Here is a 143,837-nt window from a genome sequence, read left to right as displayed (position 1 = left end):
ATTTGAGTTGCCAGATTATGAAAAATGGCTTTGCCGATTTAGCTTCTTAATAAAGGGCAATGAGTTTTTTTTTACTTTCTAATAAATCATCAGGTGTGCAGGTGTAAAAGCTTAAGGCTCAGGTGCAGTTACATTATATACAGGCATAACTGAACCTTCACCCAGGGCGATTCTAGCTCTTTCAACACCTCAGACAATAAGAAGATTAGCCCCCCCCCTCTCACAACAGTGTCTGTAAATAAGCGCATTTACAGACACTCAAAACCTTTTAGGTAATTCTATGTATTTGGCTGTAGCCTCAAACAAAAAAGTTGAGAAGATGTTAAGTATATATTAATTTGAGCATTTAAGTATTTTGAGATAAAGTTGAATTTATTCAACAGATACACATTATTCCAGTAACAGATTAAACAATTTATATAAATGAGACAAACTCTAGCAGCTCTACATAGAATATCTCTACATTTTATTCTAAATAAAAGAGTACTAGAGTTCACTGACAAACACTCCATGTGTAAAAATATACCTCTTTCCAAAACACTGCACTACATTTCATGTATAAGCACAAGCCAATGTACTTCTAGCCCTAAGCCCAGATAAACAGGGAGGATTGCATCAGGAAGGGCATATTGCATAAAAATCAAAAATCATGCTTTGCAAAATCAGCATGCAGATTATCAACAGTGTTATTTCCATACTGAATCAATCAGGATCTGAGTTAACAACAGTTCTGTGCGGTGCTGTTGGCCAACAGTGCTGGTGAAAACTGTGCTTCTGTTGACCAAAGATAAAAAATGAGGAGAGGGGGAAGGTCTGTTTGGAGGCAATGAGAGGAAAGGTAAGGCAGAAGTGACAAGGTGAGATTAATGACTTTAAATGTAGGGACTATGATTAGTAAAAGGAGAAATCTGGCTGATATGATGGAAGGACGGAAGGTAGATATACTGTCTCTGCAGGAGACCAGATGGAAAGGAAATAAGACCAGGGCCGTGGAGGTGGCTTCAGTGGTTCTACATTGATGTAGACAAGAAGAGAAATGAATTAAGGGTGATCTTTAAGGAAACGTATGTGAAGAGTGTTGTGGACAGGAAGAGAGTGTCAGAAAGTTTGAAACTGGAAATCGAAGGGACACTCAGTGTTGTTGGTGCGTATGCCTCACAGGTTCGGTGACAGTTAGAAGAGAAATAGAATTTATGTCGAGGAGAGAGTGGTGATTGGAGTAGATGAAGGGAACAGAGGTGATGAGGAGATGATGATGATGATATTAAGGAGAGAAATGCAGAAGGATGACATGGCTGTCGAGGTATGTTTAGAAGAGAGAGCAGTGACCCTCTTAACCAGATTGTTTAACACAATCTTAGAGAGTAATAGGATTGCTGTGGAATAGATGGGAAGTGTGCTGATACAGATTTTCAAGATCAAAGGTGATGTGTAGAGCTGTAGTAACTACAGAGGGATACAACTGATGAGCCACACCATGAAAATATGGGAAATCAGCGCGCAGCAGTATGGTTTGATGCGGAGAAACAGCACTACAGTTGCGATGTTGAGAGTGTTGATGGGGTGTAGAAAAGGTCAGAAGGACTTTCACTGTGACTTTGTGGATCTAGAAAAAGCATATGATGAGAGGAACTGGGGTACTATATGAGGAAGTCAGGAATGGCAGTAAAATATGTGAGGGTGGTTCAGGACATAAATGAGGACAGTGAGACAGTGGTGAGGTGTGTGGTGCTGTACGAGTGACACATGAGTTTAAGATGTGAGCGGGATTACATCAAGAATCGGCTTTGAGCCCTTTCTTGTTTGCGATGGACAGGTTGACAGATGAGGTCAGGAGGGTGTCTCCACGGACTTTGATATTTGCAGATGACACTGTGATTTTTAATGAGAGTAAAGTGGAAGAGAAACTAGGTGTTGTTTTGAGAGAAGAGGAAAGGCTGCAGAAGCAAGATAGAATATATGAATGTGAATGAGAGGTGGGCAGATGGAACAGTGAAGATGCAAGAAGTAGAGATACTGAAGGTGGACAAGTTCAAATACCTATGAGCATCAGGGGTGATTTGTCACAGCAGCAATGGTGAGAAGGAAAGTTTACAAAAACTAGTTTTTGCATAGTTTGGAGACAGCGGAAGTAAGAAAAAGACAGGAGGCTGAGCTGGAGGTGGAAGAGATGAAGATGTTAAGATTTACATTGGGAGTGAGCACTACGGAAAAGACAGAAATGAGTACATCAGAGGGACAGGACAGTTCAGGTTGTGCGGTTTGGAGACAAAGTTAGAGTGGCAAGAATGAGATGGTGTGAGCATGTGCAGAGGAGGGACAGTGGACATATTAGACTAAGGATGTTGAATATTGAGCTGACTACTGAGGAGATTCATGGATGTAATGAAGAAGGACACAGAGTGTTGGTGGGACAAAAGAGGATGCTAGGGGCAAGGGGACAGACAGATGATCTGCTGTGGCAACCCAAAAAAGAGCAGCTGGAAGAAGAAGAAGATGATGATGAAGAAAGCACTGCGTTTAGCATTCATGTTTCAGAGCTACACAGTAGTCTAAGGAACAAAACATGTGATCAGATTAAAAAATTCATTACAAAAAATAAGTGTGCAGAAAAAATATAAAAGTGTTTAAAATGAATTTATCACACAGAAAAAATGTGTTTGTCATTGTTGTCTAGCTTTATTTAATATGCAGACTTTCTGTTCAGGTGGATCAGTGTCATGCTCCTGCTTTCTTTGTACTCACCTGTTTTCACACATGCACTGCAGCCCACAACAGGATCATTAAATGTGTTGAAACAAATATCCGACACATTGATCAACAGTCTATGCAAGATCCTGTTGCACAAATTTGCTCCACTGTGCACAGTGCAAGTGGCAGTATGATGAATTCCCCTTTTCTCTTTGGTTACCACAGAAGACACAGAGAATAGCTAAAATGGATGAATGCAGAACTATTGCTGTGTTAAAATAGAAAACACTTCATTAGAGGAGTAGAGAACAGTCTTAAGGACATTGCTCTACAATTTAGAAATGCCTTCATAAAAACAGTGTTTACAGCAAGGTGCAAAGTATTGGTTTCACTCAAGCACTCAAAGGCCAGATTAAACTTTGCTTGAAAACATCTAAAAGATTTTGAAGAAAAATAAATATTTGAAATGATGAACTGAAGTTGAACTTGCCAGAATGATAGGACAAGGAAAGCACGGTGAGCCGCTGGAGGTGGGAAGAAGTAGAAATCATTAGTTACTGCACTTAAGTTGCATTTTCAGGTATGTGTACTTTACTTGAGTACTTATTTTTTAAAGTGGGCTGAAAGGAGCGCAGATGTCCTTAACCCAGCTAGTGCTACAGAAGAGGAGGAAGCATGAGTGAAGTGACGTTTTTTTAATTGGCAGGCAATTTCAAATTCAACGTTTCTATCAGCTCGACAAACATCAGCAAACACACAAACTCTTTGTATGCAGTTTATCATATAGTGTATTGCTAGCTAAAGGTCCAGCTGCTGTATTTCACAGGGAGACAAAAGAAAGAGAGCTAACCTCACTCAGAGATGGAGAAAGATACAGACAGGAGAGGGAGAACAGAGTTTAGATTTAAAGGTAAGGACTGCTCAGTGGAGCTTGATAAATTGCAGATTTAAAGATTACATGCAATGTCATCATTTTAATCCCGCATTGGATTTGTATATGAAAATGTATTTTCATATTGTGTGTCATATTGAAATGTTTCATGAAAATACTGGTAGTTTTGTGCAGGATAAATAGATTAGGTTGCAGTACTGTGGTGAATTCACAGTAAAGCTTTGTGTGTGACTCTGTGGTGCACAGTGGCTGTGGTGCTCATGGTCAAAGTTCAAGCAAACCAGAGATTAATTTGCATTTAAGGTGATGATGCTTAGACTCATTCACTGAATACCATTTTATACCAACTGTGTATGGTCTAGACTTGTAGTCAAGGCCGCCTAATCTGAGACCAAGACAAGACCAAGACCAGAGGGTATCGAGACCAAGACAAGATCGAGACCAAGTCGAGACGAGACCAAGACCGAGACCAAGTTGAGGTGAGACCAAGACCGAGACCAAGTTGAGGTGAGACCAAGACCGAGACCAAGACCGGGACAAAAAAGACTAACTTTTGTGTGCTTTTGAGGGCTGACATGATGGTACTGACTGGCCCCAAAGTCATCTGACAAAACAGCGATCACCTCCAACAACTGTCTAAAGAATGGGAAATATGTAACTGGTTTCAGTTATACTTTATATATAGATAAAATTGTAACATCAAACTGAAGATTATAATCCACAATGTGGAGGGATTTGAGCATGGCTGAGCCACTGTGTGTCGCTGTGTGACAGCTGAGCAGCGAAAGGAAATTAATTGAGGAGCCAGCTCTCGCTCAATGGGAGTCGACTATTCTGATTCACTACAAAGCACTCTCTAAGCACGGCTCTTAGAGCTAAAGCTTTTGCGCATGATACATTATCGAGCGTTACGCTGTGTGTCATGGATACTGTTGACTCCAAATCTCCCGACCACTATGTTGATCTGAGACAGCAAGACCGAGACAGCGAGACCAAGACAAGACCGAGACCAAAGTACGTCGAGACCAAGACAAGACCAAGACAAAAGTCCGTCGAGACCAAGACGAGACCAAGACCACGTAAAAGTGGTCTCGAGACCGGTCTCGAGACCAAGACCGGTCTCAAGACATCCAACTCTAGTATGGTCTAGTATAATGACAGTACAAACAGCATAGTCTCAGTGTAGGGGATGGACATCAGCCGTGATAGCTTGTGAAACTTTATACATCATGTTAAATTCAGTTGTGTAAATCTACAGCAGGTCAGCTGATAACAGCCTGTACATCAAGAAAATCTACTGAAGCTTTGTTAGTAGAATTGTCCTTTGAAGAGCTTTTTACTTTCTTACTTTGAGTACATTTCACAGCCTGTACTTTTTCACTGTACTTGAGTAAAGAATTTTCTTCAGTACTTCAGCTTTTACTGGAGTACTTTTTAACACAGTTATCTGTATTTCTACTTAAGTACAGAACGTCTGTACTTTTGCAGCCTCTGGTGGCCGCCTAGTCTAAAATAAATAAGAGAAGAAGAAGGCTGTAGCATCTCCCTAAATGTTGGTGAGATGAACTAATGGAAACAAAATCAAAAACAGGACTGATGGAAACTCTCAACTCAACCCATAATTAATAAACAGAACTACAAAAGCAGCAGAAGGATAAAGCCGGTGCTGATGGAGCTAAGGGAGGAAAAGTGCAGGTCCAAGACTGACATGCACATGTGTTGAGCCTTCTGCAATCAGTCAGCTCTAAGAATAAATCAGAAAGGAGAGCACGTTTGTGAGAATGACAAGAAGACAATAACAGGCTCGTGTATGCTCCCACACACGCATGTAACACAACCCAAGAGTTTTTTAGGGCAGAGAAATGGGATGTTCTTCAGTGACCATTCAAGTCATGAGCAGCAACGGAAGGTAGCTTCAGTAGACCTATCAGGATGCAACGCTTGTTGATGTCCATGGATTCAGCATGTAAGTCACTGACTGTAAAGGCTTAACAATCGTTATATTAGAAGTGTGCCACAAGGCTATGTATAAAAATGGTTGTAATTCAGAAACAGTTAAAGCAATATTTTTCTAATACCCCTTAAATTAAAGCACTTGAATCACATATTGATTGTCTGATTTAAAGCCACTATGCTTGTATACAGAGGCAAAATTGTTAAATAAATGTTTCAATGTCTGAAAACAAAGGGACATATCTGTGAATATGAAGAAAACTGATGTTTTGATTTAAATTGTAGGACTTATGACTTACAATTTTTTTTTGCTGTTTTTTCAATTAAATTCACTTTAGTTCAATTCATTTTTCAAATTAGTTTTATTCACTTATACTGTATGTTGTGGTTCACCCAGACACAGCTATAACATTTGGACAAACACCCAGTTCTACAGATGCACATATACATAAAGCAAATGCATGCCAAACAGAATTAGACAGAGCCACTGATAATTAATATTGAAAAGCAAGCACTCAGATTGGTATAATCACCTTAAAACTACTCCCACCCCCCAGACACCCTCCATTAAAAGCCCTCCATAAAAGCCCATAAAAGAGACTCTTATATGAACAGGCCCTGTGCCTGATTTTCCATTCTGTAGTACACTGTGACCTGTAGCGCTGCTTTCCAAATCAATGTAAACTAAATTATAATGCCATGAAAAAAGCTAAGTGGCTGTCAGTCAGAGCTATGGGAGCAGAAACCACAAATTTGCAAAACTTAAATAAATGAAAAATTAATTTTTAAAAAAGAACAAAAATTAAGGTCACCCAAAAGAAAATATAACTGCACAAAGGGCAAGGCTGAGACAGCAATATAATGAAATAAATTGAACTAAGCAGTTCCTGCTGAGAGCTAAGAGACCTCTCGATATTAAAATAAAAGAGAGAGAGGGAGAAAAAGGAGATAGGGTATTGCTGTCGACCACGTGGAAACACTGGGAGATATGCAGGATTATGTACATATATAGTGAATACTGTATAAAATCCACATATATTCTTAACATAACTTATTTTGTAGTATATTAGTAATTACATTGTCATTATTGTACATTACTTACAGTATATATATGCTTTGGTATCATTGTTTATTTAAACTTTGAAACCAATTAAGTCTTTTTAGTTGAACAGGTATAAAATCAAACACATGAATTGATGATGATGATGTTGGACTCTTGTTTAGCAACACAGTCGTGTGTGAACAGGGAATATAGGAGGGGGCTAAGCACACAACCCTGTGGCGTACCTGTGTTTAGGATGAGTGATGAGGATGTGTGCTTACCAACTCTCACCACCTGGGGCCTGTTTGTGAGGAAGTTTAGAATCCATCTGATTTTTTGGGAATGGGAATGATGGTGGATGCTTTGAGGGATGTGGGGACCACTGACTGCCTCAGGGAGAGGTTGAAGATGTTGGTGAACACCTCTGCCAGCTCGTCTGCACACACTCTGAGTAGCCGGCCTGGGATGCCGTCTGGTCCTGGAGCTTTGTGAGGATTTACCCTTTTAAAGGTCCATCTCACAGCTTCTGTTTTCAGAGTTAGAGTTGCAGCCTCACTGTTCTCCTGAGGGTAGAGGATCTGCTCTCTGTTGCCTGCGTCAAAACGAGCATAGAAGTTGTTAAGCTCGTCTGCAAGAGATGCAGTGGGCTGAACACTGACTGTGTTGACTTTGACATTATGGGCTCTGCATGAGCAGAGATCTTTAATATCCATAAATTCCCAGCAGGTCCCTAGGATAATGTGATCAGGGCTTGCTGGTTGTCCATCATACGAGGCTGAAAACAAAAGGTGACAGAGCTTTTGAAACTGTGGCCCCCCGAGTCTGGAACTCTCTCCATTTGAGCTTGGGATCTAGGGACTCACTGATCTAGCTAAAAACTCATCTGTTAAAACTTGCTTGTGGTTATTTTTTTATGTTTTAGTTTCTCTCTGAAGTACTCTGTGATTTTTATCTTGAAAAGTGCTATACAAATAAAATTTTACTTACTTTGTACTTACTTATTTTGCTATGTATAACGTTAGTTTTTCTGAAAATTCTAAGAAATTTCTTTATTAACAAGGTAAACTAAAAATAGTCTTTATTCTATTTTATAGTTTTAAAATTGGATAACAACTGAGAACAAAGCTAGCCAAAAAGCAGTAAATATGTGAATATGTGAAATATAAGAATATAACACCAGCACTGCAAAATGTAACAAACATATGTTGACATCAAATGGTGTCTTATTTGAACTCTACATGAAACAATGACGCATCTTTTTCTTATAGATTTGTTATTTATTTTTCCCCCTAATTGTACAAATTAGTCTGTGTTTGGCCTTAGTGTCCCAGAAATCATATTTATACAAAACTAAATACAACTCGTGAATATGTTTTAAATGGATGTTTCCTCACTTGATGACGAATGATCCATTTACATATTTGCTGAGAACTAAATCTGATGGCACTGAACTTATCAGTGGTTGTTTTAACAAAGCCCCCAAATCCCCTATGAGCAAGCACTTGGCGACAGTGGGGAGGAAAAACTCCCTTTTAACAGGAAGAAACCTCCGACAGAACCAGGCTCAGAAAGGGGTGGCCATCTGTCGCGACAGAGTGGGGTTAAAATCTTCACTGAAATATCAGTTTTATATAAATATGATGCTGAGGCCAAAATACTAATAGGTTCATAGCTATGAAAAACTCATCTGCAAAGGATTTCCCTGAAAGAGAGAGAAAGAGTGGTTAACAAGAACTTGAGGACATTACCTGCATATAAAAATATAAATAATTATAAATTTGCGGTGTTCTTTTTAACAATGTCAGAAGGAGAGAGGCACTGAGGCACCGTCTTCCGCCCCCCGGCGCACCTGCTGTGCCTCTTCCTTCTGATAGGAACTTGCCTACACAGCAAGTATGAATGATGCCTGAGTGGACAAACACAACTCAAAGTTCCTGGCTCCTCTGCAGAGGGTTTCCCTAAGAAGGTGGACCTAGCAGGGTCACCGGGGGACGGGGAGCTGTGCCTCACGGCCCTCACTTCGTCGGAGAAACCCTCACGCAGATTTCAGAAACTTGTGTGTTGTCCTTGTGAGCCTCCACCATTTACTGATGGGTGCAGTCTGGACTGTCTAGAGACAGACCAGACCAGCTGCACAACACAGACATTTCAAACCGCACCTGAGGACAAAAACTACAAGAAGAAAAGAAAAAGAAAGAAAAAGTAGCTTAGAACGATGCAGCGTTACAGGAGACGGCAGCACTGCAGAGGTGAGGACCGCCGCCTGTTTGAAAGAGACAAGACACACAAACAGAGAGAGAGGAAAAAGTGGTTATTAAGAACTTGAGGACATTACCTGCATATAAAAATATAAATAATTATAAATTTGCTGTGTTCTTTTTAACAATGTCAGAAGGAGAGAGGCACTGAGGCACCGTCTTCCGCCCCCCGGCGCACCTGCTGTGCCTCTTCCTTCTGACAGGAACTTGCCTACACAGCAAGTATGAATGATGCCTGAGTGGACAAACACAACTCAAAGTTCCTGGCTCCTCTGCAGAGGGTTTCCCTAAGAAGGTGGACCTAGCAGGGTCACCGGGGGACGGGGAGCTGTGCCTCACGGCCCTCACTTCGTCGGAGAAACCCTCACGCAGATTTCAGAAACTTGTGTGTTGTCCTTGTGAGCCTCCACCATTTACTGATGGGTGCAGTCTGGACTGTCTAGAGACAGACCAGACCAGCTGCACAACACAGACACTTCAAACCGCACCTGAGGACAAAAACTACAAGAAGAAAAGAAAAAGAAAAAAAAGTAGCTTAGAACGATGCAGCGTTACAGGAGACGGCAGCACTGCAGAGGTGAGGACCGCCGCCTGTTTGAAAGAGACAAGACACACAAACAGAGAGAGAGGAAAAAGTGGTTATTAAGAACTTGAGGACATTACCTGCATATAAAAATATAAATAATTATAAATTTGCTGTGTTCTTTTTAACAATGTCAGAAGGAGAGAGGCACTGAGGCACCGTCTTCCGCCCCCCGGCGCACCTGCTGTGCCTCTTCCTTCTGACAGGAACTTGCCTACACAGCAAGTATGAATGATGCCTGAGTGGACAAACACAACTCAAAGTTCCTGGCTCCTCTGCAGAGGGTTTCCCTAAGAAGGTGGACCTAGCAGGGTCACCGGGGGACGGGGAGCTGTGCCTCACGGCCCTCACTTCGTCGGAGAAACCCTCACGCAGATTTCAGAAACTTGTGTGTTGTCCTTGTGAGCCTCCACCATTTACTGATGGGTGCAGTCTGGACTGTCTAGAGACAGACCAGACCAGCTGCACAACACAGACACTTCAAACCGCACCTGAGGACAAAAACTACAAGAAGAAAAGAAAAAGAAAGAAAAAGTAGCTTAGAACGATGCAGCGTTACAGGAGACGGCAGCACTGCAGAGGTGAGGACCGCCGCCTGTTTGAAAGAGACAAGACACACAAACAGAGAGAGAGGAAAAAGTGGTTATTAAGAACTTGAGGACATTACCTGCATATAAAAATATAAATAATTATAAATTTGCTGTGTTCTTTTTAACAATGTCAGAAGGAGAGAGGCACTGAGGCACCGTCTTCCGCCCCCCGGCGCACCTGCTGTGCCTCTTCCTTCTGACAGGAACTTGCCTACACAGCAAGTATGAATGATGCCTGAGTGGACAAACACAACTCAAAGTTCCTGGCTCCTCTGCAGAGGGTTTCCCTAAGAAGGTGGACCTAGCAGGGTCACCGGGGGACGGGGAGCTGTGCCTCACGGCCCTCACTTCGTCGGAGAAACCCTCACGCAGATTTCAGAAACTTGTGTGTTGTCCTTGTGAGCCTCCACCATTTACTGATGGGTGCAGTCTGGACTGTCTAGAGACAGACCAGACCAGCTGCACAACACAGACACTTCAAACCGCACCTGAGGACAAAAACTACAAGAAGAAAAGAAAAAGAAAAAAAAAGTAGCTTAGAACGATGCAGCGTTACAGGAGACGGCAGCACTGCAGAGGTGAGGACCGCCGCCTGTTTGAAAGAGACAAGACACACAAACAGAGAGAGAGGAAAAAGTGGTTATTAAGAACTTGAGGACATTACCTGCATATAAAAATATAAATAATTATAAATTTGCTGTGTTCTTTTTAACAATGTCAGAAGGAGAGAGGCACTGAGGCACCGTCTTCCGCCCCCCGGCGCACCTGCTGTGCCTCTTCCTTCTGACAGGAACTTGCCTACACAGCAAGTATGAATGATGCCTGAGTGGACAAACACAACTCAAAGTTCCTGGCTCCTCTGCAGAGGGTTTCCCTAAGAAGGTGGACCTAGCAGGGTCACCGGGGGACGGGGAGCTGTGCCTCACGGCCCTCACTTCGTCGGAGAAACCCTCACGCAGATTTCAGAAACTTGTGTGTTGTCCTTGTGAGCCTCCACCATTTACTGATGGGTGCAGTCTGGACTGTCTAGAGACAGACCAGACCAGCTGCACAACACAGACATTTCAAACCGCACCTGAGGACAAAAACTACAAGAAGAAAAGAAAAAGAAAGAAAAAGTATCTTAGAACGATGCAGCGTTACAGGAGACGGCAGCACTGCAGAGCTGAGGACCGGCGCCTGTTTGAAAGAGACAAGACACACAAACAGAGAGAGAGAGGAAAAAGTGGTTATTAAGAACTTGAGGACATTACCTGCATATAAAAATATAAATAATTATAAATTTGCGGTGTTCTTTTTAACAATGTCAGAAGGAGAGAGGCACTGAGGCACCGTCTTCCGCCCCCCGGCGCACCTGCTGTGCCTCTTCCTTCTGATAGGAACTTGCCTACACAGCAAGTATGAATGATGCCTGAGTGGACAAACACAACTCAAAGTTCCTGGCTCTCTTGGCTCCTCTGCAGAGGGTTTCCCTAAGAAGGTGGACCAAGCAGGGTCACCGGGGGACGGGGAGCTGTGCCTCACGGCCCTCACTTCGTCAGAGAAACCCTCACGCAGATTTCAGAAACTTGTGTGTTGTCCTTGTGAGCCTCCACCATTTACTGATGGGTGCAGTCTGGACTGTCTAGAGACAGACCAGACCAGCTGCACAACACAGACACTTCAAACCGCACCTGAGGACAAAAACTACAAGAAGAAAAGAAAAAGAAGCTTAGAACGATGCAGCGTTACAGGAGACGGCAGCACTGCAGAGGTGAGCCTGAGTGAGCAGTTTTTCCGTTAGTGAAAAAGAGAAAAAAAAAACCCAAGAAAACTTCCCTTAGAAATCTGTAGGGTCGTTTCCTTTGAGACATGTTGGAATCTGTAAACAGTTACTCCGAAAAGGTGTTTCAAAATACTTCTTTGGTGAACGTTTCAATTCTGCAAACATAAATGCTGCGATTAACTAAGTAAAAGTCATGGCTTTTCACCCCTATTTATGGATTTTTCGGATCAAAGCATCAAAGGACCAAATTTGTTGTAAGATTCTAAATATATGTGACATCAACATCCCGTAAGCCAATTAAGTTGTCACATGACATTTGTGGATCCTGGTATTTTTTAACTTGGAGAATTTATCAGTAAAGTTTCAATCTCTGTAACCCCCCCCCCACACACATACAAAAAAAAAAAAAAATACGTGTCATTGCAATAACCGATGTTTTCTACAGTCATTGGTGCTGACCAATGGCACTTAAACGATATTCGATTATCGTTTTCTTTTAAAGCATTGCGCTAGCCGTCAAGTTAATAGTTTAGCTTCATATAGCCAAATTTGTACAGTAAGGAAACATTAAAAAAAAAAAAACTGTCCCAATTTCAAACCTGACCTGAGGACAATAACTACAAGAACAACAGAAACAAGAAAGAAAACGTACCTTAGAACCATGCAGGGTTACAGGAGACAACAGCCGTGTAGAGGCGAGCCTGTGTGAGTCTTTTTTTCTGTTAGTGAACAACAGAAAAAAAAGAAAAAGAGAAACAAAAAAAACAAGAAAACTTACCTTAGAAATCTGTAGGGTCGTTTCCTCTGAGACATGTTGGAATCTGTAAACAGTTACTCCGAAAAGGATCCAGGTGTTTCAAAAATACTTCTTTGGTGAACGTTTCAATTCTGCGAACATAAATGCTGCGATTAACGAACTAAAAGTCGTTGCTTGTCACCCCTATTTATAGATTTTTACGTATCAAAGGATCCGATTTGTTGTAAGATTCCAAATATATGTGACGTCATCGTCCTGCGAGCGAATTAATATACGGTGGCCCTGAGAGGCCAAACGGACTGCAACTTCAGAAAACGCTTGCAAAAAGAAAAATGCTGCAAAAAGAAAAAATGCTGCAAAAGCACAACGGAAATAGGAAAAAAGACAACGGAAATGTTTCTGGGGAGACAATAACCGGACGGACCAGTTGCACGAACCAAAACACGTATGTATGGCTGTATCCCAATTCAGGGACTGTTTCCCAATTCAGGGTCTGCAGCCTTAAAGTACGCAGCCTTAACGGTCCTCAAGGGCCGCGTACTCAAAGACCGCTGAGGCTGGAAGTGCGAGGCTTGTAGGCTTGTGAAATGGGACGGTCTAGCCTCCGTCGCGCTGCCCAGGTTGCCTAGCAACCATGATACTAACAGCTGGAAACGTTTCATGCAGCTTTGTTTGACAGAAATGAAGGAGAACATATTTTGTACATTTGTTTCTACATGAGCTTTGTGTGATTTGATAAGTATCTGAGGCTGAGACCACAGGACTGTAAAACATGATTGTTGGGCTTCATTTCTGTACTGAACAGTCATTTAAGATTAGCTAGTAAATAACAATTAGCTAATGTTGTTCATGAGACTAAAGTCATCTCACTTTGGTAATGTAAATATAATATGGCCAATATTATATTAATCATTATTAGTTATTACAGCTGTGAACATGAACTCTGTGCCAAACACTGAGCTTCAGTAAAGATTCAAGTTGCATTTATTTATATTTCCTATCACCTTAAATCTTCACTTAAAGACAAGTATCTGTGACAGTGTACAGGGAGTGCAGAATTATTAGGCAAATGAGTATTTTGTCCACTTCATCCTCTCCATGCATGTTGTCTTACTCCAAGCTGTATAGGCTCGAAAGCCTACTACCAATTAAGCATATTAGGTGATGTGCATCTCTGTAATGAGAAGGAGTGTGGTCTAATGACATCAACACCCTATATCAGGTGTGCATAATTATTAGGCAACGTCCTTTCCTTTGGCAAAATGGGTCAAAAGAAGGACTTGACAGGCTCAGAAAAGTCAAAAATAGTGAGATATCTTGCAGAGGGATGCAGCAGTCTCAAAATTGCAAAGCTTCTGAAGCGTGATCATCGAACAATCAAGCGTTTCATTCAAAATAGTCAACAGGGTCGCAAGAAGCGTGTGGAAAAACCAAGGCGCAAAATAACTGCCCATGAACTGAGAAAAGTCAAGCGTGCAGCTGCCAAGATGCCACTTGCCACCAGTTTGGCCATATTTCAGAGCTGCAACATCACTGGAGTGCCCAAAAGCACAAGGTGTGCAATACTCAGAGACATGGCCAAGGTAAGAAAGGCTGAAAGACGACCACCACTGAACAAGACACACAAGCTGAAACGTCAAGACTGGGCCAAGAAATATCTCAAGACTGGTTTTTCTAAGGTTTTATGGACTGATGAAATGAGAGTGAGTCTTGATGGGCCAGATGGATGGGCCCGTGGCTGGATTGGTAAAGGGCAGAGAGCTCCAGTCCGACTCAGACGCCAGCAAGGTGGAGGTGGAGTACTGGTTTGGGCTGGTATCATCAAAGATGAGCTTGTGGGGCCTTTTCGGGTTGAGGATGGAGTCAAGCTCAACTCCCAGTCCTACTGCCAGTTTCTGGAAGACACCTTCTTCAAGCAGTGGTACAGGAAGAAGTCTGCATCCTTCAAGAAAAACATGATTTTCATGCAGGACAATGCTCCATCACACGCGTCCAAGTACTCCACAGCGTGGCTGGCAAGAAAGGGTATAAAAGAAGAAAAACCAATGACATGGCCACCTTGTTCACCTGATCTGAACCCCATTGAGAACCTGTGGTCCATCATCAAATGTGAGATTTACAAGGAGGGAAAACAGTACACCTCTCTGAACAGTGTCTGGGAGGCTGTGGTTGCTGCTGCACGCAATGTTGATGGTGAACAGATCAAAACACTGACAGAATCCATGGATGGCAGGCTTTTGAGTGTCCTTGCAAAGAAAGGTGGCTATATTGGTCGCTGATTTGTTTTTGTTTTGTTTTTGAATGTCAGAAATGTATATTTGTGAATGTGGAGATGTTATATTGGTGTCACTGGTAAAAATAAATAATTGAAATGGGTATATATTTGTTTTTTGTTAAGTTGCCTAATAATTATGCACAGTAATAGTCACCTGCACACACAGATATCCCCCTAAAATAGCTAAAACTAAAAACAAACTAAAAACTACTTCCAAAAACATTCAGCTTTGATATTAATGAGTTTTTTGGGTTCATTGAGAACATGGTTGTTGTTCAATAATAAAATTATTCCTCAAAAATACAACTTGCCTAATAATTCTGCACTCCCTGTATATATAGATGTATTATATATAAGAGACAAATATTGTTCTTTTAATATGTTGGCATTACTAAATTTGGCTCAATGCTTACATATATGTGTAAAAAGAAAATGTACGAGCCGTGAAAACTGTTTCTGATAAAATGAAGGGTAGACTGATATATGAAATATTCCTTTATTGGGTGAGAAAATCAGACCATGTCATAACTGCTTTAAGTCATACAGAATAGATATCAGAGCCTTAAACAGGCTGACTTGTGTTAAATGGGTCAAACTGGGCAGAAAGTATCCAAACACATAACATCATTATAGAATATGATATAACACTATAGATCAACTTAGCTCAGAATATATAAAGCATATAAACAATTACAGCAATATGATGCAACAAACACAGCAGTGCTACTGATCCAAAATACTCAAAGCTTCATAGAACTGAAACAAACATTTATTTTTAGCTCCATTCTGCTGCTGATACATACTTTAGGTTTCTGAACATTAAACTTGTTTCTGCCTTTCATAGTGTGTAACTTGAAGGCCCTGAGTACTTTCTCCCACACTGAAAACACTGGAATGATACAATTATTTGAACATTACCTAATAAAACTGATTCAGAACAGACAATTAGTTATGTTAAACTTTTCTAGCAGTCCTTCACAAACAGGGAACAGTCTGTCTATTCTCTCCATCTGTCAGCTGCTGCTGGCTCTTCCTCCTCCTCTTCCTCACACACTGCTGAGTTTGTCCTGGTGGATCATCAGGGGTGCAAAGCCTCACAGATGATGTGCAGCAGTGGGTCCCTCAGTCTGTCCTCACTCTGGACACTTGCAGTTGTCACACATGGAAATCAAATGTGTGATAAGCTGCAGGATTCAAACACAAGTGTAATTTATAAATAAATGTTCATACTTTTATTCCACAATCAGAGAGAAAGAAACAAGAGAGAGAGTGCAGGACAGACAGACAGGTGACAGTCTCAGGTGTATACACTGCTACAAACAGGAGGATTTAGTGTTTGTGTTATTACGAGTGCTAAACAAGAAGAGTTCCCAGATGGTGCAGTGGACACATGTGTGACTCCTGTGATTAAAGCATCTTTCTTTCAGCTTAACGAGTGAACCGTCAGCTCGTTCAAACACACATTAAAGTCCGTTTGGCTCGACACCACCGAACAGAGGCAGCAATATAACATAGCTAACATTAACAGTGCAGTGAATCCTGCTTGTGCCGTGATATTCAGGACTGCAAACGGAGCAGCATCACTGACTTTCAGCCTGTTGTGTTTGTGGATATATGACTGACTTTAATTATCCACAAAATCATCACATTCTCTGTAAGATTAAGGTCGACTATCTAACGGCGTATAAAGTAAAGGCTTTAAAACAAAGTAAATGCTGGAAGTACAAACATCGCTAATGTCACATAACTTTGCCGGTGTTGTGCCAAAAAGTGATTGTCTGCCAGAAACTGATTGCCGTCCGCGGGAGCGCGCGCAGCTGCTTAAAGCTGCAGCGCCCGGATTACTTGCGTTGCCAGCTACTTCCATGCAACTGATATAACGTGGGGGGAAAAAACCCCCAAACACATTTATGCCTTTGTTATTAGGCAAAGGTATGCATTTATGGAGCTTTAACGTTTCTCGTAACCGAATTATGACGCTTATCAGAAGGTTGCTTTCAGTGTGTAGCGCAGTCACGAATGACTACACGCATCACGATGGAATAATTAATGCCTACAGGTTTAGTATGTCTACTCTCGTTGTTCATATTTGTTATAAGACTGTCGAATAGTAGTTAAAACAATAAAGACCTATTGTGCCAGTATCACCATGACTCTTTCTTGTTTGTTCAGAATAACGACTGAGAACATGGCATTTTAGCGCTACCAAAAAGTGATTGTGGCCTATAACTTGTCACTGAAACAATATTTCGGCTTCAAACTTGTTAGATATATTCCAGAAGGGTTACATGTGATATATTATATCCCAAAAACTCAGAACTGCTGAATAACCATTAAGGGAACAATAAAACTGATAATATGCAATTTCCAACCTGCCAAAAAGTGATTGCCGCCTATATCTTGTCACTGAAACAATATTTCTGCTTCAAACTTGTTGGATATCCTCCAGAAGGGTTACATGTGATATATTATATCCCAAACGCTCTCCAAGAACTGCTGAATAACTTTTAAAATAACATTAATACCGATAATATGTCATTTTCAACCTGCCAAAAAGTGATTGTGGACTATATCTTGTCACTGAAAAAATGTTTCTGCTTCAAAATTGTGCTGTATTGGAATGACATTTTTATTACCGTTTGTTTTGTTTTTCCTATTACTTGGTGTTCCTAATGTGTTTAAGCAGATCTCCTCCCATCTATTTCCATTTGGCCATTATCCTTTTTTTGTATTATTTTTGAATTACAACATTTTTGAAATTTGACGTTTTATGCACAGGCTTAAAATGGCATATTATGGGTATTAATGATCCTTTAAAAGTTATTCAGCATTTCTTAGAGACTGTTTGGGATATGATGTGCCACATATCATCCTTTTGGATGATACCCAACAAGTTTGAAGCAGAAATATTGTTTCAGTGACAAGATATAGGCCACAATCACTTTTTGGCAGGTTGAAAATTGCATATTGTCAGTTTTATTGTTCCCTTAATGGTAATTTAGCAGTTCTGAGGGACTGTTTGAGATGTAATATTTGACATATGACCCTTCTGGATGATATCCAACAATTTTGAAGCAGAAACATTTTTTCAGTGACAAGATATAGTCCACAATCACTTTTTGGCAGGTTGAAAATGACATATTATCGGTATTAATGTTATTTTAAAAGTTATTCAGCAGTTCTTGGAGAGCGTTTGGGATATAATATATCACATGTAACCCTTCTGGAGGATATCCAACAAGTTTGAAGCAGAAATATTGTTTCAGTGACAAGATATAGGCGGCAATCACTTTTTGGCAGGTTGGAAATAGCATATTATCAGTTTTATCGTTCCCTTAATGATTATTCAGCAGTTCTAAGGGACTGTTTGAGATATAATATGTCACATAGGACCCTTCAGAATAACATGCAGCAAGTTTGAAGCAGAAATAGTATTTCATTAACAAGATATAGGCCACAATCACTTTTTGGCAGGTTGAAAATGACATATTATCGGTATTAATGTTATTTTAAAAGTTTTTCAGCAGTTCTTGGAGAGTGTTTGAGATATAATATGTCACATAGGACCCTTCTGAATGACATCCACCAAGTTTGAAGCAGAAACATTGTTTCAGTGACAAGATATAGGCCACAATCACTTTTTGGCAGGCTGAAAATGGCATATTATCAATGTTAATGTTCCTTTACAGGTTATCCAGCAGTTCTAAGGGACTGTTTGAGATGTAATATTTGACATATGACCCTTCTAAATGACATCCGCCAAGTTTGAAGCAGAAATATTGTTTCAGTGACAAGTTGTAGTCCACAATCACTTTTTGGCAGCTTGAAAATGGCATATTATCAGTTTTATTGTTCCTGTACAAGTTATTCAGCAGTTCTTAGAGACTGTTTGGGATATGATGTGCCACATATCATCCTTTTGGATGATACCCAACAAGTTTGAAGCAGAAATATTCTTTCAGTGACAAGTTGTAGTCCACAATCACTTTTTGGCAGGTTGAAAATTGCATATTGTCAGTTTTATTGTTCCCTTAATGGTAATTTAGCAGTTCTGAGTTTTTGGGATATAATATATCACATGTAACCCTTCTGGAATATATCTAACAAGTTTGAAGCCGAAATATTGTTTCAGTGACAAGTTATAGGCCACAATCACTTTTTGGTAGCGCTAAAATGCCATGTTCTCAGTCGTTATTCTGAACAAACAAGAAAGAGTCATGGTGATACTGGCACAATAGGTCTTTATTGTTTTAACTACTATTCGACAGTCTTATAACAAATATGAACAACGAGAGTAGACATACTAAACCTGTAGGCATTAATTATTCCATCGTGATGCGTGTAGTCATTCGTGACTGCGCTACACACTGAAAGCAACCTTCTGATAAGCGTCATAATTCGGTTACGAGAAACGTTAAAGCTCCATAAATGCATACCTTTGCCTAATAACAAAGGCATAAATGTGTTTGGGGTTTTTTTCCCCCCACGTTATATCAGTTGCACGGAAGTAGCTGGCAACGCAAGTAATCCGGGCGCTGCAGCTTTAAGCAGCTGCGCGTGCTCCCGCGGACGGCAATCAGTTTCTGGCAGACAATCACTTTTTGGCACAACACCGGCATGTGGCCAACAGTAATGTTTTAATGTTCCTCATTATTAAACATTTGCACATAAATAAGTGACATAATATTCAGAACTTACTTTTGAAAGTTTACTCTTTGGCCGCTCCACTTCTTTGAAGTGTCTCCCAGTCCCAGTACACTTGTTAGCATGTTTTGGTTCGTGCAACTGGTCCGTCCGGTTATTGTCTCCCCAGAAACATTTCCTTTGTCTTTTTTCCTATTTCCGTTGTGCTTTTGCAGCGTTTTTCTTTTTGCAGCATTTTTCTTTTTGCAAGTGTTTTCTGAAGTTGCAGTCCGTTTGGCCTCTCAGGGCCACCGTACTATACCGGTCATGGAGGCTAACAAGGGCTGTCCAAAGAACATCTGGATTAAGACATAAGGCTTCAAGGTTTTGGTGCACTGTGTTGCATGAAGAATCTGTAAAACTAACGATATCGTAAATTTCCTGTCTAATAAAAAATAGAATTATATTAATGGTTTTATCATGCGGTTATGCGATACCATGGATAGCTGCTTCCATGAAGTTGAGCTACAGCAAACGCTCTCAGTCGCCGTTGCCATTATTGGCAAGCAGTAGCCGCATAGACTGCAGTAGTTTTCCCTCACTCTCGCGTCCTCGTGTGACGGATTGTTTTCATCTTCATCTAAAATAAGTACTGGTTGACTATTTTCATCCTCTCTCTCGGTTTGCTCTGGTTCAAACTGGAAAGGTTGAACAGAAGCCATTTCCAGTGCGCTGCTAACTGTGAACTCGTTGCGATGCAACCGTATGACGTCACTACCCAGAGTGCGTTCAAAAGTAAATAACAATGGCGGCCTACTGGTAAATGGTTTTATATAAAATGTGCTTAAAAGGAAAACATTTGGCGTATTTTAATACCACATATATATTGTTGAAAGCACAGTACATATTTTAGCTAAAACTTGTCTTAATAGCCGGGGTTCCTTTAAAAGAAAGGGCAAGTTAGTCAGATCAGTGGTGAGGGAACATGAAAGACAACAATATTCCACATGTGTCCAGTGAACTCAATCCTATAGATGATTTGTAATGATTTAGAGTGGAGACTGAGACTAATAATGGGATTTCACTCAAGTTCATAGGCGTGCGAAGCAGACGAGTGTATACTTTTGGCAACATAGTGTTTTTGCCTTTCCCCGATGAGCCTCAGCAATAGTTTCAAAGACAAAGCTTTATTATTTGATTCTGTTTTTCTGCTGGCAAAACATTTTAATGTTCTATGATCCTAAACCAAGCACTTTATATATGTTCCACATTTTTTCATGTCAGAATCACATAAGCAGCAAAAGAGAACAGGACTGTAGATAGTATATTAAATGGAACACATAAGGCAACATATTAAGAGGTTAACCCACAGGCTAATGCCATCATCTCATGTTTTTATTTCCCCTTTCAACTGTGATTAGTCAGATTTTTTTCTAAAGGAAACATTTAATCACACATTGTTTAAAGTTGAAGTCACACATACAGAAAGCAGCACGTCATTGTTTTTGAAAGTTTTAGATGGAAAAAAAGGATGTTTTCTTGTAATACTGAAGACGCTATAGTGGCACATACTGGCACATGTTTGGAGTAAACTTTTTGGTAACACAGAAACACCTTCAGTTAGAGGCACATGAGGCTGGTTTTTGCCTTCAGAGCATAGCAAAAAACCTTCCACAGGAAGTGAAATTAAGTGGGCAGTAAGGAAGAGTAAGTAAGTGTACAGCAATTGGTAACTATAGGATAGTAGTTTGATTGGCAGCATCATTATATTACAAAAATCACCAACAGTAAACATTTCCTATTATTGTAAATGTGAAAACAAATAAACCCAGCCCAAATGTAGCCATCCTTCATAAAGTGCTGCAGTTTTTTTTTTTTTTTTTACAGCAACTTGCTATAAACATCGTGTGAAGGTACATATTATATTCATAATTCTCTATTATATATATAAAAAAATTAAAATGTCCTTAAGTCCCTGCAAAAATTTGAATCATCTTCATCTGATATCTCCAAAGTATGATAAGGACACGCATGCAGAACTTGCAGTAAGTTGCAGTAACAGCGGAGGGAGATATTTTATTTCAAGCCTACATGAAAATAATCACAGGAAAGTGTTTAAACAGACATTATGAACCTATTTACATATATAAATATATATTATTATCTGCCCTGCTTAATCATTTCTGGTGATTAAGGACATTGGAATGTACATCATATGTTTTTTGTTCACTACTGACTTGGTGGCTTTAATATTATTATTATTATTATTATTATTATCTACCCCTGCTGGTGATGCAACTTCTGCATGCCTGTCCGTTTCACTTTTTGGAGAAGCAAAGTGTGAAATGGATGCAGTGGACCGGTGTGTCTTGTCCCGATTCGTGATTGAGGTGTGAGACAAACGACTGCTGGTCCAAGTGCGTCAAAACAATGATTTTATTAAACACATGTGTGAAAGAAATACACCATCACAATCCTCAGCATAAATCCCCCAAAACAGCATACTTAAAATGTTTTTATATGTCAGGGTATAACGCCCCCTGATGCGTCAAAGCAGATACATAACATGCATAAGTTACAGTAACCACAGCTCTTCTGCTGACAACCTTTGACACACACACAAAAAGGCATTTTCTCCGTCTCCATGCCAGGTGCTTCCTATTGATCTTACTTCTTAACATATGTGTCATACTTTAATGTTTCAAATCAAAAACATTTTAATTCTACACAAAGATAACCAGAGAAAATACAAAATACACTTTTTAATTGATGATTTCATTCTTCAAGGGAAAAACGTTAACCAAACCTACCTGATACTACGTGAAAAATACTGGCAGCCGCCAGTGCTAACCCTCAGTTTCCTTATAGATGCACGGTATGGTGTTATGGAACGCCAGGACTGCCAAAATGAAATAAATAAACATATCATTAAATAATTAATGAAATGTGTCAATAATTAATTAAAATGTGAAACACATAAATAATTAATTAAATATATCATTAAATAATTAATTAAATGTGTCAATAATTAATTAACATGTGAAAACATAAATAATTAATGAAATGTGTCAATAATTAATTAATTACATGTGTCATACCTATTTATTTAATTAATTAATTCCAATTTTAATTAATTATTGCCACATTTAATTAATTATTTAATGGTGTATTTAATTAATTCATTATGGCAGTCCTGGCGTTCCATACATTAAAAAAAAAAGGCGACATTGTGTGAAATATAAATAATAGGAGAATTGAATGATTTTCAAACCTCATAAACCTGTATTTTATTCAGAATAGAACATAAAAAACAGTAAAATGTCTAAGTTTAAACATGTAACACATTTCCTGAAATATACTAACTCAGTTTGAATTTGAGAGCAGTAACACATCTCAGGAAGTTGGATGGAGACAACAGAAGACTGGAACAATAGGCGGTACTAAAAAGAAACAAGTGGAGAAACCGTTTGCAACTAATCACGTTCATTTGATCAATAACTGACTGGTAGGGGAAAAAAGCATATTAGAGAAGCTCTGCCCACGCTTACTCAAAAAGAAAGATGGGCCAAGGTTCACCTTCATCTACAAACTTTGGAACACTTTCAGAATAACAGTCTTCAACATAAAATTTGGAAGACTTGGGATATCTTAACATTTACTTTACATAATATCATCAAAAGTTTCTGAGAATCTGGAGAAATCTCTGTGCGTAAGGCAAGGTTGAAGATCATTAAATGATCCCTGTGATCTTTGTGTCTTCAGGCGGTACTGTAATAAAAACCAGCATGATTATGTCATGGGAATCACTGCAGGGGCTCAGGAACTTCCAGAAATCCTTGTTTATGGACACAGTTCATCCATAAATCCAGGTTAAAGCTCTATCATGCAAACAATAAGCCATATATGATCCATAAATTGTCTCTGGGTCAAAGCTCATTTAAAATAATTTATATTTAATATATTTCAATAATTTGAAATACATGAAATGCAAAACTGTGTTCAGACGAATCGAAACCTGAACTTCTTTTTGCAAACATGAATGCAAGCAGAGGGACCATTGGGCTTGCTCAGTTAAAAAGCTTACATCTCTGATGGTATAGACGTGCATTAGTGCTTATGGAACTGTCAACTTTCACATCTGGAAAGGCACAATCAATGCTGACAGGCATATAGAGATCTTAAAGCAACATGTGCTCGCATCCAGATCACATCTGCATGCACTTGTTAAAACAGCATGGCTTTGAAGTTGAAGAGCTGGGGTACTGCACTGCAGTTCAGACGTTTCTCCAGCTGAAAACATTTGTCACATTATAAAATGAAAACTACGACAGAGATGACCCAGGAGCAGCTAGGATCTTGTATCAGACAAAAATGGGACAACATCCAACTCATTACAGTCCATCAGCTCAGGCCCCTCAGGTGTCACTGCCATTAAATTCAAAATGAAATAATATTTATCTTAAATTGATTTTCTAAGTGTATACATTTGATATGTTTTCTGTGTTCTATTGTTAATAAAATATCCATTATGAAATTTGCATTCTGTTTTATTTACATTTTATTTTACTTAGCAACTTAATTGGACTTGGGGCTATACTTTACAGTTTAAATTAACATGTTATATTGAGAGCCTATGATGACTTGAATATGCTGCAGTGTCAAAGTAGAAGCACCTGTAGGCTAAATATAGAAAGTGTTCTCCTCAAATAGCCAAATTATGTAGGAATGCTGACTAGTTTTACTTTTTATGGTATTATCTTGGTAGAAGTTACAACTTGAATAAAATAAACAAATTCTTGTCTTCTTTTTCTTGCAACCTTTTCAGGGTCTCTATAGCGGATCACCTGCCTCCATGTCACCCTATCCTTTGCATCCTGTTTTGTCACACCAACCCTTTGCATGTCCTCCATCACTACATCCATGAATCTTCTCTGTGGTTTGCTTAAATGAGCCAAATACTTTTGCTGTAAGCGCTTTTAAAACAAACTTTAGTAGATATAGAGCGACGCTTACACTGTGATAAGTCCTCCAACAGATGGAGCTAAAGAACTACCATACAAAATCAGCTTAGCTGGCCTAGGAATATGGTGACGTCGAAGAGGTAAACAGGAAATTTTCATTTGTTGTGTTTATTAGCCTCTAAAACAGTTGAGAATGTTTATGCCTTGCATGTTATAACTGACTGACTGACCCATATATGTATGTTAGCATATCATCTGCTTATCACTTTTTGGACTTGCTTTTTCAACAGCAGCTGTTTAGGTGCAAACTGTCCACACCAGCAGATGCTGGCGAGTGATAAAAGGAAATTAAACAATTTTGTTTGCCTCAAAGGATGGATTTTTTTTCTTTACTTTTCTTTTCTCTTCCAAAGATAAAGTACTTCCAACATCCAGTAGCAGTGGATGAAGATTTAATCTCTCTCCTGATGAATGACCCACTATTTCTCTGACAGAGGCCGCTGAGGCAGACTGCTCAGAATCCAACGGAAACAGTGAAATGACGGGAGAATTTCTCTCCATGATTACTCTAGCTTTCTGAGTGTTTGCCTGCGAGTGTGTATGTGGTGATAGTGCAGACACTGGCCCCATTTTAAAACTCTGGTGAAAGTCAACAGTTGATATGCAGATGATCAGGACACAAAACAAGACTAAGAAATATTAGACATCTAAGGTTCATATTTCATTGTGTGACAATGCAAAATAAATTCTTTTCAATCAGATCCACACTGCAAAATTTTGATTTAAGCAAGGTTTTCATCTTGTCTTGTCTAACGTTTTGGTTTGAATAAGGAGGAACTGAAGGAAAATACGCCTGCTTATTTTACTCAGGTACTGGCTCACTCGTCCGTATCACGGGAAGAGGAGGAAAGACTAAAATTATGACTTCAATATAATATTCCTATGTAAATTTTAAAGTGTAATAATATTTTAATTTTCTTTTACATTTTGTTTTAGTGCAGCTTTATTTGACAGCTAAATTTAGTAAAGATTTTCCATTTTTTATACTTTTACCTCCTCCTTCGTATAATTTCTGAAGAACGCTGTACTTCTGCTTCTCCATAGCTACTTTACAAACTATGCTTTTATGTTAAATGGTACCTGATGCACTTGAAATTCAATTCAGTTAAAGTTTATTTATACGGCACCAGTTCCCAACAACAGTTGCCCCAAGGCACTTATATTGTAAGGTAGAGATCGTGCAACAACAGAGACAATAATAATACAATACAATAGTCCCTTTTGACAGGAAGAAACTTCCAGCAGAACCAGGCTCAGGGAGGAGCAGCCATCTGCTGTGACTGGTTGGGGTGAGGTGAGGAAGACAAGTCAAAGAGACGCTGTGGAAGAGAGCCAGAGATTAATAATAACAAATGATTACATAAATGCAGTTAACCTGTTTCAGATTCTTGCGAGTTGTTTGTAGTTTCTGTTGCTGAGTATTTCCAGTACATAAACATTAATCTTTTTTTAAACTTTAAAATAAAGTCCTTTTTGTCCTTTGAGGCAAAAAGCGAGAAATGTTGTTTCCACTTTTATGTCTGTACTTGATTATGTTGATGTGATTTATATTCATGTGTCCTCAAAATAGTAATATATATTGGATTCTGTCTATCGTGGACCAGTGAGATTCATTACAAATTACAAAGTATTTATAAGTATCTTGTGGTTTGGGTGGTGTGCGTTCTTATGTCATACACTGAGACCACTGGTGTATTTGTTTTTTGAAGCTATTTTTGGTTTGGTTTCATCTTATTTACAGCCTTACATTCAGATATTACGTTAATCAAAAAGGTTATTGTCTCAGGTACCAGATTTAATTCATTCGGTCTCTCCCAAAACTTCAAACTGATTTTGGAAAAGTTGTGTTTAAATTTGAAGCTCCTGCCTCCTGCAATCAGCATCTACAACTAAAACTCAAGGAACTGGTCTGTCACATATTGAATTTAAGGAATACATGACTTTTAAATGACTTGGATGCAGTTACTTCAAGCAACTTATGATTGTACTGCTGTTCTCATTGGCCAGGACACTCTTGAAAAAGAGATTTTACAGGTTAAAAAAAATCGAATCTTCTCATACAATATGTTTTTCAGCAGAACAGGTACTTTTGAAGTGTATAAACATTTGTCCGTAATACTAAACGCTTCATATAAGAATGATTTTGAACGCAATACTTTCATTTATAAGTAGCAAATTTTAAGGCCAGCATATGATGATGTGCTAAGTAATCACTATGAGCCTGAAGCTCAGGCTGCACTGCTCAATGCTTCTAGTCAAGCAGTTTTTCTATTCTTGGCTCTATGTGATGACCGTCGGGGCAAATATCCCTAATATTGTCATGCACACAGCACTTTCACCTACCTGTCATTAAAGCTTGTGCTTCGAGGGCAGTCATTGAGAATAAAGTTTAAAGAAAGGATGGAGGGAATGGCACATTTCGGACATTAAATCAGACAGTATGAAATGGGTGAAAAAAAACTGCGAATGCGGAAAAGCTACTCTAGCAGTTTCCAATAACAAAAACACTGAAGTAGAAATGAACATAATGACACCCCTATAAGGAAAGAAGCTGAATTTCCTGAGAGAAAAAAAGCTTGAGTCAGAGTTTATAAATGTGCTACTTTCACTTCTCTTTGAAGTAGTTAAAAACCAGCCTGCAATTAATTTTTGCTCAGTAAAGTTTCGGTAATCTCTAAAAAGCCAAAACCTCAAAGCAAAAGACTTTTGATACACTTGCCATCTACAAGATAGCTTTGCTTCTTTCAGAACTGACCTAGACGATAAAGCTGTGTAACACTGTGATTTGACACTGCCCTGTTTTTGTTTCTAAAAGGTGTACACTCACTGTTCACTTTAAATTGAGCTCATATATTTTGACTTTATGTGGACATTATTCCTTTGTTGTTGCAGCAGTGCACTATCGGGATCTGAGAGAGTTAGTGAAGTTGGAAACTCCATTAGCAGGAGCCACTGATGAAAACCCATCAAAGGCTCAGCAATTGCGATTGAGGTCAAGGGAAAGACCTGGCAGAGAAACCACACAAAGCCATAAAGCCTAAGGTAGCTGCCGCTCATCGAGCATCAGCACTTGAGGAAGAATAACTGTGTCGTTGTCTGCAGACCTGTTGAATTAAAGGGGGCATTAACTGCTGCTTCCGCTGCATTATTGATGGAGAGCTCCATTCCCGAGGCCGTAATGCCTCCTATTTTTTCCCTTGCAATTTTCTGGTAGACATCTCACTGTCTTCAAACACACTTTCGTGCTGAAAGAGAGCGAGGGTTCAGGCAGAGTGCTTGCACTGTTCCCCGCAGGTTGCTTTTATTTTAAGCTGAAGCACCACAATCAGTGTCGAACCACGAAGCCTCCACAACTGAAAATAATCGCAGCATGACAAGCATGGGATGATTGGGGTTATGCAAGGTGCCACCTACAGTAACAAGACCTAAAAAGGTAGTCAGGCTTCCTCAGAGAGGTTGCAAATCACATGACAGCTCAAGTGCAGCAGATATCCGTTTCTCCGTGTGTTTTGACCTCAAAGAGACAAAACCAGAGACTGTTATTAGATTTTGATGCCAAATTCTCACTAACTGGAATTTACCTCATGAGTCACCTCAGCTCCCACCTGCAGTACATTTGTTGTAGAGCTCCCTAACAAAGGCTCACACTGCTGGCTTTATCTGCTCTCACACAGCTTGAGACACCTTACCTCCCGGCTGACCTCATCCTGTCATATGATTTAATGAGCGAAGCCATGTCACAAACTACAGTGGCAGAGGTGTGACAGGATAGGTCTATACAATGCATAGAAGATTAATGAGGCCATCTCCTCCTTCAATGTGTGTGAGAAACGCAGCTTGAGGAGGAAAGAAACTTGATGACTTTAGAAATTATATGATATAAATGACGCACACAGAATCAAAATAACAGCTCCTCTATTTATAGTCAGTTATGAAGCGATGCGAAGCCTGTCTCTGGTCTACATACACTATCTGGGTTGAATTTTATAGCTCGGCAGTGATAATGGTATGACATTTTTCTTGTACACTATCCATGGGTTTTTGTGTGTAGTGCCCTTTGATTTTACTTGCACAAGTGTGCTTTTGTGCTGGTGTTTATGGAGTTTTCTGTGAAGTAGATGGCTTTGGCTTCATGATGATAACACTCTCGGAGGGCGGTCCAAAATCAATCAAATACAAGTCCAAATGCTTGCATCCCATCTCCTACAGGCTATTTCAAAGGTTGGTATTGATTATTCCACCCATTCTTGCCATTCAGGGGGGGCCGACGAAAGAGCATGCTTGAGAAATGGAGAGATGATAATGAAATTAAAGGAGGGGAGGCTTTTGTAGCCTGGACACTAATGCATGGGGAGAGTGGAAGCTGAATGTCAAAGACACAAAAATGTGTTATCGTAAACTCGATGAGTATTCACGAGCCTAATTCATGTCATAACGCTGAAGTTCTTCAGAGTGGCTCGTTCGCACCAATTGTATGTGTGGGTGGTGTGTTTGGATAGGGTAAGGGAAGGGGTTTTGATAAGAGGGGAGTCTTTTTTGTGAGAACTGAGGAGGCTCTTCATCTTGTTCTTATCCTCTGATTCTATTTTGGACTTTTTTAGAAAGAAGAAATCTTCTAGGTTACAACAAAAGATGGTGTTCATGTGTTTCACAGAGGTGTGAAAAACCCTTCAGCACACAGCTGTCTTCCTTTTTCGTGTTCACTTGCATTTAGTGGCTCTAATGAAGATTTCAGTAGCCTTTTCACCCTCTTTTTTTAAGAATAAAAGGAAGAACATAAGAAAGAAAGTCAGGTGACATCGCAGGACAACATCAGACCTTAAAGGAAGAGAATTTAATTTTCCTATTTTTTTTTAACAATAATTTATTCACAGCTCTGAAACTCATGGAAGAAAAGTGGATAAATAATAAATTGTTCAAAGTTGTCATTAATAAAAGTATCGAGTGCTTAAATTGCCATTATTGAGGCCTACTGGCACCACTGTTTATAAGATGTTAGGGAGCTTATTGCCATTTCTTCATAACTGAAGATCTTATTTTGAAATATTAACGATGCCGGGGAGTCTATATTAAAATAAAAGTATTAAAATATATGTAGTACTTCTTCACTTCAAAAAATTTTCACACAGTCCCTAAATCTTTTCTTGGGTCCACCCACTGACCGAAAATAGCTCAAAGCGCTTCTTCTAAAATCATGCGGCATGATAAACTGGTTGTGTCTCAATATGAAATATGCCTTACTATAAAAACATCCTTTCGATAAAACATCTTAAATAAACCAATCAGCATAAAAAGCTGCAAACAAATGGCTGCAAGTGGCACTGGCGTAATTAGTGACTCATCTGATTCAGTTTTTATTTCATTGCTGTAGTTTGCTCGCTACTGCTGCATTCAAGAGGGCACGACCATCCAGTTACCAACGTCTGAAGCTTTCTGATAAAGGTCCTCCCCGTCGCCACCGGAGACTCCAATCCAACAGAACCGCTGGATGGCGCTAAAACACCAGCGCTGCATCAGGAGGCTCCACACGCGCTGTGATGAATCCGGCTGCTCTCTCATCACTCGGACAGCTCAGATCCATTTCTCCAACTGCGAGAAAACGTTGCCAAACACCCATCTGCAACCAGTATGTTGAAGGGGGATTGTAAAAATCCACTGCATCCTTGAATTCAGAAAGTATGAGTGACGGTCCGGCGTGTTGTCCAGCTGCCGTGGAGCTCTGGCGGATGGGAAGTTGTGAGTCAGAGGCGGAGGACCAGTAACTTTTATAGACTTTCAAGTCCACCGCCTCCAAGTATCCAGCAGCCCCACTTTAGACTCATTTCTCTCAGGGATTGTGCGTCTGGAGAGCTTAACATTAGACCAGTGTTTTAGGTTATGTGTTGTCCAGGGCGTCTTGTAGCGACAAGGAAATGCCATTTGCCTAAAGAAGAGGCTTCCGTTTTTTTGTGGCTGGCAATGGAGAATAAATGAAAGGGACAGTTCCCGGGATTAACTGAAAGAACAACGGCAGGTAGGTTGGAATTAGAGTTTATAATTTGTTATTCCTATCTGTGGAAGTGGATACTATATATGTATATTTATATATCTATATGTATATCTATCTATCTCTCTCTAAATGATTGCAATTAATATTCTGAATTTCTAATGCTTAACAACTCATGTGCGACTGTGAAATGGCAGCAAAATCTACGATTGACTATGATAAATAGCTTTTTACAAATCATCAGGCAGCAATGGGCTACTGGAAACTCATGACTTTAGGTGGCGTACAGGTGTAGCCGCAGGCTGGCAAATGTTCAACTTTATGTTCTCAAGATTCAGTGAATATTAGATGTGGGCATCAACATGAATCCATCACTGACAGTTCCGATTGGACAAAAAAGTTTCCCCTCTGAGAGATCTGCCCATGTGCACAAAGGCACAAAAGGAACTCCCTTCTATGTGGAAATGCATGCAAGCAACATGCTACTGTTTTAAGTGATGTCTATCTATCTATCTATCTATCTATCTATCTATCTATCTATCTATCTATCTATCTATCTCGGACCCCCAAATCTCCATATTCCACATCACTGGTACCTTGGCAAAGGTAACTCTAAAACATAAACGTTGCTCCCTGCAGTGCAAAGTTAAATGTAGAGCTGAATTCACAGCAGGTGCAAGTGTGCTTCCCTTTAACCCCAACATAAGAGAAAAGCAGCTCCAGCTATAAACAGCTTGTTTGTGACTTCAGCAAAGTACAGTGGTGTTATCTCATTGTATTATATTGCAAACACGCAGAAGGAGTCCCTAATGAGAACTGGCTCATGTGTTTGGTGTCAGCTGTTGCACGCAGACTGTAGATATTTATTATTATGCCTGCACGCCACTGTGAATATATTCCTTTCTTGCAGCCTTGACTTTCCACTCTCCCTCTCCTAATTTGTTTCATACGCTCTCCTTTTTTTTTTTTTTTTAAATCCACCTCAGTCTATCTACTTGTTCACCTCGTTCTTTCATTTGCCCTTCATCCTCTTGACAAGTGTTGTGTGGTCAGCTTTTTTTTTCTTCCCCTCAATTAGTGCTATCATCGCATTTCATCCTGCAGAATATGGGGATGGTAATAACCTTACACTCCTATTGCGGGGTGATACAATTCTGCTGTGATTAATTGAAGTCCCCTCAGAGAGTCAGAGGAGGTGTAGATCTTCCCTTTCACACTCGCTGACAGGCAACCCATTATATTGTTTTATAGATCGCCGTCAGTAGCCCTTGAAGCTGCCTGCGGCCCACTGTTGTTCTGGAGGGTTTTATTGTGCAGCGTTATTGGCTGGTAATGCTGACAGGCAGAGCAAAGGCCACCGTGGGATTAAGGGAGATGGGATCCCTGTGACAGTTCCACTGTATTTGACAGTAAACTGGAAACTTGGAAGAAAAAGATTTGCTCGCTCTGCAGTGGTAGTTGTAAAAAACGAAAGAAGGAGAAGATGAAGAAAAAAAAAGTGGGGATTTGTTATGAAGTCACGTTCACCATAACATTGGCTTACTTCACATCTGCACAGAGTACTCTAACAAGTGGTGAAACAAACACGGGCCGTTGGTATGCAACAAAACACACTTTAATAATGCCAAATAAGTAGCTTGTACAGGTAAGACAGATTAGCCTGCAATTTCTGTAAAGCTACCATTAGACAGACATTGCAACAAACAACAGTGCCTGAAAAAGGCAGAGTATAGACTGAGGCTTGGAGAGAGTACTTGATATGCATGAGCCACCAGGTGATTTCCAGAGGAAGAGAACACCATGGATAAGAGGCTTGTGTCTAGTTTTAAGGAGCCACCCCAGGCAGTATTTGTGTTCTCTGCCAGCTTCCTGCTCACTCTGTCAGATCAATAGGGCATAATAGAAGAGTGCGGATTGTGTTTGCAGGCATGAGACAAAATAATACAAGCATTGTATTGTTTTTTCACCTCGTACATGTGTTGTGTAGTTGTACAATTAAGATTGCCCGTTTGTACTGCACATCTTCTATTTTTTTTGCATTTCCTGATGCTTGAGCATGTCAAGCATGTCCCCATGTGCAACTTACATATACATTTGACAGCCCAGTGCTTTGACACCGAGAGCATTGCAGAGCAGCACCACGACTTAACCATAAAATCTGGGGTATTGCATCATTCCACACATTCTCTATTCACCACCAGCCCTGCAGATTTGGTTTAGCGGAACAATAAAAAGTCAGCCATCTATCTACATGATTACACCCGATTTCAGCACCTCAAGATTCGGTGCTCAGCGGTGTTCATAGGCTAATGTGTTTAGAAAGCACAGTTTGTTCCACCTATCAAAGCGCCAGCTCGAGCTGCTGGGGTGAATCCATCGGGTGTTTAAAGGGAAATTCAAAGCACCACCATAGCGAACGAAGTGCAGCATTGTGACGCTTGCATGCAGCTCTGTCATGTACAGTGGAGGAGGAGGAGGACAAGAGGACAGCACATCCCATGTTTTATAGATGCCATTTAAAGGTGCATGCCTGGGATGGGCTGGCTGAAATGAACTGTAACCACAGACTAAACACCAAGACAATAAACTAACAAATTGGTTTTCTGGAAGCCAGCAGTGTCCCACTCACTCGCCTGGGCTGATGTGTGGCGAGCTGTTTTTTTTTTGTTTTTTTTCCCTGAGAGATTAGGCTGTGAGCACAACTCCATCTCTTATTTATTCATGCTGATTTGCTGTGTGCATGTTTGGCTGTGGGTGTGTGTGAGAAAGGGAGACGGGGAGCAAGAGAGCACGCGTGTGTGTGCAGTTGAAGTGTAGCGGTGTTTGTAAAAAAAGTGGGTGTTTTCCGGAGCATTTATATGAATGGTGTGTGTGGGGGGCGCATCGTGCTTGTGTGTACAGGCTTCAGCATCGCCTACTGCTTGATTAAAATTGTGTTGTGCGTGTTGTGAGGTCATTGCAATATATCAGCTCCCTCTGTTGTTTGTTCAGTATACATGACTGAAGTAGAGACACTCATAAGGTTCACCTGACAGTCTTGGAAAAGCTAGATCTACTTGTCATCTGTTTAAACAAATTTTTTAAACTTTGAGATTGAATCATTTGATAGATTTTTTTTTGGCATCATTGTTTTCTGTCTGGATACATCTAGGTATTCAATTTCACGATTTGGATACATTTTTTGTTCATAACTATTAAACAAAAATCTGCACCATGTCAGCTTGGGTGCCTTTCATCCCTCTCACTCACAGCAGGAATCATCATGCTTGACTTCATGTTATTATTTCTTTGTAGCTAGAATAGCACCTTGAGAAAAATGTATAGACAGTTATTATTAAAAAGTTAGAAAGGAATCATGTTTGGTTATTTCTTAAAAAACCAATGCAGGTTTGAATCATTTGCATTGTATCCACAAAGATAAGATAAGATAAGATAAGACTTTATTAATCCCACAACGGGGAAATTAGTTATAGAGTTATAGAGTCTAACTGCTGTTGGGATGAATGATCTGCGAAAGCGCTCCTTCCTGCAGCGAGGGTGTTTCAGTCTCTGACTAAAGGAGCTGCTCAGCCCACTCACATACTCATGCAGTGGGTGATGTGGGTTGTTCATGATGGATGTCAGCTTTACTAACATCCTCCTATCGCCAACCACCTCCACAGACTCCAGGGGACATCCCAGCACGGAGCTAGACCTCTGCACCAGTTTGTCAATCCTGCTCCTGTCCCTGTCCGTGCATCCACCCCCCCCAGCAGGCCACTGCATAGAAAAGGGCAGATGCTACCACAGTGTCATAGAATGTCCTTAACAGAGTCCTGCAGACTCTGAAGGACTTCAGTCTCCTCAGCAGGTGGAGTCGACTCTGGCCCTTCTTATACAGGATGTCTGTATTTGTAGTCCAGTCCAGTTTATTGTTGAGTTTTACAGTTAAAGTTTTACAGAACAAAAGTTCGACACCCTGAAAGAGCTCTGCTGTGACAAACAACAGTGATTCTTTCCTCTATAAGATAACTACAGAGTTTCCCACCTCCCCTGTCATTAACATCAGCACAAAAACTGTGCCAGGAGCTTCGTTATGTGGGTATCTATGGCTGAGCAGGTAGGTTAGTACTTTTGTTCATATAGCGTATGTTCCCTAATTTTGGTAGGTTAAATCATTCACTTCTTCAGTGACGTGCATTTATGCCACATAAAGACTTTGTATACAGTATAGCAGGTGGACATTTTTTGCATTCTGTGATGATCCACAGAGAGACATTTTTTAAAATTAGAATTAAATACACATTTTCACAGTTGAATGCCTTTTTAAATATTTAATACAATTGAAACTATTAATTAAAGTCCTAATCTACAGTACTGTATATTACCGCTTTGTGATTTGAGTTCTTTCTCCCCTGCAAAATTTCTGCTCTGGGTGTGGCAATACTCTCGCTGTACTGTTCAGTGAGTGACATGCTGCTGTTTGTAAGTGGTCATTTTACCTATAAAGCTGAAATCACAACACAGCCATAATCTTTAGCTCATAGGTAATTTTGTGATTTTGTGAGATGATGCCATGGCTATAAAGTCTGTCTGTGCTGCCTGATTCTTCACGTATGCTGCTGCTGAAGGTCCAGAGCACAGAAGCAGTCAGGATGGCCCGGTATTGGAACAGCCTTACACTGTTGGGAGAGCTCTGTTATAGCTTTAGTCACCCCCAGCTGTGGTGTCCCATCTTTATATCATTAAAACAAAGGGAAACATCAAGTAGAGGTACTTTTTGGATAATTTAGCTGCAAATCTCAAGATGTATCTGAGTAAAACACATGTACTGTTTATGATTTGTTGAAGCTGACAATAAAGCTTTTGAGACAACTAACAGTTTAGATTTTTGCACCTTGTTCACTTAACTGTTACAGTTTTTGGAGTTTTCATACCTTGTTTGATCATCTTTATCCCCTCTCACATTCATCTGGTCAAGCTGAAAACTCGTGGTGTTAATTACTTATGTATGACACTTTTAAATGGATTCTTTCAACATGGAACCGGCGGAGTCTCCTGACAGCTTGTTGTACATGGATTTTCTAAGACCCAATGGTTCAGTCCACTCAGTGAAGACGCTTAGTATAGAGCAGAGGTAATACATGACTCTTCCTGGGTAATTCTCCAGCTGACTCTCAAAGTCTTGAAGACACTGAGGACAATTAGGTTTGAATGGATCAGAGCCTCAGAAGGGAAATTCACTCTTCCATGGAGCTGGTTTTCAGCTTTGCCGGGCATCAGACTTTTCTACCAACAATCCTTTCTTTCGCTCTCCTTTATTCCTCCTTTTTGACGGCTCTTCTGTTGTTAGGCAGATTTTGGCAGCTCTCGCTCACAGTATTCTACCATTGTGCCTACATCTCATCAACGTCCTCCTGAGTACAGCAACAAAAAAACTAAATTCTCCAAGCCTTCAACCATCCACCTAGTGAAAAGGTTGGGGAATTGCAGATTTGAGAAACCCAAATCCTAAATTGTGGTCCTTAGGGGAGAAAGGGTGCTATCATTTTTTTGTTGGCAGACTCTTTTCTCTTGGCAGACTCTTGTGGTGCCTGAGGGTCCATAGCAGTATGTTTTTTTTCCTCTCATATTTTGTATGGTGTTACTGTCAAGCTCCAAATCATGCCTGTAATCATTAGACTACAATCTGGGTAAAAATTGCAATTATAGGGTGTCGTTTCTGGCTTGTTATTTTAATTTTATTTTTTTGGTGAGAGAGCAGGATCATGGCAACCCTGTGTTATTAAGATGAAAGAAATCAGACTCAAAAAAAGAGACAATTAATGGCAAAGGTCTCTACATGCGCATCATGCGGGAAGGCTGATTTAGGCTTTCTTTTCCAAAATTGAAAGTTGCACTGGTTCCTGCTCTGGTTTTCTTACATGAATTTAGAGCTCATACTTTCTTTTTCTCCTACCCCTCATTATGTAAAAATGCAATTTTGTGACCTGACATGAAGTCCGGTCAGGTTTTTCCATGATGAGAGCCCAACAGTGGAAGAGGTGAGGACTTCTTCAAAGCAGGCTTCTATTTTCAGAATGCCCTTAAATATTGTGCAGAAGCCAGCAGCCAAACCTTGGTGTAATGAACAAAATGAAACGTGGGTACTTGTGTTTTCTTTGCACTATGACAGAATTAGCTCAGAGGTAACTCCGGTTCATGTTCCTCTTTCATCCATTCAAACACGCCTCCTCTTTCAGTCAGTTACGTACATGAACAATAAATACTTCACATTTCATTTTTAATTATTCTTTTGCAGTTTCGCCTTTCAGTTGCATTTGGGTGACCGATGACTAATGAATGAAGCAGACTTGTGTATGTGTGAGAGAGGAAATGGGGAACGTTTTGAAGCATGAGCCAGGATTGTCAGGCGGGGGGTCAGATGGGCTTATTAGTGCTTCTCCTGGTGGTGGGAGACAAAACAATTACTTGTAAAAACTGTTATGTAAAAGCCAGACTTTTAAAATGTTTTTAAATGATATAGCAATGATTAACTGTTTTCATTAACTAAAGAAATTAGAATTTAGAAGAAATTGTAAAGGCATGGATGACAAAATTGTGAGAAAGTACACCCACTACTGTTTGAATACCCGAGCTTAACAGATACTTTATCAGCTCTTCACTTGAAGCTAACTTTTAATGTAACCTTCACATTTACTGCCGCTTCTTCATTTAAAGCGGTAATGACGAGCATCTTTTTTATTCATCTGATAAGGTTGAAGCTGAAGCTGCTGCATACACAATGTCTTGTCAGTGTGGAGGAATATTTCACTGTAGAGTTTAATATTTGAAGTTCAGTGCTATTTGGCATCGAATGGTTCATTTTACTGTTGAAGTGTCAGACCTGAATATCGGTACCGGCTACCACATTTCTGAGATTGTGTTGTTGCTTCATTATTTTTACAAACTCTGCATGTGTGGGCATCCCAATTCTTTGTCTAAACTCTTTGTTTTTGTTTTGACAGAGCTTTCAGGAGTCAGTTTTAAAAGTACAAAAATTGAGCCACTTATCTTCCAATGATTTTACTTTCTAATTTGGCTACAGTTTGAATCATGTTTTCAACATATAATTTGTTTGTTTGTTTCTTTGATGCTATTGATGCTTCATTATTGTTACTTCTTTACTTTTTTCCTTGGTATGTTTTTCTTGTTTTAAAGAAAATGACAGAATACATATGTTTCTTTTCAAATCAAGCTCTTGTAGTCTAATAAAATTTAGATTAGACTATGTATAATAATGTAGGCTCCATTTAATTAGTAGTTTCAATAGTCATGAAACTCTGAAATGTGCGACACAAACCAGAAAATGAAAACATTTGCCTTCCAAGTAACATGTTGGCTGCAGGAGTGAGGCACAGCTTATTAATATGGACCCCTAATATGGACTACTGCATCAATCTGCTGGTGACCAAAGCAATCACAAGTAGCAGTTCCCTCTTTGCAACTGATTTTTTTTCAAGCCAGTGGTTGTTGACAGCTTATCGCCCACGGGTCTCTAGGCCCGTGTGACTGGACCCTTAAGCATTAATAAATAAAAATATGAAATTAAATTCACGGCATCACTTGCTATGAAGTAACTGACATCTCTGATCATCTCAGGACTATATACCCTGTTGTTAAATATTACTTTACACTAGTTTTTGCTCACAGATTTGTTTTAATTAAATGTTTCTGTTTTTCACAGTGCCTATGCTGTGGCTTGTTACCTTGTTGGTTTGTAAAAAGTCTGTGGAGATGACAGGCAGGCAGAAAGAGACACTGTTGCAATGTTACATGAATTGATCTCTTTACAGAAATGTAATTACTGCTACTGTGAAGGACGTCACATGCTAGTTACATAAATTCCTACAACACTGCATCTTTTCGACACATGACTTTCTTAAAGCGTAAAGCTCTGCCCATGTGACCTCAGACATACATGCTGTTATGTAGATAAACAGATTCTCAATTAGAAGAATTTTGCGTTGAATTCAGAATCTGTGATTGATGATTTTAAGATTTTAAGCTTAAGTGGCAGTCATAATAATAATGATAATAATAATAATAATCATAATAATAATAATAATAATGGGAATATAATATAAATGTTCTGTATGAAGCAGTAGGAAATTTAGAGAAGCCCTCTGTAAAATCAGAAATCAAATAGAAATTAGTTTTACCCTGGTGACAGTGTAAACAAACCATTATATGCATTAAAAAAAGGGAAGGGAATTTATGAGCATCCATAAACAATCATATGTTCTTTGTTCTGCCAGAGAATCTCTTGGGCAGTACTATTCTGAAGTGTTCACCCCCAATCTGCCATAAAAGAACAGAGTAAACTTCCAGAAAGGCTGGTTAATCAGTGTGCTAACTTGACTCTAAAGTTCGCACTTCTGTTGAGATTCAAGAATTAAGCATGTTTGCATGTGGATTCCATTTCCGGTCGGAAAATCACATTAAATGTTGAGAAAACTCACAAAATCTAAATCGAGTAAAAACATCACTGATCTTATTCCTGTTTTTAAGGGATTCAACTGGATACAAGAATTTGTAATGATGGGCCTTGTACCATTTTAGAAAGAGTGGCACGATGCTGCCCAGACCCTTTGTGTCTGTGTGAAGATTCAAGCTTAGGGTCTCTTGTAGATTCATTCATTTCATCCACCCATTTTCTCAGTCGCTTATTCAATTTTGTGTCACAGGAGGTGCTCTAGCCTTTCCCAGCTGACTTTGGATGAGAGGGTACATCAGTCTATCACAGCACCAACTCTATCTCTTGTAGATTCTCTTATCGTTTTCCTCTTGTGGCCACTCTTGTATCTGTACTGCACATGGACGCTTTCCTGCAATACAGTTCTCGTGCTTAGATGGATGCTCCTTTTCTACACCAGTATCAATTTTCAAATACAAGGCAGAATTATAAAGGATGGATTGAAAATGCATTTTATTTCCTCTCCCTGTGCGCTCTCCTTGCACTCTGTCTTTCCTTCAAATACACATCGTATTCACATGCACACACAATAACTGCTTCACCGCAGTGTGTGGGGTGGGGTGACTAATTTCTCCTGGGCTTTGGACATAGGTGTGTGTGTGTGTGTGTGAGAGAGAGAGAGAGAGAGAGAGAGAGAGAGAGAGAGAGAGAGAGAGAGAGAGAGAGAGAGAGAGAGAGAGAGAGTGAGAAGGAGAAAATGAAAGAGAGGAGAAGCAGTGGTCCACTGGCAGCTCAGAAGAAGCCGCCCACACCCAACAAGCCTGATACCACCTCTTGTGTCATCCCTTAGCTGACAGTCTGTCTGTTCTGCCTCATAAACCAGTGCATGCCCAGAGCACCCTAAATGCGTATAGCCTCTATGGGACCATATCAATTTGATCACTGTTTACTCCCCAGCTTCACATACTGGAGACAAATCACAATCAATGCACAAGACAAATTGAAATCTAAGTGTGCAGTTTTTGCATCCAATTTGAGCTATCTCTGCTGGATTCTGTAGAGTGGAACGGCTGCCAATCACTAGGGCTTTGTTTACTCTCTGTGTCCTGCTGACAACTGGCTGGTACAAAATATCAGCTGCTGTAATGTCACACACTGTGCCTTTGTACAGTTTGATAAACACTGAACTGAAATAGGCCATATGGCACTAAAATACGTGATGCATGTTGTGCACATACAGTTATAAGAGAAAACAACGGCGCTGTAACGCTAATAGTCATTTAGATTTATTTTCGATTTATCACCAGAGAAAGCTTTTTAGAAACTATGTGTTTAAAAAATATTTTGTTTTCTGTTCAAAGAATCTAAAGTAGCTCAAAGAAAATGAAGTGGTTTGATGAGTTGCAACGAGTAATTGTCCAGATCTGCAATGAATGAGTGAGATTGGAGAAAATCTGAGCAGCAGTTCAACAGGAACATTACTAGAAAGATTTTCCTCAGATATGCAAATATTACTGAGTTTTAGCACCCCGTTGTAACCCCCGTATGTTTTATTAACTTTTTTGCTTTGCAACCAAAACCCATTTATTAACCACTGTCATGAAGCTGAGTTGATATTTTAATCATTGTATCTTTATTGGTCCACAACATTCCTCTAGCGGTTACCTCATGGATCTGGAAATGTGACGATGGGCAGCAAAAAGAAAGAAAACATGGCTCTCATTTTATTTTTCAGGACTTTATCTGCTAGGCTGTCCAGGCACAGAACCTCCTGGGATAGGATGATGTAGTCTGCCTTTAGTACTGTGTGGTCTCCAGTTAGGTCTTCAAAGAACTCTCCACTCGCTATTTGTCACCTCACTGCTGATGAGCTCTCAGAGTTAGATAAAATTTGTGTATCACATCTGATCAGTACCCACCCCAAGACACACATATGTGCTCGATTTGGGCACAAAGAAGACCAGGGATATATTTGTTTCACCTGGTTGATAAATGAAGCAGCAAAGCATTAAACTCGATCTCCACACTTGCAAAGCTAGAGTTGTGTTATATGTAACATACGCTTATTTCACCCAACTGGTGACGTGACTTGGAAGCTTTACTCCTGACAATGAACACCTTGCTGCTTCGCGATCAGAGACGTAATGGAGATATTTTTGCTGTAATTCCCATTCTCCCACTTGTACGTCTCTTAACACCTCTTCCCCTGGTCCTAATTTATTTAAACATTTAAAACAGGGACCTCAATTATTCACGTCCCCCAGCCGTCTGTGGCCCTGCCATGGCCTCCTGTGGCACTTCGGTGAAAAGTGTGTCTGGATGGACACATTCCCAGGCTGCTCATTAATTGATGCCTCAGTTGAGACCAGAGGGCTAATGCTCTTTTGCTCCTGTTCTCTTGCTTTCTCTGCCGATCCAGCATGTCGTCTCATCCCTCTCTGACACGCAGGGTGGGAGAGGTGTTCTCAGACGGTGTGATGTCATGCAGTCGTTGTAAAAAGGCTCAAAGGGTGCTTTCACCCCACTGGACCGTTAAGAGGAAAGACTGTGTTGGACAAGGCTTTAGATCTGAAGGAAAAATTCACTTCACTCAGCAGGAGTCAAGACTGGTGTAAGTGGACAATGTACTTTTATTTTTTAACCTCTTTTTTTTTTTTTTGTCCTTCCCACATGCTTCCATCTTCTAACTCTTGCACTTGTTTAGTTTCTATGAAGCTGGGTCCTCATTCAGCTGAGTGTGTGGGTGATGTTTCCATCCTTTGCCTAATTTAAAGAGCAGTCTGCAGCAGAAGGGAAGGTTCAAGGGGGTCAATATACTAAACATTTGTCCCAGGGAGCATAAAAAGTGCAGGCTAAAACAAGATGAAAAGTTGGGCAATTACGAACTGCAAAAATCATAGAAGACTGTGTTTTTTCTATTCATTAAATGGAAAAGCTGCAGTAAGAATTGGCTTCAGGGCCAAGCAAGAGTTTATTATCTTTTTCATTCCTAAATGTGTAACAATCTATATTTGCCCTGAACCGAGACATGTTTGCCTTGTGAGCCAATCAGTTACTGTCAGATATCTTTATTATCTACATAGCCAAAATTTTCAAGCTCGAGTTCAACCTGGAAGATTGTCCAGTCTTGAATGAACAGCAGACACAATTAAACACGTACAATGTGTTGACTCACTGCACCTGTTCATTCTGAGCTTTAATCAACTTTCCCAAACCGTGTATGATCACAATCAAATGACTCCTTTTTAACAAGGTTGCTATGTCCCCAGTTTTTGCAAAAAAAAAAAGAGAGAGAGTGAAAAGCAGTGTGGCCTTTTGAATCTTTTAAAGCTGAAAATACTCAGGTGGAGTTCATCACTAATTAAAATTGGTTATAATATTTTAATTTGATTGATTTTTGCTCGAGAGTCAGGGTCAGATGTTTAAACAGCATTCACTCAGGATTTTAGTTACACTGAGAAAAATGATCTTTTAAACATATTTCACAACGGTGCATCAGTAAGACTCATTTTTATTAAGCTTTTCATTACACGTTTTTAGATTGAACTAGACTAGATCGTATTCAGAGTTCTAGAAAAGTAGTTTATTATTAGTTCTATCACATTTTTAAATGAGATATTCTTTTAGAGAACAGCCTCCTCCCATCCATGCAGGACCTAATTGGTGCAACGTCTTTCTCCGAAAAATGTGTTAACCGCTTAATTTGTAAAGAACAGTTTGAAAGATCGGGTTTTGTACGTGAGACATCTCTGTACGAGCTTTTGTAACTGTAACTCTTCATTCACTCAAATATTTCCTACAACTGCCTGCAAACTTCAACCTGAGAATTAGCTCTGGCTTCAGTTGTCAAACTCTCTTAAATGTTAAATGATTGTCTTTAGCAGTACTGCTGGTCGCTGCTGTTTAAATTTTCATTAATAAAAGCCACGTCGACATTGTGTAGTATTACTACAGTCCGTCACATGCAACACACACTTCTGGTGCTCGTTCAAGTTAATGATGGTAACAGCAAATCCTATTTACATAGTTGACTATTCACTGAAAACACAAATCTCTTCAACAAAGATGCATCAGTGTGAAACACTGCCAATGTCAGTGCCACTACTAATTAAGGTTTGTTAAATGTACTACCTCCATGACACAGCATATCTCTGCTTAACTTCTATTTGTAAAATTTGTATTTGTTGCACCTAAAAGCCTTTGAAAAACTGTGGTTATTTTTTTTTTTACCTGCCACAGAAAGTTAAAGACAAGGCAGGGCACTCAGAGGCCAAATAACGTCCAAAATACAGTCTTTAATCCAGAAAGAGATCAAACATGGAGACGCAGTCAGAGAGAGAAAGACAAGCGAAAAGGAAAGGTCCAAAAACAAGTACAATATAAATCAGGAAGAAATAATGAACAGGGAAACCTAGGAGAAGCAGGGAAAATGCAAACATATGCCTGGAATGATTACCAATTGCATTCAACATACACAAATTGACAAGTGAGAAGTGAAAAGCAGAACATAAAGATAAAGACTAATAGGAAAAAGGTGTGGCAGGGAAAACACAGGTGACTGTATTGAGGGCGGGGCAAACAATTCACAAATTACTCAAGAGAAACCAATGATGACAGGATCAGTGCTCCCTGCTGTATTATTTTGCATTATTATAAAAATATCCCCTTCAAACTTGATGCATTTAGAGGTCTGGACAAAGTATCTGATCAAGTCCTTTGAAACTTGGTTACATTTATGAGTTACAAACCCTTTGGTGATGTTTTTCCCGTATGTATTGTTTATTAACTATGTTTTCTTGAGGCCAGAAAAGATAAAACTTTATGTAAGAATTATGTGAGCTAAGAAAAGCCGCAGTGTTTATTTTTCTTTGTGTTTTCTGTCTTGTTAACCATCTTCCAATCCCTTAATTCTTTTATTTATATATTTATGTCTCACTTTCTGTGTTGGTGCTAGATCATTTATATGTTGTTCTTTTGGAGGAATATATGTGAAAATATTTTAATTTGGGTTTGGTTGAGGTTTTATTATTACTCCAGGTTCTGATTAATAAGTGTATTTCCTGCTTTGGTTTCTTTTTTCTAGTAGATTGCAAACTTTGTTTCCTGTGACATCTTTGAGTCTTGCTTTTAGGTTAAGGTTATGCCAGGGCAGAATTTCAGTTCTGCATCCTTTGTCTTAGTTTAGTTGTGATTTTTTTTTCCCCACTCTATTTCCTCTCTGTTTTTCCGTGTTCACGACGTTATCCTCTGGTGTTTCCTTGTCTCTGTCTTGATCTTTTAGTGTGAGTTTTCCTGCTTTCATGTTCAGTATGTTGTCTTCTACTTATCCAATTCAGGGATGCAGTAATAGTATCCCAGCTGTCATTTGGCGAGAGGTGGGGTACATTGTAGTGAGACTGCCAGTGTGTCATAGGGCTAGCACAAAGAAAATGACAACCACTCACTGGTTTTTAACTTTTGGGGTAGCCAGAGAGAATCCGTGCAGGCATGGGGAGAACATGCAAACTCCACACACTGGGTTTGAATCTAACCAGCTGGTGGAATCACGCCCAGGATTTTCTTGCTGTGAAGTGACAGTGCTAACTGGTGTCATACTCGTTAAATGCTAGTACTCATGTCTGTCTCAATGACATTTGGCTATTTTACAGTTTTACTTTGATTTTTTTGTTTTTCTTTCATTTCCTGTCTTCCTTAATTCCCCTGATTGTCTTCACCTGTGTCCCCGTAGCTTCCAGTTTGTCATTCCTTAATCATCAATCTGTGTATAATTAAGTTCTGGCTTTTTGTACAATATCTGTTATATTGTGTTACACTTGCTTGCACTCATTTACCTTTTGGACTTTTTTATTGCGTAAATAAAAGGCTCCTCTTTTTAATTATATATTCTGCTTGCAGTGTCCTGCATTTGGGTCTTCTCCACTTTTGACCTTGACATTTTTAATTTACTTCAGTATCCATATGCGCTTCATCTGTAGTTCAGATTTTTCTAAAATGCTTTTTCCTTGAGGCATTTTTTTGTTTTGATTTCTAATGTTTGACCTTGAGTGCAAGCTGTAGAAAATCAAGAGTCTTGAATCTTAAGTGCTTCTTTTTTTCTTGAAACACAAAGCCTGCAATACAGGGGCCTGTCATGGATGCCTGAGTGGCCAGCCTGACCACTGTATTAGAACTGTGCAAGAAATCAATGCAGGAAATATAGAGGCAATTATTTTGTCTCCCACATTCGCTGACAAAGTAGCAGCTAAGCGAGCCAAGAAGAAAATACAGAATTAAAGAGAAGAAAGTAAATATGTCTGCTGTGGGGGTTTGTGGTTGTGTGAAGAGCATGTGGGTGATTTTCCTGTGTACTTGTGCAGAGCAGCAGTAATTAATGAGGACTGTGAATATTATTGATTTGTTGAAACTTGTACAGATATTTTTTTCATGCGTGTGGTAGTTTTGGAATGGCATCAAAGTCAAGTTCACGATTTTTGAGGTCAGAGTACTGTAGGTATTTTTTGTCTATCCCTGTGATGCTTGAAAAGCCAATGCTCCACATCTAGCTCTTTTCGGTATATGAATCATGCACAGGATGTGCTCATTCCAATAAAGATCATTTAGTCTCAGATAAGACCACAATGTAGAAAACAGAACACTTCTTTGTTATCATCTTTGGGCATACGTCAGTGTTGGTAGCATACATTATATGCTTCATGTACAGGGTTTGCATTAAACAAAGGATTTCGGTGAAATGACTGTGACCCATGGGGATATTTAACATATCACTGTCCACCCACTGTAACTCACACCTAGACAACAGTAAGTTGGAACTCTTGAGCTGTACACATGAAGTTTGTGCTACTTCTTCTGTGCTGAGGAGATTAAAGGGATGAGAGAAACACCAGGGAGTTTATTTTCTACTCCTAGTAGAGCGAAAAGAAGTTTATGCAGGCTGTACCACCAAGACAGCACTGACTCACTGTTAACTTTGTTCACATATAAGCAATGATCTGTTATAATTACATATGCGTGGATTTTAGCTTAGTGAGTTCAAGTGGTTGTCTGCCTTTCTGTGTTGGCCCTGTGACAGACTGGCAACTTGTCCAGGGTTAAATTTAAATTAATGGTTATGTATACTTACCCTTTTGAGCTGTTTTTAAGTGTGTAAAGACGGTTAGTTTTAGCAGTATAATAATAATTAAACACTTAAACACAATTAAAGATAATTAGGCTAATTAAACAAAAATCACTTATGTCTAAAATGCATCTTAAAATAAACCTTAAAATAATTAACCAATGCTTAGACTTGACATGGAGCCAATATAGACCTGTTCCTGATGGGCCGGATTCATGTCAGGAGACAGCAGCGCAATACCGCACACTTTAGATGGTTAACAGGCTTATTAAAAAGTTACTGAATTATTTTCATCTTGTAAACAGCACTCGTCTGCAGCTACAATTAAATCTGATCAATATTGTGAGTTTTAATTTATGAGTTCGACTCATTGCCATAAAATCTTCTTCATCCGTCTCTTTTATAGTTCAAAATGAATTCCTTATTGATTCCATATTTCATTTCTGTCATTAACTTTGTGAGTTCTGGCATTTGCTCCTTAATCGGAGCTCGAACTTCATTACGCTCTGAGGTCTCTCGCGCAAAGCTTCCCAGTCTCTTATTTTTCCGTTAAATGAGGTGTGCAAAGATCAGCTGCAAGCCATCAGGAACAGAGGCTAAATGGAAGGGTAATATACTCCTGCTTATGCAAAGATGCACAGCTGCCATCTATGTATTAGCATTTGGGAATAACTCAAACCTCATAATCCTCGGGATAATTAAAAAGACCACTTTTTCCCCTGTATTGCGTATTATCTGCAAATGAGGTCTATGAGAAGTGAGAGACAGACTGGGGTTGGAGAGAAGGAGCTGATAGCTTGATGGTTAACAGTTTGTGCAGCTTCCACAGAATTAATGGTGTGAGAATTGACAGTGATTCTTTATTAACATATGGCATATCTCAGTCAGAAAACCCCTTCGGCACCACTGGGACTACAAAGTTGGATATGGACTTAGACATTTGCATTACATTGAGGTTTGTGAAGACATCTCCCCTCATAGCTCTGGAGTGAAGCCAGAGAAGACATGACTGAAGATGTTCTATGACACAGCTATAAGCATCCGACAGGACATCATCCTGTCAGGACAGAATAAATGTTCACTGAAAAGAGAAAAAAATGAAGTGCCCAGCTCTCTGGCTCTTTCATCTGTTAAGAAAAAAGGAAAGACTAAAGCTCGCTGCAAGGATTTTAGACTATGTGTCTCTTGCTTCTTGTTTTTGGTATATGCTACCCAGTGAACAGAAGGCAACATGTTGTTCAAGTGTGTCAGTGTGTCATAGATGAACAATTTTCAATTTCAGCTACATCCTGATAAAAAGCCTCCTTAGCATCAGAGATAGGCTGTGCATTTTTAGATAGAATTCTGTATGTGAATTTACAGCATTTAAATCAGTGTATGTAACAATATGTACAACATGAGTTTAAATTTGTAATTCTGACCGTTGGTTTTCTGCATTTCTCCCTTGTTTTTCCACGTTACAGCTTGTGTCAGCATAACTCACTATTACTGTAGTTCACATGGGACAGCAAAGTGATCCATAATTAGCAATTATGTTAGGCATAGATCGATCAGCTGAACAGGTAAATCACTATTAAGTCATAACATAACTATATCATGTCTTTTTTTAATATCTCTTTTTTAAAACGACTAAGACCTTACCTTACCTTGCATCCTAAACCTTCGGCTTCTTTTAAGCGTCTCATTTTATACATATTTTTGTTTCTGTCACTTCTGCAATCGGTCTGTCAGGTTATTGTGTCTCCAGAAACACTTCTGTTTTGTTTAATGAGATTTTCTTTTTCTATTGTGTTTTATTCAACTTCTTTCATGTTTCATTCTATTTCCATTACGTTTTATTCAACTTCTGGTGTGTTTTAGGGGATGTTGTTTTCTTTCTACTTCTATTCAACTTCCTTTATGTTTTATTCCATTTCTGCTCACACAGACTGACACAGTTCAGCTAATGCGTTTTTTTTTTTTTTTTAAAAACAGCTCTTCTTTACACAGATGTTTTACCAAATATGTACCATTGCCTGCAGATTTTGTTCAGCTTCTATCTAAACATTTCAAAGTGTTTCTCCACAAATAATTGTCATCCCAGTAGGTAATATCATTTTGATTTGTAGTACTCTTCTACAATAACAGAGATAACGAAGTAGCAATAAGCAAACAGTTTTGTAATAACCCTTGTCTATTACATTTTAGGTGCTCATATAGCAAAAATGGCCTGGAAAGGCTTAAAAATGTTAAATATTGAACAAAGGGCAAACAGGGCAGAGCTCCATAAGTGAGTGATAATTAATGGTACAGTAGGTATATTAAAGACTGTATCACAGCAAAACAAAAACAAAATGCTGTTAATAATTACTGAAATTTTTCAGAGACTATATAAATATATCATATAATTCTAGGATATCCTCTCACATCTTTAAAACAAAGACACAAATACAGCAAGATTTACTCACTCTCCAATCGCCACATTTGTTTATTGTTATTGATGAAGTTTTCAGATGGAAAGAAAACTAGAAGTCAACTGTTGTTCATATTTATTTATTAATTTTTTTAGCTCTGAAACTCAATACCCATTGAACACAGAGTTCATCACTGATGCAACGTTTGCTGTAGAAGTTGCTCTCAGAGCAGAAAGCTACTCTTTTAACCTTTATAGCTACTGTGTAAATAGTATTTTCTATGTGTTTGCTGGTTACTTATATAAAGTACCTATAGAATTGATTGATATGTCTACTGAATTGCTGTAGGGATATAATAATGCCACAAAAAACCCACAACATAATTTCAAAGCCAGATTTCTTCTTTGTGAGCTTTTGTCTGAAATTACTAGAAAACTGGAGAAAACATCTCTCGTTGAGTCTTTTGCTGGCAGTACCATAATGCAGTGAAACATTTGCAGGTTTTAAAAAAAAAAAAAATAACGCCCTTTCAGAAAGATCTGAAAATAAAATCTCACTGAATTTGTTCCACTCAAAAATGTACAGCACTAGGAAGCCTCTGTTGGCTGAAGTGTGTTAACAACTAAAGGGAAACCAAGGTAAGGCAGAGTGGCTCTGTAAATTAAAGACTGTAAGTCACCCATTGATTCTGAATGGTGTACGTAAGCATTTTGCCCACTAATATGTTAGTTCTTTTTAAAAGACAGAAGTCACAATGAGAGGGAAGATAATTAATTTAGGATTAATTTGGTAATTAGCTCTAAGTAACAGATGAATAAAATACTAGAACAACAAAACTGGAGCATAAAATTCTTGGTCAGTCACACAAGAGGTCATGTTAATAACAGTGCTGCAGATATCGATTTATAGAGCTTGGAAAGAAAAGCGACTGGTCTTCTTTAAGTTTCTTGAAGAAATTTCATCTGTCATCCAAGAAGCTTCTTCAGTTCTGATTATCGATTATTTTAGTAATTGAGTGCTCTATCGATTATTGAGAAATCGGATAAGAAATAATTTTGCCTTATTAATGAGCAAAAATAAATATTCAAAAGAGAAAAAAACAGGTATTTCAAAATGAACTGCTCATGGGTTTCCTTTTTAGAAAGGTTAATGTTTTAATAATTTAATTCATTATTTTTTTTAAAAAATTTTTTTTTAAAAAGAAAACACTTTCTTAAATGCAAAAATAAATCTGTGATGTCAAATACACTAATGTCAAATAAAATAAGGTATACATGCAATCTAAACAAAGGCATCAAATAAAACTGCCTTTATTCTGTCTTCTCGGGAGACTTTCTGACATTAATAGGAGGCAAAAAGAGTTCTGACAGTGTTGTCTGTGAAGGTTCTCAGTCATCCAGGTTATCGTAGTCAAAGGAGCTTGCAAAGAAAAGCGTCTGGACTTCTTTATGTCTTTGCAAGCTCCTTTGACTTCTGACAGTGTTGTATCAGCTGGATGATGTAGATTTGGTGCTTGTTGGCTTGTTTAAGTGTGAAAGTGAATGAGTGAGTTTGTGTTTGCCTTTAAAGGAGAAAGTGGTGGCTGGAATGAAGAAAAGTGAGCGTATCAGTATCCTGAAGTCTGCCCTGTGCTCTGACGCCATGTTTTTGTGCTGCTGAGAACAGACGTTATGATGCTGCAGATGTTAATTAATATTAATATTAAGAACCATCAGCTCAGTGGCTCAGAGTTTTTCAGTCCCATCTACATTTTTATTGGTCTGTAATTTAAAAAAATATTTTTAAAATATTAATATATTTTCATAAATATTATATTTGATAATATTTCACTTGAAATCTGAAATTATGTTATGATATAAATATGGTCTTGTACAATCCATATGCCCCTTTAGACTCACCCCTGTTTGTTGCAGGTGCTGCAGCTCACAGCGATAGAAAGTGGGATGTTTTTTTCCAAGTGAAGGTTTTAATGGTGATTACAGAAATGGCAGACTGGTGTTTTGGACACCAGATAAATGTTTTCTTTCACTCTGGCTGAGGTCACTGTGTCTTTGATCTTTGCGGAGTGTGTAGACGGGCCTGCGCTCCACGTTGAACTGTGCCAGCTTTATCTGCACTGCTGCTCTTGTGTTATCAGTGGTTTTGTTAAAAAGCTGGGTGCTGCTTGGGCCTAATGTTGTAATACTTTTTATTCACTTGAATGAATACTTTGCTTAGCTTCATTTTTAAGATGAGAAAGTTGCTACTTGACCTTAAGAAATTCTGCCTGGACATGATTGTGTAAGCTAGAGTTCAGTTAGTATCTATCTCTTATGTCTGAATAGTGACTTTGAAACAACCAGACAGGAATCCTAACCATAATGCCCTGATCCCTTTATAAAATTACAAATAAATTATGTTAAGTTTTAGGTTGTGCAACACGGCAGTTAGCAATGTTGCCTCACAGAAAGAAGGTCCTGTGCTAGAATTCACCATCTGTCTGGGGCTTTTCTGTTCTCCCCGTTGCATGTCCTCCTTGTGTCCGGCTTCCTGCCACAGTCCAAAGACATGCAGTTAGTGCGGTTAGGTAATTATAAATGATAAATTAGCCATAGGTTTGAATCTGAGTGCAAATGGTTGTCTGACTCTGTGTGTTAGCCCTGGCAACCTGTCCAGGGTGCACCCTGCCTCTTACCCTTGGGTAGCTGGGATAGGCTCCAGCCCCCCTGCAACCCTGAACTATATAAGCAGAAGAGAACGGATGGACGGATGGAAGTTTTGAGGTTTAGATTTTGTCGCAGTAGAAGATAGGGAAAGGTACGGCATTTTCCCATCTCTTTTCTTTATGCTAAGCTAAGCTACCTGGCTCCAGCTTCATGGGCATATGTGAGTGTGGTACTGATCTCATCAAATGATTGATGTGATTCACATTAATTGTAATACAAACACTGAAGATATGTGCCGCTCTTTTCATCGTTCATAAGGAAACTCTTAAACAAATTATTTAAATATTAATTTAAAAAATGTGGCTGTGCTTTAAGCTATATTTTTCATCTGTGTCACTGAAATCACTGAAGCACGTTTAAACTTGTGTTTGTTGGTCGCAACTTGGCCGTACATTAAAGCATACTACGTGATTTTCTTGTCCACTCCAGTGCAGCTTGGTTCACATATTGAGCAACCCAAGTGCAGACAGTTGGTCAGATTTTGTTGGACTTCATGTGCTCTGTGACCAATGGGCCTGTGGCTCCCAGCGAGTTCAGTCTGGTCGACCTCTGAAGATATCCTCGGCCATTTCTAAAACACATGACAGCTGCACATGCATCATTTGGCTCCATGTGGGTTACTGTGGAGAAAAAAATTAGGTTATATATATTTTTTCTCTTTCCAAATGGCTGTCAGGTTTCGATATGAGCACTTCCCTTGTGTGCGCCAGTATACTCTGTGTGCATTTTTATATAGGAAAACCTCTTCTATCTATTCTGTATTCTGGTGTTTTATGGTTGGCGGACGATGATGCTTCGGAGCAGATGTGGCATTTAAATGGCCTTCTTTTTGGGAAGCAGGTGGCTGAGTGTGATAGATCATAGATGTCATCTCTGGCTCTGCTTTTGTTCTTTATTAGCACTACCAGAATGAGCTCCCACCTTTGATGCTTCAGAGACGCACACATGTACCCAGACGTAGAGCTGTGCTTGCAGACCCATGTGCGTTATCCTCATGATCAAACTTTTAAATTCACATCTGCACACAGATGCTAATTTTTCTGCAACGGGTAAGAGACTTTGATAAAGGAGTAGTGTTTCAGTGCCAAAATCCCATGGCGCCATCATGTTACACCTTTCCTCCCTTCTAATGACCTGTAAAAGTCTGCCAACACCAAGAGCCAAAGTGTAATATAGTTTCATGTTAAAAATGTCCTATCCGGATGAACACAGCGCTAACATTTGCACTGAGACACATGACTTTCATCTGCTATCATTTGCCTTCCAGAATGCACCTATAGCACCAAAATGACTTAAGTCAACTGTAACAAATGAAACTAAGCGATAATAATTATGGTTGGATCTGATTCTATAATGATGTGTATATCTGTGTGCGCTCTCCTCGGGCTCTGTTCCGTTTCTCTTCTCACGCTGCTGCTCTTTATTCCCGGGGAGGAAAGAGGGCGTTTCGAACGAGCCCACAGCAAACAGGACTAAAAATAATGACTCTGTGGCTCTGTTTGAGCTTTGCTGCTCTTTGCCTTCCCCTCAGGAGTTGCTCTCTAAATACACACAGCGCTGAAGCCACGGTGCAGCTCTGGGCTGTCTGCATGCCTCCTTATTTTCTTAAAATATCCAAAAGCCTTATTGATCTGGCCCCCGTCAGTCTTAGATGCATGAGATCCCTCCACTGCCATTTTCAAAATAAAACTTGCGTGTCTGTGAATGTCTTGTTTTCTCCCGCTTTGGAAGCACTGAAGAAAAAAAATCAAACAGAGAGCCGGGTGCAAGCAGTGGGAAAAGTGTGCTAAATTATTGTTATTATTAGCCTGTAATGACATCATCTCTCCGAGGGATCGTGAGCAGCGTTCGTGAGCAGTCTTTCCAAAAACAAGTGATTTCTTGTGCTGCTTCCGCATGTTCTGACAGCACTCCCCAATGCTCAATTAATTTTAATCAAATGTTTACAATTCACTAACAGCTTGGAATTCTGTTTGTAATAATGATGCAAAATAAAACTTATTTGGAATGATTGCCCCAAACAAACATTAATCAGTTTGCTGTATGAGGTGATGTATTCATGCTGTCCAATCGCAGGCAGCGAGAGAAGCAGCAGGATGTGTGGATAATTGAGCTCCCACAGTTCATTCTGTCTGTCGCTATAGATCTTTGTCCCATACATTGATTTCTTTTTTCTTTTAGATTCATCGCACTACATCTTTTTTTCCTCCTCTGTCTGTCTCGCTACTTCATTTCCCACATGTCTGTCTGTTTCTAAAATATATTAACTTGCCATTTTCACCCTGGCTCCTGCCCCTGTCTCCTGATCCCTGTACCCTCTCATCCCTTACAACCCTATATTTCCTAGCCTTCCTCCTCTTACTCTCTCTTCTTCATTTTCTGCCTCACTTCCCGTGCTTCTTGACTCCCTCTTTGCTTAGTCAGCCTCCCTCTGCGCCCTCTTGAGTATCACTCCTCCAGCTTCTCCCACCTGTCTTCTATGAAAGGAACCACACATGGCCTCTCTCATCTTTGCTTGAGTGTGTTTTCTGTTCACAGGTGGCCAAAAAGCTTTGACTCGGGGTCTAGTTACCTGGCGTGAAGCTCATTTGGTGTTCACAGGTGCAACACCCAACTCTCCACATATATGAATAAAATATTGAGAAATAAAATGCCGACATAGACCTCTTGGCTTTCTTATCAGCTTACTGCTGTGCTTTTGTGTTCAAGTAAAGGTTTTGAATAGGTACGACTACACCTTAGAGGCTTTACGTCCTGAAAGGTGAACGTTCAGATGTTTTCCTCTAAGCTATATGTAATGTTCTCTTTTCAGAGGTAGCTCGGCTGATAAAGATCAATGCGCTCTCACTCCGAGGTATAGAATACTGCTGTTCTATCAGATGCCGCTGGTGTTGCAGAGATACTCACGAGGTGTTGTTTGCCTTGATGCGCTGGCTGTAGCAATATTTGGACTCCAACAGATAACGGCTACTTTTTAAAGAGCAAGAAAGTCGAGTAGAGGCTGGAGTGGTGGCGGCGGCTGCCAAGTCCCAAGTTTGGAGAGTATGGCTCTTCTCTTAATTAGAACTTGTTCTGTTAGTTTTGTTTACACTTTTAATTAGAACTCCTTGGTTTAAGTTAGGAAGTTGTTGGTTTAGGAATAAGTTGTGGTTCAGGACAAAAATATGACACTTCACAACACATTTACCCAGTGCATTAAATGTGATGCCAAGGGGACCTTCACAAGCATCTGTATGTGACGAGCTGGGTGTGAGACTTGTCTCACTGTTACATCACAGCATCAATGCCAAAAGGCATCTTGTGACTGTCAGGTGTTAGCAGCAGTATTTGATCCTGTGGCCGATAGACAGGACTGCACAGGCTAATAACCTGAGTGGATAAGGAAGTGGTTTGTCTTTTGAGTTAACCCTGATGAGCTGCCGTAAGTTCATGAATCTTTACTGATGAAACAAACAAGTCTTTACTTACTCAAACCAAAGAGGATACATTTACATTGAAATAAGACAAAGTAGGTTTTTTTTAACGTTCTAATTTGTTTTAAATGTGAAAACTACATCTTTTGGCCCACATTTATCCAAAACCTAAATTTGCTGGTGAGTTAGCAAAATTCACACATATCCTCGCTGATACTTTTCTAGAACATTTCTCCAGCTTGTTGGGGAAAAAATTTGAGGAGTACAGGACAAAGATCACACTTTTACTGCTGAACTGAACGTGTCTTTTCAGTTTAGGGTTGCAGGTGGAGAGAGCTCAAGCACGGTGCTCGCATAATAAGGGCACAAAAAGCTAGTGTGTGTGTGCGTGTCACCCTCTTTTGTTTTTTTATTTTTTTTTTAGAAAAAGTGGCAGTCGCACTGTCTGGTCAAGCCAACACTTGTCTTATGGATCCACTCCGTGCAGGCTAATAAGCCGGTGGACACTGCTTGCAGAGCCACTTGCAGTGGTTATGTGTTGACAAATCTAAAGAGAACCCTTTGTTCTTTCATTCTGAGTGACTTACACCTACAGCAAATCTGATATTTACTGTTATTGTTACATAATTTTGAGTTTTCTGCTTCCACGCTTGTTTGTAGCTGCAAATATCTAAATGTCACGTCACTTCCATTTTGCTTGGAAAGAAGGAAAATACACCAACAAATAACGAACCCAGAAATGTTGCAAAAATGATGCCTTCCAAGGAGCTTTTTACCATCACTTATAGATGCTGAATTCATTAAAGAACCTTTTTAGTATCCTGTCAGTGCGCCCCAGGGTGGCTGTGGCTACAATTTTGCTCGCCATCACCAGTGTGTGAATGGGTGGATGACTGGATGTGTAAAGCGCTTTGGGGTCCTTAGGGACTAGTAAAGCACTATACAAATACAGGCCATTTACCATTTCCTGCACCCTTGGAAAATGCTTTAAAAGTTTGGATAATGACTAGAATTATTATTATAATGGTAAAAATGAAATTTTCTGATACTGTACAAATATACATTGAAAGAGCTATACCATACAATTTAATTAACTGTAAATAATAATTGAAGCAGTGGTTTACTCTCAATAGTTTACATGTACAGTTGCATATGATTTGATAGTTACTATAAATTGACTACATTGTAACTAAGAATGACCAAATGTTCAATGGTCTATGTTGTGTCTGTTAAAAGACTTCATAAATAAGGCATATGCATGACTGCACCTTTTTTCAGCACTATTATTTCACTATTATTATTTACCTTTAATGCAGTATACTGCATGATTTAAATTGTGCATTACTATGCCCGTTGGACTGTGATGTTAAGTTTATCTGGGGCAAGCTCTTTACCTTGTTGATTGTAAAGTAATATTCTCTTCTAAAATGCTTCTCGATTGGCTTAATTGATTGTGGATGTGTGTGTGTCATTGAGTCATGAACAGCAAACATCTCTACGCTAGTGCTAACAGCCTCTACTTGACGTGATATAATGTTCACCTTTTTGCACCAGACTGGTTGGAGGTTGCAGATCATGAAGGCAGCAATTGGCTCCACTGCTACACTGGCTGGGTCTCAGAGGAGCTGTGTGGACACAAAGAGGAAACTGCTGCAGCATTTCCACCCCCAACACAGTTTATACATTATTGAATTTTTCCATATTAATAAATCTTTTTTGAACTTTGAGGTGACCCCCTGTTTCCATCTGTTGGTCAGTTTCCTCTACATAAAAAAGTAAAAGCCTGCTAAATATTGATGCTGTATCAGCGTCACCTCATGGATGTATGATGAAGTGGATTATTGAATTGGTGAGGTATGCTGAGCCTAGAGTCAGACTTTTGTCAGAGTGCTGGCTCTCTCTTTTTTTCCCTGGCTAAATCAACTTGGTAACTTAGCTGAACACACAGCCTGTTTGAGAGCAGGTTAAGTTCAGAGGTTTCATTCAAAATTTGCCACGTTGTGCTGGAGGAAAACATTTTATTTATGCAACTTGTTAAATCATACCTTAAAACGCCACTGAATAAAGACTGGCTGTTAAGTTATAGCCAATTTATCAAGTTGTTCAGTAGATGAAACTGATAATTGATTTCTTTGACTCTTTTATTAGATTATGGAAGAGTGTCAGAATGTAACAAGTTAAAATATCAGAGGTCTAATAAACAGCAGCGCAGTGAGTGCACAGAGCAGTAAAATAAATGTATCAACTCGAGTTGATATATTTATTTTACCGCTCTGTGAACTTGTGATGACCAAATGAAAAGATCAATGATTTTTAGTAGCCTTGTTTGTCTTGTTTTGTTTGTACCACTGGTATTGTATTCTTGTTGGGATAAATTTATGATCTATTTTTTTTATTTGTGTATTTGTGTAGGTCTGTATCACCCAGAAGCATGATTATTAAACTTGGTACCATGATGAAATTCACATTTAGCTTGCTGGGTCTGTAGACTGTTGTGCATATCATTCTTGCATGTGCATATGCAAGACAATCATCACTTTTTAATGTCTTTTTAAGGAGCTGCACTCAATCGTCGGATATTTTCAGCTTTTTTAATAACATTGTAGCTTTTTATGTGAGATTTAATATAGTAAGCTGTGCTGCAAACACATGGAAAAATGTAAACATCTGTTTAATAATACATTTTTGATCCACTGCCTCTCGGCACAGAATGTACAAACATTAAAACTCAGTCAGAACAGCCGGGACAAAGCAATCACGTCACACCATTGATTGTGTGATTGCAATATTAGCCTCGTCGACAGCTGTACTCGCTATGCCTTAACTAGCAGGAGGTAAATATTGCACTCCTTTGGGGGCTGATTGAATATGTTTATTTAATTTCTGTCCAGAAGCCAGAGAGGCAGCCGGATGTCTGATTACCTCAACCATTACCACAAAGCATTCCTCTAAGGTTGAGAGATTCGGAGAACTGTGTGACCTCAGAAACACAGGGCAGGAGCAGAAATAGGAATGCAGAGCAGTTGTACTGTGATTGTATAGATGTTATGCTTCCTTTGGCTTTGATCCTTTTTGCGGCATAATGAATCTTCTTCACGTCACTTGTAATGTGAATGCCTCCTCCAGGTGATTCACCGCCCCAGATCAGACTTTCTCTCAGTGCTCTCTCAAGCAAGACCAGCTCCCTTCAACAGATCCTTCACACAGACGATAGGCTGACAGTAAAAGCAGATATTCATGCCCCGGCATAGCATTTTGTCAAAAGATAAAAGCTTTCCTTCCCTCTATCTCCCTTTTCATCAATACAGAAGAACACAGTGCGGAGGCATAGCCCCATTTTCTTCAGCACTCGGAATATCTTCGCAGTGCAATGTGGAGGGTGTCATTTGTAATGAATAGCCCTGAGGTAATTAGAAATATGCTTCTCTTCCAGGAGAAAAAACAAGATTGTGTAAAAGTTATGATGAATAAAAGAAAAAAAAAAGGATGAAAGAGGGATGGGCCCTCCTGGCTGAGAAACAGATGCCAGGGCTGTATTGTTGATAACTCTCTGCTGTTTGGCAGAGGACACAGGGGGCTTCTGTCAATTCATTAAGCAGTCTATGAAGGAGGCTTCACACTGTCTTCAGCAGCACTCAAAACACTGCCTACTTGTCTTGTCACTCATGAGCATGTTTGGGTGATAACAGGGTGTTTGTGTGTTTTGGCATGTTTGTGTGTGTATTATTTCTGTGTTTGCACAGACTTTGAATCTCAGAAACTTGATAGAAAATGAATCACTGTAATTAAGGAGCAATGTTTTTTTTTTCCAGCCCTACAAAATATATTTAGATCCTTCTCATTTGCTTTATGTAGTACATTTAGAAGGAGTTCTATCATCTGTCTTTATCAGTTTTTTCTCCCTCGTCAGTGTAGGAAGTGGGATATTCTTGCACTGCACAATTGAATGGGGACAGTTTAGATGGAAAAAGTCTGCGTAGCTCTGTTAGGGTGAAAGGTGTTTGTGCTTTAAAAATTAGATCAAGACAAAAGATCACGATTTCACCTTTAATGGGACCTGTAACCTGTACCGCCTAATTAAAAAACAAATCGTACAATAACCTGTTTGCATAAATATTGCACACCTTTAACCTCCTAGGACCTGGCGTCCACATATGTGGACATCACATTTTGGGTTACTTAGACCAAAATACTCAATTCTGCTCTACAAGGGCCTGATATCCACTTACGAGGACATTATACTGCTATTATACTTTACATTATATACTGAAATTATACTGAAATTTTAAATGAATATCCTCATATGTGGCGCTCATTTTTCTTAGAAACTAAAATTAAGTAAAAAAAAAAAAATCTGCTAATTCGTTGTTTTTACATTCATCAGGCCCCAATCAGCCCAAATATCAAAGAGAAATTAAAAATGCATGCCGTGGAAGAGTTCGGGTCTTAGGAGGTTAAACGAAGACTTTGAAGAATTCATTCAGACTTTGTGGGTAGCAGCCTATTAGCATGGCACATCCTAATTTGGCAATATTATGATGCGCTCACTTTTCTTGCAAAAATGCTTCAAATCTAAAAGTTTTTAGGGCTGGGCCTTTCCAAAACCTTGACGTTCTTCTGGTGGAGCCATTATTTTGTTAACCTGAATGTATGTTGTTGAGCTGAAAGGTGAAATTCCTCGTATTTTTTTGACCTTCTAGCAGTCACCTGAAGGTGTTTTGAAAAAATTGATTGGAATTTGGAAACCCCCATCTTGTTTATATCCAAAGTTCCAAAAGAATAAAAACAACCCAAAGCATGATGTCACCACCCCCATGTTTTTCTTTTGATGATATGCTGTTTTTGCACCAAATCCTCTTTGGAATTATGACTAAAAACTTCCGCCTTGGTCTCATCATACACTAACACGTTCCTGCATGCTTTTGGTAGACTCGCTGTGTTGTTGTAAAATTGAGATGATTTTATTTTTTCCTTCACAACAAAAGTTTTTGTTTTGCCACCCTATCACACAGCCCAGATGCATTAAAAATACAAAGATTGTTGTCACATGTAGTTCTTGCCAGAAATTGCTGCAGCTTCTTTAATGTGTTTCATCAATTTTGGGGGACATCCAGTTCTTGGTAATGTCACTGTGTAATGTCACCATATCTTCCTCCACTTGTTGATGACAGTTCTATATTATATCTAATACTTTGGAAATTCTTTGCAGCCTTCTCCTGGTTGATACCTTTCAACAATGAGAGCCTTTTGATGCTTTGTTAGCTTTTTGCTGACAAAGATACGCTGTAAGATGCCACTAAGTAAATGTCATGGAAATACTACAAGATTTTCTGAAAAACACTACATGCACAGTTATAAGAGGGTGTGCACACCCACGTTATTTGAGTTTTTTTGTAAATTAATTACGTGAATAATTTTTAATAGGTAAGAGTTCAGTTGAAAGGTCCTATTAACAAAAGTGGCAAAAGTTATGAAATTATATATAACATCAAAATATAAGAAAACTTAAAAAACGCTTGGTTAAAACAACCCAGGATCGTGACAACTGTGCAGCTGTATCACTAAAAGTGTGTTTTTGTTTTGCTTATATCATGCAGTTACACAACAATATGCAGTATAAAAGCGTAAATACATTTTTCCAACATCTAAGGAGGCTCTTTAGCAGCTAAATGCCCGAATATGTGCAGTTGTTAGGGACTAGGGATCTTTGTCTAGCTGTTAAGGATAGCCAGTGAATGTCACACATATTGAATAATTTTGTGAATTCCTTTAGTGTTTTCTTTTTTTCCAACATAATTTATTCACCCCAGGATGCAGGACACTTTTGCCTCACAGCAAAAGGGTCCTGCGTTTGAATACACAGGCTGACTGGAGCCTTTCTGTATTGAGTTTGCACGTTCTCCCTCTGCCTGTATGTGATCTTTCTGGGTGCTCCAGCTTCCTCCCACAGGTTAGTTGGTGATTCTAAATGTGCCGTCGGTGTGGATCAGACCTGTTCAGGGTGTACCCTACCTTGCGCCCTGTGACGGGTAGGATAGGCTCCAGTTTCCCCTGCGACCCAAAGTTGGACATATCATTTCACACATCCACCAGTGACCCAATAGCCCTGTCCTTTACCATTTCACATAATGACATGTGAAATGTGCCAGAAGCAGCATGCTATTTATATGCAATTCCAGGATATCATGTAGGTCTGCTGCTTGGTGATGTGATTGTAGTGTATAATTGATTTATTATTAGTTATTAGTTATTTCCACAGATAACAGCCACCCAAACATGATTTTATGAGAGTCTAATAAACTGTAAATTAGAGTCTGGACTGCTCAGCAGTCAGCTAAAAGCTCTGTGAAGCTGACAAAAACTCGAGATTTTGGTGATAATTTTATGTAGATTCATTACTCTGAGCAGCACCTTTCACATTATATCCACACTGTCATTTGACAAACTCCACCAAGGGTTTAAATGCATCAGTGTGTCCAGCCTGCTGCTTTGAGCTGTCATGTTGTGAGACACATTGATTCCACTTCACTTAAATGCAACATAAGCTTCACCAACACTGACAAGGGGAGGAGAGGTAGTCAATGCCGACTGTCATAGATGGGAAGAGCAAGATACAGACACCTATAGAGAATTCAGTATTCCCCATTTTGAATACTGAATCAGGTTCCTTGGCAAAAAAGATGGCGGACTTGATCTGATAATAATCTTGCTGTTAGCTCGGTCCTGTACAGATGTTTGGAATCTGCACAGCTGTCTGTCAGGGCTCCCCAATTGAAACCTTCTGTCCTCTGAGTCCTGGTGAATCCAGTAATATATGCTTGTGTTTCTCTCGTTCTTGCATTTTCATGTGTATTCTCATGAGTGCGTTTGTATGATAAGCCTGAAGGAGGCAGATTAAATATGTGAGAAAAATGTCATCATCACACACCAGATGCCTGTGTGTTGGAAGCTGCCATTTTCTATCCCGTGTATTTCAGCCAAGTTTGTGTCTCTGAGCGAGTCTGCAGGTGACGATCATGTGCAACCACACAAACATGTACGCCTAGTTATTAAAGGACACTTGACTTTTTTTTAAGAAACGTGACGTTATGTGTCTCATGCCTTCTAAATCTAGATCAATTAAAAATACAGTATCAATTTGGCCTCTATAAAGTAGCATCATACATTATGGACACTTAGATAAAATGACTTTTACCCTTTGTTAGCTAAAACAGTAACAGTGGCAAATGAAATCGTTTGTCTTTGCTTAAACGTCATACATTAAATGCTAGCCTTCTCTACCCATGAACGCTCCCCTGCGTATATACAGCAAAATCTACTAAATCTACTGCTCAGATTTTAGGTGGTGTTTAGTTATGATTATTTTGAGGATCATTTCAGAACATAAAGCTTGTTTTTACAAAACAGGAAAAGCTAGCCTGTTCTTAATTTCCCCTTCTTGTCTTGCTTTACAATTTCATGATATTTAGTGGGTGAAAAGAGCTCATTTGTAGCTTCTAGCACTTCACATTTGGACTTTTGTGATGATGCACACCCGGGTCTACATGAAACAGTCATTAATAATAGACCATACCTGCAACCTTAACTCTACACAGAGGGATGACGCAGCTTCTTTGCAGCCATATCTTTGATTTGCCTTTCTCTCCTGCTGACTTTGAGTTTTATTTGAAAGCTTTCTTCATCTTGATCTTGACTTAACTTCCACAGCTCCTCTTAACTGCCATTTTCTAATGACATTTCAGACAGTGGAAATGGTTAGCTGGAAGCGATTTGATATCTTTTATTGACCTTCCCCTGCTTTGTAGGCATCAGTTCGGTTGATTATCAGATGCTCAGTAAGTTGCTGAGAGAAGCCCATTGTTATTGGAGAGCATTCTTAACCTCCCTTAAAATGAAACCTCCATGGAAATAGAGGTTATGAAGACACATAGATGTGAAAATATATATTGGGGAAAAAGATATGACAGATATATTAAGCATCGAAAACACACAACTGTTTTCTTTTGGCCGAGACAGCAGTGAACATATGGTGGATAAAACAATCAAGTGCATGTCCACAGGAGAAATGATGTTATGAAAAAATATCAGTCTTGTAAAAACAAGCCACATTCCCAAACGGAGCATGCATTCTACTTTTTTTGTTGTAATCTCAGTTTTTTTCCTCTCGGGTCTGAGCATCTGAGTGGCAAGGCTGCAGTCCTGTTTGTATCATGTTTGTGCTTGTCTGTTATGTGACACATTTCAGTTGGCCTTTGTATTGCAGCATAAGAGAGCTGAGCATGACTCAATATGACAAGCCTCTCAGGATGGAGGATGATGTCAACAGCGAATTGCTATTCAGCTTCTTGACTCAGAGATGACCAGTAAACGTGCCAGGAATCTGTGACTTACTGGATTTCCTTTGGTAAATGAATACAGGCAGGTGGTATTGTAGCAGTTGCTGTATGTTTTTCTTATAAAAAAAAGCAGGTGCCACAGTAATTTACTCCAATAGCATTGCCTGATTTTTTTTTGCCTGATTTTTTTTTGCCTGATATTTTGCGTCAAGCTGCTAAGTGTAACCTTAAATAGACATTTCAAACCTATTTCATCCAGATTGTTCTGGTTTGAGCTTTCCAGTTTTGGTGACAGCAGCTGTAGAAAGAGATATGTGTTCTCTGGAATATAATTGAAACAGTCTTTCAATGCTTAAAGCACTAAAAAAATAAATTTGAAAACCACATGAGCAATACTTTTTTTTTTTTTTCTTCAAAAAATATGAGACTGATGAAACAATCCATAAACCTTGTTGCAAGTAGTTTCATGTAGGGACTATTTTCTCTTTTATCAAAATACACTGTACAATCGTATTGCTGAGCAGAAGGGATTACAAGGGGCTACACAGCATGGCAGGACATTGATTGTGTTCCCCTCAGCCGAGCTGTAATATTAGCTACCTGAATGCTCCTTTTGGAAAGCTGAGTCTAAATTAGAGACTGATTATTTTTGTATTTCTTTCAAATTTGCTTCCTGTCCCATTATGTCAGTCATCACCTTTGTTATTTTGTTCAGAATCAGTTGTTAGTTTGCTTTTACATACAAATGTGTTTTAGGTCATGTGAATTGTGACTATTATTCTGTTGATACACTTTCAGAAGTGCATAATATTTATTTGCTCCTCTTTTTTAAGAATCGTGTGTTGTTTTAGAGACAAATTAAATTCAAGGACAGCAGGAAAGAAATACTGAAGCAAAAACATGCACGTTTAAAACGAGCTTTGATTTTCAAGTATTGCTAGAATACTTTGTTCTTCAAAGAAGGCAAACCTGCTCTCCGCCTGTACGTTATTTGGTTTTACATAAGAAATCTTGTATGCATATTTTATAATAATGGAGTCAGATTACTCTCTTGATCCATGCTAATTCTTTGTGGGCTTTTGCTTTTCCCAGAATAAAAAAGGGGTCATTTTTGCTTTTTTCCTCTTTCTTATCTGCACTTCTGCTGCAAAACAGTAGTGCAGAAAAGAGGCTTATTTTTGTAAGCTGCGCTGTACTCGTCGGTGTCTGGAAGGTGATACCGTACTCGCAGGTAGCTGAACAGAGAGCTGCCAGGGAGGAAAGAGGCCGAGAAGAAGGAGAAAAGGATGAGAAGAAAAGGGCAGAGGATACAACAAGGGCAAAAAGGAGATGAGAGCAGAGGAGAAGCAAGGAAATGAGGAGGAAAAAAAAATCCTTGGAGTCAGCAGTCAGCAACTTGTCAACTGCTCTCCACAATTCTCTGAACACACACACAAAGGGCAGGCAGGTAGTCAGTTACAGTAACGCACCTTATGTTTTTTCTGTCAAACACACACTGTAAAGAAAAGCCAACTCCTCTGAAGTGCTGTCCTATGAGCTGCACTTTGGTGCATCTGTTAAAAAATAAAGTAATACACCAACTAATTGGTAAGTAAGCTCATGGATCAACTTAAGGTTTAGTGTTGGTTAGCAGCAAGAGTGTGTCTGTGTGTGTGATTTTAGGATGCTGTGGTGCATATGCTTACGCTGCTGAGATTATGCTAAGCAAGCTTATACAATCCACTTAGCATACAGGCTGTAATAAAGTATTAACATGCACAGTCACAGGCTAAATAAATCCTGGATTAAAAAAAGTGATGAAATTGCGACGACTATTTTAGTCACACAATGAAAGGTTGATCAAAGAGGAATCAGAAAACAAAGAGAGGGTTTTGGTTTTCTGTAATGAATCACAGTACTGATATAAAACAGCAGGTTTTAAGCTGCGTGAGCGAGGTACCCAGTTTTGCTTGCATTGCCCATTGATCTAAGATGCTGTGTATCCATGAAAAAAAAAAAAAAGAGGAAATATAAGGATAATCATACCAGACAATGTGAATGTCCTTCGATATAAATAGGAAGATCTATTTTCACTTCATGGAGCATCTCATCATAATGCTGTGACAATGATGACTATGATGTGTGCCATCTTTATCTTCGTCTGCATCAAGACATACTTTTAGGAAAACTGTCAATCATTCAAGCAATATATTAAAGCAACATAAAAAAAAATGCAAATATAACACGCGTTCATTAACTTTCCATCAGCTCACATCAGCTGTCATTATTTATAATTAATATTATAAATACATATACTGCATGTGCCTTATGTATCAGTAGAATTTAAGTCAAAACTCACTGTCTCCTAAGGTCCTCTTTTAGTTACTTTTGTTTTTCACATAACAAAAGTAACTAAAAGTAAAAAGTACAACCTTACTGCTTTCATAGGAATTAAGCAGATAAGTAGCAACCAAGGGCTTCTAATCAAATGAACTTGATGCACTGATCACTAGCAGGAGTGACCACCTCTACAACGCTGATCTGGAGCGTTTAGTATGTGTTAACATAATGCCACAATCTTCACAGGAGTGCACCTTCTGGCAAATTCACCCCAAGGTGACGCCTAGAAAAAAATAAAGAAGAAGCGCTATATGTCAGGTAGCTTTACGTGTTAAAATTTGTGATAGTAAAATTTGAAACATACTGAACAAGTGTGGCTTGTTAGGACGGGTTGCCAGGAGAAAGTGTCTTCTCTCTAAACATAATGACTCTGTGGTTTACGGTGTTTTTATGCTATATGAGTTTGACATCACATGTATCCGTGGCGCTTTGGCCGATCGTGCAACTCGATTTTTGTTAATCTGGCACGTTCCATCATGGCCACTGCAGTTAAAGTAATAACCTGTGTGTGATTTTATAGGCATTTTAATTATATTCCAGTACAGAAATGTTGAGATATACAGATATACACAAGTGTTTGAAAAGTTGAGCCTTTGTGGAAGAAAATTTGCAAAAAAGTCTTTGCTTCTGGTTTACACTTGTTCTCTTATATCAGGAGTTGTGTGGCGGTAATGTCTGAGTGGCAACACCTGTTGTTCAGGAGAATACTGCAGTGACTTCCTGCACCTTAATGGTAGACATGAATACAAGTGACTGAGTGATGATGTCATGGAACAATGTCTTTTGGACTGACGGGTTCAATCAGAGATGGCTGGCCATTGTGCATAGCACTGTGTTTGATGAACACAACATCCCAGCACAAACACCTCATGCAAACTGTCAAACACAGGGATGGAGGGGTGACGATTTGGGCTTGCTTTGCAGCCACAGTATCTGCACGCCTTGCAGTTATTGAGTCATCCATGTCCTTGTATAACAAAGTGCTTTAGAGTACTCTAGAGCTACTGTAAATCTTGGATGAAATTGGGTCATGCAGCAGAACAATGAATCCAAGCACATCAGCAACTCTACAACAGAATGGGTGAAAAAGAAAAGAATCAAGGTGTTGCAGTGACCCCGAGAAAGTCCAGAATTCAACCCGATTGAAATGCTGTGGTGGGATCTTAAGCGAGCTCTGTGTACACATGAATGCCAGCAAACCTCAAACAATGTTGTAAAGAAGAAAGGTCAAAATTCCTTCACAATGATATGAGAGGCTGCTAAAGGTGTCTCTGCAAACTATTGAATCATGGGATATACTAAGTTTTTCAAAGGGATTGCATAGAGATCTGTGAAAAAAAAAAGAGTTTGATTAGACTTTCAGTATCACATTTCCTAAGAATGGTATATTTACCTTTAAAAATTCTCAGTAACTTTTTTTTTTTAAATTTGAAGGTCATTGATATAAAAGCCTGATTAAAACAGTAATTTCTACCTGTAGAATTTATAAATGTTGTGACTGAAACAACTCGCATAACTAGGCTACTTCATTGGTCTCTGGAGGACGTTTTAGTTTTGTAGTTGGGAGGGTTTGATTGAAAGGGGGGGGGGCTGCGGGGGCAGCTAATGGGCACTAAGCTATTATGGCACACTCATGAGTAACTGATCAGCAATGTAAAATCTATGGTAATTTTAAGAAAAATCTTTTGTTGAAGTGCAGCTCTTTTAATATTTTACTACTATGTTTGATTTTACTATTATAGTTACAGTTAAGAAAAATGGAAGTTTTTACAGAATGATGTGCTTCTTGATTTTGTTTGTAACAGCAGGTACAATGTTCTCATTAGATTTTGATGTGTGACAAACACTCCCAGTTTTCTCTTTTTTTGTAAATCAGACTTTGATCTACTGGTTCTAATGTATTTAAAAAAAAGCTTAAGTTATGTATTTATGCTCTTTTGGCTCATGCTCCTTACTGCTCCATAATGCATCACTTCATACCTTAAATGTGTTTATGGTGCTTTAGTGCAGCGGTCCCCAACCCCCGGGCCATGAACCGAGTCGTTTGGTACCGGGCCGTGAGATTTGATGCTCGGGTGGGAAATTTATGGTTTTCAGGGTTTTTAACTAACTATGTTTGATGCAATGGCTTTTAGAAGTGCAGAGAATCCAGGTACAGCAACACATAAATCAATTAGAGGATGTGAAACATATGAAACAGCCTTCCCCTCTGCTCCCGCCTACGCTGAGCTATACCATTTTCTCTGTAAACACTGTAAAAGTGGATTGATTAAACCCCCTTTGCTAAAACCCATCTGTTGGGCCAATCAGCCCTTACCTAATGAATGAACCAGTCGGTGTCCCAGAGCTGTGTTTAATCCAGCAGCTTATACTGAAGAGCACAAGCAGAGTGGTACTTCTCTGCCACCACTGGCCAGACAGATGCGTTTTGAGAGCAGTGGTTTGAGGAATTAGTGAGAATCATGCACAGATCTGAGCCAGAGCGTACTCATAATTTTGGGTTTAATAGCTGGTGTTATCCTTCCCAGCCTTCACTGACGCATGTTCAGTGTTTGCCTCCAGGGGGCCTGCTGAATATATGGTACACTAAGTGGAAAAGAGTATTAAGTGTGGCTAAAAAGGAAAGAGGGAAATAGGAAGCAGGAGAAAAGATGAAATCAGCCACTGCAGAGTGGGCAGTGTTGTTTATAGTCATGCTAAGGTAATATTTTAACGAGCAGCATTCAATAGGTCATCACCAGAGCCCCCTGCTGAGCCATTTCAGCTCTCAGGTCAAAGGATATTAGAAGAAAAATGCTCATAACACATTAAGAGCATCTTGGTTGACAGAATGAATCAGCATACTATTCTTTTGATGAACAGATCTTTTTGTCATGACGAGGCAGGAAACGGACCCAGACTTGGAGGCAAACTTGAAGAACAGAAGACTGACCTTTATTTAGGTGCCAGCAGCAGCAAATCTCAGTGATGGTGAAGACAGAGACATTATGATTCCAAGAATTACTATAGCAAAACACAAGGGCAGACAAACTACTACACGACAAAGAACTAAAGAAAACTGAGGGCTTAAATACACACGAGGTAATCAGGGAAATACACACAGCTGGGGAAAACAAGGTGCAGGTGAACAGAATCAATTAACTAGCAACAGGGAAGCAAAACTGAAGTCAACACACACAGGACAAGGGACTATTAAAATAAAACAGGAATCTAACACTGACACAAAGATTAAGATACGTGAACTTAACAGGCCAAACACAAAGACAAAACTGACTAAACACGGGAAATATCACAGGAACACAGACTAGGCATGGCGAACATAGGAGGGCAGGAAAAACCTAATAACCAACAAGAGCAGAGTGAAAACACAACCAAGGCAAAGGTAATATCCAAACATGAAATGGAAAATATCAAACAGAAAACACTGGGTACAAAACCCAGGATCATGACACTTTTCTTTTCTTTAACTCTTGTGTTTATTGTTCGTATCTATGATAGTTTCATAACCGCTGCACCCTGGCTCTGGGGATTGAACGCCGGTGTGCCCGTTTACAATAGAATTTAGTGTCTCATACAAAAAAAGAAAATAAGCATTGCTTTTGCTGATCCTTACTGCTAGACCTCCAAGACTCTGCACTGAAACAGAACAATGTATTTCAGAGATGTTAGATGTCTGTTTCACCTATTTTATATACGTGCTTCTTATAGTTTAAGAGCACAATTCATGTCAACCAGGCTAGCTGGTTTCCTGAGTATTTTTTAAAGCTGCTTGACATACTAGTGATCACAAAGACATATTTTATTGTCCCGTGCGGGCAGTAGTTGCTGCAAAGCTAGGATTCAACAGATTTCTTGGTCAGAAAGCATCCATAAATCTTCTTCTTCCTCGCTCAGAAGAGAGAAAAAAGGCAAGAAATGAGCAAAAGGAAAAAAAGAGAAAATAATAAAAGAGATTGTCTACACGTATGTTGTAGAGAGGCTCTCTGTCCTTGATCTGGAGATTAATTTTTCATTTACAGAATAAAGTACAAAGCTAAGGAAAAGCCTTCAAAGAGTCTCAGTGAAACTGATAACACAGCACATATCAACATTCACCTGACGTTAGGCAGAATGTCATTATAATATGTGCTGTGCTACCGTTTCAGGCCAAATGCAATGAAAGCAGTTTTCAACCTTGGGGCCTTGAGCTCGCCTTCCAGGCTGGCAACCACGCTGCCAATTATTTCTCCACAATGTCAAGGTTGCATGCTTCTCACATTTTGAGCACCTCTCCTTGCTAATATCTGCCTATGAAGCTACAAGAATTGAATAACACTGGATTTAATTTCCATCCCTTTAATGTTGGATTTTAAATTTTTCGTCTCGGTCTGATTGGCACTCGAGGCATTAGAGAAAATGTCTTTTGTAAAGTGGTGTCAGACAGTGTCCGAGCTGTAGGATTAGACTGCGCAGTGATAAGTGAGCAGGCAGGAGCTAATTAAGTCTTGCTTATGCCTCCGAATACAGTTTCATATATCAATAATTCTGTATGACCTCGGCCACTGGAGACCAGGGATTGTTGGCTCAGGCACTGAACACTCACTTACATATAGGATGATGTAATAGATTTCACTTTGTCCATTAACAGATCATTTGACACTGTAATTAAAAACAGCTCGGAGTGATAAATTAATCAATTCCCCCGAGTGTGTTTGTCAGATAAGCTGAGAGCTCTTTTTTTCTCTCAGGAAAACAGAAGGTATGAGCGGTATTTGGATACTTTGGACAGGAAATTGACAACGGCTGTGATTCACTTGGCACTGCACCTGAATGAAATGGGTGAGGTGAAGCAAGACGGGCGAGCTAGTGTGTTTGTTATTCCAACACTTTTCTCGTGCACATACACCTAAGGTTGTTTATGGGAGGATTTTATTAAAAACCTGCACCTAATTTAATACATCTAGGTAATTATTTAAAATGTATGCATGACCGGAGGAGCTGTGTATCATTATTGCTTATTACTGAGAGACTGAAGTAGCATGTTGAATGGCTAGTTAATCAAAAACATCTTTTATTCACTGTCAGCTTGACGTGAAGCAAAAGTGCAGCTAAAAATATCAAGAGATTAAAACATCGAAATCATAACAAGCATCAAACATACGAGACTTTCAAGGAAGTACTGCATACCTCTGTCACTACGAGCAACATCATCTGGTACCGCACACTGCAAATAGGTGCACCAAATGGACAACTCCTGGGCTCTTGCTGCACCATTAGCTCAATAACAAGAGACATGCTCAGAGAGGAATTCAGCGTCCCTAAATGGTTGCAGTTCGCACACCAGTGTGCTTCCAAGGAAGATCAGCTAAAGTGCATGCTTGCATCAATCTCTACAGTTCTAATCCCACTTGGAAAGGTGCTGTTTTTTTTTTTAGCAGCAATCTGTGATATTTTTTGGCAAATCTTTAGCTTTATCACCTTGATCTGGCATTTATATGAAATGTATATCTTACAATAAATAATCCTAACATTTTAAAGGTAGTATTTATGCTATAAGTCAAGCCTATGTTTCAATTGAACATATCAACCATCTGTGGTTCAGTTTTTCAAATTACATTCATAAATTCTATACAGAATAAAAGTCGAATGCTTCCTATGAGCTTGTTTTGTAAGGAAATAAGAAAAAAAAGTATATGATTCTTTACTGTAATAAAGTTTCCAGTTTATATGCGGCACTTTGACTGAAATGTGTAATTGTATGCAACATTCTCAGTCTGAAGTCAGTGGAGACACAGCATCATTGCTCCTGTGACTATAGGTGAAAAAAATAAAATGGTAAACTCTATTCCCACTTGCAATTGTCTGTGCACTCACAAAAAATGCGTCCTCATTTATACTTTAAATTAGCTTGCATAAATAGGCTGAAGTGTGCCCGGAAAACACAAACACGAGACTCCCTGCAGGAAAGGCACAAAGGAGCAGCACAGAACAAAATCTTTTGAAGGGACTCTAAAAGGGAATTAAGCAGGCCTGTCAAAAAATTAAACTGGCTCTAGTTTGAAAGGGGATTCTTTTAGCTCCTCTCTTTTGCCTCTTCTGCCGTTTCTTTTCTCAGAATCCATGGGGCCCTGCCAAGACACTGCAGTCCACACTGCAGATCTTTCCGCCATGGAGGAAAACCTCACACCGAGTCTGTTAATACAACACATTGTGTCAAAAAAATTAACTTGTGAATTTCAAATTAAAATTTTATTTGTCACACACACAACCATACACAGTATGACTTGAGGTGAAATGCTTGTAGCTGTGCAATGCCCGACCATTAAATGACGGTGGTTTTACAGTATTTACAATTTACAGGTTATTACAAAATTTACAGATTTAACTAAATTTAACAGATTTAATTTACAGTAAAAATGTGCTAAATAGCAGAAAGAGATTATAAATTATAGGAAGTGTGCATGAAGAAAAACCAGAGTGCATGTGGTGATGTGTGTGAGAGTCCAGTCTTATAGTGATGTGATGTGTGTGAGAGTCCAGTCCTACACCTGGTTCACGGCCCGAATAGCCTGGGGAATTTAGAGACAGATTTATAGCTTGTTATAAAAACTGTTATTATAGTCAGTTAAAATTGCTTTGCAATTATCCATAATGGGTCGTCACAGCAGTTTAGTCAAAAGCAGGATCCCCAGATTTAGATTTAGATATGTTCCGATAATATCTGTCTGTCTGTCCAATTTAGAGAAAGTAGTAGCAAGATTTGAGGCTACAACACTAAGAAATACTGGCTCTATATTTGATCTCTCCTGATTTGTACGATCTATTCATTATACTTTACTCACTAATCATAGCTGACATTATTTTTTCCAAGCTTATTGAACCATACTCTGCACATTTATTTGATTTAACCATAATGCACAATGACAGCCCTCACCAAACCCAATAATAAAAAAAGGAACCACAGAGCAGCACGTAGCTAACGTTTGTGTATGACTGTCAGGAAGACACAGCAGCGGAGCTTTGTATAGAGTAAAACTAAAGTTCTAAATTGCTCTGAGAATTAGCTTGTCCAAACATGTCAGAGGACTCAGTTAGACATCCAATTACTGCCACCGCTCTCCCAGGGCTATCGGCTGGAACAACTTTTATTAACTACTCTCTTATGAAAAATGAATCCAAACAGTCTGCAAATCCTCACTAGATTGGTAAGGGGTCGGGGTTGACGTCTAATCCCATTCGAAAGGTTTGTTCATATTCATGATGGGAGTCACGACAGCCTGTGTGGAACCCTCAGTAGCAGCTTAAAAGAAGAATTAGACAAGTGGCGGCTGCATGAAAACATGCAATAGAGCGTGTCTCAGTGCATTTCAGCTTAGATGTCGTAAGTGTCTGTAAAAGCCTCTCACTGAACATTGTAGTACATAAAATATCCATAGGAACTGGATCCACCCCCTTCTTGCTTTCTTCTTTGAGTCAGACAGTGATTAGATCAGCGCTACACAATGCCAGTGTGTGCTTGAAACCCCCTACAGATGCAAATTTTGTTTTGTTTTTATTGCCTTCTCATCCTTGTTGTTTGGTGTTTAGTTCTCCTTAAGTGACATACTTGCATGGGCAGTGTTTTACTGTGCCCAGATTAAGCAGCCTTGTTTTATTTCATACCGTGTGACTTGGCTTCTCTTTACGCTTGCTTTTCCCCTTTCCCACACGTTGCACTGCGCGTCTATTATTTATGAATGCATGCAAAGCTACTTCTACTGAAGCAAATAGAATGGGAACCCTGTATCACTCCAGAGTAAATAATGCATTTGGCACAAACTTGCAGTCTTTTAAAAGTAGTGGTGGACTTCTAGGTAGGGGAGCGCAGTGTCATCTTGGAACCCAATGTATGCTGGCCCATCTCCCAAAAAGCTGCCCTATGGAGTCTCTGGCACCTACTCTGCTGCCCTAAAGAGCATCTAATTAGGTGCACTACAGTAGTTCCAAGTCATTCTTTTGACTCTACACTTATTATGATTCAGAGCACAGTCCAGCAGCAGAAGACTCATTATTTAAGTGCTAGTATGACTGGTATGGGTGACTTGTTTTCCTAAAAAGAGCTGCTCTGCTCTCAGTCTTTCCGTAAACATGGCAATTCAGCTAAATCTTGCCTCTGAGAACAACAAAACATAATGGTAGAAAACCATCACTTTCCTTATAGATGACCAAAAACGGATTATTCTGTAATGAATTCCAAAGCTATCACATCTGGTCAGCATTTATGCAGAGTAACGTCTGCGCTTCCATTCACTCTGCCAGTATCTAACTTTATTAGAATCTTATTTCCTCTTACAGCTCATCTCTGGAATTGAAAACTGACCTATTTAAGACTCGGCACAGTACTGTAACTGCTGAAGTGCACTGTGTACCTCTCTGAATAAAAAAGGTGACATCATGAAACTGTCATTTCTATGACACATACACACCAGTCACTTTTATATTGGTGCAGAATGTAGGACAGAAAATCTTTGGTTTCACCACGTCTGAGCAAAATGGAGCCACACAAGGGAAGGTTTGGTGGGAGGAGAGGCAGTTAAATCAGATTATATGTAATAAAAAATTCTTATTATAATACTTATTATAATGAGTCACCTCCTGCTTGATGATTAAATAAACAAAATAAAACAAATTGCAACAACTCAGAAGCAGGCTAAACAGTTTTTAGATGGTCTCTTACTCATACATTTTTGCAGCAACTTGGCAGAGAGACATGGTAGATTACAGTATTTTACAACCTGCTTTATGTAAATCCACATATGACTGCACAGAGTACAGTTAGTTTTTATTCACAGTTTTGTAAATGAAAATGAATGCATCTTCAGTCAGTTGTAAAGGTGGACTTTACACTCATAGGGCACTTTATGACCTACACCTTTTATTTTGCATTTTGCAAATATCTAATCTGCCATCAGCGATTTACTGCATTTAGGCAACCTGCCGAAGTTAAAACTGAGTATCTGAATGGAGAAGAAAAGTCATTTTTTGCCATTGTTGTGGCTGCCAGACGGACTGGTCAGAGTATTTCAGAAACTGTTAATGTGCTGAGATTTTCTCTAGGGTTTCCACCCTTTGGAAAAAGAGAAAAACAGCCAGTGAGAGGCAGTTGAGATATCAGAAGTCAGAGGAGAATGCCAAACTGTTTCAACTTGATAAGAGAGCAAGAGTATCCAAACAACCACTTGTCAGAACCAAGTTAACAAGAAGAAGATCTCTGAATGAACAGAGAATCTTGAATCTTGAGCGAAATGGGCTACAGCAGCAGAATACTGCACTGGGTGGCACCCCTGTCAGCTAAGAACAGGAAAGTGAGGCAACAGTTTGTGCATGCTGACCAAAACTGGACAATTAAAGATTGGAAAGATGTTGCCTGGTTTGGTGAGTCTTGATTCCAGAAACATGCAACATTTCAACAGCTGCAACATACAGATAGTAGGGCAAAATTTGGCTGCTGCTGGTGCAATGTTGGAGGATATTTTCTTGTCACATTGTGGGCCACTTAGTATCAACTAAACAATATAAATACCACAGCCTACCCAATGTCACAGAGCTCAGATCAATCTCAACCTGGTCAATGAGTTCAGAGGGATAAAATGATCCCCAAAGTCACCCGATCTCAATCCATAGGAGTATCTTTGGAATATGGTGGAGTGGAAGGTCCGAATCATGGCAAGTATGCATCCCAAGCTGGTAGCAGTGTGATGGAACTAATAGTGTATATTTAGATAAAGGGTCTCCAGCATCACTGAAAAGATGTAAGGGAAAAAAATGCCACTGCAAGTACCGTACTCCACATCTATTATATATATTATGCATTCTTGTAGATTAGATATAGATATTTAAGTGACATTGTCAGTTTGTCCTGCAAACAACAGAGCAGTTGTCATAAATCCAAAATGAAAAATAAGTCAAGAGGCATACAAATAAAACCAATATGTGCCCATTTCCTCAATAATACAGGTTTTGGTTTGAGGTTTGAATAAAACTCACCCCAGATACAGTAGCATTCAGCCAAGTACTCAAATGTTAACAATGCAATATTTTGTATTGCATCTGGAAAAAATATGTGAGGCTGTGCATTTGAAGGTTAAAGAGGACTGCAGGGAACAATCAGAAAAGCATTTTGCTGATTGCTCTTTGTGCTGCTAAAATTCAGTTTTGTGCGGAAGGGAAAAAAGTGCTAGAAATGATTCCGACTCCACTTACTCCTAAACATTGTTGGAGAGCAGCCTTAACTCCACACACAGAGATTGTTGGTCTATGGGTTTATTGCCATCATTACTCATTTTATTTTGGCTTCATTTCTTGATAGTTCTTATCTGCTCAGTCGGTTGTTGGAGCTTAATTGTACGGGTATGAGGACCCGAGTGAATACTGTTTATTGTAGAGTGACTTATATTGCTTTAAAGCAGCAGGATAATTTTCTGCTTCAGCAGACACATTGTTGGATGAAATGTGAAAATAAAGCTTGAATATCCACTTAGCATTACTTTGATCTTATTACAGCTTATGGCTGGCTCACACATTCAGTTTATGTCAAAATACTTTTCACGGTTTTGAATATTCATTGAAGTTGGTAGTACACATAGTACCACACACACACACACACACACACACACACACACAGCATTTTGTGACTAACTCAATATCAGATGTAATAACAGAGCTGCAACGGCAAAATAATTTAGAAAAATAACCAAGTAAATTTCACAAACCTGTCTTACTGTTTAAAATGCAAATTACTCAAATGTATCCTCAAGATCATAAATTCTGTGAGAGAGACTGAGATAGCATTTATCCACATAATTTGTTTTTTGAATTGTGATTCGGATTTAGGTTTTGCATGTTATTAATTACTGGCAGCCCTACGAGTGTTTGTGACTCATACGAAGCTACAAATTAAAGGTTCAAATAACCTATTCTTCCATATTGCAACAAATAACCTGTGCCTTTTTGAAATGCACCACTGATTAATGATAAATAATGCATTTTAAATGATTTACAAACTGCAGATTTAAAAACATAAATGCTTTAAGTATATATAAACTATTAATTAATAAATTACTGACAGGTAAATTGATAATGCCTTTAAACTTCTTTAGTCCTGAGATCAGAAATAGCTAATGACCTAAAGTTACATCATCAGTGAAGCACTTTAAAATATGTTTATCACACACAGATTCACACACCAACTCACGCACCTTGCGGTGGGCATGGTGTCATGCCCAAGGATGCACTTTAGTGGACAACCTGCCGTAATACCCACTATGGCTGTTTGACTGCATACTGCATCTACTGTTGACGACAGAAGCTACTTTCTCCACGTATTTAATTTGGAACACTTTTTATGCAACTCCAAAGGGGATATGTGTCTTCACCTGGAATTGAACCAGCAACCTTTTGCTTGCCAGGTGAATGTATAAACCCCTAATGTTACGAAAATCTTTTTCTTTTGGCTACTCCCTTTAGGGTTTATCACAGAGGATCATCCAACTCCATCTCACCCTATTCGTTGAATCCTATTCTGTTACAGCACGAGCTCCCTCACTACATCTGTATATAATGCTGTAAAAATCATAATGTGATAACTCATTATGCCTGTTTATAAATGGTTAACAGTGGGTAAATAAGTGTCACGAGTAAATGATCTGATGATGAAACGCTCTGTTTACATCTTTCGTCTTTAAGTAGTTTCAGGAGGATGTCATCTCTGCTGCATACTAACAAGCACTGAATGGTGATTTATAAATATTAATGTAACTGTACAGTAAGTCAAGAATTTGTTTTGGAATTTTTTTTAGCTCTCATTGTGATGCTTGACTGGAGATGTACAGTCTGCTGAATGCAGTTTGGTGCGTAATTTGCAAATGTTTTTGAGCAGAAAAGCAAATACAAGTTCTCTGTGCTACTCCTGTTGTCCAAAGCCAGCGTGGCCTACTCTTCCTCTGCTCCCTCGTGCCTGTGCAATGTGATGATGCGGTAGGACAGCTATCTGATCCCTGCTGCGTTGTACCGTGTGTCCGGTGGCACAGAACATGCTGTGAGGACATAAGATGAGTCAGAAGCAAGTAGACCTCGCTGGACTACAATAGTGGAGGAGATGGAGAGATAGAAAAGGACAGGACTAGACACAGGGACTAGCCAACTGTGTCAGAGACTCCAGATACACTAAAACAACCTCTGCCTCTGCACCCTAGGGGATGTTTTCCAGCAGGTCGGAGCCTAATGTTGGCTTCTGGAACTAAGTACACGGCCTCCTCTGGACTGCTGCTTCCAAAATAACACCACACTAAGCCCAGCGGGGAGTAAATGCTGGAACAAGGCCACACTCCTCCACCCCTTTACCGCTGTTTTTCATAACTCCAATTTTCTCTGTCAGCATTAGGCACAATGGGAGCCTGCAAGTCACAGAGTTTGATTGTGGTGAGTTGCTGAACCAGAAATAACTACGGAAATCAAGTTTATACACAGCAGAATTGAAAATCTCTAGCTTCCTCTATCTTTTTGGCTTCAAAACATAGATTCATGGCCATGACTGTAGGGCAGTTTGCTCACCAGATATCTAGGAGCCATTCTTAGATAGTGCAGGTGTTATAATCTTCAAATACTGTTGCAGTTGTATCTGGATGCAGAATGGGGCAAGCTTTACTGGACTAGTATAAAAATACAACTGGCTGCACAGTCTTTATTATGTGTTATCTGACTTTTTGTTGTTACATACTTCAAAATGCTACTTTTTTCTTCTTAAACTATGTTTATAGTTATATTTTATGTTTAAAAATGGGCAGTAATTTAGAACAAAGGAGCAAAATGTAATGTAGAAACATAAGCATACAGAAAAGTGACTATTTTGACAGTTACATAATGCTGTTAAGAATCATTATAGACCTGCACCCCAGATAAAAGTCACCAACAGTGACAGAAAGTCTAGACTCACACTACACAGTGCAGCAGAGGGTTGATAATGAGTCCAGCTTAGATACCCAGGATAACTGGGATAATGGGAGAAAGGAGTGATGTGTGGCTCTTAAGGCAGGTGGCAGATTAGAATGAATTTAAAAAACATCGACAGCAAGGCTCAAAGAAAGTGAGCAGATGAATCACTGGACAAAATACTAATGTTGAAATTGGAAATAAGATAATTTTAACAGCATGTGAGCCACTCATATAGTTTCACTGATGCAGAATAGATTTGGTACTGTTTTAACTGTGTAATGTTGGAAATATGTATTCATTATCTTACCAAAAATAATGACTACTTAAAAATTTTCTTGGCTCTGGGTGTCTATTTGTTGAATTTCTTTAGTAGGAGCCCGAGCCATTCGTCTTATCTCTGTAGATGTTCAGTTGGCACTCTGGACTGAGCCATTAGTGGAGCTATAAAGGCGCACTATGCATGTGCAAAGGGCTCGATGGAGTTGGGACTTTTTAAACTTTAAACATTTTTAATCACATTTGATTGGTGACTCTGTGAGTGGTGTTGTTATGATCTTCTGACCATTGAAATAAAAGCTATTGCTGTGTCTTTACTCCCACATTTAGATAGGGTCTTCAAAATGACTACCTAAATAAGTGTCTGGATAAAGCTGCTGGGTGACAAGACTTTCTTGTAGACTTGCTTCTAGAAGCACTTTGAGAACAAATCTTTTTATTCAACCTGCCTTGATAAAGGCTCAGTTTTGCACAGATTCTGCCAGTGTATTAGAAGCTTGCAGACAGCTCTGTGCACCAGGGATTTCTTTTTAACACAAAAGCCATAACCCTTGCATCTGATGCTTCTGATTAACTTACTCTTCCTGTTAACAGTTTTACATAAAAAACATGCAGAATAACCTTGAACACGAGAAAGCATGAGAAAATGTGAGATGGTGCTCTTCCACCTCCTGATATCCATACATCCATCTTTTTTCTAAAGTGGAAATTAAACTCTTTGGTGTCTCTTTCTGTTGTCCTCGTATGTTTGCCCGAGCTACACTTAGTACATTGCAATTAGTGATTGACACTATAGCAGGTGGATAACACTACATTAAATGGGTGAAACATTAAACTGTACTTAAGCTTCTTGAACCCCTAACAGCTTTTCTGGCAGATATCCTAGCATTCAGTTACTGGCTTTTTAAATATACACTGTAAAAATATTTACTGAAATGTAATTTTGTACTGCAAATTTGTATTTACAGTGGTCATGTTAACCCAAAAGCATGACATTTTATTTTTTTGATGTAAGACAGTTTACCTTATGACATCTATGGGGCTAAATCTAGAATGTTTGCTGGAAAGATGCTGTAGAAGACATTTTTTGTTATTCTGATAAGCATATAGTAGCATGTTGGTCAGGTCACACCTGGAACTGGAGGAGGATATTAGGCTTATTTGAAAAAAATATATAAAGTGTGAACTATAAACTATGATGACATGATTTGGCAAAAGATTTCCTATATGTTAATATATAGTCCATGTGTAGTTTATAGTTATTTTCATAGATGCCCTTCAGTATTGCAGATAGTGAGAGTTAAAATGACAGAAAATAATTAAAACACGTGTCACCGTCTTTTTTAATGAGCCAAACCTGCAAGTTGAACACATCTTATTTTAAGATTTCACAGCCCCTCCTGGTGTTGTGTGATGCTGTTGTATTTACATACTTACATCATCTTGCACTTGACTGCCAACTGAGCCATATGCTGCCGTGTTAATTGTGCATTTGATTACATGCCCGAACTATTCCCTGAGAAGTTATAATTTTGTCAGGTAATCAGTCCTGCTGAGTTAAAGCTGTCACTGACAGCCTGTGTGATGCTCCTCTGTCATTTCTCTTCCCATGGCATTCAGTTGTACAACATGGAAATCTTTTTCTTCTTTCCAGTTATCTCTTGGATTGCTTGGGATTTGTGGGTGCAAAAAACCAAGCAAACCACACGCTTGGAGCAAATTCCATCACTTTATGGAAATGGCCATTCCCTCAATCCATTCATGTAGGGATTTAAGTAGCATGCTTTCCCCTTCATCCTGTCATTACAATCCTTTTGTTAAGCCGTCGTTGCAGCAGCCTTTTGGATCATCACCGTCTGTTTTTCTGCATTTTAACGCATTATTATCAAGAGAGATGCTTAAATTAGGTATCTCGGCGCAAGTAGCTAGAAAATAGCAGTTCATCACAGACAGGCAATTCAGACATTAGAATTGCAGTTGTTTCCCTCAAATGTCACAACACTTGAAAATAATGACAGAGTGTGTTTTACGTTTGCATCTTCTTGTTTCTATGTTGCTTAAATTACTGCAGAAGATCTGTTTTATAAGCTGCAGTCCAGCTGCCCGAGTGTTAAATTCAAATTGTCTGCCTTAAAAAAAATTGAAAGATTTTTGTGTTTTAGTGCACTGATCCACTAAGTGCTAACAATGATACATACTTTTCATACTGCAGTATAACTCAGGTTTGCACGGCTTATTGTTAACATAGATCACAAGATTAATTTGATTCCAACATGAAATTTATCTGTTACAATGAGTTACCCTTACACAGTGATCCAGGTGAGTATTTGACTATTACAGTATTCTGCATTGGGTCTATGTGAATTAGACAAAAACAAAATAGATGAACGAATTACATATTTTGTATTGTTTGATTTCAAGATTGCAACTTAGTGAATCTGAAAGTAAAAAACAGTTAAATTTTGAGTGCTGAAGTAAAAATCTTTTGTTTCATGTATGTTTTCTTTCGTTAAGTCTGATTAACAGTTAATAAATCAATTTATTAATTGACAGACTTGTAATTTGATTTGTTTTACAGTTTGTCAGTTTTACATAAAAATATTCCTGTGTTTAATTTTTTGTTTTCGCACAAAGACGTGCTCATACTTAGTTTTCTGTTAATTGTAGAAAATGCAATTGATAGCCTAGTTTCGTGAAATAGTGCATGAGTGAAACCAGGTATTCATATTATTGTAATACACTTTTGTTGGTGTAGGTTTGGTATTTATTTAAAATTTGGTATCAAAATAAAGCTACCACTTGTGAGATTTCATCAGAAGTGTAAATATTGCAGCAGATGTTACTGTGTCAAAGTTACTGAGGCTGGAACACAGAAAAAGTAAGTCGATTTTTCCTCGCCTTATATATTTATTTTTTTATTTTTTTTATTTTTTTAGCATATAACCCTTTTAAAAATGTTTTAGTTCACATTTTATGTATTTCTTTATTCCAGAAATTCAGTAACCAACATATAAACATCATCTGTGCAAAGATGTTTCTAAAGTGAAACAGTGAAAAATTACAGCACTGTTAATACATAAATATCCAGGCTTTTGTACAAGAAGTCCAATTTTGGCACACATTGGACACCATATATCAGTTAAATTCTTTTAGGTATTTTAGGTAAGAGCAGAAATGATTTAATTTCATTAACATGCCTAAAAATGCTTGTTTTTGAATATTTTTGAAGAATTAACCACATGCAGGGCAGGTGAGTTTAAATGTCCTCTGGCCGTTTAAACTCTGAGGAGCTGGAACTTTGGCACCTTTTGGCCGATTTGCATGATTGATACCTCTTTTTAGTCGTTTGAGCCAATATAATCATGGTAACGATGCCACTTTCACTTCACCCAACTAGAAGTTGCTAGGCCAGACTCACGTGGGCCCAAATTTATGACATGTGGCATATGTCCAGTCACGTGTCTGTAGCTGGGTCTAAAATGGTGGTTGTTGACGGAAATGCCTCTGATGCGGCTAGTTAGCCGCGGTAGCTGCTGATAATCACGGCGCTATATTGGCTACCAGCAAAAATAACTAAGGAAACTGGGACAGTAAGTCAATTTCTGTCTTAGCGCATTTGCGGCGCTACACGTTTTTGTAGTCTTCTTTTGCAGCTCTTTCAGTGAATTTTGATCAGAGCGTGGTGAAACTTCGTGTTTGGAATCAATAATAGCTCTGGAAGCTAACTTTTGTTGTGTTTGGTGGTTTATATGAGGTTTTAGCTGGGATTCAGAGGTTTCTGTGGATGCTACACATGTCGGGACTTATATTTCTGACCCTGAGTTATAACGAATTAAATGGTTATAACTTCCTTTTGCCCCCGGTACTGGGGGTGTGGGTGCTTAACTGGTTTTAATGCCATGTAATTATAACAAATACATTTCAAGTTCATCCCTTACCTAAACCTTAACCCTTCTGACCCATTTTTAGTGACTTCACACCGTAACCCTCCTTCAGTCACCCATGGGTCATAAAAGTGTGGAGGTGCTGTGTCACTTCACTTTGTCTTCCTCCTACATGGCCTGCTCTTAGCGTGTGTGTGTGAGTGGTGAGTATGTTGATGTGTTTATCTGCTTGGTGTGTATGTTTTTCTGTATATGTGTGGATGTGTGTTTCGTCTTTCTGTTTTACTTTTTAAGCACAGTGTTCCAGCATTGTTACAATTCAAGGGCCTACACCTGTCGGCACTCACATTCACACTGTGTGCTGTGTGCTCGGGGGTGGGACATAACTAATAAATAGCGTTGCCTGTGTGAGTTCTTATCCATCAAGATGGCGAAAATATTTTTTCCTCAAAAAACCTTGGTGATTTTAGAAGAGAGGGGAGATCTGGAAGATGCTGAAGAAGAAAAGTTTTTAGAGCAAGAGTCCTTTTGTCTTTATTGAAGACAATGCAAACAGTAAATAGGAGGGTGGGGGAATAGCACATGGAATACAGTTTGGGGCCAGACTCAAACCCAGGCCCCTGTAACGAGGACTCTAACGTTCAGCACATGGGTCACCTGCTCAAACAGGTGATCTATTCAAAGTCGGACAGTTCGTTTGAAAAGACGGATGAGATTGGCAGTCGGTCTGGTCCAAAACAAGCATATGAGAAGCCAGCAAGTAATAAAATGAATGATCTCAAAAAATTGTGAAACTAAGCACCTTCTTGCCCAGGAATTGAGGTACTCTGCATGGCTGCCAGTGTGCCGCAGCCATAACCAACACAAATGGCAGCTTGTAAAGGGTATAAAATCATCTGTATCAGGTGATCTTCCTGATCTAAATTTTGTTCTAGATTCAGGAACAACAGAAAGAAAAATTGTTATGTAAGTAGGCACAAGTGGACAGGAAGACACAGAGTACTTCTTGCATGAAATACAACAAACAGCAAAAACATGCCCCTCATCTGTTGTATATGCTGACACAAACAAGCCATTTGGTGAATGGGACTGAAACTGTTCAATTCCTAATTAAATTAAAAAATGTAAACATCAGTAGTGGTCATTCGTTTATATATTTGTTTGTTAAGATAAATATGTTTTTTCATCTATATCTTGGTTATGATTAATATTTCTTTTTTATGACAATTTGTATCACAAAAAATAAATAGCACTTTTATTCATGAATGTTGACTAACAGAGGGAAATTCCAAATATTAACCATATGTGGTTTGTAATGCTTGGAATTGTCAGATATCTATATTACATGTATTTTACATACATTTTGTATTGGTGTATTGATTTAAAAACAAATAAAAATCAACGTGGTGGTCCATGAGTAACCTAAACATAAAAACTACAAAAAGAAATTTTATGTGCAATGTAAAATCACTTGACAAACACTGGAAAATGTGAAGATAAGACACACAAATGTGCCATAAACAATGTGTTACTTAATTGTAATTCCATAGGAACACCTAGTACTTAAATATGCCGCTGGCAAATCTAATTAATAACCAAGCTTCATGATTTAGAAGTGCTTGATTGCATTTGTATTATAAAACAAAATAAAAACTTAGCCTGGAGTAAGATGTACTTTTCCATGTGACTTATGATAACTTACATGTACTCTAGATGAAAAGCGTATTACTGTACAACATGCACTGAACTTAGGATTTGCTGTGTCTGGTTTAGCAGATTTTGCCATGTTTTCTGTGTCAGTATAAAAGCTGTTTATGTAATTGAGGGAAGGCTTAGCTGGAGGCATGACTACTGGAACGCAACCAGCTGTGTGTCATAATTAGATAAGAGGTAAACAAAAACGCCTAACATAAACAACAACACTGATTTTGTTTTGCCCTCCAACCGCAGCAGCCACCTCGAGCTCGTCCGCTCTGTCATGTATCAGCTGTAAACACACTTCTCTGTCTTAATGGTCACATTGACTCACTGCTGCACTAAGGCGATAGGTGCTTTAGGGTAAGTTTGTTGTGTGAAAGAGTGCGTCAGTGCATCTGTGTGTGTGTGTGTGTGCATTTGTGGGTCCTTTATGAGTGTCCATCAGTCTATAATCAAAGAAATAGCTTTACTTCACAGTGAGTAGCGTTGAGGATCCCAAATAGCAGAAGCAGCACTGGATCAAAGGGTGCAACAATTTTACTGCGGTTGCTATGCAACACAAAATTTGCCATCTACATGCAACATGCGTGTTTACTATCATATGGTTATCCTGATATAATAAGGAAGATAATGTCATGAATTCACCAAGTTAATGTCTGACTTATAGAATCAGTCACTTGTTCAGTTTTGTATACTTGTACAAAAACTATATCTAATTAGCATCTGATTCTTCAAGCCTTTGTGCACCATTTAAATTATTTCATTTTCTTGTGACCAGCTCTCACTCATTACAGCTCAGCACATTAAATCACATGGTTAGACTCAAGAAAAAAACAAAAATATATTCAAGACATTTATTCAAGACATAGAACAAGGTGAAAGGAAAACATTTTGCAACTAAAATAATTTCTTAAAAATCAGACAGCAACAGTGTTGACTCGTTGTTAAACACTGACTTGATGAAAGTCAAGTCAAGTCATGATTGCAGACCAAAAGAAAAATCCCAAGGCAAGGTTACTGCCGGGGCCGGGCATGGGGTTCTGGGGGTGCTTTGTCTCTGGGCTGGGGCCCTGGCTGGGCCTTGGGGGCTTGGGTCCTGGTTGGTGTGTCGCCGGGATTGTGGGCGGGTGGGTGTATGGGGGCTCAGCCCTGGCGCGGGGTGCCGCCGGTGCATCGAGCCACCTGAGGGGCTCTTCAACCGGTGGGGGAGGCTGTTACATCTTTGCAGGAGATCTCCTCTCTCTAAGAACTCACTCTGCAGGTGGGGGAGAGATATAGGAAAAGTGGAGGAAGAACTGACCCTGGGTGTCTATTGTCTTGTGTAGTCTGGGAGATGAGTGGATGATGGGGTGGGTGCAGTTTTCTCTGTGGTGGGGTCGGGTGGGCTGCCCCGGGCTCTGTGGGGCCGGGCGGCGCTGCTGAACTGGGCGCCGGTCCGGATGGGCCTGAGCCCCCTTGCCCTGGTGGGTTCCAGAGTATGGGGGTGCCTACTGGGGTCAGCGGGGGAGCTGGATGATGGGCCACTTGCCCCTCCCTTCCTTCCCTCCCCATCTCCAGCTGCCTCCCTCTTCCCTCTCCACCACAATCACCCACACATGCAGGGCCGTGGGGTGAAGGTGTGTCACCAGGGTGCAGGGGAGGCATCCCCCCCTTCTGTCCCACTCTGGCTGCCTGTGCCTCAATTTTATCCCAGAACTTAGACATTCACATTACTCACACTCTCATAACACATACATATAGGACCTTGGGGGTGGGCATGCTACACGGCATCCAGAAGACCGTCAGGGTGTACAACCTCACCCCTGGCGCCGTTGCCCACCTCTCAATTTTAAATACACGTATACATTGAGGGCTATCAGGAGGGGCTATGCGCTTACCTGCTGCTCTCTGGCAGGTAGCTCCATGCCCTCCTGGGTTTTAAAGGCACCTTAGAACACACATGCATCAACACTACATATGAGCGGGCGGAGGTTGGTTTGGAGTCTTCACACCCCCCGTTCTCTGTTGCCTGTTGGGGCGGGGGGCTGGGAGGAGGAGTTGGCCATCTGATTGGGGTCTGGAATGTGGGGCCTCCCTGCTGCTGCGGAGTCGGGGCGGTCTGCTTTTCTCCACCCCAGGGAAGAGGGTAACACTACCTGGGTCTGGGTGCAGTTTCCCCCTCTAGGGGCAAGGGTACCTAGACCTGTGGTATAGAGTACGCTTGGGGAGTGTGATTGTGTGTACAGTGTCCCTTTGTGTCTGTCTCCACGTTGGGTGAGTGCTGAGTATTTGCATATGAGAGCATGATGGTAATGAATGGATGTTCGTATCTGTGTGTGCCTGTTTGTCTGTGTCTATATGTCAGGTCGGGTATCAGACGCCACCTCCCTAGGGACATCTCAGGCCCTCCAAGGTATGGAGGCCTATCTCCCCCCACCACTCCCCCTGCCAGTGGCAGACGCCATCAGAAATCGGTGCATTGGTGGTTCTTGGTGTCCGGGGATGGGTGTTCAGGTACGCACCGGCTCACTCTTGTTGGCTGCTTGTTAGGGCCTGGAGCCTGGGGCTTGCTCGGGCCCCCTTTCTCAAGAGGTGATCCAGGTGATTGATATATATATTTTTTGTCTGTTTGTTTTTTTGTTTTTTGTTTTTTGCCCTTTATCACCGTTCCTCTTCTCCACTGTTTTTCTTTCCCCACCTCTCTTTCTTTCTCCCTTTTCTTCCCCCCAGTCATGTCTGTCCCATTTGTAGCAAGTGAAATAAAATAAAATAAACAATAAAAACAAAGGTCAATTACATGGACCAATACGGCAAGGCCGGGATGGTCCATTTGGTAAAGTAAATCCATTGGACATCTTTCTTGGCCTTTAGACAATAATTCTGATGGCAAAAGAACCAAACGGGACAGGTGGGGGGAAAAAAAAAAAGAAAAAAGAAAAATCCCAAGGCAGACTCAGACTGATATATTTAGTGCTTTAATGTGGAAGTAAGTAGAGTTTAGGTAACAAAGACAGTTGGTAATCTGTGTTTTAATGAGTGGGCAGGCAGGTAAGTTTGCAAAGAGCTTACAGACTTTTGCTTGTCTGAGTCAAGATGGAGGATGGGGATGGGATGCACTGTTCCGAGGCTTCGGCGCGTGTGTTGAGACATCCAGAAAAGCTTTTATGAAGCGCTCTCCGAGCCTTGCTTTTTTAAGGACAAGGGATGTCACTGATGATGGATGGATGGACATAATATGCTTGAAGTATATGAAGTATGCTACTACTATAATACTCACCAGTTGTGTTTTTGTTTTCTTTGCAAAGTATTTGCTGTGTGCCAAGCAACTGGGGTACAACAACACCTGATCTATGGGTATCATCTATGCAGTTGCATATATCCAAGCCTTTGTAGGCTTGCTGTGGGATACTTGTACGCCCCTGCCTCCTCAGTACCATGTGAAAGGGTTTTTGCCAAAGCTGGAGAGGTTATTACCTAAAAGAAAAACTACCAGCGCGGAAAGAAAATATTATTTCTTACTTTTTGTCATTTCAGTATTCAAAAGCACAATCCCTGTCCCATCATTTTAAAACATTGGAACAGTTTTAACATAAACGTCTCGTATCCTGTTGTATTTATTTAAACACTGACTGTAATCATATGGACATTTATAGACTTCTGTTTGTTTTAATTAAAAAAAAAGTGTTTTTGGTAGTGATTATACACAGATACTGTTGTAAGACAGCTAAAAGGCCACGACAATAAAAGTTTTGAACAGCAGGGGGGTTTGTGTGCAAATGAAGCGTTTCCTGAACCAAGTGGATGGAAAGCTTCAACGCTTCATGAGACTTCATCCGGCCATCAGCACTGGAGAGATAAACTCCAGCATTCTGAGTGCACAAGGTGTCAGTTAAACTGGAGGGCAGCATAACCAAGGAATTCCTGGGAGAGAAGATGAGAAGGTGAACCACACACAAGGAGATAATTCTAGATAGTTAGGCTTAGACCCTGTCATTACCATGTATAGCTACCTAAACAATCTGGCAATAAGTGGGGGAAAAGTCTATCCTTAAGTATTACAGATGATGAGATAATGGCACTCAGGTGTGATGAAACAGCTGCTGCAGCCCCTGACCACGCCTACTGGAAACCCCAGTTACACAAACACCTGAGAGCTGGAGAGACAGCAAGAGGGCATAGCAAAAACAGAAGGGGGGGCTCTGTGGAGCAATAAGTGCTGGGAAGATTTCATGTTATTTATATCTTCAGTTAAGTAACAGTTTGTTTAGGCTCAGGTAATGTTTTTTTAATAGACTTAAAAAAAAATTGAAATAATCAATTCAGCTTTTTTTCAGTTGCAGTACAATCTGCCATGATCTCACTCTGTCCTTTGCATCCTCTTCTGCCACACCAGTCCTCTTTGTGTTCTTCTTCACTGTAGCCAAGCTTCATATCTTTATCCAGCATATCTTCAACACCTCCTCTTAGTATGTCCTCACTTTGTCTCCAAACTGCTCAACCTTATCTGTCTCTCTGATATAGTCATTTCTAATCCTGTCCCTCCTGGTGACTCCCAATAAAAATCCTACAATTTTCAGCTCCACCACACTGAGCTCGACTTCCTGCCTTTTTGTTAGTGTCACTGTTTCTTGCTCTTGCTAGTGTCACACTCTTGCTGCTGTCCTTCTGTCACAAATCAAAAAATATATAACAAATACCTTAAATAAGCAGACACTATAAGGGTTAAATATGTTTTGATTTTCTATGCAGGCTTTTTGTTTATTGTGGCTTATAAATGTGTCTTTTGACAATAAAATTTACAGACCCCTGTGCTATAACCCCCCCGCCAGTGGTTCAGGTTCAGGTTACTTTATGTGTACCTGTGGGTTTAGCCTGCAGATGGTGAGTCATCCATCCACATTTTCCAAAACAGACAGACAAAAGATAACCATAATACAGCATAATGAAGAAAAATAATAATAACAAAAAATAATAAATAATAAAAAATGCCCTGCATGGTTTTATGTTGTTGCTTCACAGCATGAAGGTTTGATCCTTGCTGTGTGGAGTTTGCATGTTCTCTCTTTGCTCCCGTGGGTTTTCTCTGGTTGCTCCAGTTTCCTCCTGCACGCAAAAAATATGATTGTTCGGTTAATTGGTGCTTTTAAATTGGCCATAGTTGGAGATGTATGAGTGTGTGGTTGTTTGTCTCTCTGTTTTAGAACTGCGATGGATTTGTGACCTATCTGGGGTGTACTCTATCTTGGCCAATGGTGAAGGATCGCTGGCAAATAAATTTTAATCATTGTATCATTGTGATATTAATAAATAAAATTAAGACATCACAAAAGACTGCTGGAAAATAGTATTTAATTTTATTCACACATACTATACATTTACAATGCACCACACGAGCAAACTGCCAGTGTGTATAGTTATTTGTATATTATCAGTAAAGTCGTGTGAAATAACACGTTTCAATTTTTTATTCAGTTGGCATTGAGAGTTTGGAGTCTATTTCAGGAATGCACCTACCAAGCTTATTATTACTGCAGCCATAACTTATGAGATGAGGTGCAAAGGTTGGAAAAGACTTGTTGGGTGCATCCAAACTGATCAACACAACATGTGTATGTGTGTTTCCATCATGTAAAAATCTGCCTTAATGTGTCCCCAAAATAATTCCACCCCATTCAGGGCATTTTGTGATGAGCCACCTGGTCTCAGTGCCACATCAGTCAGGTGGAATAATTTTCTTGTTAACCAGCTCCAATAAGCCACCTGAACACTACAGACGCAAGATGGAAATTGGAGTATAATGTGCTAAAATAGATTTAGATTTGGAATAAAACCTGACATCCTAGCAGCTCCAAACCAAAACTCTGCCGTCACAGACATTTCATTTTCATAAAGCACAGTGGCGTGCTCTCAAATTCCAATTATTTCTGGAGTTCAGTTGTCAGATCAGCTTTCTTGTTGGAACAAATCGCAAATAAGTAAAATAAGAGTAAGACGCTGAAATGTTTAATGTGAGTCTAATACTTTTTTTTCTTCTTAGATAAACAGGGATGGAATAAATTGGTAAACTAACAGTGAGATGGAGTCCATTACAAGTGGTGTTTTTCTAGTAGTGATCTCTACTTTGCCCCAGCAGACCAAAGAAGTGAAGACATATTTTTTAATCATGTTACCACTTCATCTGGTCTAATGTTGGAGGCGGTATGTGTTAGTGTTGCACCAAACGTCTGAGAGTACAGGTGAAAATTAGTTTTCAGACTCTGTGGGAGTTAATTTAACTCGTCAGTCCCCTGCCGAGCAAAGTAAAAGATCAAATCAAGCCCTTAAATTACAAAGGATGCAACGGTGTGTATCTGTTATTTAATGTCTTGTGGAAGTCACACAAGTTCACATGGTATATCGGGTTGAGTGTGGAAGCCTGTGGAAAGCTGATTTAAATGCATTTAGTAACTCATTAAAAGTTGCTACAGTTTTTTTATACTTTAAAAAAAAATTCATAATGGAGTTTGTGTATACTTGGTACATAATATATAGTATTTAAAGGCATTGACAGGTACTTCAGCCCACCACACAGTTAGTTCCCGATGTCACTTGTTTGCCTCACTTGAGATCCATGCAGGCTTCTTGTTTTTTGGTTTCACATAATCCCAATAACAGCAGCAACATAAACCTAAACCCCAGACTTCAAATAGTCCCTTGATGAATTTATGGTTGATATTACAGACACTGTGTCTATGTTTTTCTACAGTCTGTACGTGCTTTTAACATCCTGATTGCATCAGCTGTCTGAGCCTGTACAGAATTAGAGTGCCGTGTTAATATCTCACCAGCTCTGGCTGGCAGTACAAAGGCAGTCACAGTAAAACATCTCCCTCATATGTGAGACTCTGCCAGATAAGCAAGGGTTGATCTTTTTGCACGAAACCAAACATTTTACTAATTTGAGTTGCTGCACTGGAACAGAGTTCAAAGCAGAGCTGCGATTTGCGGCTGCTTTCTCATGAGAGAGGAGACCAGCTCTGTTGGCAGCAAGACGAGCCGCTGATTGTTCCACTCTCCATGGGCCTCTCAGATGAAGATGGAGAGTATTGCAGGACAACAATCATCTGAAAGTACACAAATTTTACTGAGCCGAGCATTGTAAGACAGACCACACAAATAGCAACACTCACAGATAGGAAGTAGGGAGAGAAGAGAGAAAAAAATAGTTAATTTGTTGCTCCAGAACTGGTGTTATGAATTTTGTGAAATTATTACTGAATCCATCTGTTGCAATTTCATTCAAATTCTACATCTGCAGCTCCATATCATTGGACTGCATATCACTTGAGCTTTTGGTGAAATAAAACACAATAATTTAATACATGAACCCCAGAGGTGTTCACAAGTGAATATGACTTCAAAATTATAGGCTCAGTCATACCAGGTAGTGATACAGCAAACTGATCTGGGCTTTGTTGCAGAGGCTTACAGAATTTATTATGTTTTTACAAAATGACTATTTTCAGAGATATTTTATAAGCTACTGCAGTTTTGAAGCTAATGGCTAATGCACAAAAAGGACAAAAAGATTCTTAAGTTTGTTTGTTTGCTTCTTTCCCTTTATCACTTGTTATCCTGGAGTTCCCTCAGCTTATTCATTAGCTTTAAGGGAGGGGTATCAAACATATTGCATGTTGATGTCAGTATTAACATACTGAAGTGTATGGAAAGTAGTTCAATGAATGATAAAGAGGTTAAATGCTACTTTTTGTTTAATTTCCTGGGATGTGGATGTTATGAGCAGTGTTGGTCAAGTTACTTGAAAAAGTTAATCAGTAACTAATTACTGATTACTTCCCCCCAAAAGTAATCCCATTACTTTACTGATTACTTATTTTCAAAAGTAATTAATTACTTAGTTACTTAGTTACTTTTTAAAAACACGATTTACAACCTGAATAGGTGATAAAGCGATAGATCTTTCAGCCCAATTCTACTTTTTCTGCATAATCCATCATACAAAATGTAATCAAATGAAAAAGTCTCTTTTTAAAACTTGTTTTATTAGTTTTAATCTTTTAACTTTATGCATCAAGCAAAACTTTAATTACATGCAACATTCTCTGACTGGAAGAAATTTGTTTAACATTTAAACCTATTTTCTGCACATTCCAGCACATAAAATAAAATATTTAAAATAATATATTTATTTGTGTTTACACTCAGTCTTTCAAATAGATGCAAGTGCAACACAGCAGAAAATAAATAAAATCAAAGACTAGCGGTCCTGTTGCTCTATTTTCACCTGTAAAGCAGGAGTGGAGTAGGTGGAGGTTTGCCCTGGTGCAGGTGTGCCGCAGCGGTCAGTTGAAGAATCCGCGAGTTTCTCTGTGAATTTCCCATTACGTGGTGCTTGCTTGGAACTTCAGGGGTTTTTTTTCGCTGTAAAAAGACTTTTTCTTCCCACGCACAATGGACACTAATATTTTTGTCACTTTTTATGGAATCAAACTCAAAGTAAGGTCAGTACTTCCACGCTTTAAACGCTGCACGGTCATACTCTCTCCCGCACTAAATATATTATCCATTCTTGATCTGCACACAGCTGTTGCCACGAATGTCGCACTCGCTTACATCACTGTCATGAGACATTCTCACAAATAAATCACGGTTTTAGTAATGGAGTAACGCAGCGTTCCTACGGGAAAGTAACGGTAATCTAATTACCGTTTTTGGAATAGTAATCTCTTACTTTACTCGTTACTTGAAAAAAGTAATCGGATTACAGTAACGCATTACTTGTAACGCGTTACTGCCCATCTCTGGTTATGAGACAAACTTTAACATTGTACTTTGCTCTTCTGAAAACATCTCAGGAAGCCCATCGGACCGTAAATGTAAATAGATGGTTCATTGAATATGAACATTTTTTCATATAAAGGGAAAAGTGTAGTTTTCATTTTTCATGTTTCCATGCAGTGTAGCATGAGCACTAATGACTTTGAGATGCCTGCTTTAAGGTTATTGTGCACAAATCGGTGGTTTGGCAGTTAGCTGATACAGTTACTGATACTATCATCCTGGTTTCACACATTCAAATGTCAGTGCAAGTGTAATGTAATAAGTTGAAATGTGGTGGTGACGACAGCACAAGCTTTGTGGAAATGTTGTAGATTTTACAGCTATTCATCTGATTGTGTCCAAATTATTTTCCTTTACCTGACTAAGCAGTTTTGTTGTCTAAACCAAACCAAACTACAAACAAAAATGAAAACTACTTGTCTGACTACTACAGAGAGGAAACCTCAGCACCAGTGAATTTCTTTGTCCAGGACTCTTTGCAGTCCTGTGAAAAATTAAATAAACCCCATGATTTAAGAGCCAAGTAGAAGTAGATTTAAGTAATTGTTTTCTTTATAATGATCAGTCTCTCACAGCACTATGGAGGAATTTTTACTGTTCTTTATAGAACTGCTTTATGTCACTGAGATTTGTGGGCATTAATTTGCATAGATCTCTCAAGAGGCACAGGAATTCATTTGGGTGAGATCTGGATTTTGACTGGACCATTGATTCTTTTTTTTATCCATTTTCTTGTGGATTTGCTTTTATGTTGATGGTGATTGTTCTGTTGCATCACCAAGTTTCAGCTAGGCTTTAGCTGTTTTACAGATGACCTCCCATTTGACTCTAGAATACAGAGTACGGAGGAGTTCACAGTTTACCCAAGAACTGCAAGGTGTCCGGGTTCTGTGGCTGCAAAGCAAACCCAAACCCCTCCAACACTGTGTTTGACAGCTGGTATTTGGTGTTTGTGCTGATATGCTGTGTTTGGTTTTCACCAAACATGCCACGATGTCAGACATCGCCACTTAGATCTCATCAGTCCAAAGAACATTGATCTACAAGTCTTGTGGTTTGTTCATGCGCAACTTTGTAAACCTAAACTGTGCTATCTCCTTCTAGAGGTCTTTCTCTTGGCAGCCCTTCAAAACAAGATATACTTGTTTAATCTGTTTCAAATTGTACTGTCATGAACTTTTTGGAGCTGTTGGGTTTTTCTCAGTTTCTCTGAGCATTGCACCATTTGACCTTTGGATACATTTGCTGGGACGTCTGCACAATATCGTACAATTGTGTTAACACCACACTAGCAAACTGCCAAAACCTCTGTTTTCATAGATATGATATTAATTAATCAGTCCTGTGAAAACAATCTCCCTGTTTTCATGTAACTGTGTGAATTTATTTAATAATAAATAAATACAAAGCAGTTGTGCTTGTTGTGTCCCACTACATGGAACCAATGGGAAAACAGCATGCATTTCCAAAAAACCAAGAAATAACTGAACTTTGACAAGGTGTGTATATTTCCTACTGATCCAAAGCTCATCAGCACAACTCAATTCAAGAGAAATAATTTAATTTTGAATTTTCTGCATTTTCAAACACATGAATAGATACTGGTAGATTGATTTTGTTTGTGTGGGTTGGTTTAGTTTGAGTTAATCCAGTTAAAACTCAGTAGATTCCACCTGTGACTGCCAAGTCATAGCTATGAGAATTTGTGTCCTTGAACTGAAATGAGCCAGACTGTATATCTGGGTGTTCATATTATGCAAATATGGCTAACTCCTGATTTTGTTGTCCTGTTTTTCCAGAATGCAGGAGAGGGACCTACAGAGCATGTACGGAAGGGCGCTGCTGCTGACCGTCTGTATGGTGTCTCTCTGGGGACAGCTGACCAGTGCATCGTCACATAGGAGCCACATAGGTACACTGCATGTCCTTCCATTCATTAGTTTCCCATTGACCAGTGGCTGAACAGAGTGCTATCTTTCATAAATCATTGTTCATTCATACTATACAGAAACTCAGAAACACACACACAGCAGGATGTTCTGGGCAGGATGCCCAGAACAAATAAAGTCTGTTACTATGTCTGATCAACCTCTGTAGTGAAGAAACTCAGGAAAGCATATAGTCACTGTATTATCCCATTAAAAGCCAGCAAAATCTTGTGAAATGATTTTTTTTGAAAATAATGAGCTTGTTTGACTTCAAGATGGGCAGAAAAGCAAAAACCAGGAGCAGCAGACTGTGACAAACACACCAGCAGAATACATATTTAAAGGCAATTCATGCTCAGTTAGAACAAAAACAAACACATGCTATCACTGTGCTCACATTGTCCTTGAAATGTCTAGTTAAGTAGATGGTAATGATTATTGAGAGAAGCCAATAAATTTCCCTGCATACACTTCTTTGTAATTTACTTCCCAGGGATTTATACCAGTACCTGTTAGGAATTATGCATGCATATTGTGTTATTAAATTTTTATTCTGAGCTGTAAATCATCGCTTTAAGTTTCTATTTTACTTGCTATGATGGGCTAACATTTCCCCCCAAAAATATAACACCTGATGTGTTTTCTGATGTGGAAGGATTACAGTTGAGTGCTTTCAGTGGATCCATTCTGACCAAATTGGTAGCCCAGTCACAGCATGTCAGACCCAATTCCTTATAGCTCAGCCACATGTTGTGGTCACATTTCATCTCAATGACTTTTTAAAAAGAAATTGATATGATTTGTTCAACTTTATTGGCTTCTAAACAGCAAGGCAAAGATGTACTTTAAGGTTGTGTTTTGTGCACATTAAAATTCAACAGTTTAGCAGTCTTGTAAGTCAAGCATCAAATGGAAAAAAGTAATACCAGTACACTAAGTGCATGCATGCGTCTCAGTGTGTGTGTGTGTGTGTGTGTGTGTTTGAAGCAGAGGACAAGACCTTTCAAAGCGATTTTCCTTAATGGAGAGATGGCCTGATCCCTGGGCGTAACGGTAGAAACTGTGACTACACATTGAGATAATGAGCCTTATTCCACTGGAGGACAAACAGCACACAGTGGCTAGAGGGAAACAGCTCCATGTTAGCTGAAAACATATAACCAGCAAAAGACTTTGATAGAGCCAAAACAGGATGGACTACACAAGGAGACTGTACATATTATATGTCACAAATGGATTGCACTACATACCTTGTCTGTGTATGTTCAAATCAAATCAAAAACAGAGGCTGATAAATATGGCAAATATAACTGTATGTCAACCTGTTTTTTGACTTTGCTATTGCTAGATTAATAATTTGATTCATCATTCATAGGTGCACAGCTATTGAATATTTTCTTGTTAACTTAAGGTATACGTTTTAGTAAAATGTAACCATTCAACTTTTTAAATCAGTATGGAGAGCTCCACCACATCTAACTTTGTGTTCCTGTGTCCTAAACCAGCATTATTCACATTTACTTATTTCACTATAATAGATTCAGTGTTCTATAAAACACATTTCCATTACACAACCAGTGATATTGTATTGCGTCTTAAATCATTTTTACTTTATATTTTAAGTGCATTGTATATAACTGCACCAACATCAACCGAACAATCAGACATGATAAAATAAAACAACTAAACATAATAAAAATATAATTTTTCCACTGTGAACACACAGCATTCAAAACAAATACAATGTGAAATGTATACATGATGTGCAAGAGTGGAAAGCAGTCTCACCAGCTTTTCCTCAAGAAATATGAAATAAAATATGGAACATTCCAAAATATGGAGCATAAAAGATAAAATACAATATATGGACAAACGCTACATACCTTTCCATACTCTTCTGTGTGCTTTGGCGTTTCACATTTTTCATTGTTTGAACAAAGACCCCCGGTACTCATAAAGAATTATTTTCACATTGTGATGTACGATAATGTGCTTTTAGCTCTGTGACAGCAGTGTGGGGCAGGGCTTTTCCTGGTTAATCATGACCATGCACAAAGGCCCATAAAGGAAAGGTGCTCTGACTTTGACTGGTCTGCACAGGCTTACCTCACCCAACATCTTTCAGATAAACTGAAACCACAAGCCACACATAATAACATAATTACATAGTGTATATAACCCGATCACCTCTCATTTCACGATTTTTCCTAAAATGGATTTATTTGCCGTATAGTTAATTTTGAGGTGTATGGGGAAACTACATCAGTCATTTTCACCCCAATAGAATCAATGTAAAATGCTGCACTCAGCAGGCCTGTTTACACACATTTTGATGTGAAGGCTGTTATAATATGAGTCAGAACTAATGATATGTGACTGATGAATTAAATATGTAGGAAGGTATAGTGAGTTAAAATAACAAATTATTATTTTCACTGCTCTGGCTGTGCAGAGCAGTTGGGGGATGAACTGAACAGAGTCCAGAGTGTGGAGAACTTACCCGAGCAAGCAAAGGGTGAAAGCTGGAGCACAGCAGCAGAATTGGATGTTTTGGGTGATCTGTAATGATAATAATTATCTAAATCATTTCAACCCTATAACTGAATCCTAACAGCTGACTTTGTCAAATATTTATTATAATTAGAAAAACTAGGTGACACTTAACAACTTAATTCCTTCAGGAAATTACTTCTTTGCCTTTGCTGTGGTCAAAATGTCCACATACTTTGGCCATGTTTCATATTGTTTCTGTTTTGGAGTGAGCATCAGGACAGCTTGCCTTTTCGCCTACCCGTGTAATAAACTAATCATTCCAATCAATATGTTCTTTATATATCTCTGTAGACTGACAGTAGAACACCAAATCCGACTAGTTTGAGCGCAAACATGCTGGATAAACCATTAAATCATCAGGCTTACATTGAACTCTCATTGTTTTTGCATTTGTCCCACTCGTGTGGTTTGTGTGCTTATTCCTGTGATTTATTAGGAGAGAGAGAGGGCCAATGAAAGTAGTCTGGCCTGTTCTGCCCGGGCTGCGCTGACACTTCTGTAATCACGTAGCCTGTCCCTGAGCTACAGAGGTCAAGCCAAGGTGCGCCCAATAAACAAACCTCTTTAGCCCTTCTGTTTACTGAAGTGGGGGCTTTGCCAAAGCAATTGAACCTTTCACCATTGCCTGACTGGAGCATGCTGAGCTTACAGCGTGCACACATAACCCCTGTAATAAGACCACCGCATCCCCCAAAGCACTATCTACATTCATTAGCCGGTCATGAAAGAGTGGAGAGGGAGATGAAGGGCGAGAGAGGGCGCAAGAAGAAGAAGAGTGGTCCAGCAAGAGAGAGAGAGAACCAGCGTGATAACAACTACCTTTCGGCTTTACAATTTGTTTTGGTCCCATCGATAGGATTTAGACTGATGTTGTGGCCTGGTCAAATGGGAGCCTCATTACTCAGCTATTTAGATGCTTGGACACTTTTTTTTTAACAGCAGCTCAATCTGTCTCATTTAAAAAGCAGGAATGAAGCTCTTTGTGGATTGTTGGTCAGTGTCTGTGAGGGGAAATGTAGGAGAGAGGAAAACAGGCGTGAAAAACACATTTCCCACTGAGGCTGTGCGATGCAACATGGCAGCAGCTCCCACTCGTTGAGAGAGGGAAAAGAAAACGCTCTAAGCAGTGCTGTTTACAGGTCGTAAACTTTGCTAGATTTTAAAATATCAAGCATTAAGCCACATGGCTCATGGATAACTACACAAATTGCAAAATGACTTCGGGGATCAGCTTTACACTCCGGTTCTATATTCACATGCACACAAGGGGCCATGCCGCCTTATTAATAAGATGAAACTGCACTGGCTCTCATTTGAATAGAGTAGAATATTTCCATATTTGCTTATGGTGGAGACTTTCTAAAAACTGCGTGATGCACTCTAATGGTTCGTTCTCGAGCTGATTTTTATGCTTTGGGGGATTTTTTTTTGTATTCTATGCAAATTGGTTTCAACTTTTTTCACTCTTTCCCAAATTAATGGCAGAATCCAACAAAAAAGTTTTTGTTCCCCACACTGTCCCCATCAAAATAATTTCTGGAAAAAAGATATATTAGGATGTGTCACATTAATACAAATTATGAATTAAAATATGCTTACTAGATAAATTAGACTTGTTTTCCTGTGCCAGCCTGGAGGGAAGGAAGGCTATGAAAAAGAGCTTTTCATGCTTGATGGATCTTGATGAGAATCAGGCGGCAGCAGAGCGCTTTTTCTTAGTGTTTAAAGGCTTAGATCATTTTAGAAACTCAAAATAATATAATTTGTTACTATCCAACTTTGAATAGCCTTGGGGTAGATTTAGTCATTGTGTTTTGAACAGTGATTTTTTTTTCTTCACAGTGGAAGAAATATTAAAATGAAATAGCTTGATTATTGAAAAAGTTGTTTTATCCTGTGCATGTCTCTTTGGTTTATACTTAACTCATTTATGCTTCTGTCTGTATTCCCATTTCCACAGATCACCAAATAAGCAAAAAATACTGACAGTGAAAATAAATATAAAGTTATCTTCCACTGTGGCTGCTAATGAAGACTGCATGAAAAAGTGAATAGAGTGTTGTAAAGATATTCGTATTCAAATATTCTTGATGAGATGAGGATTAGTCTTCTTAACTGTTAAAATACCTCAAAATGGTAATATTCATGTTTATTATTAAACTTGTTCCCTTTGATATAAATACATTTTTGACAAGACCTTCCAAGTAACTTCACTTAGCTAACTTTAGAGCAGCATAATATTAGTTTTGCTGGTCTAAATTCTATTATTGTTCAATATCTTCAGCCCTAACAATGTGTTGATGCTATGGATTTGTAAAAATATATAAAAATCCATAAATAAACAGTATCCTCCATAGACACACACGCTCTCTCTGTCTTACACACACTGACACGCACACACACACACACACACACACACTTTATAATAAGAAGTGAAAACCATACTCAAAGATGCACCCAGCCGCTTGAATGAAAAATGCTCACTGAATGCAAGTTTTCATTGCCTGTGTGGCCTGCCGCATGTATAAATGTGTTTCTGTTCAGCTGGCATACTTTAAATTTTGATGACATAGTGCAAAAATTGTAATTGCATTTTAAGTCCCAGGAGACGTTCTAAAAATGTCAAACACCCATGGATTAAAGATACAAATGAGTACAAATAAGAATAGCTATATTTAGGCTTAAAGGTTTTTGTTGTTTGTGATTGCAAACTGACAGTGAGGCAAAACCCTTTAAAAACTTGGACTAGACAATAGATAAATAATGAAATAAAACAGAAGTTTTTATTATTATTTTTTAAAAAACATAAAAGTGGTCTATTAAATGTGATTAGAACCAGTGATCAAGGTGCGAGAGAAATATTTATGATTTTGGGAAAAAAATAGTTTATTAAATTAACAAATTGCTGCTAATGTAGTTACGTTTTTTGGGTTTTTGTTGTTTTGTTTTTGAGCTCCCCAATCCCAGAGAGGGGATTTGATTCTCCCACTTAAAACAAAAGACAAATATCAGGTTGACTTTCAGAATTTTTAGCTAAGACTGATGAATAGGCACATCAAAGTGCGGGTTTTCTTGGAGATTTCCAGAACGGATCACACCAAGCAAAAATTGTTAAACCTGTGCCAGAGTTAACTAGCACTGGCAAGTTAAAATATTATACAGCAGCACTGCTTGACGCCAGCATTAGTCCTGCCCTTTTGCCAACTGGCTAATCTTTAGTGCTGCAGAATGCATTGGACTAATTGCTGTTTAATCCAGAGACTGCTATATCTTGTCATAATATCAGTGTATTTGAAACAGAGGTCTCCTTGGGATTGATTTGAGTCCACCAAAAGGATCAAGTGGATTTTTCCGTGTCATATTTTTTCTTCATTTTGAGACTTCATCATATGTATCTATTCCAATTTCCTGACTTGTATAAAAACCTGTAATGCAGTAAATTTACTGTATCTGGGTCTGTGTTGGTGTGTGGTAGTATTCATTAGCCTTCTGCACAGTCCACATCAGGTCAGTGTGGAACCCTTGCCCAGAGATAGCATGACATTATACGAAGCGGCTGAGGAACAGGTCATCCCCACCCTGGGGATGTGCGGGGATGCGGCAGTGGAGCATTTGTCCTGACATTTGGAGAGCAGGTGGACAACACAATGGTGGGGAGGTAGTAAGCAGAGGGAGATTGAGATGGAGATGTGGGGCTGTTTGAGATGCACTGTGGGGATGACGGGGGTCAGCTCGCCCCATCTTCCAGTGGCAGGTCCTGAGATTAGAAAACCATCAAACGTCCTCTGCTATACACATCTGAATGGCAGCTATAGATGAGCCGTGAGTGGCTGTGTGTGGCCTTGGTTCTATCCTCTGTGTGTGTGGTTGTGTAGCTGACAGAGGGGAACAAGGGGACACTGTATGTGCTGAGAGAATATCAATAGTTTTATTCACATACACAGAGGAATCAAAGTTCAAGCATGATAGTTGGGAATTGTAGCATTGTTGCATTAGTACAGGACATAGTGTTAAAGGACAATTTTTGTTTTTGCCTATGTGATTATCCTTATTGTCTGTTCTAAAAATATAAATGACTGTTATACTATAAAATAAAACATTTCCCCCCAAATTCTGTTACAATCATCACAATTTAGCATCAGGGTCTGACCTACCATAAAACCACTCAAACTATACTCTTAATCTACATATTGCTCACATCCAAGGGTCTGTGTAAAGTAAATTTGTTTAGTGCTCTCTCACATGGATGCCAAAATAACTGTCTAGACTGTAAGCATCAATTCTATGCGTGAAAAGGCCTGCAAATTTAGATAACCTACAGTGTGAAAAGAGCACCAAATGTGTTAGATGTCTAAATATCTATTTTATAATACGTTACGTAATTTTGAGCGTATTAAAAATACAGTTATGGTCAGAAGTTTACATACCCATGATAGCCCATTAAGAGTGTAATTATGGACTTTTAATGATTTCTTTGAATTGTCTTTCCAAGTTGGGATAATTGTATAGCATACATCTTTATTGACTTTAAAAAACAAAAATTTATTTCAGATTTTCTCTAATCCACAAGGTCAAGAGGGTCAAATGAATACAAATACTTAAAAACTGTACATTGTCATTTAACTTAATAAGATCTTCGCTAGCATAAAATAGTTTTGTTTTACAGCATTGATTAGATTGACCAATACTCAGAACAGTGGGAAAGTCCAAGGAACTATTTACTGGAAACTGCTGTTGACAATAAAGCAAAATTTTTTTTATAGTCATAGACAGAGACGGCACTGACAAAGAACGAAGCCCCTGCTCCAAAATTGACACCTTTAAGCTCAACTGAAAGTACACATGGACACTCAACATGACAGTGACCTCCTGTATTTCAACCTATTTTTAACCCATAACCAGTTTAACAATAGAACCACCAGTAGGGGTATAAATGACCCCCTTGGCGGTTCTAATGTTAAAATGAACCCCAAATGGCCAAATATCCAGCCAGAATTATGCCAGAAGCTTGTTGATAGTTACCAAAAGTTTCTGGTCAAGGTGCAACTTGCTGAAGAACATAGGGAAATTCAAACTTGTTCACCCAATACGATATACATATATATATATATATATATATATATATATATATATATATATATAGAGAGAGAGATCTATCTATATCTATAGATATAGATATGTATACACACACACACACACACACACATATATATCTATATCTCTCTAGATAGATAGATAGATAGATAGATAGATAGATAGATAGATAGATAGATATGCATGCACTCACCCCCATTTTTACCTCAACACAGGTTTGGTTCCCTCCCTTATTTGTTTGCAGTCTCAACAGACCAGTTAGATGGGTTCATGAGTATGACTCCATGGGGAAAAGATTGTCTCTGCAGAGAAAACACAATAGCTGTGGTGGTTCTGTGGCTGCCCATATAAATGTGGGAAAGACATGGCAATGCTAGAAATGTATTTAGGTTTGGCATCCTGACAATTTAACAGTTTACCAATAACGTTTAACACTTTCTGGTAGGTACTATCAATGATATTACAGAGTATTGTGACAGCGTGTATGCAGATTATTACACTAATTTGTAATCTTGTTCGTCTGTTAATTCAGCAGACAAATGCTTGGTATGGCATTATTTGTCAGTAATGGCTGGGGAAATGTGGATAAACTGTTGGCTTGTTCACAACCTCTGTAATTGTCTCACTGAGCTGTAACAACATTCCACGGTCCCAACAATTAACCTGACGGAGAGCCAAAACAAAACAAATATAAAACACAATAATGCAACAAAACAACAAAAAAAGTGTCCAAAGCTACAAAAATGAATAAGCTATACTAAAACAGATTCATAATTATTGTCTATACTTTTACGACATTAGGGTCAATCCACATGTAGTCAATGGTTTCTGGAAAACAGTGTGTTCTCAAGACAACACTGACTGGCATAACAGCTTAGAGTAAAATTTGTCCCAGTGTTTTATTGCAGCAGAAAGGACACATACTGTGACAAAAACAGATCCGCCAAAAGTCTTCCATCTCCATTCCCTCTCTAATTACAGCTCAAATGTAAACCCATTATCCCTCGCCACATTATGAGTTACCTCTAGCTATTCTGAAACTCAAAGAAATTAGGATTTTTGGATTTTGATAGAAATCGAAGGAGAGCCTGGTGATAACGATTTGAGCTGATGAATGCAATTAGTGAAGAAGTGCTAACAGCATGGTAGTAATTGGGTCTTACAAACTAAAAGCCTGCCCTTACCCAGCAATTAAAGCAACCCCCTTTAAAGTTAGTCAATTGTATTGCTGTTAATGGCCTATGCTTGGCTAAAGCTTAGCGTTAGGAGGCACAGACCCCTTTCATATTGGCAATAGAGCAGGTCCTTATCACAAGGTTTCTGTGCGGTGTTGAAATCTTATTGCGTCGAAGAATTTTTGAAGTGATTAATTTGTTTGTGATGGTGATTCCTTGCTCCACAGACTGTGTTTTATGAGAGGTTTGATGCATACTGCTACATAACATTAACTCTGAAATGAGTTACTTACAGTTTATATTTCATAAAGAAGAATAGTCCCATTGTTAAGCTTTTAACATATTGTAGTTAATGTGTGGGTAGTGTTGCTAAAATTAAATGAAAGAAAGGGAAGCACCATGCTCATAACTCTGATGGTTATTTTTTAATTTGCAATTACGCAGCTTAATGTTTTAGCCCATATTGAATCCTTCAGTTTTTATACATTGTAAAAACTGGCATAATTAGTACAACATACCACACGTATAGGGGATGGGAATTAATGAGTTCACAGGGTGTTCTGGAGGTAAACCTGTGAAATATCAGGGTAAAGGTTACATAATAATTTGGTGCAGAGGTCAGACTTCACCCAGCTGCATCATGAATTCTTTGTGATGTTCAGGCAGTTATGTTTTTTCCACTTGTGGAAAAAAAAAATCTCTTCATCCTCCCAGTTTTTGTCAGTGAAGTAATAGCAGCACGTATACCAGAGTAAATCGCAGATTATTCACTAGTTCTCTGATATGTGTTTTCAAAGGAAATTGAAAGACCAGTTATATGAGATGACGGCTCATATACACCAGTCAGCCACATATAATCTGTTGCAAACCAGGTTCAGCAGCTTCTGGTACAGAACAGTTCACTATGTTCAGGGACAGCATCCTTATAAACCCGATGATCCAATCCAAAATCGACAGTAATAAGACGGATCTGTATCTCGGGTCAAAATGGTAGACATGAAAAGCAGGATAAATGCAATTCTGACCAGGATTAGTATGAGTATTTTAAAGGAGCAACGCTAGGCTATGAGATTATAACATATTAATACTTACTCTGAGTTATGTTTTTTCAGAGTGGCTCATTCTGTAGAGTGTATCATAGCAGTTTGATAGTTTCAGAGGAGCAGACAGGAAAGCCTCGTCATGAAGGAAACTGAAGCAGACAGGTGCAGCCGTACTGAAAGCAGGCTGAGATGTGTCAGTGCAGAACCAATCAGACAGAGGCAGGAGAGAAAGGAAACTGAAAAACACAGTACAGACTTTCCGTTTGTTGACATTTTGAGAGAATTCAAATGATGTACTTGCATAGAGCGGCATGACGTGCACACCTATGACAGTGCATCTTAAAGCTGTGTATCAAAAGCTAACACATATAACATTTCTGTAGTCTGAGCAGATAGCCTAGTAGTTCGGGGGGTTTTGCAAATTCAGTTTTAACCACATCTATCTTATCAAACACGTTTGATATTTACAACTGCACCATTTCTTTCGTGTGCTGTGATTATAGAGTTCAAAGAAAATGTCCCACTATCGAGTCTGTAGTGAACTCAAGCCAAAGAATCATAAATGCAAAACAAAATATACAGAAATCTTTTTGGTATGGTCCTAGTTAGAGGTTATATAAAGAGAAATATTTGTTGATTAATTAAGAATCTCTCCTTAGAAAGCTCTAGGTGTGAACACTAGAATTCATATAAGTTTAAGACAAATTGCCTGTAGTCAAGTCAGGTAATATTAAAGAGCAACAGTCAGAAATAGCAGTCAGCAATCAGCGCCCCTTTGCTACAACCTGTTTCAAAATATGAGGGATGTCTCTTTCTAAATTGTCATGTGGTATTATTTGAAGATGTCTGACAAGATGTTGGGAAAGTTTATTATCCTTTCTAAGAGCTAATTCCTTTTACTTAATGTTACAGATTTTCAGCTCCCAGTCATAAATTTAACACATTTCCCTTAAAAACAGTCCCAAGGAACCTCTTTTCCAAGCAGTTTGATAATATAAATCGTAACAAACACTTTATGAAACTCATCATCCATTCAGCTTGGGGTAGTTTCCTCTTTTCTTTTAAAGCAGTGCTATGCTAGGTCTGGTGGTTATTCACTAGAGGCTGGATACTGACTGAATAAAGTGAAATATAAGCTTCTGAAATGTAGTCTATCAATTGCTTGCCTCCATCTTCCGGCTGCGCTCCATGACTTTTCGCCTTCTGGCTCACATTTCCTCAGGAATGAAGTGCAGTGCTGAGTGTCCACATCGGACCATAAAAACAGCAACCGAGGCTGAGCATCAAGTTTATGTGAATGGACTGGAGCATAAAAAGTAATGGGTGGGACCATTGGAGTTCTTCTGAAATGGCTTTTTTAAAAGGTTTGTCGACATATTTTTCAGCAAGATGGTCTATTAAAAAGAGGAACATTTATATTGAGCTGTCAGTGGGTGGACGGGTCAGATGCTCCTTTAATAGTGTCCTCAGGCGGCCCGCAATTCAACAGGGGATCAGTGCCGGTGGCTGCCTCACCACTAACGAGATAATATTGTTTTCTAGGACAAGGTTTGATTTAGAGCAACTGGTTAAATATACCTCTCAGTTAGCAGCATTGTTAATGTAATTACATGACAGTTTGATTTAGAGCAGAATAATCTCTGCTCCTCAGCTATGAATAACTGGAAACAAACCATTAGTCTTATTTTCAGACTGAGCTTGTTGCTCCACTTTTACCACAGGCTCCTATGTCTAATGAAGATGGATCTTTCTGCAGTAGAAATGATTGTGGTTCAGCCATTGTTATAGAAATGTACGATTTAACTGAGGTTACTCATCTCCTTTTTCCCCCCTGAATCCACTGTTTCATGATGCTGCACCTGTCACTCAGCTCTGAAAGGCATCAGTGGAATCTGCTCAACATGAAAAACATGGGAATCCAGTTGGAAAGCAGAGATGGCAACCATTTAGAGCAGACATGACATCCACTTGACAGATAACCACCATGTGTGCATGTCAGATGAGAGACCACAGATAGTAAAGGATCCCTGGCTTCTCTCTCGTCTGCCTCTGTGGAGTCCAAGAGACGTTTTTCGTGGACAGCCACTAATAATGCTTCTAGAAAAATCCAGGAATATTTATAATGTAATTATTGTAATGTTAAACATCATTGCTTTATAGGCATGAGTTAGGTTTTGAGATTGGGGATATAAACATTCTCCATTCAGATACATCCAAGAGTTTTGCTCTTCTTTGAGTGTGGCAGCTCAGATGAAGATATAAAACACAACATTTTCTATGGATTTATTTTGATATAAGAAATTAAATTCTGCCAAGAAGATCAGGTTTTCACAATTACACTTATCTACTTTTGGCTTCACAGCTTCAAAGTGATCTAAACTCCATTGATATCTCCTTTGGTAGAAAATGATGTTCCCAGTGACTGCAGTTTGTGCTTTCAGAAAAATATCCAGACTTTAAAACAGAAGATTCAAAAGTACAAGGTGGAGTTTTAATTTTAAAAAAGAAAGTATTTAAGTATTAGACAGGAGTAATCACAGAGGCCCCACTTCATTTATAGTAGTAGGATGAGGAAAGCATCTGGAAAGTGTTCTCTATAACAGCGGTTCATAACACACGAGAAAAGACCCGAGTTAATGATAAAAACAGTAACCCCCCCCCCCCAATAAAAGCCAATAAAAACCATGAAAACTATAAATTTCACACCAGAGCCTCAACTCTTGCAGCCCAGTACCAAACGACTCATGGACCGGTACCAGTCCATGGACCGAGGGTTGGGGGCCGCTGCCCTGTGATACTCAGTCAAGTTCAAGTAAAGATTTGATTTTAGATCAATTTTGAAGCATAAGAATAATGATAAGAAGAATGAAGAATGAGGTGGAAGCCACGTATTTCTTCAATATTTAATAAACTGATTGTATGCGTTTATGCACAAAGTAAACTAAACATTAGCCGAAAATGTGTTTGGCTTTGCTCTGATGCTTTCAAACATCTATGTGTGCATGCCAAGCAATAGAAAAAAGATAAAAACTAAAAGGAGACACACTCATCAAAGCATTGTCACACAGAGATGCACAGGCATATACTCACTAAGTCAAAATAAAAGATGCACACTCTTTTGGATGTGTCTTATGCTTTGTACACCTTTTGACTGTTCAGTTCTTTATTTGCTAAGCACTACATATGTTTGCAAATTCAGTGTGTAGATTTAAAAATAAAAATATTATACCACGCATATAAAGAAAAACCTTTCTGTATTGTGATATCTCTGGTTTCTGTTCATTCTTAGTAGCACACAAAACAATTCAGTAGGTAGCCTAGACCTGAATGAGAACACAAAACGTCTTTTAAGTTGAATCATAATTGTGACATCAGGTTATTTTGAAAGATTATTTTTCCCTTTTCACAGACCAAGACAGCATAAAGACATTTAGCTGTTTCTGCTCATTATCATCAGACCAGACATGTGCAAATCTTTCCTAAACCTCGAACAGTTTATTAGTCATTACAAATCTATTAGTCATATTACAAATCTCCGTCAGTCACTACAAAGCAAAGAGCATGAAAGCAAAAAAGCTTTTATGGTAATTAAACCTACATTTTGCAGTCAGAGCTATAACAAAATGCCAAATCCTAAAACACGTGAATTTAAAATTGTGCATGTTAAAATATTTTCTTAGGAAATAAAACCAAAAGTCCTAACTAAATGTTATGGAAGCAAATAGAGCTGACCAGAATGCACATAATTTAACTTTATTTTATAGGTTTCTAGATCTGAATGTGCAGAGTGGCACACAGTGGTGTTATCCATAAATGCCAGACTGCTTTGATTGAAGTACCTGCAGTAGGTGACACGAGACAAACAAGCTTTGTATTCGATCATGAACTCTTAAGATTAAAAAAGGAACATACATGTAGCATTATATTTTAAATGTGCCAGAAAATCATGAAAGTAAGAATAAGAATTTAATGGGTCTCTGGTGGTGTTTCTGAATATCCCTTATTACATTTGCAGTAGCTATACAGAGAATAAGTTATGGTGTAAAGACAACACTTTCTTTGCAGAAGGCTTTGACGCCGTGTATAAGTCTGTTTCTGTCTCACTGCTGCTGCCACTGCTGTCCCTGGATTTAATAACTTCAGTAGCCTTTCACTTATAAGGCTGTATGATTCCTTGAGGGACTTCAATTGATCAGTCAGTGGTGGGCTCTTACACTGTGGCAGCTAGATGAATGGTACTGACATCGACTTCATCTAAACCACTAAAGCATACACTCTGGGAATGTGAGAGCCCACTCATCTGTTTCTATATTCTTTCTCTCTAACGATTGTCCTCAGTGAGTAGAAGATTAAATATAAAGGAAAATTCAGCTTTTTTTTTTTAAATGTTTTTTTTTTTTACAACAAAACTGTGCTTGGAGAATAAAGACAGATGAACAAGCAATACTAGCTTTTTTTAGTCACTATAGTCTCCGTGTTTCTCCCTTTTCATCTAATCTCAAAAGCACCATGTTGCAGATGATTATGATTAGCTTGGTTTTTGGTTTGATTACTCTCACAAATGCTGAATATCAACCTGCAAGTGCTTTCCTTAAGAAGAAAGTGATCTTTTTTGATGTTCTTTTCATATTTCTTTTTATGTTGTCAAAACATTTGGTTCCTCATTGTGTTCTTTTAATAAAAGACTAATAGAAATTGTCCAGACGTCTATCCGAACAACAAAAACAAAAAAAAATTAAAATCATTGCAGTCATCTCATACTCTAAAATGTGGCTGTTATTATAGCTTATTTAGTTTGTAATATCAGCACACATTGGACCTTGCTGGATCTGCTATGCTGTGGAGTTTGCTTCTCTAGTGCTGTTCATTTTAAACCTGCAGTAATGATTTTTTTCACCACCTCAGTACAGAAAACCACAAAAAAAAACCAGCGACAAAGACCAAAATATCGCATCTTTGGTATGGTGAACATGTTAGCAAACTGTAGCTTCTTAATACAGCTATATAACATAGACTAACATTCATTATCACATATTGTACGTCTCTGCCTATCTCTCTGTTGTTCTTTTATATTTTCTTTAATTAACACTTGTTTAGTGGGTAGTAGTTGAAAGTTAGCCACACTCAAAATAAAGATCCTGTTATTTACCCTGTTTTTAGCTTTGTTTTTGTCTCTCCCAGTTGGGAAATATCTCATTCTCCTACAGACAGACATGTTGCAAATTAATGCATGATCACTACAGCGGCGGCTCTTATGGGAACATCTTTTGGGTTCACTTGTCCTTGGAGAAGGAAGGGTCACTGCAGTACAATGTATAATGAAACATTTCTCGTCTAATTGGAGTGGGCTCTTTCAGGATGACAATTCCCCCATCAATATTGCATGAGGGGGTCACTGAATGATTTCATGAGTATGAAAATTATGTGAATTATATGATACGAACTGACAAGAGGGCTCTTCACCTCCTCAAAAAACAAATGAGGGAAATGATGCTGATGAGGGCGATAAAAATGAACCAACACAAGAACATAGTGTTCCCCATCAAAAACACAAGATAAAACAATACTTAGCAGCAGAGACTTTGGTATTAAATGTCATCTTGACCAATGTTTGTCCCAAAAATATGAGAATAGCATCCACACTGATAAAAAGTAGAATTTCCAGTTAAATTAAACTGATTCTGCCTCTCTCTCAGAGGTGAGTGTGTCTCTGCATCGTGCTGGGCCTGATCGTCAGCTCAGCAGGTTTACAGCATGGCAGAAACGAGTCAGTCTTTTCTGATATGGTAATCCAATTAAACACTGCTCTTGTGAGAGATCACTTTGTATTTCTCACCAGGCAATAGGAATGAATGTTTCATAAGTCAATACTTCAATATGTCTCTGGTGTTTTTGATGCCACAATGACAGATTTTTTTTAATGTATCTATTTCAATTGTTTTACCAGGATCTATTTTTAATGCCCACTCACATTTCCTTTTAATTAGTGTTTTTGGCTGTGGGAAGCTGGTAGCTGTTGTCATTTGTAGCCTCTGTTATACCTGGAAAATATGCTGCAGTTAGTTGTGTTCAGCATGTAGAGGCTTTTGAGTTGGCAAAAATGGGTTACCGGCCTTTGGAGCAAATAGTATGATTTGAATCATTATTAATTCATATAGTGTCTCTATTGTATGCCCCACAACCTCAGTTTTTTTTTATGGCTGCTGCTGTTTCTGCGGTTGGGCCCTCTGGCCAGAACCTTACTCTGTTTTCAGTGTTTTGATCTGCCTCTACGTTTGCCAACTGAAAAAGGCTGACTAGCTGCACACTGCATGAGGCAAGATTGAAACAGAAAATACACACTGGATTTTTTTTGTTCTCTGTCCTTCTGTGGTGTAAGCCCACTAAAGCTTAATGTGCTTCATACCTTATTGAATAACAGAGATTATTTCTTGTCAGGTGTGGGTCTTTTCACATCAACAAGAAGATTTGATTTGATGTTAATTCAACTTAACAACACTAGGGTCTGTCAAGTGCACTTGTTTGAACTGTACACTTGGAGTTTAGATAAGCAGGTTCTTACTCACTCTGGATGTAAAATTGTTATATTAAAGCTAAAATTATTTATTAATTATGTATTTTCTTATAAATGATATAAGCTCCTTTAACTACATAACTAATTTGATTTGATGGGTCATTAATAAATATGTCATTTTGTGCTATATATATATATATATATATATATATATATATATATATATATATATATCAGTGTTGTTCCTTTGATGTCGCTAAATGAGCATGAATGCAGTGCAGCTAACGATGAAATAACCCATTTGGAATATTTCCCCACTTAAGGTGATGCCATTGATATTCAAGACTCTGTGGCGTTTCTTGTTTGTCAGTTCTTTGATGAACTGACCTCAAGCACCTTGAGGAACACTCAGTAGATTTCATTTTGCAAACAATGCTAGATGTCGTTTGACCTTCACTGTTTCTTTGACTGCGTGTTGATGCATTTTATGTTTACGGATTTAAATTTTTTACATTACAGGAGCTGTATGCAAAGAGATTCTGGAGGTTCAGCTCAAAAACTCTCAGTAATGGTGACTACAAAAGAAACAATAATATATATTTTTTAAATGCTAACTATCATAAGATATTTTTCAAATGCTTGAAATATGTTCCTTCTATTTTTGTTTATATTTCTCTCATACCTAATAATACAGGATACAGAGTTGTTACATGACATTTGTCAGTTTCATGAGAGTTATGTTTTATATGTATTTTTTATTTGTTATTGAAAGTAGAGAGAAGGAGTGTGACAAGAAATAAAAGCCTAAGCTGGTATCAAAATAGAAATTTGTTACTGGCTCAAGGTGTGTTATATTGTAAGTGTCATGAGCTGGTTGTGTGGCAGGCAGAGAGAGGACCCAAAATGCAGGACTTGGCAAACAGGCTTAACTTAAGACCGAGCTTTATTTGCTGGCAACTGGCTGATTGAACAATATACTGTAACAAACAGAGCTAAGCTGGAGTAAACTAACTGAAACCACAAACCCTGAGACGCACACACACATACACACAACATGAGAAGATGACAACGACGTGACAAGGAACAGAGGAAAACTAAGGAGCTAAATACACAGGATATCGAGAGTCTGAGCAATGGGTGGAAAACACAGCTGGACAAAATCTGACCAATGAAACAAGGGAAGCAAAACTAAATGTAACGCATATAAAACGAGGGACTGTCAAAAGGAAACAAAGTGACAAGCACACTGAGACTCAAGCAAAGACACGTGAGCTTGACACTAGGACAGGGATAACAGATATAGAAACACATGATGGACTGACATAAAAAGGGGGACAGACATAAAAGCAAGCAATAGCCAAACTAGAACAGGACTGCTGAGGGGGATGCTGATGAGGACATACAGAGAAAAGACTGGGAAACTGGACATGAAAGGGAACTAAATTAAACAAGAGCCAAGAACTTAAATAACAAAAAAAAGAGGCTCCCTTAAAGTGAAGATCAGAATTTCAGTATTCTGCACAAATGAACAACAAACTCAAAAAACCTGGGTCAAAGCCCCAGGACCATGACAGTTTAAGTTTTAAATCTTATGATCTTTAATTAGAAAAGAAACACCAACAATCACTCGGAAACAGTCGGGAGGAAACCCATTGCAGCATGACTACGGGATGGTTCAGCATCACTTGATCCGTCCCTAACTATAAGCTTTTTCACAAAGGAAGGTTTTAAGCTGAATCTGAAAAATAGAGTGTCTGTCTCCTGTATCCAAACTGGGAGCTGGTTCCATAGTGGAGGGGCCTGATAGCTGAAGGCATGTCCACCTATTCTGCTTTTGAAAGCTCACAAGTAAGCCTGCAGTCTGACACGAAGTACTCGGTTAGGATAATAAGGTACAGTGGAGGTCTTCGAGATATATTGGGGTGATTATTCAAGACTATGTGCGAACAGAACAATTTTACATTTAATTCTGAATTTAACAGGGAGAAATATGGTGTCTCTTTCTTGTCCCAGTCAGTGCTGTCGCTGTAGCATATTGGATCAGCTGAAAGTTATTCAAGGTGCTTTTAGAGCTTTTAACAGCACTTTTGGAAATATGCTTACAAAAATTCTACAACAAATAGAAACACCCTATTCCAGGATGTCATTCATAGTATTACCTCAGTTTAAGTTTTTGAACTTGTAAGAGATGATTCGATGCATTATGTGCCTCAGTTTTGCCTCTTCAAGAAGTATTTCTCCTTTTTGCAGTCTGTGAGGTCTTCCAGACACCATTACCACGTTCCTCTTTTTCATGTATTCTCTGTCGTGCTTCTATTACTGTATGTTGTGCTTGACTGACCAGGTGATCCTGATATAGCAAGTCATGCAGCTGACAGCAGGAACAGCGTGTTGTCCTGGACGCCTCCACACCTGCATGTTAGATCAATTGTTTGATTGCTGTAGAAGCTGAAAGCAACCTGTTGCTTTCTCCTAACCCTTGCGATCAGTTCTTTGGTAAGAACAACAGGAGAGCACTAGTGATTGCCAACAAGTTTTTTTTAGTAGAGAAATGAATGTATAGCTCTGTTCCATAAGGTTCAGTTTGCAACAGCGTTTCTCAAGGGCTTTCTAAGCTATGACCTGATTTATTTTGGGTTGCAGGACAAATTGCAGTCTGCTTTTAATGTATATATGTGGCCTAAAAAGTGTATTTTTGCAGAAATCAGCAACACTCCAAATATAACTTTAATGTCAGATTGACCTTAGGACTAGTCAGTGGCCTTTTTTAAAGAATTACTATTACCTCAAATGTGTGCATGTCATCATGTATGACTTTAGGTGAGTGTGACTGAGTTCTTGAATTAAACAGATAATGTTCTTATGTTCTATTTAGCTTTTTCAGAACACAAAAAACTTGCTTGTAAAAAGAAAATGTGAGAATGAAGCATGACTCATGAGGACATTTTATAAATAAAAACAGCGGCTGTGGTTCTCTTTTTCCTGCCTTGCCTTTTGTCATTGTGTTGGCACTAAATAAATGAATAAAAATAAGTCAGAGCTAGTGGGCAACGTGATGGGGAAAATAAGAAAATTAAAAGAAGAGTGCATCTGTCATCTCTTTCCTTTTTGCACCACGGGATTCACACTTTGCAAAGTCTCTTATTGTAAACTGAAATGGGCTCATAAAAAACGATGAGTTTACTCATGAAGAGTACTATGAACTTCATAGTACAATAAGTGTACAGTAGGTCAGTTTGAGTTTTTCAGCCTTTAAATAAATCTTTTTTGTGACTCTATTATTAATATGAAAATTATTTCAATTATCATCAGTATCTAAACTATCCACAATTTGGGAATACAAGGAAGACACTAAAGGAAATGTTCATTCCGACTGAGTTTGTCAATTGTGTTACTTACAGTCCAAATAATAGTTTTGTAAGATGACATTATTAAAGTAAAGGCTATGTCAGCTTAATACCAATAACTGATGAGATACATTCAGTCACCTGGCTTTCATCTGAAATAAACATCACTTAAAACACTGAATGAGCTTTACCCTCTAAATGAGGCCACAGAGCTTTTCTCCTTGCCACCATATTTACCAATACAATATAGCGTAGCTGATGCTAACTCGCACTGACATAAGGGATTTTAGTCATCAGACTATACAATGTGTTCATAAAAATAAACAAATTCAGCTGACAAATAACCAAATAATCATCATTATCTCAAGAGTGACTATACATCGGTTTAAGTTTCATGTTTTATGACCCATTGCTAATCCTAATGATGTTGCTGGAACACAACCTAGCAAGCTAGAAAAGCTTTATATTTGTTGTACTAATAATTCACAATTATTTAAATGTCATATGTAATTGTTCAGCAATTGCAGTAAATTGTTTCCTCCATACTTTTGTGCAGGTTCTGGTTGAATTTTGGCATTAATCAATCAGGTTTCGATGAATATCATTGCAGAGGAGATTAGAGTGGTATTGACTGGCTGAAGGGTTGGGCCTTGTGCCAGCTCTCATTAGCGGTCTCTGTCCTTTCACCTCGGTTTGTCTCTCAGTTTTCCCTGCTGCTAATGTTTGTGCCTGCTGATTTAAACCGATGGTAGTCCTAAGTGCTTTAATAGAAATGTATTGATCACAGGGCTTGCGAGCCATTTATATCTTTTATTTTCACACAGAAAAGATAACAGGCAACCTATTTTCTGCATGTATACATTGCATTTTATGTCTTTCATTCTGCTGTTTTACAGTAAAAAAAACAAAACAAAACGTAATCTTCATGTGAAACATTTGTGTTTCATGTAAGCAGTCTGAATTCGGCCTTACCTTGAGACCTATGTCCTATCAGTACTTGGCTATTGCAAAAAGAGTTTAGTCCATTTAGGTCAGTCAACCTAAATTTTCACCCAAAGTCTTAAAGGTTTTAACTCCAAGTTTGTCTCTAGTTTTCCAGTTTTTGAAAAACTCTTTCTCTGGTATCATTATTTCCCAGGACTCCATGCCCACTATGTAGAAGCCATAGTAATCACACATTGTTGTTTCTTACTCAGCTGACCCCTATGGCCTGCTCTCTGACCGCTCACCCCTTCCACACTGCATGGTGTTTTTAGAACGAGCCTCACAGTCAGCGACCTTGGTCAGCAGCTCCAGTTTTAATCAGTGGTTGTCTTCAGATGGGGTGTCCAAACTAGCCGCTTTCTGTTTCCTTAACGAGTCTACAGTCCCGTTCTCACTTGCAGCCTATGCTGTAGCTCTCACTTGCTTTGTTTCTTTTTACATCAGGGTGATTGCCTCTTTATGAATGTGCCTGACCAGCACCTAAGGAAATTGGATACTAATTACCATTGCATGTTTAGTAATATTAATAGCTAAGCTAGCTAGGTGGCCACCCCAATTCCCACTTAGTCATATATCAATCTGGTTTTATACATAAAATTTTATATACAAATCTGCCCCTGGACTGGTTCCTTACTATCTGTTAAAATATAAAATATGTAAAAACCAAGGTCACTTTCTCTCATAATAGTTTACAAATTTTTATGTATAGAATAAACAACAAAACAACAATATTTGCTTTGTTATGCTGCCCCACTTTACAAAATAATAAGTCAGTTATAAAAGACTGGCTTCTTGTAGTTGCTCTTCAAGTTGCACTGAACCTGTTTTGACCTTGATATTTATTTTATGCAATCTGCATATTGTGTTAACTCTTGTAGACTGTGACTTTTAATAATCGTTGTGATGTCTGTTGCCCTCTTGGCCAGGTCATTCAGGGAAAAAAACAAACATTTTCTTTAATCACACTGAGACTTTTACCTAGAGAAAAATGGTAGCGTGGAGATGTATACAGAAAAAAAAACTATATAAATGAAGCACATCAGAGTTCAGACAGGGTTTGAATGTGATATCTAGCCTTATCTTTGAGTTAATGCAATTATATTGTTTTGATGTAAGCCGTTATTAATCCATTATATCCATTATATAAAATGTGTAATGACTAATCAGTTAATGCTCTATTTGTTTTCCCTCACAATAAGGTAATTTACAATGACTATCTTCCCCCATTGCCCCTCTAGGGATCACCTATTGTCCGTGTGCATCTGTCTCTTAACAAAGTTTGAATATTCTGACAAAGCTATTCCAACTTTTGAAATTAACTTTGACCGGGGGCGTGCTGGTGGCTTAAAGATAATCACATCAAGGGCATGCAGCCTGACCTGTTTTTGCATCAGTAAGTTTCTGCTCACTGAAAAGCACTTAATCGTCAGTTGTTGTCTTGGCTTTTGTGGGAATGTGAATAGCACCTTATTGATTGGAAGCAAAATGTTTTTAATGTTGTAGATGAGATTTCAGGATTGCTAGCTAATGGGAAGATGGAAGCTCGCTGCAATTTATTTTCAAGAAGAGGCCCAAATTGGAAAATCTTTACAGACATAATTAAGGCTTATCTGATAGTATTGTCAGAACTTTTCAGATGCTGTTTTTATTTATTTATTTTACCTATGCAGAAGTGTTTGTTAGGTACCAAAACACAAACATGCACAGCATTGAGATGGGTCTATCCAGAAAAGTAATGAATATAATGTAAAGAGCAGTATTGATGTTTCATCAAAGCTAATGACAGTAAAAACAATGTCCTTGTAACTGGTATTGCATTGTTTTGCCATTATTTTGCCAAATAATTTAAAACTATGTCTTTTGTTGATGTTATATTATCAGTTAGATTAGGCTTACCCTAATGGAAGGTGTTACTTTTGTCCTCTGGTTGCAACTATGGGTCAGTGCATTGTGTATGCCGCTCAAGGATATGGTATGTGGACCAGTGGAGCTACATGGAGTTCAAAGTCAGGCTCCTCCACCTGGGGTATGACCTGGATATGAAGTAGCTATGGTGTTTTGGTGTTTCAAATAAGATTTCACTATAACAGGTAATTGGTACTAGTGGGACTCTCCTTATAATAATATAGGCATGAAAGCACAAAGGGAAATGTTGTTCAGTCTTCTATGGGGCAAAACTCGTGTCCTGACAAAACATTAACAACAGTCTCTCTTGCACCTTTTCTCAGCACTATGCTTTATACTATCTTTCATACTGGATGACTACTTTCTCTTGAGCTCTGCAGAACACTTGTTTTGTTGGAAAGAACTGTACAGTGGGTTTTCATATTACTAATCCATGTAATCCAAGTAATCCAGAATTGTGGCTTGTAACGCTTGAAAATCAAATATTTGTTCAATTATTAGAATATGCCATTCTGAACTTGAGTAAATCACTATTCAAACAATATAGCTGTCTCCATCTAGTTCAATGAATGTAACCACAATCATAGGGAAGACTGTTGACTTCACTGTTATCTGAATAACGATCATCAAAACACTCCACAGAGAGGGTAAGCCACAGAAGGTCATGGCTGGAGAAGCTGGCTGTGCGGCTGCTGTATTGAAGCATATTGATAAAAAGTTGAAAAGTGTGGTAGGAAAAGTTGCACAAACAACAGAAGCTGGTGTCAGACCATCAAGAGCCACTGCAAACAGATATCCTCAGGAAAGAGGCTGCAACTGTCAGAGCTAATGTCAACCCACTCCTGAGCCAGAGACAACATTGCTTATCTGAACTAAGTAGAAAAAGAACAGTGCCAGATGCCTTTTTGGACCAATGTTCTCTTTTTAGATTAAATATTGGATTTCATTGGAAATGTTCTGTATTGTAAATCCTTCTAACTGATCATTGGAGCTATTCTAAAAATTTAGGATACTGGATTTCTCATTTACATGAGCTATAAGCCATGAACATCAAAAGTAAAGCAAAAAGGACTTGAAATATTTTAATTTAGAGGTAACCAATAAAGAATCTATGAAATTTGAACTTTCTGAATTTAAAAAACAAAAAGTTTTTTTGAGCTGTACTATACTTTAGTAGTTGGGTAGTTGACACCATATTACCAAAAGATGCCAGTGTACCTTGTTTTTATTCATTTTGTTAGCTTTTGGGCATCTTTAAATTTCTTTGCTCTCTTGCAAAACTGATAAAACTTACATATCTGTACAGTAATATGAGAGTACCACCCGCAACTGGCTAGTTTAGTGTACCACAAATGCTGGAAATGTGCTGCACTATTTACTATGTTCATCCATCACCATAAAAATGGGCACTTTAATTTATTTTAGCCAAGCCCACTGCTGACTGTAATTAGTCAAAATTGTATATTTAAAATGATTCCCATCAACTGCACTGGAGTCTTCTGTATGATTAATTTCCCTAAATGATACAAGAAAGGTAAGGACAATTAGATAATCTGTATTAGAAAGTAACCTTTGCAAAGAATTACATTTTTAGTGCAACCACATGGGAATGGGGCAGAATATCAAAAACAAGGTTGGACATTCAGAGAGTCAAGGGAATAGAGGTTCAGTGGTTGAAAGTTTTGGCTCCATGCAAGACGGCCCTGAGTTTGTACCCTTCTGCTTGCAGTTATTTTCTATGCGAGCTCCAGCTTCTCCCACAATCACAACATGCGCTTCTCCTCTTGTGAGCTTGACCAAAGTACTGGCTAAATAGATCTCCTAACGCAATGCTCCTTTAAACGATTTAATGTGATTTTCAGTGAATCCAAAAAATATACGTCCAGATGAACAGAATCAACTTTTGGAGATTTACTTACCTGGATGATTGAGAATGCATCAAGACATACCACGCATTATAAGAAAAAGAAAACACTCATTATATTAAAAAATACAAACACTGTATACAAACTACGCATTTAGAGTCTTGGTATTTGTAGCTTTGTTGTTGTGGTGAGAGATATTTCAGTTTGAAAAAGGCCGTCTCATATATTCTAACCACTGTGTATACTTGTGTTTCCAGTTCATGTGAAAGCAGGAACCTGTGAGGTAATTGCTGCACATCGATGCTGCAACAAGAACAAGATCGAAGAGCGATCCCAGACTGTCAAATGCTCCTGCTTCCCTGGACAGGTGGCAGGAACAACAAGAGCAGCTCCATCTTGTGTAGACGGTATGCCACGCTTCTCATTACAGTTTTGGTGATGATTTGAGACCAAATTCTGATTAGGGTAGAAATGTGGCACGGTGTAAACCTGTCACACCTGTCACTGTGCCTCTGGTGCTTATTTCACTGATCGTTTGGCACAAGGAGTTTCTCGTGAAGCAAAAAATACAATGTTGAGATTGCTGTTGTATAACCCAAAGGCTTCATAATCTTCAAATCAAATCACTTATCAGTTCATTCGCTCAGCTGTTTGTCTGCTTTTGAAGTTATATCAGACATGTTCAGTGGAATAGACAGAAGGCCAGGTCATTTAAAATGATGTCAAAAGTGGCCTCAGTTACAGGTGAATCGATCCCTATCTCCTCTTTTCACTGTAATATCTCTGACAAGGCTTCCATATTTTGACAGTTCTGCCTTCACTTTAGAAATGTCAGGGAAAGCTGTTTCTGCCCTATAGGCCTCCTTGAAGCAACAAAAAATCTTGACGCATAAGCTTGCTGCACGCTTTCGTTCTCCTCCTACATACAAACATTCATCCTCCACACACCTTAACACACCTGCTCACTACTCTCACTGGCTTGACATTGACCCATGCCCTGTAATTCAGGCCTGAAAACACTCTGGGGCAGGACTGTCAGGTCTCCACCACCAGCTAGAGATCAAAGTGCTCTCGTTAATCACTGTGCTGTGTATAGAAGTCAAAGGCACTTGCTGTTACTTCAGTCAGAGCAGAAGAACGCTACATATTTAAACAGCATGGTGCTAATTGTTTACTCTGCTGTTTTTCTCTTTTCCTTTATTTCCACTTTTATTTTACTCCCAGCATCCATAGTTGCACAGAAGTGGTGGTGCCAGATGCATCCCTGCATGGATGGAGAAGAGTGTAAAGTGCTGCCTGATCTCAAAGGATGGAGCTGCAGTACAGGAAACAAAGTTAAGACAACTAAGGTGTGTTGAGTTCTGTGTTTCAAAGTAAAAAGTGGGTTCGCGCCTTCATTCATTAAATTGCTAAAATCAACACAATGACACAGTGATAACAAAGTCACAGCCTAGAATAAAAGCTGTAAGAAAATGTGACCCTAAAATAACGGGGAAGTGCGAGGTGAAAGAAAAGGAAGAAAACCTAAGAAAGCACTGAAAGGTTTTTTTTTTTCATTAACTTCAGATGAATGAGATCAGAGTAGGCAGAGTAGAAGGCAGCAGGAGAGGAAGATGTGACTCACAGGGGAGAATCAGTGAAGTGTATCTTGAAGCGATCAGCTTCTGCACTGGAAGGGGGTGAGTTAAGTTCAGCAATCTATTTACTTTTAGACCTATTTTGTTGTCTAACTACAGTCAGTTTATTGTATTTTACTTAAGCTACTAATTTGGTTGCAGCATTTAGATGAGGTATTCGGCAATGCAGCAGGCTCTGGGGCAGACCAGGATGTAAAGGGAAGCTGCTGCTGAAATGTACTCTTCCATGCAATACAATTAAAGCCAAAGAATTCTGGCCTCAACCCTCAGTTTATTTTGGCACAACTGAACTCAAAAGCAATTTTATCCACAAAATACCAAGGAATGTGTAAAATGAAGATTGGTATAGCTAACCAGAAAACAAATCTAGTTTTGTTATATTAGCAAAATAGTAGCAATAGAACTTAACGTACAATAGGCTAAAGTAGGTAGTTTGGACAATTTCTGACTGTGTTCAATCATCCAAATTCTAGATTATGTTAGGAAAATTCGGTTGGTTTATGTGAACAAACTGCCTGGCTTGAGCTGCAGGAGGCAGGACACGGGATGACCGCTCAAGTGTTGTTAAATACACCAGACAATTACATCCTCTTTTCCCACCTTGGCACAATCATTGAAACTTTGTAGGGAGCTGACAGGCTAAATGCGTTTACCGTATTTACTGTTGACTTATCATATGTAAGAGAATATGCACAAAGGGAATTGTCAGGAAAGAGATGGCTGTTTGGAGACACATCACTTTTATTAGTATTTTGAAAAACAAGTTATGGGTACATATTTGTATAACTTTTTAGGTATATGTACAAGTAGCGGTAATTACAAGTATGAAACATGTACTGTGCTTCATAAATGAGTAACAAATGTAGTACATAACAATAACCTACAGCACACCAGAAAAATAGATTCGGCCTACCTTTTAGGCTCAGGTGCAGTGACACGGCTTTAACAAGAAGAAAAGTCAGTCATTCACCACCATCTTTCTCTTCTTCCTGCGCACTAAAACCACCAAAGTCCTCTTCTCCAGTGTCGGATACGAACAGGCTCAGGATGGCTTCGTCATCCACTCTCCGCTTCTCTCCTTCGTTGTCACTTTCAAAACCAAAGAAATCCTCGTTGTCAGTGTCAGAGTCGAACACCCTCAGAAGGGCCGTGGCGGTGTCCTCCTCTCCATCATGCAGCAGTCCAGCCCTTCGAAATCCGTTGGTGATCGTGGATGTTTTCACACTTTTCCACGCTGTCAGAATCCACTGGTGGAGTTGGGCATAACTTGCTTTTCGCAAGTTTATCGCCGCTCATCATCCACGCCTCCCGCTGAACGCGTAGCGCTACTTTGAATTTTGTTTTTCGCGCTACTTCGTACAGCACTATGTTGCCTGGCGGACGGACATGTGACCAACATACCACTCTTGAACCCCGATCCTTCCGCCAGGCAACGTAGTGCCGTACAACAGTGGAACAAACAAAACAAATCCTCTTACGATACCACAAAAATCATGGACAATCCATAGAAAAGCAGCACCTGACTAAAAGCCGCAGGGTTGAAAGCTTGTGCAAAAAGTAGCTGCTTATAGCCCGACAATTACGGTAATATATGATCCAACTGCGTCAGCCATGGAGTGAAAGGTGCCAGTTTAAAACTGTTTTGGACTGAAAATCTCAATCAGGCTTTCTGGAAAACGCTTGGTTCCAAGTAAAGAAGGCAATAAAAATGCATGGTATCGTACACTGACTGGATATTTTACAAGGTACACGTTGCTGGTATCAGTCTGGATCCTCTATTGCCTTTGTGGCATAGATTTAACAAGGTGCTGGAAATGTTCCTCAGAGATTTTGGTCCATATCAGCATAACAGCATCATACGGTTGCTGCAAATTTGTCAGCTGCACATTGCTGACTGAGATCAAGATTGTGGAAGCCATTTGAGTGCAGTTACTTTCCAGAAACCAGTTAGAGATGATTTGAGGTTTGTGACATGGTATATTAATCCTGTTGGAAGCAGCCATCCAATGATGGGTACTAACATGTGAATTTTTCAGCAGAAAATGATAAAGAAGAAGAATTATTAAATATCAGATGTCTAATTTAAGCGATTCTGTGTGAATTGTAGCCTAGCTGACAGGAGTAACATTAATGTGGTCTTCTGCTGCTGATGGAGGCCACATACTTCAAGGTTCAATGCTGTTGTACATTCAGAGATTTGTTCTATTACTAGTTTTTGCACCATTCACTCTAAATTGTAGTGATGGTCGTACAGGAAAATCTCAGTAGATCACCAGTTTCTGAATTACTCAGGACAGCCTGTCTCACACCAAAAACCATGTCACATTCAAAGTCACTTAAATGAGAAAGTGGGAAGAAAGGTCCCACTTTTCTTCCCATCAAGATGTCAGCAGGTCATCTTCACCATGTCTACATGTGATTGACTGAATAGTTATTTGTGTTGAACAGGTGTACCTAATAAAGTTTTCCATTAGTGTATACATATGCTGAACACATTATAGTAGATGTCAAATTAAGAAATAGAATATCACACATTCATATACTGATGATAGGTATGTTATCGGACCGATATAGAGATATGTTCCCTGAGCTACATCATAACAATGCATATAAATAGAGATACTGCCAAACCTTCACCATGTTCTTAAACAACTTTGGAGATGATCTGAGATAAATATAGCATATGCTGTATATTTTATTATGGCTTTAGTTTATTTTATATTTAGCTCCTGTTAAGCAACATTCAAAAGGAATACGTATTTAATCAGAGCTAATTGTTGTAACATTAGTCACAACTGGTTTCTTTAAACTTTTTCTGTCAGAATGTAATTTTTTGGGGATTTAAGAGATAATCTGACATATTTAAATAGCACTTGTGATGAATTACAATTATTAAATCATGAAATGAGCTCAGGGTTTTAATCACAAGTTGACAGTTGAGCTTGTTTTAAGACAGCCAGCCTGCAAAATATTTAGTGTCAAAATGATTACTGGATATTCATTTTGTGCTTCATTAATATATGCAATAAGACATTTGTCTTTTTTCTGCTTGCATAATTTCACACTCAAAGAAATTAAATCATTACAGGCTGAAAGTCAGATATAATCTTTTATATGACTAGAATAAATATAGAAATACAATTATCATGAGAGTCTGCACTGTCAGTTGGTAGTTGACTACTTTGTAAGCAAAAAACAATTATCGTATCTGTAACAGACAATGTGATTGTACACCACTGAGGTCACTGATACAAGATGGAAACTGCAGCCTCTGATGAACGAAATGTTTCGCATGACTGATCAGATTCGTATACCATGTTGCCATCTCATCCTCAAGGTTTCTGCATTAAGGTTAAGTGAGAGGAGGCTTGAATCACAGCCTGCCTTCGAATAGGCTTGCATTTGACTTCCAAAGTGCAAGAGAGAAGCAAAACAAAGGCAAGCAATGGCAGGAGAAAGACAAACAAACAACGAACAAATATTCCCCCAGGAAGCAAAATTGTCGAGTGGGATATGCTGAAGGAGCCAGGAGGGCTCAAGCTGGAGCACTTCTGGAGATTAATAGAGGTTATCTGGAAGTGTGTTTTGGGTTTGAGGGTGTGGTGGACCTGAAGTGGATGGTAGGTGAGGAGGGGGGACACAGTAGGCCCTTAGCCATCCATCACGGTCCACTGTTTGACTCACCAAACGCCTGTAGTTGAGCTGCCTCTTCCATTATTCATGGCTACAGGAGGCTGGGATGAAGCAGAGCTTTTTATTTTAGCCGGGTTAATAATTCATGCCCTCTCACACAGCCATGGGAAAGCAGAAACAGAGGCACAGACGAGCAGGGGTCCAGGTGGCTAGTAGAACCCGTCAGAACCTCGACTCTTTTTTGATTAGGGAGTCAGCGGGGGTCGCTCCATGCTCATGGCCTTGCTACCTCCCACAGAGAGCAAGCCAGGGACGGCTTATGTTTGCTAGAGGGCTCTGTACCTGAGTATCTCAACAGTTAACATCATTCCAAGGAATGAAGGGAGGGTTTCCTGAGGACTGAGCTCAGGTTCTTAAGTGTGGCATTGGTGCAGTAAATGTTTCTGTGAAGTCTATTACTCTCTGAATAGAAATCCCAACAAATGAAACTGGAGCATATCCAAAAAAAGTATTTCAATGATACAAAATGTAAGCCTTTTAAGTCTTGGTTACAACTTAGGTTGAAAGACATAAACCCTGGTGAAAATTATATTTTACACTCCATTTTTTAGATAATACGTGATTTGGGTAAAGTGTAAAAAGTCCAATAACAGTCATAATTACATTAATTTAAGTAAGTCCGTGTACAGAACGGGAAAGGTCAGAGGTAGCCTGGTTTCACAGTACACTGCATATTGGTTTCTTTGAACTTAGGACTTGCAAGTTTACAGTTTGTTTTGGCTTCACAGTTTTTATCGGTGTCTTTACAAAACCAGTGGGCAGAAATGCTTTAGAGAACAAAAGGTAACCCCACTGTTGTTTACAATACTGCTTTAAGACTGAGCTCAGTTTAAACTCTTCAGTCTGTAAGTTATTTTTCATATTTGGAACATTAAGGGTCCAGAACAGACTTTGCAGTACATGCCTCCTACAGTACTTATTGCCCAGCAGTGTTGCTTCGATTAAAAAGAAGTGTCAATTCAGTTATGATGAAGTCACATCAGTAAAGTAGATGTCTTAACACCTCCCTAGGCCCCTTTTCAGACAGCTACAGTTGTTACCTTTTTCTCAGCATGTCCAGCAGCAGCTAGCGTTATGGTCCTGCTCGTAATGTCAGGAATTATAACCTCGGCTGTTCCTGCTTTTCACTTCTCATCAATCAGAAGACAAAACAAAAAGAGAGGCTTTCCACTTGACAGGTGCCGCTTGTAGAGAATGTGTTGAAGTGTGTTGATTGATAGCTGTCCAAGAGAGATTTTTTTTCCTGTAAAAAAAAAAAAGTGAAAATATCTCTTGTTCTCTCTAACATAACTGTGTAAAGTGTATGCATTTTAGCTACAATGTATCAGATAAATTATAGGTGCAGTTCAGCTGAGAGAACAAATAACCCTAGCTGGAATCTAATGTTTTCCGAGACCCCAGATAATATCCACATGAGAAAATAAGTTTTACTGGCCAAAATATAACGGAAAATGTGTATTGTTAAAACAACAAGAAAGAATTAAGCATGAGAAATTCCTTTAAATAGATGGTTTATACTCCAACACAAAGGTAAATTCATTGAAAGGTAATGGAAAAGCAGAACAGTGCTGATGCTGGTTATTCACACTATATCTGGTCTCAAAACAAACCTGTTAGTCCAAAGCTGCTAGTCCAGTAATGACAAGCAACCTTATTGGAATTTCTTTCCACCGACCAGGCCTGAAATAAACTCTCATCATTACACATCTGCCAACTGGGAACCCTATACCATCTTCTAATTGATTAAAATGACTATAAAAGAAAATATCAATGAACACAATGGTAGTTTTTTCTTGAAACTGAATCCCAACTATATTGCCAGTCGAAAGCATGAGAATAAAACTGGTATTTAGAGTTAAAAGGCAGGGAAATGCTCAGCAAATGTTTAATCAATAGACAGCTCAGAAAGATCAGCCAAATAAGTTTAATGACAGTTGTTTTGCTTTTTAAATCATTGATCAAGGCTGACATCAACTGTGTAATTTGCACAATGAAAACTCGAGAATTCTCCAATATTTCTCGACGAGAGTAAAAAAGTTATTAGAACTGTGAATTAGTCTTTTTGTTACTTAACAATGATAAGCTCATTCTCATGGATGTGGCAATAGTGTATAGACAAATGTGCTCCTGCATACGTGTGCTTCAGTAGCTATCCATCCAAAGCGGAGTCTTAGATTGTTAATGTGACTGACCTGCAGTTGAACAGTCAAGTGTGGTCTTTTATCCTGAAGCAACTTAAGCATTAAACCCAAAGGAGCTGACTTCTGCTGATTCCCCTTTGTGTGTTTACTCCCCAGCAATCATCACAATGACACCCAGAAACCAATGAATGCTAATTGCTTTGATAAGCTTTTGCTAGGCTTAAGGTTTTTGTGACTGCTAACATTGTTTTGCTGTGGTTTTACTCTGTTTAGTGTCCAAGCTTTTTCTCTCTGTCACTAGTTCTTTAAGAGGTCAAATGCCCGTTAGAATCTGCTTCTGCAGTCACAAATGTGTTTGTACTTGTACTTTTCTAACTTTCCTTTTACAATAGAAAACATCTTCAGTGTATAAAAGAAGTTGTGGGGTTTTCACAGTTACTGCGCAATAAAGTGAAATGTAATAATTAAAAATTAAATATTATAAATAAGGATGCAATGTGTCATAGAAAAGACTGTGTGTGTATGGTGGTAATTTACCGGCACAAATACAGGATGCAGAAGACAGGAGTAAAATATTAACAAGCTTTTAATGCTGATAAGTCAAGAAATTACAAAGTCTAACATCTGGGGATAAACAAAGAGCAAAACCAAGGAATCCAAACATCCAAGATTTATTGGAATGTACAAGAAGCACTAGGAATCCCAATACAGGAAATGTTCTACTACAAGGACACACAACTACACATACAACACAACAAATAACAAATGGGAGAAGTAATGGGTGGGGAACTAACACAGCTGAAGATGATGAACATAACGAGACAGGGCAAGTTAAAGTCAGTACCAGACAGAACAGCTAGCAAATCAAGCAGGAAGTAAAACACAACTAAACAGGCAAAGGGATTAAGCAATTCTGATTCAACAGATAGATTTTTTTTGTTTTGTTTGTTAGTTTTTAACAATACAATAATAATAAGTGCAAATCTAATAATGGATGGCCTGAAAACAGAAATACAGATGAGGTTTTTGTAAAAATGTACCAATTTTTTGTACTTTTAACATAACATTTTATAGTAGTTTCTTTAGAAAGCATAAAATAAAATAATCTTCCCCCCAACCACGGAGATACGCACGCACGCACGCACACAATGCTTGAAACATCAAGTTAAAACTGAGGGATATCTTCCAATTTACACGTAGTGTAAAAACTGCAGAAAGGGTTTAAGGTGTCCTTTGAGAAGGAATGATAGTAAAAAAACAAAATAAATCAGTTTAGACTTGAGGAAAATGAAATGCTGATGCTCACAAATCAGGGACATGGCATTATCACAACATTTTAAACTGTCATGAACTAGAGTGAGAAGTATCATGAAGAAATTCAAAGAGTGCTGCGCAGTAGAAAACAAGCTTGAAGGAGGTTTGATGCAAAAGATTTCAAAGACTCTGGAGAGAAATACTGTAGTCTCAAATAAGACAATCATGAGAACCCCGAACAGAAATTACCTGGGAGGTTGCCGAGCAAGAAAACCTCCACGTCTGCAGAAGAGACCTTCAAACCGCTATCAAATGTTAAGGCCAACTTGGAGAAATACTATGCATACTAGAAGTGTGTTGTTTTTAAACATCCAAAATAAAACTAGCATGTTTGGAAAAGCTTTTGCAAAAATTCCTTGTTCTGTTTAACCGCACTTTGGAAATACTGAACTTTTCATAGGGGGCTAATAATTCTACCCTCATGTGTATTTGTGCATTTCACTGTAGGTCACACTAGGACACTGTAGCAGTAATAATGTGCCGAAATTTTTCTCTTATACCGTTGACAAAATCGCCAGACCTAACTTCATGTTAAGCCACACCATGAATCTACTCCGTTTACAGCTTCCTGCAAAAGTAATATAAGACCTACTAATTTTCAAATTGTCTCTCACACCCGTGATTCCCGAGGACTGCCACATGGAAGTGAAAATTAAATTGTGGCTCCCCAAACAGCAAGCTCTGTATTATCAGCTGCAGCTCTAAGCAGCAGAAAAATCACACTTCAATACAGCTTTTGGATTGCTTTGCTCAGAACACTGATTGTGTGTGGTAAAGTCCTTATTGATTCAACTGGTGAGACCCCGCTAACTTCTAACTGAATAGCACTAAAGTGCAAATATTCACACAGGAACACCTGTTCTTATATCAACCTTTCTGCCTGTCTGTCTCTGTGTTTGCATGTGTGTGTGTGTGTCTGTGTTGGTATTAAAGTGTGTCTAGCATCACAGGCCAAGTCACAGAGTCACTTGTGTTCTACTTTTTAAAGGGCAAACCAACAAAGAACAGCATTCACCTCCCAGAGTATTTTTAGAGATTTGCTTAAAGTGAGCGTAGTAGCTACAAACTGCATCTTTCAATCCATTATATTAATATTCATGAAAACATCTGAGAATACTTATTCCAGTTGTATGCCATCATGAATAATAATATTCCCTTTGTCTGCATGGAAATCATTGACTAAGATGCAAACTGCATTACATCTGACTACTACTGAGTGCCATTTTTTTTTTTTGCTAAGTAAGAGCTCAGGTTTTAGAATTATAAACATACCATGCTGGGAATATGAGCACCTTGAACCTGTCAGACTTTCAAGAGATATAAATTGCTAAAGATGTAGCATCAAAACAAGAACTTTTTTTTTAATGGAAAAGTTATTATTCCAAGGCGAGTCAGATGGTAAGAATCGATAGCAACGGTAATGGATATTTTTTTAATACTAGCTTGATTTTTGTATATTTAAAGTTCGATCATTTACTTTAATATTAAAGTATTTTAACAATTTCTTTACTAGTTTGATACTTGGTGTTTAGGAGTTAGAACCAGGCATGCTCAGCAGAGGTACACAGCAGTGGCTGGTGCTGGATGAAAATGTAAGACATCACTATAACTACAACAGTTAATTCTACAAAGAACACTGTCTGGTGATTGTGTTGTGAACATCTGTGCTGTGAACATCTGCATATAATGTGAATATTGTTTTTTGAATTATTTAAATATTTTTGTCTCGACTAATGTACTGGATCAAAAGGCAAACACGGCCATAAAGCTCTGCCGCTAAAATAATCAGCAATCACCAATGCTAATGTTCATTAAGCGTTTTATTTATGCTCAGCATCCACATGCATTCCAAGGTCAATGTGTGCAACTTTTAGAAGTTCTCAGTCATAATGAAGCAAAAACATTATGCTCTTTTATTATAACAGCAGCAGTGTGGTATTTTTTTGTGTGATAATTTTCACATTTTGATTATGAGTGATCATGAGTGTCAGAAATGTATTTTGGATTTTTTAATGAATAGATAGGTTAGTCTGTTTCAAATCATCACATGTTTAAAACATTTAGATTTTAAATATTTCTAGAACATCTTAGACAATTTTCTTAGTTATATATAGTAACCCAGGTCATCTTCCAATTATATTGGAATTCAAGTAAGCAATCTACTGATAGTTTTTTTTCTGTCATATTTGCTCAACCCATCATGACAGTTGAATGGAAATAGCCTTTTCCTCATGTTTGTGATTTGGCACACTTATATTTGCATATGTGCCAAATTACAAGTCCTGATTCAATGTTATGGTAAGAAAAGCTAGGGAAGTGTTTGTCTTCACTGGTTTTTGAGATATCCATGCTCAAACAACGCCTCAGATTTCAATGTGTGAAAAAATACCTGAAAGTGGGCAGGTTTAAAACAAACAACCTAAAACAAACAAACCTCCACCAACAGTTTATGCCATAACTGGCCTCATAAATAGTCAAATAAGAACACAACCCATTTGCAGTATTTCCTTCTGCTTCCTAACTTCTTATTTCTTCCCTGTCTCTAGGTCACCCGATAGTCGTCTGTTTCAAGGATAACCTCATTTGAAACCAGACACTGTTTCTTTGATCAACACCGTTGGACAATTGGATGTCGTGTTTTCAGAATTGGTGGTAACCAGGGACCAATGAGGACAACAATCACGGACATTCCAGTGAATGAATGGAGGACCAGGGAACATTGTATAAGACTACATATCCAAACAAATTCCTGACATTTGATCTAGCATCAACAGTAGCTGTCTCTGAACTCTACTGCCCACCAAATCTCTCTTTGTATTATAGTTTTATTCCTTTGGACTAGCGATCTCAACAGTGAAGATATATATTGACTAAAGGACTCTGGATAACAGAAAAAAAATCACTCTTGAAACAAAACCATGTGATGTGAAACTTTTGTGTTATTTTTTTTGCCGCAAAGAGCCCCAGGACTCTTGATGCATATCTGTGTTGATCTTGTGAGATCATAAGCATTTCCGTTCCTTTTAGCCTTATGGAGCAGATATCTCTTCTGTTTCTTTTTGTTAATTTAAAGTGTTTTGTCTTTTTTAAGTTTGTTAGGATGTCAAGTCTTCTTTCTGAAAGACAAAAAGACAATGCCACAACAATGAAACCAAGAAAAAAATGTAAGATGTTTCACTACAGCTCACCAAGGGTCAACATAGCTCAGTTCTGCCAAAATGTTTTAATGGTATCTGTTGTTTTCAAAGCCTGGTGACTACTATTCATTACAAATGTCAGTATTATATCAATAAATCTAACTTAATGGATATTGCTGTTTAAAAAAGAAAGTTTGATTTTTATTTTTTATTTTTTTACAGTTTCTCTTTCTGTTTGGGCATTTTGCATACCAGGCCATAGTGCTGTATAGGCAGGAGCTGTTGGGACTTAAAATTAGCAGGTCAAGCAAATAATCTGACAAAAAAAGCAGGAAGAGGGGGAGAGCTCACAGCTAATCAAGGTTGTGTTCATGGTGGATTTGAAATCTGAAAATCAGCAAATGCAAAAGTAGGCCATGTTCAAAAATACAAATGGGTGAAATCTCATTGCACTGTTCTTCTCAAAATTAACAGACTTAAAAAAAAGTATCTGAAATCTGGTCCAGGGAGATAATTATCTCTTACCCTAAACAACCTTAATCCTATTTGGTTCATTTCCCAAAGTAGATGTTAGTGTCATCCTTGGTTTATTGCATTAAATTAATGCTACCCATCACAATCAAATTATAGGACTTATTTACTTGTTTTTTGAGATCCCATGAGGCTTTTTCTGTTACTATGTGTAGTAAAATAAAGCTTCTGAGGGAATTAGACTGAGGAGTGTACAACAGGAGGTTGGAAGACAATCAGTAAAAGGCACAGGATTATTTAGCCCTGATGACGTAGCCATTTGAATCAGTGGAGTTCAAGATCAAATAAAACGTCCGTTCATCTTGACACATATAATATAGTTATTATAGTTACTGATGGACGGGAAGCTCTATCATGAAAATTGGTTAGAACTGGGTTTCTTTGAGAAGTCATAAGAAAGTTAGGGATGCAATCATAGTTCACCTGCATGTGATGTATACCTTAGGGACAGGAAATCACAGTATATAATGTGCCACCCTTTTCTGATATGATAATAAAATAAATTATAATGTATATTTCCTCTATAGGTGTCTTGTTTATGACTCTAGGAAAATATCATATAATCTGTGCAAAAATGGCATTTTAGTAATTTCTTTCTGTAAAAAAAAATATTTTAAAAAATCAAACATTACTTTGTGCTACACTTTCATAAATCCAGAGATTGCAAAAGAGAGAAAAAAAGAAAAAGCTTCAGTCTAGACTCAAAACAAACCCTCACTTTATGGGGAATTTCATATTTTCCAAGTCAATTTCCATCTGTAAGTGAAGCGGTACATTTGCCACAGAATGCTTCTTATACTAAACACAATTAATTAAGCAAAAAATGTAAAAAGCTTGCTCCCAAAGACCAGACCCCAGGGACTGATGCTGAAGGGGAGGGATGAGAAGGTTTGCTATGGTTAAGCGATCCAGGTTGCCTCTTGTTTGGTTAGAAATCATTAAATTACAGTAATGACTAATTTCTCATTCCTGCATGCAATTCACTGGAGACCACCATGGATTTAATAAAGACCTGGCGATGAATTACAAACAGTGAATGGCTGAGGAAAAGCTATGTGATTATACAGAGTAATTCATAAGTGCATTAATAAAACAATACAGAAACATTGCTAAATCATTTGAGATAAAGGCTATTTGCATAATTCATTAAGATTAATCAGACCAGGCAATCTAACACAGTGCTCCAAGGAAAAGAGGGAGAAGACATGAATCCGTTCCCCTGGAAAACCCTTTCTAACTACAAACAATGATACAAATCTACCCTTGGATCAGAGAATTAACCTCTGTGCACTTACAGCCCCTGCAGTGCTGAAACACAATCCTTCAGTCATTCACCTTTATGCGGGCTAATATTCTATTAATAATGAAAGATCTTTTCATACCATTGCTCCTCTGGGTTTTGTTGCTTTGCCATAAAAGACCTTCACAGAAGTTGAATGGAAATACAATTTTTGTGTTTGGAAACCACAGTGCAAAGCTGAGGTCTGGCTGTTTGACAATTTTGTCATTTACTTCTGTATTTCTGAAGTTAAATAACTTCAAAAACTTCAAAAAAACTTGAAACTGCTGTGGCCCTCACTCCAGACTTTATCGCAATCAGCTCTAATTGGGCACTAGTGTGATTAAGCATTTGTTTGTTTAGTAACATTATATCAGAAAGATCTTGTAGAACTACAAAATTGATTTTGCTTTACAACTCTGAATGAGTAGTATATCATCGAATATATTTCTTAGCTTTCGATATATAAGGACCCAAGCAGGCAGACATGCAAACAACGAGTAAACAATTGCTGTTGTTAAATGGACTGATTCTTGTACAGTTATTTTCTACTCTCCTGGAGCACTCAAAGCGCTTTTTACAACATGCCACATTCACCCATTCACACAAGTACTTTCTTCTATGCTTTTTAGTGCTTACTTTCTAACATTCACACACATTCATACACCAATGGATGCATCAGAGAGCATTTTTGGGATATTTGGCCTGCAGACTGGGGGAGCCAGGGATCGAATGAGTATATGACCTGCTCTACCTCCTGAGCTACAGCTAATTGTTAAATCTAAAGAACTACAAAGTCAAAAAACTTACAAGAAACTAGAAACTAGAAAATAAAAGGACTACACTTACCTGCCAGTTCATTAGTTACACAGTTTTTAATACCTGGATGCATTTGTTTTCCTTTCAGAACTGCTTTAATTCTTTGTGGCGTAGATTTAGCACGGTGTGGAAAACAGTAATTTTGATCCATATCACAAGTTTTAGCTGCTCATCTGAATTTCCCAAATCCACCACATCTCAATGATGCTCTGTTGGACTGAGATTTGTTGACTGTCAAGGCCATTCAAGTTCAGTGAACGCACTGTCAACATCAAGAAGCCAGCACGAAATAATTTTTGACATGCCATATTATCCAGCAGGAAGCAACAATCACACCGTGGTTATAAAGGGATGGGCATGGTCAGCCACAATACTCAGGTACCCTGTGATGTTTAAATTATGCTCAGTCGGTATGACGGGGACCAAAGTATTAACCCCTCCACATTATATTAAACTATTGATACAAGGCAAGACAGATCCATGCTTTCAGGTTGTTGACATCAAACATGTAACATGTGAGCCTGTAAAAATTGTAGCCTCAGTTTCCTGTTCTTAGTTGACAGGAGTGGCATCCGGTATGGTCTTCTGCTGCTGTATCACTAATTCAAGGTTCAAGATTGTGCATCCAGAGATGCTTTTCTGCATACTTGTGTTGTAACAATGGGTTATTTGAGTTTTTATAGACTTTTTGTCAGCTAGAAGCAGTCTCTCATTCTCCTTTCACCTTTAACCTTTTAGTGTGTGTGTGTGTGTGTGTGTGTGTGTGTGTGTGTGTGTGTGTGTGTGTGTGTGTGTATGTCTCCTTTAAGGATTTTTCATAGTAGAGAGAGAGATGAAATGATAATCTAGGAATTTCCCTGGATAGATAGCCACCAGCAGGGAGATGGGAGAGTGAGACTGATAGAGGGAATGGGAAAACACCAGGATAAAATAGTTATACCTGAAGACAACTGCAAGACATAATTGCTTCCCATAGTTACTATAAATACAAAAAAGAGTTATAAATAAAGAAAGTGTAACATACAAAGGCAGCACAGATCCCAGAACAATAGATAGCACTTTATGAGAAAGTTTGAGAATGACATGGCCTATGCCACGTCTCCTGCGTTTTTCCCAGCAACCCCCTCCTACCTCTGCTCTGTGTCCTGTAGTTCCATTCGTCTTACATTGTCACCTTGCACCTTGTCACCCACCCTTCACCAGATCATTTTATCAACCTCAGGTGTATCAGTTGTTTCAAGGTTTTGGTTCTAGTTTTATGTTTTGTTCTTTATAAAGTACTTTGTTCTAGCCAGGTTTACCCTTGCCTGATGGTCTGCCCTACCTGCTTTGCATATACAACCAACCTTTGGTTAGCCTCCCTCCATATTCCACTGCCATTCCAAGCTAAATTCCAAAACCAAGACAGAGACTGGTTCCCATTTCTCTCCTCATTTCCCAAAACTATGCTCTCCATCCAGCAGTCACGCTTTCTACAGTTCCCTACGCCATCGATCATCTTTAAACCCAAGTTTTAGCATTAAAGTCTTTAAAAGTTTCCCTGAGTCTGTTTGCTTTCTTTGCATCCACAACAGTAAAGTAATTTTGCAACTGTAAAATTACCATGACAGGAATCACAGGATATTTTTAATGACAACTGCAAGTAGAAATCTGGTGTGATAGAAGGAATGCATCCTTGCTTGAGTTGTCAATGTAGCAACTTTGCTTTTTGATATTGCATTGCACTGGAATGCACTGGACAAAACACATCACACTAAATGTTTTTGCCAAGTCATCACAAGTGTTTCTGACACCCCTACTGTGGAGCCAGACTGGTCTGATTAGCATGCCAGTTTTTCCAGCACAGGGATGATGTTGGTCTGTACAAAACCTTTGCTGTTTTAACCTGTTAAGTTTATAATCTGGGCTGTACAATTACTATAAATGTACTGGATTTGGTTTATGTGCTTTTAAAAAATTTTGTGAATAATGAATGTAAATCATAACTGAGATGAGAGTATTAATCTTTGGAACCAGGTGACATCAGTTAGTGATACTGGTAACCAGTTTGAACATTTGTTTGAAAATGAACTGAACACCTCTGGTGCCACTCTCATAGCTGTTGGGTAAATATATTCCTACAGCCAATAACATTTCAATTTTGTGCTGAATTGTCTTTAAATGCTGCAATTTTCCTGTCAAATTATTAAACCTCCTCCCTATTTTTTTTCTTATCAGGAAGAAAAATAGCTCAGAAATTGCATTTAAATCATCCTGCACATTAAACTTCTCCAGTGTATCTCCTGCTAATGGAATTCTTTGAGGTGTGTTATAGTGCGTAGGTTATTAGCTTATAGCTAGTTTCATTGCAATTTTTACAGACTGATGCCTCTGAAGCTGTTGATTAAAATCCTCCCATAACTCCTCCCAGGAATAAATTCCCTGGTCAGCCATCTGCAGTAGAAAATAATGTCAGTAAAATGGCATTTCTAGCTGTGGTCAGGGAGATGCACACGTCTTATTGGCAGTGGATGAGACTGACTCGCCAATCCTATTTTTATTGGAAGGCCATTATTAGACCTAAATTTCAGGTAAACCTTATCTCAGAGTAGCAGCTTCCCATTGGTACCCCCCCTCCCCTTTGGTAACATCTAAATGTAATAAAATAATAAATCTAAATAATTGAAGAGCACTAAACCAATTTGCTCGTGTTTTGGGCTTATCTAATCAAACAAACAAACTGAAAAAATATACAAATCTAATTTTCCTACTCATAAAAAAGAGAAACAAAAGACAGTGCATATTTAGATCTAAATCAAGCGGGGTCTTGCACTATGCAAAATGTGCTCACTGAAAACAAAGCTCTCAGTTACACAAACACCATCTGCTGGGTTTGCCCAGGCTTTATCTTGACAGGATGAATGAGTTTGAAAAACTGTCAGATACACCCAGCAAAATTAGGTTTTCTCATTTCATAATGAAAGCCGACAGACTGTAATGAAAACCTGCTCGATCTTGAAAACAGCCAAGATGAACTGTAAAAGTCTAACTGGAAAGACTTTGCTGTTTTTTAAAATCTAATTGCACTAGTCTCTGTTTTCAATATCAGGGGTGTTTTTCTACCGTAAATTGGATGTTCTAATTCAGTTTTGGTCAGAGTTTGATGTTATTTCTGACGTCTGTTTTGTGTTATTCTTGTCAACTGTAAGCAGTTTATTTTGAAATGAGTTTCGCCCCTCTCTGTGTGTGCACTGCTGTGACCTGAGGCATAATGGGATTATCCTGCTCAAGGCAAGACGTAGATGCCTTGAATTTTAATATCAAAGTATTCCTTGCTGTACCTGACACCTCCTTCTCTCTGTGTTTCTCATGCCTGAGTAGACTGAGAAGCGATTAGCCCATGAATCGCAACACAGCCCGTGAGCTGTTTCGGCAAGTCATTCACACATTCTGTTGAGTTTTTTTTCTTTTCTTTTTCTGGTTATTTACAGCAGCATGTACTGTACTTTTGCATGCGCTAGCAGCAGGTTTCTGAGCAAACCAAGTGTCAGCTAATCATATGTAGTTTTTATGTTACCCAAAATGCTGTAGAGAATTCTGAACCACTGTTCTCAGCAAGTCTGAAGCTGTGCTGTGTCCTATAGGCGTCGTTTCCAAGTATGGTGTTGACAAGACATTAGTGCTGGCCAGTGCATTTGCTCTTGCTTCTCATCAGAGACCCTCTCAGCTCCCACACTGCATTATCACAATGCCCTCGGGTCAGTGAGAAGGCCTGCTGTAATTTGAAAAGGAAATTATCTTTTGTAGAACTTACTCAGACAGACAAAAAGTAGGTAGAGAAGAAGAGGACGGGTGGGTGGTTGTAAACAGGCGGTGGGGGAGGGGACTTGATAGGAAGGTGAAACGTTCAACTTCACCGGCAGTCTCCTAAAGGGTTAATGGGAGCGAGGCCTGCAGTGAGCTGACATCTAACTGGATGGGCAGAGAAGGAGAAGCAGAGACATACAAAATGACATTCTGATGGATTTCTAACTGCCTTTTTTCTCCTTGGCCCCATTTCGTGATATGTACCTGCTCATTTATTTATTTATTTACCTCATTTCTTGATGCTCGAGACAGAATCCATTTTTTTTTTTTTGCTAATGATCAGGTTACACTGCAGGAGCAGGTGGAGTCTCAACGAGGCATTTGATGATTGAGGGGACCAGAAGATGATGCTAATAAAAATCTTTCACTTATTAGGTCAGTGGTCCATTGCCTTTGTCTCTAAGATGAAGCTGGATTGTGTTTTGTGTAACCCAGGGGTTTTAGTCCAGAGAACGATCATTATTACAACTAGTATAAATGTTAAGATTAATTTCTTTTAAATTATGTACAGAAATTCAAAGTCCACTAAGGATAAAATCATCTAGCTTTGGTGACGTTGTGTCATTTTGTTTTTTCATGAAGCATCTTCACAGCTATTGGATGGATTGCTGTGAAAGTTTTTTGCAGACATACCCACAGAAATAATTTGGAACTTGGCTTTTCAAGACATAATCATGGAACTATAATCAAAGTCAAGCTAAAACATAAATTTCAAAAAAGGCGGGATGCTGTATAAAATGTAAATAAATAAATCTCCCAAACAGATATTTTGTTATTAATAGAACATAAAATACATGGCTCAAGAGTTGGGAGTTCGCCTTGTAATCGGAAGGTTGCCGGTTCGAGCCCCGCTTGGACAGTCTCGGTCGTGGTGTCCTTGGACAAGACACTTCACCTGTTGCCTACTGGTGGTGGTCAGAGGGCCCGGTGGTGCCAGTGTTCGGCAGCCTCGCCTCTGTCAGTGCGCCCCAGGGTGGCTGTGGCTACAATGTAGCTTGCCATCACCAGTGTGTGAATGGGTGGATGACTGAATATATAAAAACATTTAAAGTGAGACAATGCATCGTTTTAAGAAAAATGGTCACTTTGACTTCTTTTAAAAACAATTTGAAAACATCTGGAAACTGAAATCAGCAGCAGGTGGACATTGGGAGAGAAATGTATTTCTATTCTTGCCTAGTATAGGATTCTAACTGCTAAATCATTCTGGGTTTTTTCTGTTGTATTTTTCATTTCATGATGCTCCAAATGTTTTTAGTTGGTGCTAAACTGGACTGCAGACAGGCCAATTTAGAGCCCAGATCCAGACTTCTACAAGGTATGTTGCAGATATAGATGCAGTATGTCCTTTAACATTGATTTAAATGACATACTTTCCTAGGACTTTCCTGAAAAATACATCTCTGGATGAGAGCATATGTGGCTCTAAACCTTTTATATATCTTTCAACATTGATGTGCAAACTATCAATTCCATAGGACTAATATACCCCCATAACATCAGAGGTTTTCTCTTTTGAACTGAGTGTTGATAACAAGCTGGATGGTCCCACTCCTCTTTAAACCAGATCCAGTATCAATTTTTCAGTAAAGAATTTCACATTTAAATTTGTCTGGCCACAAAACAGTTTTCCTCTTTGCTTCAGTCTGCTTAAATGAGCCTTTTTCCCAGAGAAGAAGCTGGCACTGTTGGATCACATCCAGATATGTCTTCTTCTTTGCATGACAGTGCTTCGATTTGCATTTGTGGATGGCACAGTGAGCTGTGTTCACTGACAATAATTTATGGGTTTCTGATTTATCATTGTCATGATTTCTGGTGTTCCTGAGCCTGTGATTTCTATGACAGAATCATACTCGTTTTTAATGTCCTGCCACCTGAGGGCCCAAACATCCCAAGCAAATATTGATTTTCAATTTTCTGTCTTTTGCACAGACATGTTTCCAGATTCTCCATTTTCCAGAGCCTTTTTTACCCTGGTCCAAAACTTGAGATGTGTTGCCACATAGTACATTTTATTTTGATATCTTTTGATATATTTTCCATGTTCTGTTGCAACTATCTCGATTTATAAGATTTGTTCCTAAGTGGTAAAACTGAAAGTGTAAATCCTCTTCTTTTCCATTTCATGAAACATGCAGATGAATGTCTACATATTAAAAGTACATTGAAAATTAAGCCATTCTCAGACTAGTAAGACTGAAATGAGAGAATAAACTTTAAAATTAAATCAATGAGCCTCGTCAAAGCTCACACAAAAAAGAAAACTACAAAAGCATACTTACTTTTACTTGGTTTGATGCTAGATTAATGGTTTACTACACTAGGATTGGACATTCATGTACCACCTCCTCACAGCCATATGGAAGTTTACAGGTGACCTTGGTGATTAATAAAAACAATTTATCAAAGTAAATAGCTGAAGATACAAATTTTTGACTCTAAGCCAATGACTGATTTAAGATCTGCTGCCCATGAGGTACAGGGGAACTTCCTCCAGCAGATGTTCCTGACTAATTATCTATTGTTGCAGAAATCCCACAATCCCTCAGTTCCTCTGCTGTCTTCCGGTGGGAGTCTGGTCATTCCTGTTTCATATCCTTGGCTTGGTCTCCACTTACCTGGGGCACTCCTCTCCATCTGTGAGGACAACCAGAGAGACACAAAGACTAGCCCACCACCAGCAGCATACAGGATTATACAAACCTTTAGCCGTCACTTTCAAGTGAAAGCTACTCTCTATCCTCAATAGAAGAAGAGTTGTATAAAATGCAACAGTCTAGAGCTGTTATGCTGAAGTGTGCTTGGCAAAACATTGTGATGGTGTGGTAAGTGAAAGCCATGTGGCTATTTATGGAAACACACCTTTGTGATGTTTTTAAAGCAATTTTAAAGCAATTCAGTTTCAATTTATGTACTCGGATTCAACAAGTAGATTTAACTTAACATTATCACGGAAAAAGAAAAAATCTAGAATTGCAAGCAGATACATTTGAAGTTACTTTAACAGCAGCGTGCAGACTTAATGTGATGTGAACCCCTTTTCAAAAGTGTTTAGTATCTGAGACGTAAATGAGTTTTCTGCTCTTAACACTGTTGCCTACAATGAGCATGTTGGCACATTTTATAACCAATGAATAATTTAACAAAAGAGCATTAACATGGAGAGAAATTGAAAAAGTGCACATACTTCTACAAATACAGCCTGAATATTTCAGGAGGGAAAGGTCTAAGAAAATCAGTAGGTTTAGCTGCATAACATGAAACGACAGAATACTTCTGTTTCTGTCAGCTGTCTAAAACTCCCCAGCCTGTACTAGCATCTTCCATTCGGACTAATGGACCAGCTGGTTGCAAAAACCCTTCGTATGTGCAGAGAAAACTCCAGCAGCACCTCAGACAGCGCAGGCCGAAGCAGAGCAGAGCTAGAATGGATTAAGATATGCCTGGCTGCCTTTCGCAGTCCTGTCAATGTGGGCTGGGTGTCTTTGCTGCACAGATCAGAGAGACGCAGGAAGGTCATCGCCACTGGGAAAAGGAGGCAGTGAAAATATTGTCCTGACAAGATGTAGAGTGACTTTTGTAACCTGAGGCTTGTGTTTTAGATTAAACCATGTTGGCTGATAGAAGAGGTGAAGTCAAAGGAGGTGTAAGAGAGGGAATTGAAGGTGTTGATGTCGACACCTTTGAATTAGCAACTCTCTCCTTCAAATCAGTTTTCATAAGAATTATGATGAATAACTGATCAAAGGTTGTTTATTTGCTGCTCATTTCTGGACTAGAAAGTTGAAAATGTAAGTTTTAAATAAGTAACAAAATTCACAAGACTGCAATACGAAGCTGAATATTACACATATAAACTGTATTATGATATATTGTAGATCTCTGCAATTGTGTATGTGTGATACATAAACCCCCAAAAATTGATTCTGTTCATCTGGATGTCGCATTCCCATTGGAAACGCTATGTCCACATGAACAGAATCAAACTTTTGGGATTTACTTACCTGGATGATTGAGCATACATCAAGACACATGATACATATATACTGCTCAAAATAAATAAACAGAATATAGCATCAAGTCAATTAAGTAGAGGCCACTGACAATTTTTCCTTCTTTATTTATGTTGACTGTTTTAACCCCCCTAATTTTCCTTTGGGCTAGGGTCAGTGTTACCACAGTTAGCACGAGGCAATACCTGGACCCCACTGAGGATGCACAGGTAATGTAACTCTTCCAGGATGGCACATGCCATTGCCAAAAGGTTTGCTGTGTCTCCAAGCACAGTGTTAAGAGCATGGAGGAGATTCAAGGAGACTGACAATTACTCTAGGAGAGCTGGAGAGGGTCATAGAAGGTTGTTAACTCATCAGCATGTCTGGTATTGAGTCCTTTTTGCAGAGAGGAACAGGACAAGCACTAGAAAATAACCTCCAGGAATCGGAAACATAGTTCATTAGAGTGGCCTGAGGGCCTGACATTCTCTACGAGCCCTGTGCTCATGCCTGCACCATGGAGATCATATGGCATTTGCCATCAAATACCATAATTGGCAGATCCACCACTGGTGCTCTGTGCTTAAGCGCTTTGTGTGCTCAGAGTAGAAAAGCGCTATATAAGAACCAGCCCATTTACCATTTACCATGATTTACCTCTTCAGGCTAGGCACTGGCACTCTGATTGCCATTAGGTATTACTATGAAATCCTTGGGCACAGTGTCAGACCCTGCGCTGATACAGTGGTTCCTCTTGATGTAAAACAATCCTAGCCTAATGTGAGACTGTGTCCTTCAGTAGTATCAATTCATGAAGGAATTAACACCATTGACTGCCCCATGTCCCGCCCCCTGCCCCAATGCTTGCCTGTACTAAATCAAATAGAGCACCTCTGGGAAATGTTTCCATCCATCCAGCGCCACCAGGTTGCACCTCAGACTGTCCAGGAGCTGAAAGGTGATTTCCACAAAAGTCTTTAAAAACTTCTGTCTCAAACCAGCTTGCTTTTAAGAAAAATTCTTAAAATGTATTTCAATTTTAGACATTTATTTCTTTATACCTTAATAATGTATCTAAACAGCTGGGTATCACAGGTTTTACTCAAGCTGGATTAAATAAAAAACATTTGTAGAAGAATATTTTCAGCCACAGATTAATTAGTTTCCTGATAATTCAAAAAACATTTCCAAGTGCAACACTGTAGCCCACCGTGTTTTTGTCATTGATGGATGTTTATAAGCTACATACGACACTGGCAATAGAGAATGAAACGCTTTTAATTGGATCTCTTTATTGTTTGTTTGACTCTTTTCATTTAACTGACTGATGGTAGGAAATATATACATGTTGATTTTTAGTTTTGAAAGAAATTGTGTTATTGTCATTTGGGTGGTATTAAAGATCTGTGTGCATGCTGCAGTGAGTAAACACGTTGTGGAACACAGAGACTTTTGAATCGGATTTCAAAGTAGCTTGGCACAAATCTTGAATGACACATTTAAATGCATGTAGACTCATTTAAAGAAAAAAAAAAAATCCGATAATGGACCAATAGTATTGACTTTAGAGGATACTTTTTTCTTATTCAAACTGCTTTACTGCTTATTAGGTCTGTTTTTTATGGAACCATTGTGCCGATTTGGCAGTTTAGGTGCGGTTCTGGCAAGGTCCAGAATATCACAGCAGCACTCCCGATTAGTTTGGCTGATTCAGGGTTGTTAGCCATTTTTTAATTTCCCATTAGACCTACGGAATTCTATTCATGTTTCTCTCAGGTAACCCATTAATTTGCTGTGATGCATGTGAGATGGTGAGTGAGGGCTCTTTGCCAAGAGTTGGTTAGCATTTTATGCATAAAAGAAATACAGAGTGGAGCAGATGGTTACATTAGGGACTGATGATACTGACACAATGCAGCATGTGAATGTGTCTTTGTGTGCAGGTGTGACTAAATTACATACTTATTCTGTTTGTTTTTATTAAGATATTAGAATGTGATGATGTGCATAGAGCCTGTGTTTTATGTGTGTCTTTGTATTTTGTATGTGCTTTAACTGTATAGGATACAGATTGAATTTGCACAACTGCAGAAAATGAAAAGTAAAATCAAACACTGAGCAATGTATTGAAATCCATCAGTGTTTTGATCTGCAAAGATAGGGAATGCTTGCTCATGGAGACGGCACATTTTTGC

General features: G+C 38.8%; 1 protein-coding gene and 1 long non-coding RNA gene across 3 annotated transcripts; one reads left to right on the top strand and one right to left on the bottom strand.

Moving 5' to 3' along the window:
* Positions 1 to 7,864: 7,864 nt before the first annotated feature.
* Positions 7,865 to 12,898, bottom strand: LOC120718424. 2 transcript variants are annotated; one of them, XR_005692487.1, is made up of 2 exons: positions 12,553 to 12,898; positions 7,865 to 12,475 (listed from the first exon to the last, which is right to left on the bottom strand). It is a non-coding gene; the product is annotated as an uncharacterized LOC120718424 (long non-coding RNA). The 2 variants fall into 2 exon arrangements; XR_005692490.1 differs by having other exon boundaries at positions 7,865 to 11,827.
* Positions 12,899 to 29,619: 16,721 nt separating this feature from the next.
* Positions 29,620 to 130,917, top strand: tafa3a (TAFA chemokine like family member 3a). Its single transcript, XM_040006981.1, has 5 exons — positions 29,620 to 30,463; positions 94,639 to 94,751; positions 119,505 to 119,654; positions 120,472 to 120,596; positions 130,579 to 130,917. The coding sequence occupies exons 2-5, from the start codon at positions 94,640 to 94,642 to the stop codon at positions 130,588 to 130,590; spliced, it is 399 nt and encodes a 132-aa protein (XP_039862915.1). The 5' UTR covers positions 29,620 to 30,463; position 94,639; the 3' UTR covers positions 130,591 to 130,917.
* The last annotated feature ends 12,920 nt before the right edge of the window (positions 130,918 to 143,837 follow it).

The sequence above is a fragment of the Simochromis diagramma genome, unplaced genomic scaffold (genome assembly GCF_900408965.1).
Source record: "Simochromis diagramma unplaced genomic scaffold, fSimDia1.1 OVJJ01000320.1, whole genome shotgun sequence".
NCBI classification, from domain to species: Eukaryota; Metazoa; Chordata; class Actinopteri; order Cichliformes; family Cichlidae; genus Simochromis; species Simochromis diagramma.
Note: the sequence above shows the minus strand (reverse complement) of the source record. Positions and strands in the feature narration are given on the sequence as shown.

Excerpts from the sequence above, each read along its gene's own strand:
- tafa3a (XM_040006981.1), top strand. The coding sequence starts at position 94,640 with ATGCAGGAGAGGGACCTACAGAGCATGTACGGAAGGGCGCTGCTGCTG. Across the intron at positions 94,752-119,504 it reads GTCACATAGGAGCCACATAG|TTCATGTGAAAGCAGGAACC; the intron begins GTACACTGCATG and ends TTGTGTTTCCAG. Across the intron at positions 119,655-120,471 it reads AGCTCCATCTTGTGTAGACG|CATCCATAGTTGCACAGAAG; the intron begins GTATGCCACGCT and ends TTTTACTCCCAG.